Source organism: Onychomys torridus, chromosome 1, assembly GCF_903995425.1.
Source record: "Onychomys torridus chromosome 1, mOncTor1.1, whole genome shotgun sequence".
Classification (NCBI taxonomy): Eukaryota; Metazoa; Chordata; class Mammalia; order Rodentia; family Cricetidae; genus Onychomys; species Onychomys torridus.
In genome coordinates this window covers 50740458-50866528 of record NC_050443.1, presented here as the reverse complement: position 1 = coordinate 50866528, position 126071 = coordinate 50740458, and the positions used below count along the sequence as shown (strand labels likewise).

At 44.2% G+C, this 126071-nt stretch overlaps 1 protein-coding gene and 2 long non-coding RNA genes across 9 annotated transcripts in view; 1 reads left to right on the top strand and 2 right to left on the bottom strand.

Annotated features, from left to right (window-relative positions):
* LOC118573809 overlaps nt 1–2308 on the bottom strand; it is a 9453-nt gene extending 7145 nt beyond the window's left edge. The window contains exon 1 of the long non-coding RNA XR_004943676.1: nt 2235–2308. This is a non-coding gene — a long non-coding RNA (uncharacterized LOC118573809). The remainder of the gene's footprint in view (nt 1–2234) is intronic.
* A 6237-nt stretch (nt 2309–8545) lies between these two features.
* Nucleotides 8546–76603, bottom strand: LOC118570628. Of its 6 annotated transcripts, none has more exons than XR_004943216.1 (12): nt 76153–76329; nt 54724–54898; nt 53274–53395; nt 50888–51021; nt 50603–50669; nt 38624–38724; nt 36882–37023; nt 36626–36780; nt 31053–31234; nt 30759–30920; nt 28843–28963; nt 8546–8575 (listed from the first exon to the last, which is right to left on the bottom strand). It is a non-coding gene; the product is annotated as an uncharacterized LOC118570628 (long non-coding RNA). The 6 variants fall into 6 exon arrangements; XR_004943215.1 differs by having other exon boundaries at nt 28843–28960; XR_004943213.1 differs by lacking the exons at nt 8546–8575; nt 28843–28963 and adding an exon at nt 76400–76603 and having other exon boundaries at nt 30501–30920; nt 76153–76285.
* Nucleotides 75061–86907, top strand: Nr2f2 (nuclear receptor subfamily 2 group F member 2). 2 transcript variants are annotated; one of them, XM_036169292.1, is made up of 3 exons: nt 75061–75537; nt 83244–83771; nt 86471–86907. In XM_036169292.1, the coding sequence occupies exons 1-3, from the start codon at nt 75495–75497 to the stop codon at nt 86743–86745; spliced, it is 846 nt and encodes a 281-aa protein (XP_036025185.1). In that variant the 5' UTR covers nt 75061–75494; the 3' UTR covers nt 86746–86907. The 2 variants fall into 2 exon arrangements, with proteins under 2 accessions (XP_036025185.1, XP_036025177.1); XM_036169284.1 differs by lacking the exon at nt 75061–75537 and adding an exon at nt 80875–81708.
* The last annotated feature ends 39164 nt before the right edge of the window (nt 86908–126071 follow it).

Genomic DNA, 126071 nt, shown 5'->3' with positions numbered 1-126071 from the left:
ACACACACACACACACACACACACTGTTGTTATTGTTTATTTGTTTGTTTTTAATCTTTAGGAAATCTTTGGCTATCATATGAGAGTCAGAGACTTTGGATGGCTCATCTGAAGTCAGGTCAAATTTGGCAAAGATCAGCTAAATTCCAGGGTGGCATCATAAGGTTGATTTCTGACACTTTCAAACTATCTCCTATTCTATTAGATCCCCAACCCAAGCAGACAGAGGTGTTCCCACATCCATAGATGAGATGAGACTCTCGAGCTCAGGAATGCAGAACAAGCCATGACTCAAGTCCATTCATAAAAGAAAAAAGAAACACACTCTTGGGGCAGGAGAGTTTGCTCAGCAGTTAAGAGCACTTGTTCCCACAAAAGACCCAAAATCAATTCCCGGCACCTGCATGGAGGCTCACCACTCCTCATGCACTAGGCATACATAGGGTACACAGACAGATATGCAGATATGCAAACACTCATACACACAAAATAACTAAACAAAGAAAAAAAGAAAGGCAGGCAGGAAGTAATGAAGATATACTTTTCATAAAGAAAGAAACACACTGTCATAAGAGGATCAGAGATCTGTAGGTGGGTGCACCTATGAGGAGATGAGGAGAGGGTACCAGGAGTGAGCGTGAGCATGCCAGAACAGAAAGTGAAATCTGCAACAGCGTGCAAGGAAAAGTAATTGCTTAGAGGCAGAAGTAATTAATTTTATGTTGGATGGAGAAAATGTCTAACTGCTTACATATAAAACTGACTGTAAAACTAAGTGAAAATGATATTATGGTCAATTATGCAATTTCTTTTAGTGTGTGTTTGTGTTCGTGTGTGTGTGTGTGTGTGTGTGTGTGTGTGTGTGTGTGTATGTTATGATGTGTGCAAGTGGAAGTCCACAGTTAATATTGAATGTCTTGCTTGATCACTCTCCATCTTCTATTAGAGACAGTGACTCTTGTATCTGAAGCTCATTGATTTTGCTAGATGGACTAGCCAATGAGCTGTCTCCTCCCATCCACACACACACACCAAGCCATGCTTGGCTTTTTGGTGCAGGTTCAGGAGATCTGAACTCAGACTGTCACATTTGCATAGTGGGCATTTACTGACTCATCTCTGTGGCCCCAATGATGTAATTTCTAGTTTTGTGGTTTCTGGTGGGTCTATGCAACACTATTACCTTGAATTCTTAAAAAAAAAAAAAAAAGAAAGAAAGAAAGAAAGAAAGAAAAAGAAAAAGAACAAAAGCAACAACCGTGTTTACTTATTCAGAAACTTACAAAGCTGGTTTTTAACAAGTAATTATCTGAAGACAACTTGTGGTTTGAGGGCCAAGGGCAGCATCAGAGAGCCTCTTAGAAACGTAGGCTTAGGACCAATCCCAGACACACTGAATCAGAACTCTAACTAGAACCTGATTCCCTCTGCATCTGCAGCTTTAAAAGCCTAGCTTACACCATCTTTTCTCCATTACCTAGTCATCCTAGAAATAAGTGAGTACACAAGGCACCCTTAACAACCATAGACAATCTGAGTGTTCTATTCTTACCCACTGCTTCCTCATCAATCTGTGACCTGTTAACTCCATTCTCCTCCTAAAGAATGGTAAAATATCCTGTTCTGAACAGCTCCTAAATTTTGCTGAGGCTCACAATCTCAATGGGCAATGAAATATTTCATCTGTTTCTCAAGTTTACCTTTAAAACATGTCTGTGAGTAAAACAACGTTTACATACCCCTTAGTTTCCAGTAATTTCCTTAGGTCACGGTTCTCTTATGGGGACCTGGAAGATACTTTGTTCATCTCATCTGCTGGTTGTTATCATTCTCTCATTACAAGGTCAGTCTGTCAAGGTCAGAACACAGAGACGTGTCCAGCAACGGGGAACTCTATGAAGAGCGCCTCTCTAGTGTGGAAGACTCAAGCATTCTCATGCCTGCTTAACCCTATCTTCTTAAGTGGAATGGGGGTCACTTCTAAGTTTTCTCATCCTGGACTTTTTGTCCATGAGAGTCATGTGTGTTCTCCCTTAGTTAGCGGAAGCCTTTCCAACTTCTCTGGATTAACAAAGTAAATCTTCTCCTGATCGGCTCTTATTAAACAACTAGGAGCAATCCAGGCAGTTAGTGCTTAGGTTCTGCTATCCATTCAATAGAAGATTAAAAGAAACCTCAAAAAATAAATAACTCACAAACTTATGTCTGTGCACATAGAATCAATGTTCACATACCAATTTGCTTCTTAACTTTCCTTAAGATGACATCAGATATGTTTCAGTCTCTCACCTCCTCTTTTTAACTTAATTAGGATCTAGAAAGAGGGGAAAGGAGGGGGAAGGGGAAGAGAAGAAGGAAGGGAAGCCTTAATGAGTGAATAATATATACATATGTGGAAATATCACAGCCAAACCCATTAATCTCTACAGTTAATATGTGTTAGTAGGTGTAATATTAAAGAAATAATTTTTTAAGTGTTTCTCAATATGATCATGGGCTTCATATCATGCTAACATACATGTATTGTTTCAATACTACCTGGCTTACTGTGTGCAATCAGTCCCCTACTCTTGGATATATAGTTGGCTTCTGAGTTTCATCGCTAGAAATAAATTCTAAAAGCTGAGTTTGAGAATGTCTAGGGATTTGTTTCCAGTACGTGACAGTTACCTTCAACAAAGCAATCCTGGTCATGGCAGGATTACATGGTTAAGTTCCCCTAAGGTGCTTGTAAAAAGTATCCTATGAGTCACAAGGGGGAACAGACAAAAATGTGCAAAGGAAATTAGGGGAAACCAATTGTTCTTATCTTAAACATCAGCTGACAGTGCATGCTCTCGTAATATGCTGGAAGTATCACCTTCAGCTCTGCACTAAGACACATCATACTCTACAGAGGTCATGGATGTGTTCATGGTTAACTTCCACTGCTCTTACAGGTGATGAGTCACAAAGCCTGGCTCACACATTAGACCACTTCCTGACCAAGTGACCTCACTCAAGTAGAACAGGATGTAACCACTGCCTAATGCATTAATACAGCAACTGGTAGATTCCACTCTCACATTCCGTTCCAGCCTGTAGATGTGAAAACACGCCCAGCAGTTAGAATCTGTTTAACCTTTATCTAGACTATACTTACACCAACCATTTTGATTATAATCATCGAAACAGCCAACTTATATGTCTTCCACCCTATTTTGACTTGTGATTACCAGCCTAGTAAAGGTCTCACTCATTTTAAAGAGCATGAGAAAAACAATAGAAGCCTCATGGGGCAGCCAGACAAAGGTCTGTTCTGGATTGGCATAGAACACTGCAGAGAAACAAAAATGTTAACGGGGTAGTGCCATTTCGTTTTGCTAAAGAAAAATAAAAACAGAGAAAAGGGAGAAAATAAATTGTAAAAGATGAAATTTGGGATGAAATCCTAGAGGATCTTGAATGGCAGTTCCAACAGGCAGGATAAGGAGCAGATATCTTAAACAACAGCAAATCACAATGAGTGTTGGGCCCCATGAAGGCTTGGCAGGGTAAGATGATGGAGAGAGGGCCTGGAAAAGCAAAGTAAATACCCAGCTGTGATGGGTCGAAGGAAGAGTGAAGGGGGACAGAGGGGGACAGAACTTGTGCACCAGGGTGATTGAGACAAAAAGTTGTTCCTTGCCAGTAGTTCCCAGGACAATCCTCTCCCTGGGCCCCAAATCCTCACCAGATCATACTTTATCACCAGACTCTCTGTCATCAAAATAGTAGACACTAAAGCACAGCTAAATGCTAGGTTGCATGAGAGCCTGGTTTCAATTCTTAGCACAAAAAGGAAAAGAGATAGAGGATAGGAAAGGGGAAAGAAGAGGAGAGGGGAGGGTGAGGGAAGAGGAGGGGAGAGGAGGAGAGGGGAAAGGAGGGGAGAGGAGGAGAGGGGAGAGGAGGGGAGAGGTGGAGAGGGGAGAGGAGGAGGGTAGGAGCGAGGGGAAGAGGGGGAGAGGAAGAATAAACACATTTGTCAGATTGAGGCAGGAGGATCATTATGAATTTGAGGCCAGCACGGCCCATAAAGTGAGTCCTGTCTAAAATAAAGGAGGAGTAAATATAAATACATAGGTCTTGGTATAAACTAGATGGAACATGAGTTTTTTACATTCTGGCATGTATGGCATGATTGAATGAGACATGAGTCAATGATGTCAACGGTACATGCTAAAAAGATGAATATACTTTGTTTGTTTTTACAGATCTTTCCCCTAATCTCAGAATGTGGTCCAAGATAAGCCAATTTTTGAGCACCTGGCTGCATCCCTGTGATAAATTAGATTCCTGACCCCAACTTGTTCTATAAGATATAAAACCCAATGTAGAAGGCTCAGGTTATGGTCTCTATCTTTTTAGGAGAGGCTATCAACAGAGGATGAGGGACTAAACTGACTCATGAGTTACATGGATCTGAAAAATGTGTGAGTGGTTATGGAAAGTCTTGCATTTAAAAAGGCAACGTCTAAGTAATTGAATAAGCAGTAACACATGACATGTGTATACTTACAACTCAGCAAATTCACTTGGAGTACAATGGGCTGGTATGTGTGGCACACACTCATGGATGAGAAAATTCAAAGCTGGGCCTATATAGATGCTCATGAAAGTGCTGTTGTGATATCCCAAAGGTGGGAGAAACCTGGGCATGCATACAGTATGACAACAACTGACCCAGCCTAACATGAAGTAGGTAGAGAGGAGCATATCTGCTTCTCCTAACAAGGTGAGGTCACCAAGACATCAATGAAGGATCTGTATGGTGACATGATATAACACTTGTTCTCTAAACTCTCCTGCAGGGATGGAGGACTGTCAAGATTCATACTATTGATGGGTCACATCCCTGGGTTGGAAAGGCAACTGGAATTGGAAGTAACACCAAAGGCCTCAGCTCTATTCTTTCCCACCTTTATGTTAGTGAGGTGAATAAAGTTAAGACAATTGTTTTGCCCTTCAAATTTTATGTGGGAATTTTAAATTTCTTGGTTCTAAAATGTCTATTATTATCCCTTTAATTCTAAGATTTTATACCACAGAAAACTTTCCTCTAAAGTGATTAACTAGAAAAAATGTTTAAAAGGTGCTAGTTTAGACCAGAAGTTAAAAGTTGAATAACAATGATAGTACATAATTGATTAATAGGTAAATGACTGGTAGATAATAGACACATCATAAACAAATAGTTTTGTAGATTACTGATGATAGATAGGTAGATAGGTAGGTATGTAGGTAGATAGATAGATAGATGATAGATAGATAGATAGATAGATAGATAGATAGATAGATAAACAGACAGACAGACAGATTAGCCAAAGGACACTCTAATCCCCTGACCAGAGACCTACAGTCTCCATGAAAGATACCATCTTTACAAAGGATTGCCAAGGCAAGTCAATTATTATAGTCATAGGACATCTGCAGCTCAAATGGTGTGGAGGTGTGTGTGTGTGTGTGTGTGTGTGTGTGTGTGTGTGTGCCACTGAGTTGCTAAGGCTGGGAGATCCTTGAATAGGTCAGTTTCCAGGAGTATGAGACATTAGCAGTCTGCAGGAGACCCAAGGATGGGACACTTAAAACTAGAGCAAAATCATCTCAATTGAAATGATTCACAGAATTATTTTTCATAGCTCCAGAACCAGTGGCAGAAAATCATTTTCTAAATTAGAAATGGTGATGCACATCTTTAATCCTAGCACTTAGGAGGCAGATGCAGGTGGATCTCCATGAGTTTGAAGCCATTCTGTTCTTCACAGAGAGTCATGGAACAAAGAACAGCCAGGATTAGGTAGAGACTGTGTGTGTGTGTGTGTGTGTGTGTGTGTGTGAGAGAGAGAGAGAGAGAGAGAGAGAGAGAGAGAGAGAGAGAGAGAGAGAGAGAGAGAAATAGACAGAGAGACCAAGACCAAGAGAGAGGGAGGGAAAGAGGGAGGGAAAGAAGAAGGAGGAAGGAAGGGAGGAAGGAAGGAAGGAAGGAAGGAAGGAAGGAAGGAAGGAAGGAAGGAAGGAAAGAAAGAAAGAAGGAAAGGAAATGATGAACTTTGTATTAGTTCCAGTTTTAGAGAACAAGGAGGATCTAAGGCAATTTTAATAGAGTTCAGCCAATAACAATTAACAGCAAATCACCTTCTGCTCCCTGAGGACATCTTCACTTATGGTGTTTGGGGTAAAGCATCATCGGGGGATTCTAGCACAGGACATCAAGGAAAATCCTAACCTACTATGTTGTCCAAAAGCAGAATTCATTCTTTAAGTAAGTCAGAGGAGCCTCCAGAACATGAATCCTAAATGATAGAAAGTTCTGCAAAAACAATAAGGTAGCCTTTCAGGAGGAGCATGGCTCCTGTGTGGATTTTGGTTACTCTGGACTGTAGTTTTAACTCCCATTCAGAAGTTACCTTGTAAATCAGGGTGGGTTTTTGGGTTTTTTTTTTTTTTTTCATGCATCTGAAAGCAATAGCTACCAAAATGGGTTTGCAAAAAATATTTCTCGGAGCCCAAAGCTGAGTCCAATCTGTAAGGCTGAGCATGTGAGAGTCACTCTGGGAAAGGGTGTTTAATGAATAACTTTGCAGTAAAAGGCCTTGAAAACTCCCTCAGAACACTAGATCCCGGCTCCCTGTCTAAAATACATTAACAGCCTCCAGAAGGTTTTGAGACACTGCTAAGGGCATCAGGCCAGCTTCAGAAGCCCTGACATTTCCATTCTGCCACAGAAAAAGGTTCCTCCTTGGTCTCCACCCATCCCCCCCCCCACCATCCAGGCTTGCTTTGGAGATGGAGGGGGCTGGCTGTTCTGCTGGAGAGAAAGATTGATAAAGCCAAGGCATCAGACTTGTTTCCTATGCATGAAATTGATTAAATGCTTCACGAAATGGCTTATAAGTTTGCTTCTCATATTTCTATCACCCACTGAAAAGATTACAGAAACTTCGCATATGACCATGTTGTATACAATACCAAATTACAAAAGGTTGTAAAAACTAATGTTTTGTTTTAAAGTTTTGAGCAGGACCATATGCCTTCAGTGACCTTGAGTAAGCTATTTTAATTCAAAACATTTCAAAGACTACAAAGGGGGGAGAAATATTCAACAACATAACAAACCAGCCTAGCTGGGTAGACTTCGGCTCGGGCTGTTCAACTTCTTGGTTTTTGCTTAGGATAGAGCAATACTCCCTGTGCAAATGCCTGGGCTTCGAAAGCTGGGGAGCACATGCGGTGTCACCAGGGATATATTTACAAAGGAGATGAAACAAAGCCGTGGAGACCTCCCAAAAGCTGAGTCTGTTCTATTATTTTTAGTTCAGACAGGCGCATCCTAGGGCGTAGGCGTCCTGAACACACTTGTAGGACCACATAGAGAAGATGACAACTATTAGCAGGGGTGGGTGGGATTGTTTTATTTGGGGGTTTTGTTTTGGTTTTAATCTTTATACATCTTTCAAATGTCAAGTATGTTATATTTTTTTGTCTTCCATGTGAGAATTCCTTCTAAGGATTATATAACGTTGGGGGCAGGGGGTTAGCCTAGAAGCAATTTACAGGCAAGCAGGTGACCCACAGATGTTACTTAGGAAACTAACCTTTTGTAACATGGCCTGAAAATACCTTCACTTGTACAGGAAAAATGATATTCCTTCATAACATTTATAGGACATCATGTCCTAAGCAAGAATTAACATTTGGCATTAATGCATGCTTCTTGCAGTAATTTCAAGACAAGAAGGTTTACAACCAGTGATGTGGGTAAAACCCCTACTGGTCTGGTGTCTGTGGGGTAAGCCCAGCTTCTACCACATTCAGAAACAGTCAGTACAAGGGCAAAGATTGCCGCCATAGCTAGGACAGGTCAGAGCCCAGTGAGGCGGTATTTGTCAGTGGAACAAACAAACAGAAGCTTTTCAACACCAGGTCCAGCCTGTGCCAAGCCTGCTTATGCCCTGTAGTTTCTAGGCACTTCCAATGACTCTCAACCTTACTGCTAACATCTATCTATCTATCTATCTATCTATCTATCTATCTATCTATCTATCTATTTATTTATTTAATCTGGCATTTGTTCATTGTACATCCTATAGTGAAGGATACTTTCAAGTATATGGTACTTTGAGTATATTTTCTCCATACTGTTCCCCTTTCTCTCCTCTTCTCATCAATTCCCTTTGTTGCCATAGACAGTTTCAATTCTCCTTCATATGATGTATGTATGTGTACTTGCACATGTTTCTGAGATGGAGAACAACAGGTATGTAAGCACGTGTTTAGGAGGGTGATTGAAGAACAACATCAAATGTCATTGCTCGGGTACCTTCCTCAGATGTCATTGCTCGGGTACCTTCCTAAGGAGTTTTTGTTTGTTGTTTGTATCTGAGACAGTGTCTCACTTACCTGGAATTTGTCCAATAGGCTAGGCTGGCTGGTCAGCAAGTCCAAGGATCTTTCTGTCTCCACCTTCCCAGGTCTGGGAGTACAAGCATGTGCCACCACACCCTGGTTTGTTTTTTCTTTTAATGTGACTTCTGGGGGTTGAACTCATGGCCTCCTGCAGTCAAAGCAAGGATATTACCAGCTGATCGGCTTCCTTAGCCCCCTCACTTTATTTGCATGTCATATGTACATATAAGATTTTATGAATCAATATACAATCTAGGATCCACAAGTGGGAGAAAACACACTGCATTTTTTTCTCTTTTTCTTTTCGTTTTCCCTTTTTTGTAAACCAGACCTATTCTGGGAAACATGCCAACAATTCAAGGATGGTTTAAGCAGACCACCAGCAGCTGGACAACTTATTTAACTCTTTGGTGATGGTTACATGGCCCTGCTGGTTGGCATGGAGCCATCACTTAGGTAACCCTGACGTCATAAGCAGAGAGTTTAATGAGTTATCACACTGATGTTCCTTTCTGCACAACACATAGGCCGAGCTTCTGCTCACAGATATTTGTCAAGTTAGCATTTGAACCCACAACACCAGAAAGTCGATCCTGGAATATCAATTTTACAGGCTCCTCCTTTTTTAAAGGGGTTTTGATGACCAAATCTGGTGGCTGCCACCTTCCCAGTAGAGGGCACATAGTAATGTGTTTGAGGCTTGGAAAAGCCTGATGCATGAAAACAGTCCTATTTAACTCACTTTGCCCTAGACACTTTTAAATTTTTGTAATGATGCTTGTGACCAAGCCAACTGTGCTTTGAAATGTCCTCTGTGGGACATTGATGCCAACAGCTAGTCCACCTCTTGTGAAAGTTCAGCACAATCTAAATTGTCTTTTCAGAAAAATTCTTGATCAAAACAAAAAGAGTCAGTAAGTAGGTGATTGTCACCCCCTCTCCTGAGGGCAGGTTGACCTCAAGTCACAGGCATAAGTTCCCTCTCCTTACTAAGGCATTTTGTGTGTTCTATAGCTCCTAAGATGAAAACAGCAGACCGCACTCCACTACACAAAAGCCTGTGCCCTTCAAACACAGCATTGGGTGCCCAAATGAACATTAGATAGACATCAAATAAATACTCCCTATCTGTTGATTTTTCTTACTACTTCCTTTTCATTAAGGTTATTAGTGAGGTCAGTGAAATGGTTCAGCAGGTAAAGGCATTTGCCACCAAGATTGACAGCGTGAGTTCAATCTCTGGGATCCACATGGCAGAAGAGGAGAGGTGACTCCCAAAGGCTATGCTCTGACCTCCATAAGTACACCATGGCACACGGCATGCAAAACACACACACACACACACACACACACACACACACACACACACACACACACGATGTTTTTAAAAAAAATGATTTACAAATCTGTTCGCTTACTCTACTTCAAATAATAGACAAAAATCTCTTCTTCCCTTTCTGCAACTGAGGTCATTCAAACACCAAGCTCATTGAGGAAAACCTAGCTGCTGGGGGGTGTAGCTAGGTTAGAATGCCTACCTCACAGGGAAGCTAGCTCATCCCTAACTCACCATAAATTGCCTATGGTAGTACACATCTGTAAGCCCCCATAGTTGAAAGGGCCAGAAGATCAAGTTTATCATTAAGAATATAGCAGAGAGGTCAAGGTTCACTTGGGATATCTGAGCTCTCCTCTGAACAAACAAAAACTTCTAGCCATATAGTGTCATTGGTACTTTTGAAGATAATCTTGGATCTGCTCTATTTTTTTAGGTAAATCATTTGCAAATTTCAACATACTAATTAGTACAAGCAACAAACTGCCCATCTTTTGGGGAACCTCAGATATGACTGATGATGACTGGGCTATGTATATATAGGATGCAGACATGTATCCTACAACCTTGGCTCTCAAGATATCAAGTATACTGAAATGGTCTTAGAGAAGGGCCTTAGAACCTGCATTTCTAATAAGTTCTCAAGTGACACTCTCATTCTTGGTCAAGGGACAGCCCTGGGAAGATGAGCTGTAGAACAGTTCATGACCATACCTAATCCTAGGGCTGAGAGAAGAGCTCAGTTGATAAATGTCTTGCTTGAAACACTTAAGGACCTGAGTTTCGATGCCCAGCACCCCCATGAAATCCTGGTGTGGTATTACACATCTATAAGTCTAGCACTTGGAGGCAGGAGTGGAAGGCAGGAGGAGGTGGACCCCCACAGAGTGCTAGCTAGCCAGTCTAGCTGTAAAGATAGATCTGTGATTCCAGATTCTATCAGAGCTCTGTCTTAGAAAATGAGGTGGAAAGACATAGAGGAAGACATCTTCCGGCTGCCACACACAAGTACAAGTATATGCACAAATGTATACACTAAACACACACACACACATACACACACATACACACACACACACACACACACAAATAAATAAACACCTAATCCAACCTCCAGAATCCACACACACCCAGATGGAATCTCTCAGAAGATCATGCAATCATGTGGCTTTTCAATCAACTCCTGGAATGACTCAGATCATCCAGGTCTGAACTCCAAGCCTTGGACCCCTTGCCTGTCTCTGAGCATAGGGACTCTGCCTTCTAGGGGCTCCTTCAAAGCATGGGGAGGCTGAAGACATGTGAGTGCTCCTCCAATAACTTGTCTGGAAATTGGCATATTGATGGCTAGTGTCATCGTGCTGTAGTATGCATAAACCCCTCGCTCTGTTACACAGCCCTCAACAATCCAAAATGTCATTGTTTATTCATCAGGCCTTCCAAACTGGCCCTTGTCAGCTCCTGCTAGAGGGCCTGCTGATAAGGATCAGCAGATGATTGGACGCACACATTCTTAACATGACTGACCCATGACATCTGGAAGGGCAGCCCCCAAAGCCTGACGCTGAACAATACTTTCTTTTCTCCCCCTTATCTAGCCCAGATGATTTTGAGATTTTTTTTTTTTATTAACTCATCAATGACTGGAGATGTCATTAGAATGAATGGGAAGTTTTTCTTTCCTTTTCTCTGGGAGAATAAATGTACCATTTTCTGGGAGAGCATGAATCAGCTCAATAATGAAATGGTTAAGACAAACCAAGTGGAAAGACTTATTTTATTAAAATCTGAGATCTCACTCATGATTGCCGGGATTGAAAATCTACAAACAGAAATAGCAACTTGTTTCAGAAATATGTTGGGGAAGAATGTGGCAATTTGATCAAGGAAATAACTGCCCATAAAATTCAGCATGCAATTCTCTCCAGTTGTGGGCTCAATCATATCAAACTAACAGCTAAATAAAGAGAGAATTCAGCACAAGGCTCCCAAAACCTTTAAATGCTTCTTAACCTACACTGTCATTAAAGCAGCTCTAGTGCCTGCATGCCTTTAATTTTCACATCTGCGGGATCACTTTTAAAAATCAGATGAGATCTTTGAAGGCACTTAAACTGCAACAACCTTATGCTTTTTCATATATTCTTGCTCTTTGGCTCTTTCGATCTGGACTGTGTGGCCAATTAGTGGACTATCTCAAGGAAGCACTAATCATCTTGAGAAGTTGAAACTGTAAAAAGCAGGCAGCCTATTTCCATTATAACTGATTGGCTTGAGAACAAGCAAGAGAGGAAATGTCCCATGGTTCTGATAACTTTTTCACATGGGCTTGTTTCAGTGCACACTCACACACAGAGACAACTACAGACAATTATGTACAATGCCGTTCACTGACTCAGAATCTTTAAAGTTCAATTTGAGTGGATTCTTCTTCCGGGTTCAGCTTGGGGCATGTGAGAAGGCAGCTCAGAGAGTGGGTTTACACTGATTTTATCAGCTCAGACCATTCATGTGGCAACAGAGACATCTATTACTAGATGTGTTTCATATGTTACTAAAGTGTTTACTAAATTTCACTTTTGTCAAAACACATTGTGAGTTAATGGAACCTCATAATACACAGAGAAGCAGTCCCTAGAAGAAGAAAAAAATGGCTGAGTACTTCAAAAATTTTGCTCGTAGAAACTGAAGTCAGGAAGCTATAATCAAGATTTAAATTCAATTTAAGTCAAATTTTATTCTTTGTTGTTATTATTATTATTTTAAGACAAGGTCTCAATGTGTAGCTCTGGCTGTCCCAGAACTCACTGGGAATAGGCTGGCTTTGAACTCACAGAGATCTGCCTGCCTCTGCCTCCTGAATGCTGGGATTAAAGGTGTGCACCACCACACCTGAACAAATTTTAATCTTAAATTGAGTGACTGCAAATTTCTGTATTTATTTGCCTGGGAGAGGATTTTACTCATTGCATGATATGATAAGTAGAATAAGTAGTATTAGGAGATTAATTGAATTTGATAATTTCATCACTAAATTCACTAATATTGACAGTAAGTCTGCTCTTTCATCTTTCAGTTCACAATACTGCACACGCCTAGTGGGGAAAAAAGAGTTAAAATCCAGATGTTTGTCAGATTCAGATGGGAAATGTCAAGTAAACAAAACACCAAGGTTGTTTTAAACTATTTTTTTTCTTTTTATTGACGTTTGGTGTCAGTTAGGCACAGTCTTAATCTGTTCTCTCACAACCAATTTTTTTAAATATATTATTTGCTAATATTTGAATTCCTTCTTCACAAAACTATCTTCAAAAAACTTTCTTGAATTAATTCTTGGAGAAAATCCAAGGCTTTTTTTTTTTTCAATCTTTGTCATGGGTGTGTGTTCACATGTGTAAATGTGGTTGTGTGTGTGCCATGACATGTGTGGAGAAGTCAGAGAACCACCTCACTGAAAACAGAGTCTCTTGTTCATCTCTCTGGGTGCCAAGCTGGCTGACCTTTGAGCTTCTGTGGATGGCATATCTCAGTCTCCTGTCACACAGTAGAAGCTCTGTAAGTACAGACATACAGTACCATGTCTAGCTTCTGGGATCCAAATCCAAGTCCTCACCCTTACACATCAAGCATTTTATTCGCTAAGCCACCAGCCAATGGGGCAAGGCTGTCTTCTTTAGAAACAAAAATGCAATATCCAGTATACTTACAGCATAAAGGAACCAGTCAGAAGGTACCATCTTTATACTGAAAACACTGCATATCTGTATTTTTATGTACTTTATTTTGTGTGTAGGAGTGCTTTACCTGCCTGTAGGTGTGTGTACTACATGCATGCCTAGCGCCCACGGAGGTCAAAAGTGGGCATCAGATCCCCTGGAAATGGAGCTAGAGATGATTGTGAATGAGCACAGGGTGCCGAGAACCAAACAGTTCCTCTGCAAGAACAGAAAACACTCTTAACTGATGAGCTAGCTCTCCACCCCCTATATCTGCCTTTTAAAAAGGTAGTTGTTTACATGATTGGAATGGTAACTTAATTTTAATTGAGATGCCTGGGCCAATTTGTACTCTAATAAGTAGCTTTGGAGAACCAAAAGGATCTCAAATGTCAATGATGACCATATTTTCAATGAGTTCTTTCCCCCTCTTACTAATTATTACATGCCAACATACATTCGCTTGGCCCTTCATATCTATGCACTCTGTATCTGCAGATTCTTCAAACTATGGATAGGAAAGTATCTGGAAAAAAAATACTACGTCTGTATTAAATGTGTAATAAATGTTTCTTGTCAGTTGTCTCTAGACGATGGAGTATAACAACGATGTATCTAGCATTCACATTGTAGTAAATATGATATGTAATTATATACTGTGCACAGAAGGTTCTGTTCACGTTCTGTGCAAATATCAGACTTTTATATGAGAAACAGGAATTCACAGATTTTTTTATGTCAGGGAGGGATGGTGAAGAGGCAGGAAGCAGTCCACTGTAGGTACAGATCATGAAGGACAGCTGCTCTTGACACATAATGAATGGTTTCCGCTCTGTAACTTTGGGTACAATAAAGTACCCACCTATAAAACTACAGATTTAGTGATGGACCCAGCATTTACATTTCCTGTGTGACCTTGACTCATTTGCTTGACTTCTAAGTCTGGATGTTTCTCATCTCTGAAATGGAGCTGCTAGAGGTGAGTGGTAAAGCATTTGCCAAACACACTTGAAACTCCAGGTCTGATTGGCAGCACCCCACCCCACCCGCAAAGAGAAGGTAACAGTAAGCCAGCTTCAAGCTGACTCAAGGATCTTATGAAAGAACTTTAAATGGCCAAGATACCTTAGCGATATAAAATGACCATTGACAAAATGGCTTATTGTCTATCTTGCATAATTACATAAAGACCATCATTGCATAAAGGGTTATTTGCTAATAATACAGAACTAAAACAGCACAGGAGAGAAAGTCACACTGAAAAGACCTGCACAAGTATTTAGTACACATAAATTGGATACAACCATGGCTACAAGCACAGGCTGGGCAGATCAGTGCCAGACGGGAGCTCACCTGAGTCTCTCCATGCTTGCTGACCCCAAGAGCTAATTCTTACACCTCTCTCTTCTATGGAGACTGGGTAGGCTAATCATAATGCCCACTGTGTCTCTGATTACAGCAGGGCATGCTGCCAGCCTGGGACCGTGTTCTTGGCCAGCCAGTGGCCTTAAATTTGATGGCCTCACATGCTCTCCTCCTTCGCAGCCTTCCTCCTTAGGCAAAAACTCAAGACACTGTGTGCAGCTGTTGCATGGCTGCAGGGCAGCCCAACCAACCTCTTGGTGTTTGCCTGGGGAGAGTGCATTTGTGTTTTGATTTTGCTATTAATAAGTTGTCATCAATGACCAAGCTTTTGGCCAGTCTTTCTCTCTGCTATAAAAAAAAAAGTCTCTGTGTGAGAACTAAGCCTAGTCACTTGTAAATGCTGAGAGCTCTAAACTCTGTCATACGTTTGAACCTCAAACTTTGATGTCATAGCTTCAAAATTCTGAGAAAAGTCATCAAAACTCTCCAGTCATACCTTTGAGTTATAAAAAGTCTGTGAGCTGCAGAAAAAGAATAAACAAAAGTAATGCGGCCTAGTACATCTTAAACTTTAAAAGTCTGCTGTGTGAAATGTTGCAGCAAAAAAAAGTTTGAGGTTTTGTTTTTGTTTTTACAGAAAAAGCACATACGTTGGGAAACGCCTTTCCAAGTTTAGCCCAACTTCTTTTTTTCTCTACGCGACAACTCCAGTGGTGACGGTCTAATCAAGTTTTAGCTCTCCAACTTTGAAGTCACAAATCTCTCATTAGGATGTTACTCTATCGGAACACTTGCTTCAAAGCACCAGGAATCAATACAAAAGGAAACAATAATAGTAAGGGAAGATTTCTAGCGCCATAATAGGGAAAGGTGTGTGAGCTGGAGAAAGAACTGTACAGGAGCCCATGACAAGTCATGATAAATGGGTCCTTATAAAATTCATGTTTAGGCAGCACCAGGCCGGGATAATGCCATTCGTCATGGCAACACTGGGCCGCTAATGAGCCCTCATTGCATATTCATGGACGTGGCAGTCCCCCCCCCCCTCCCTGAACTAGTGCCTGGAAATATCCCTACCTCAAGCAGAAGCTGAGCCTCGGCCTTCTTCTTCTTCTTTTCTTCTCTTTGGCTTTTTTTTTTTATTTGTTATGTTGCAGCAATTACACAGTGAAAGTGCTGCCCAAGATTGATTGCTCTGATCTGTAGTTCAATTGTAAATTAGAATACACATCCCCCCAGGGACACACGGCCCCTATTTGTGATTAAGAAAAAAGCTCCATAATAGACTAATAGCCAAAGTTCTCTCTCTTTTACTTTCAGGCAATTAGCTTGATGAAATGGCCTCTTTTTGTATACCCTGGAAGTGTAAACCGATATCATAATGAAGTATATGATGTTTATTCTATTATTTTCACCTTGCCGGGTATGCAAGAATGCATAAGTAATGGCTGCTTTGTCTAGTACATTTACTGATTCACAAGTAAACTATTTCTTAAAGATACAGTGTGTGCTTTTCGAGTCTGAGTTAAGCAACCCCTGTGGGTTAACCTCCATGCAAAGGACTTGTTCTGGTTTCATTCCTGTCGCTTTCATAAATACATCGACAAAAATGAACTTAGGGGTGGAAAGGGTTTACAGGGCTTACAATTCCAGGTTTCAGTCCATCCCTGAGAGGAAATCAAGGTAAGCATGCAAAGCCGCTAGTCAGTCACATTAACATCTACCTCCAAGAGTAAAGTAAAGGCACCCATGCTGCCTGCTGGCTTGTTTGCTGGCATCTAGCTTTTTTTCCTGTCCTGCGTAGTTCAGGACTCTTCCACCTAGGGAATGGTGCCACCCACAATGGAGCAAGTCTTTTTACATCAATTAACAATCAAGACAGTTCCTTACAGACGTGCCCACAGGCTAATTTAATTTAGATAATTCCTCAACTCAACTCAGCTCTCCATTCAGGTGACTCCAAATTCCAAATTGTGACAAGTTGACTTTTAAAAGTAACCATCCATTGTACCATTCAAAATAAACTCTCCAGGTGGTGTGGAGGGCAGAATTCTGACGTGGATGAGGCACCCAGTCACTAGGGGTACTATGAGTGAATGCAGAACAGAACAGACATGCCAGCACTTAGATTAATGAAGGCACCATGCATCAAGGAGTGATTGTCGAGCAAGTTACCAGTGCACAGTGCTGTGACCTTCATCTCCCCACTTAGCTGTGGGACACCTCCTTAGTCCCTAATCTTAGATGGGTGGATAGAACACTTCCTATGCAATAGTTGGGGGTTTTGTTTTGTTTTGTTTGTGGATTATACCTCCCCTGCCTCAAAAGAAGTCTTGTCTCTTTCAAAATCCAAAACTGTTCTGCAAGCTTCTCATAGCAAGGTGTTGCTCAGCTTCCTACATGCAGCAGCAGGTAGAATTTTCAAAGAGAGAGACAACCCACCAGTTCCTTACAGGAAAGCATGCCCAAGACCGTTTGGAGTCTTCTCTGTATGCAGTCCTCTCCTGTTTCTTTTTGCTTTTGAGAGGATTAGAAAGATTAAAGAGGGAAAAAGAACAGTCCTTTGCTGGGTGCAATGTCGCACACCTTTGTTCCTAGCACTGTGGCTTCAGAAGTAGGTGGATTTCTATGAGTTCAAGGCTAGTCTGGTCTGCACAGCCACTACCATTCCAGGGATAATGTCTAAAAACATGATAATAAAGTAAATAAATATATCCCAAAGAGCAAGAGAGCAAAAAGGAGGAAAAAATAATTAATACATGGAGAAAAGAAATTGGGCTGGAAGGTGGTGGCATGTTCCTTTAATCCCAGCCCTCAGGAGGCAGAGGCAAGCAGATCTCTATGAGTTTGGAGCCAGCCTGGTCTGCAGAGTGATTTCCAGGACAGCCAGAGATATACAAAGAAGCTCTGTCTAAAAAAAAAAAAAATCTGTCTTAGTTTCAGTAATTTAGATGTGTCTGTATTTCAAGTGTACAGTTCAGTTCCCTGTCAGTCAACAGTGACCCAGTTTGGGTTACTTACTGGACTGATGTTATATGGGGAAAATAAAATCTAATCCTTGTCTTCACAATATGAATTTAATTTGAACTTCTAGGAAATTATTTTCACAGCAAAATGACCTCAATAATTTTAATGCTGAAATGATGCACATTATTAAATTTGCTATCTTCTGAGAGCAATTGTTTGGTTTTTTAAAACTTTTTATATACATTTTTTAGACAGCGTCTGACTATATAAAGAGCCTGGCTATGTGCAGATCCTAGATTTTGGGTACATCCTATTTAGCTCAAGCTAGCCTCGGGTTTATCATAGTCTTCCTGAACCAGCTTAGTTTGTTTTGTTTTTTTTTAGGCAGAGTGTTACTATACAACTTCTGATCTCCCTGATTCAGCATCCTGTGAAGCTGGGATTATAGGTCTGCATTAGCAAGCCTGACTAATAATTGTGCTATTACTCCAAAGGCAAGAGTAGCAAACTGAACCACATGCAGAAAGGTGATGTGACTTACCCAAACCCACACACTAGTCAACGGAAATGCAAGCCTTGTCCTCAGAGTATTGAGTCCCAAATCTTAGCAGTCACTGGTATGCTCTGCTGCATCTTCCATAGCTAGCTCCTCCCCAGCTGCAGGACTATACAGCTCTCAGTGCTTAAAAAACCCAGTGATCCTAATTTATATGTGGCCAAGATTAACAAATGAGTTAAAGATGTACCTAGTGTACATGCAAACACAAACACATGCATACACAGATACTTCAATAAAAACTAGAAAGTCACAAATCACGATTCACTGTTACTTACCTGCTTACATGTCAGGTGGATAATCTATGGTACATTCCCAACAGACACTTAGAAGGATTGTACCTCAGTCACAGAACTGAAGCCTTTATACAGACAATTTGTATTTGAGACTCATGGGGATGATCACTCATCACAGTTCAAGAACTGGATGTGCCAAGTGATGTGAATCTGTATGGGCAGAAACCTGACTGAGTCTTGTCACCAAACATCTCTGCCAGACTTGGCATATGTTTCCTCAGCCTCACCCTATGTCCCATACTCCCCTCTAAGTGACTCAATCCTGGTCACCAATAAAGTCATTTCAGAAATGTCTCTTTATCCTTTCCCCAAAGACCTCTTTGATTTTTATCTCCATATATAAACCTCCTTCATTTCAGCAAAGGCCTTTCCCTTTGTGAAGTCATGAAGACACGATTTAGATCTGAATCCAAAACACATATATGTTTTCAAAGATATGCTAGATCTTCTCGCTTCAGTGGCCCTCCCATGTTCAGGGCTGCCAACATGCCAGATAGCCATGCACAGAACTCTTAGCAAAGCAGCAGGGTGTTCCTGGCAAATGAATGGTCACAGCTTCAACCAGAGTTGGACACTCAATAAATGGCTAGCTCCATTTTGAAAGAGTCTTGAGATGATAATGGTATTAAATACTACGTCCAAAGCAGAAGCCACAGGAGTAAGCAAAATCAATACTACCATGATTCCCTAAGAGAAAGTATAGCTGCATGAACAAGCAGGAGAAAACCCCAGAGATAAGCATGAAACAAACAAGCCCAGGAAAGTATATAAATACTTCCTGACCTAGGAAGTGGTGGCACATGCCTTTAATCCCAGCACTTGGAAGGCAGAGGAAGGGGGATCTCTGTGAGTTCAAGACTAGCCTAGTCTACAGAGCAAGTTCCAGAGCAGCCAGGCCTACACAGAGAGAAACTTTGTCTAGAAAAAAAAAAAAAAAAAAAAAACAAAAAACACTTCCTGAGCTCATCTGGAACCTTACTGCATCTTACAATAATAATAAGGCTTGTTTCTTTAGATTTTCATTCATTTATTCAATGGTGTGTTGTAGATTATGTATTGTGATAGTAACTCTTGGTTGTCTACTTGATTACATATGGAATAAGCTAAAAATTGAAGTGGCTGGGTACCCCTGGGAGAGACTTTTCCTGATTGAATCATTTAAGGTGGGAGGACCCACCATAAATCTGAATATTTTAAGGTGGGAAGATTTACCATGAATCTGGGCCACACTTTTTTAATGGCAGCCGATATAAAGGATATGGAAGAAGGAGGCACTTTCTCTCTTTTCCTGCCTGCCCTCACTCTTGCTGACAAGTTCAATCCTTCACTGACATTAGAGCACACTTCTTCAGGATTCCAACATATACTGAAGACCACCTGAGACATCCAAGCCTTGTGGACTGTGTAACTATGGGATTCTTGGATTTTCTATTAGTAGACACCATTGTTGGACTAGCTGGACCCACAGCCCATAAACTAGCCAAATAAATCCCTGTTTATATATATATATATAAATCAGTTCTGTTTCTCTAGAGAACCCTGACTAGTACATCTATCTTAACAAAACTTAACAAATAATCAAAAGGTGGGCATTATACCCTACTCCATGGAACTTTCAGTTTAATGGTGGATAAAACCATTCTATATTCAGGCCAGTGAGTGTGAAATAGTTTGCTATAATTTGTGCATGAAATATAATAAGAATACAGTGGGATTCATGATGGACAGTTAATTTAGATAAATGCCTCCATATAGGAAACTATGAAAGAGAAGTCTGGAGTGAGATGAGAGATGGAAGTGTTCTAAAGGGAAAAGCATTTCTGAGAACAGAATGTGGGAAGGTCCAATGGTAGGTATCAGCCTGGAAGATTAAAGGAGCATTAGCAGGCCAGCATGACTAGACCTCCAGGACCTGGAATAGAGAGGACTATGAGGAGGCTAAGGCAAAGATTACTGTAAAGCAGTCTGTCTCCTGCCATGTCCTGTGTGAGCCCAGGGCCAGGCCTGTCAGCACAGTGTTTGATATCAGATAGGAAATCCACTTGAGTCACTTCTAGGGAACAACAACTGCCTTTGTGACAGAAAGCCATCTGAGGAAATGCAGAGGCTCACTCATGCTATAGAAGGTCTTTGGGAATGGACTAGAGCAGTGGTTCTCAACCTTCCTAACACTGCGACCCTTTAATATAGCTCCTCATGTTATAGTGACCCCCAACCACAAAATTATTTTTGTTGCTACTTCATAACTGTAATTTTTTTACTGTTATGAATTTTAATGTACAAATTTTTGGAAATAGAAGTTTGCCAATGGGCTGCAACACAAAGATTGAGAACCACTGGACTAGATGGAGCCTAAGATCTCATAAGTACTCATTCTCAACTTCTTTTCACATTCACCTTGAGCACATGTCATGCCCTCAGTCACTTTCCTGTAGCCTTTGATATGACTAGGAGCTACCCACTCAGAACCATGGCTTCCTATTAGAGTGTGTGGTTGACATTTCTTGTTCGTGGTCTTGACCTCTGCATGTGACAGTGAATCCACAGGGAAGAGGGAAGAGAAGAAGAAAGAAAAGTATGTCTCATCATACATTCACTGCTCTATCCTGAATGCCTGATGTAGTGCCAAGCACTTGTAGATGCTTGAGGGTTTGATTTGTTCTTTATGCTATGATATTTCACACCCTGTTTTAATTGTGGATTCTTCCTATCCCTTCCTGTAAGTTCCTGAAGGGAAACATCCAAATTTTCATCCTTGTATCTCCCATGTATCAAAAGGATTGTTTCACATTTGGCCTTTGATATAAGTCTTGTCAGTTTATTGAAGCAAAAACACATAAGAGATCTTCATTAGTGTGAAAAACTCTACCTCATTAGCCAACCACAAGATGCGTAAAGCCACATTATCAGAAAGTCCTGCACACTGCCAGTGTTCATTGGTGAGAGAAGCTCTTCATGGTGGTACATTGAGTCTAAGGAGCAGCATGCACAAGGCCCTGAATCCAATCCACACCATCACTATCAAAAAATAAAGTCTCTCTCTCTCTCTCTCTCTCTCTCTCTCTCTCTCTCTCTCTCTCTCTCTCTCTGTCTGTGTGTGTGTGTGTGTGTGTGTGTGTGTGTGTGTGTGTGTGTGTTCATATGTATGACACAAGTGTGCATGGGCCGAGGCACATGTGTGGAGGTCAGACAACAACCATTAATTTTGGTCCTTACCTCCCATGTTATTTAAGACAGGGTCGCTTTTCGTTCATCTCTGAGTACACCAGGCTAGCTCACGCATGAGATTCCAAGAATTCTCCACCTCCCATCTCATCATCAGAGCACTAGGATTACAGATGAGGTACTGTGACCAGATTTATCTGGTTCCAGAGATCCAAACTGGAACCCTCTATTGTGAGATATTTTGATCGCCACTCTGACACTCCTGAGATGGTCAATAAAGTTTACCTTTAATCAGAGGATAGAACTAGCTATTAGCTGACCAAAATTAGCCATAGAGGTTTTGGAGGACCCAGGACATATAGAGAGATACAGGAAGTAGTAGGCAGGGGCTTAGGAGGCTAAGACCTTTTGGATCAAGGCGTGAGAGAGAAAAGAGGTCAGTGGATCATTTCTCCACTACATATCTGATAAGGTTTTTAGCCCAATATCTGACTCCCTATTTTTTATTGAAAGAATAATTAGATAGATGCTTCAGTCCTCACATTTCTTCATCAAGAATTTTACCGTGAGCCATTTTGCCATCCTCAAGCAAGCAGTATGTAGACTTACATATTCATGTACTAGTTTCTATGTGAAAAAGGCAATGGCCAGATTCTGGCCACCATTCTTTGTGTTCAGCCAAGTTGGAATTTAAGATATGCTAGTATATTGTTAAAATGATGCTTCTATTAACAAAGTGCCAATGGTCACAAGCTTCTTGTTGCCTGCTCTCCTAATCCAGGTCAACAGTAAACATGTCTGCTCCCTTTTGTAGATTTGGGACTTTGGAAGACAAGAAGCAATTATAAGGTACAGTTAACAAAAACTTTACAAAAAAAAGACAACAACAACAAAAAAAAAAAACACTTGATAATAAGTCAAACTGCCTTTAAATTTCTTTCTACCGAGTGTTGTCCTTTCAAAATTAATGTTATCTTTTAAAAATAGACCCTTTAAATAAACAAGATTGATGGTTGGGGCTGTAGCTCAGTGGTTGAACATCTGCCTAGGATATCTAAGGCCCTTGGTTTATAGCTCAGGACAGCAGTAAGAATAATAAATTTAAAATAAAGTTGATGTCCATAGCCTAACAGTTTCACTCAGGTTTTTAATCAATTATGTAAAAGCTTGCTGTTGGCTACTTAGATAGCTATGTGGGTCATCACTTTAAAATTAAGAACTCTATTGTGGCAATTTTTTTCTGTGGTCTGGAATATCTGAAAACCACCAACCAGAAATCTCTATGCATGCAGATGGGGGAAACATTTCAGCACAGCTTAACCTACTTAAATGTGGACATTCAACAAGAATGTCCTTGGTGTAAAGGCATAAAGTCTACAGTTTCCAATGACACTCAGTTAATATGCCTTCTGTCTTCAGCAAGATGAAAACTAAAGCTAGGAAAAATAGATAGATAGATAGATAGATAGATAGATAGATAGATAGATAGATAGATAAAAACCTTAGCCATCATAAACATAGTCACATTTGAAGCTGAATGGCATCCTTCATTTCTGTACCTTTTTCTGAACCTGGTAAACTCTTCAGTAGGTACATCTATGGTATGTGTGTGTGCTCAGATTCCCCACTGTTGGGATAACCTATGCAAATTAGTCTCAGCTCAAGGTGAGCTAGGGTAGCTTCATCTTACCAACCCACCAGTGTGGCTCAAAGACACTCTGAAGGATCTGGAGTGATGGCAGAACCTCTCTGCTCCCTGGAAATGCACATCAGGGGCAGGCATCAGGTCTTGCATCTTCTGCACAATATCCAAGAGCTGCAAATGAAAGGGAGGGCGCATGCATAGATGCTTCTGCTACTTGACTTATTGATTGACTGAATCAAAGGAGAAGCTATAATTACCTCTGGTTCTATCTGAACGGAGAGCTTCCATCCACACAACCTTTTGTGCGGCAGGCATGAAGTTGTGTTCCAGAGGAAACCCACTTTAAAACATCTCCAAAGAGATAAAATGCCTTCACGCTCTCGCAGCTCTTTAACGCTTGCTATGGGCCAAGTCTTGCAATTAGAATCAGTCACGTTAAGTGCTCCAGTCACATAATGCTAATAGATCACTTTATAATGTGAGCAGTTTTTAAAAGTCGTATTTAATTTTCCATTATTACTGTACTGAATGCTGGTTGTATCTGTCTCTCCCATTATGGATTCTGAAGCCTAGCAAGGGGACAGACGGCTGCTGGTTGATACATTGCTCAACCTTGGCTTTAATTCTCAGAGAATGAATTGGGACCCTAAAATAGTCTTCCCTGGTGCGATTAGTTTGATTTCCAAACCAAATGATGAAGGCTTTTCTCTTGGTCTCATAATTATTTTAGTTTGAAAATATGGAGACTGGGGCAAAAAAAAAGTCACAGCGGCATGTATGTCCCCCTTGTTGTTTGTGCATACGCACATGAGTGTGTGGTTTTCTTTAAGAAAATGAAATGAACCAGAAAATGAGCCCTTAACAGTAACCCAAGAAATCAAACAAAATCATTTACAACACATGGGATTGTTTCAGGATATGTCCAGATTACACGGTTTAAGGGAACTATCCCAAATGTGGAAGCAATTATAAGGAAATTCATGACTCATTAGCAAACATTCCATATTGTGTTTCTCATTTCTGGGTCAATGTTACTAGTAAATATAGACTTAAAATTTTGCTGTTTCCTTGACTTCAGTACTAGATTACAGATAGTTGGACCATATGAAACAGAAAGCAAAAGGCATCGCGTTTTGAAGCTCTTTATCCTTCCTATGTACATAATTTGGTCCTAAAGGTAAGTGAGAAAAAAAAGAACTTCAAAACTGTAACAGGAAACATCGAGTCGGTGATAGAAGAGTCATCTGTAAATATAAAGTAAGAATTACACGGTGCAAATGTGTACTGGTGGATGTCTGTGGGGACATTGTGTGCACCCTGCTTAGTATGCAAAAGGGCTGGTGAACTCAAGTACCCAATACTGTACGTAATGAGATCCAGATGTCTAACAGAGAGAGAAAAATATTTTATAGCAATAAATGTGACATTGACTCTTAAAAGCTTTGCTGTTTTGAAACAACTTCCCAGTCTTCCTTTTCCTTACATTTCAAAGTAGTTTCAAGTAGATTGTTTAAGGAAATTATTTTCAGATTTTGAAAGAAAACGTATCTAACTTGCCACTAACTCCCAAACTCCATGCGTAAGGAGGAATGAACTGGAAAAAACAATTTTGAAACTTATTCATTTACCAAAGATTGATTCAATAATGCTATCTATAACATATAAACATACATATATATAAACACATACACACACACATATATGTGTATATATATATGTGTGTGTGTATGTGTGTGTGTGTGTGTGTGTGTGTGTATCACATACTTGTATATACACATACACACGGGTAAATAAAGCATAATTCCTCTTGCCCTAAGGAACTTAAAATACACTAGCTACAAGACCGTGGATTCAGCTCTTAGGGAGCATAGCACAAGCAAGTCCTGGGAAAGAAGCACAAAGTATCCAGGAATTCAAGGAAGGCGGCAAAAACCATGTGGCTAGAAGGCTCCATGAAAAGGCTCTCACTGGTCTACGATGACACGATTTCCCACTTTAAGACCCTCCTCCAAAGGAGCTGAGGCTCCCTTGGGGGAGAACTCTCTTGCATGGCCATGACGGTTGCCTCTAAGCACTCTGCTCTCCCATAGTTCCTCCAGTGGCTCCCAGTGTTGCTCCAAATGCAACCTTTAAGCACAGGATCCTCATGGCGAGGTTGTGAACTCTGCAGTTAGCAAAGCCTGGTGTTCCCCTTCAGCTGTCTCATGTGATGGTTGTGGGCAGTCTCTGAACTCATTTCTCCCACCTGAACCATCTCATCCATGTCACCTCTACTGTGGATCTGGCTTTAGTGAGGTCCTGCACACATACTATGTTGTGTATAATCCAACTCTTGTGAAAGATTTGTAGCTGTCACCCTATCAGTAATCCAGTAAATGCCCACACTCTCTTAGTCTCCGTACTGCTTTTCAAGGGCCCTTCTGTGTTTAACCCCAGACATTTTAAATTCCGGCTCACCCTCCATGCCTCCTCTCTGGCAAAACCTACTGAGCCTTCCCCAACACCTCGTCAAAGAACAGGGTCTTCTCCCCTAAACTCTGGCTGCAGCTCACATACAACTAGCAGAAATGGGTAAGGCAGTACAAGGTAAGACAACATAGGGTAGTAGGGACAATGGTTTAAAATAACAAAGAAAAACTCCTCTATTGACTACTAAGTCAACCCTTCTTCACTACTGATACTACCTCTGACTGCTACCTGGTTATCAATATTGCCAATTCTTCCATTTTTCCAAAGACAGAAATCTTCAACTAAAAATTCCCTGTTGGCCATTGTTGAAAAGTACATTAAACAAACAGAAAAACCTGAGCTCTATCACTTTGAAACAAATACAAAACTCAGGGCTTAATGGCTAATGTGTAGACCTTGGCTCTTGAAATACTTAATGCTAGGCTTCCTTTAAGATGCATGGCCCCATCCTGTCCCTTATAGTTGTTTGTACCTCTATTTCCCCAATACATTCTGCTCCTTGAGGGCCAGGGGCACACAGGAAGTCTTTTCCTTCCCCTGAGAGCCCAATTCACTGTGGGTCTCAAGAATCAGCCCATAAATCAGGAATGGTGGTGTCACGCAGAGTCAGGCAGACCTCTGAGAGTTTGAGGCCAGCCTGGAGTGTACAGCAAGTTCCAGGCTGCATAATGAGATGATGTCTTTTAAAAGCAAGCATAAGCAAATAAAAGCAGCTTACTCAGTCCCATATCCATGTTCTCCCATGGTCTGCACGTAACTCCAGACACAACAAAGAACAATAATGTCTATGTTCCAAATGGTCCTATTTCTCAGAACATTTTATAAAATCTAAGAAGTATATAGATATCATCAAAACTCAGCCAATATCTGACTTCCTTAGAACCATCTGGAATTTTTCACACAATGGCTGCAAAGCCCCTCTGTGGTTAGCCACCTGGGAGTCACCTCCAGATGGAAATCTAATCCATAGGCCCTGTTTATCTCTAAATCTAATCTATATCTGACATAGAAGTGAATGGCTGAATAGTTTTACATTTCACCTGAAAGAGACCCAAGGGTCAGATGTGACAGTATTTTCATTTTGTTGGAAGCTAAGTATAGATCACACCACAGACACGGAAGGAAATGCACTGTCTCTAAAGCCACAAGAAAGGTAAATATAAGGATGGCAAAGACTAGGGAAGCGGGCCTTTCAAGGAGGTCACAGGCAGTGTGATAGTGCGTGTCTTAGTTAGGGTTTCATTATTATGAAGAAACACCATGACTATAGCAACTCATAAAGGAAAACATTTAATTGGGCTGGCTTACAGCTATAGAGGTTTAATCCATTATCATCATGGCAGGAAGCATGGAGGAGTAGCTGAGTGTTAAACATCCGGATTGACAGGCAGCAGGAAGTGAATGTCACACTAGACCTGGTTTGTGCATTTAAGATCTCAAAGCCCACCCCCTAATGACACACTTCCTCCAACAAAGCCACACCTACTCCAACAAGGCCACACTTCCTAACAATGTCACTCCCTATGGGCCAAACATTCAAATTCATGAGTCTACAGGGGCCATTCCTGTTCAAACTACCACTGGGGCCCATGGTTATGCACTTTTCATGCTCATGATCTCTGGTCCAGGATTTCAACATGGGGGCTCTTAGTCCAAGGAGCAATAACACATAAATGTTCAGCTCTGAAGTTATTCTTACAGTTGTGCTTATCATGTTGGAAATAGGAGGACTGTTGCTAGGGACCTGGTTCATGGTTAGTAATAATGGGCCAAGAACCAGATCACCCAGCACGTGGGCAATGGAAGCAGGAGAATCAGGAATTTGCAGTCATCCTCTGCTATATTTCAATTTTAAATCTAGGAACTTTAAGACTCACTGTATAATTTAGCCTTGTGATTTGCCATTGTAAAGATGAAACTACTGAGGCAAACAGAGTTTAATACATCCAAATCACACAGCAAAGGAGACAAGGAAGGGCTGGTGAACCCAACACTGTTCCACCCCAGAGCTCAAGATGCTCATATTAAGTGCATTTCTCCCCCTCAAAAAAAAAATATCAGGAATACATAGTACTTGTCCCACCACACTCAAAATTATAATCTGGATGAATAAATAATACACAGAAAAATTCTAGCATCTGATTCGTTACAAAGCAGTTTACAAAAAGCAACCATCTTGGGGAGGTATTGTTAGATGGAAATATCAGAGTCTGGTAGACACTGCTCAAGGGCAGGGGCAAGATAAGGATGCAAGGCCACTTGAGAAAATGCACTGCAAACGATGGTGCCAGGAGTAAAGAGACCTTGCTCCTTTAACCTTTCCTCAGAGTCTCACTGTCTGCTCCATTCTCTCCTGCAAACCACCTTCTCCAGCAAAGCTTCGAGTTTCCAGGTACAGTGACCAATCCTACCTCTGTGAGATATTACAGGTCCAGTCTCTGATACTAACTGATTTGATCTCAAGGAAAGAACAGACACACACCCAGTCAGGCCCAGATAGCTAGGCCTATTCCAATCAGCTGGGGCCTGGCACTGACGTTCCATAGAACTGGTTCTACAAGCCAGCAAGTGGCAGAGAAGAAAGTATTTTCCCTCGAAGTGGTGCCGGGTTTTGTCTATAAAAACCACCATCATATGGAGAGGGGAATGTTGAAAAGACCCCACATTAAAGGGTAGTAACAGTGAATATAAATATAAAATTTGCTTTTCTGTATGTCCTAAATTTTCCACAGTAGATATATGTGGCTTTGTACTAAGAGAAAAGAAAAGCAGCCTCCATGAGGATGAAAGGTGAATTCCACCCTGGTTGGTATTTAGAGACTAAAGGTGCAGATAAAAGGTGCTTTTAGTGATGACAGAATGGAGGATATGCTTACCATAGATAGAACAGCAAGCCTCACCTGAAAGTCCAGAGACTGGAGTAAACTCTCCGCAGGAAGATGTCAAAGCTGAACCTGGAGGAGATGCTGGGCACTGTGCATGCTGGGGCCTGATGTCCTGTGATTGGCAGACCACTAGCTGCTAGGTTAAGACAGACCAGAGCAGAGAGGAAAAGCATGAGACACGTGGAAAACAAGACAGGATGCTAGAGGACAAGGGACAGGGGCCATTAAGGGGGGAAAAAGCAAAATAAAAATAGGTACTGAAAGCAATGAGCTTGAGGAATGAGACTCGAAAGGGAAGGGAGATGCTTAGTGGTCTTCAGAAAGTATGGAGAGTGACACAAGGTTAGTCTTTCATACACATAAGGGACAGAGTCTCTGCTTCAGGACACTCAGGGATGGGGAAGAGTTTTATAGCCAGAGCACAATAATGTAGTCAAAACCAAGAACAGCTAGTGGGACCCAGGTGAGGCAGGAGAAGGCCAGTAATGGGGAATGTTGCTACAAGCAAGCAGCAGGCCTGAGCAAGAACTGCATTCTAGACCTTAAAGACGCTAGCCACTCTGTCCCTGTGTCCTTCGACTGACCTTCAGGTCTCTCCAATGGTAGTAAAGTGGCCACCACAGGCTTCCTTTTTGGATCTCAGCCTGTGATCTCTGTGTATGCAAAGTTTGTGGGGTTGTTTGTGGCTTTTATATTTTGAGTCAGAGCTGTAAATGGCCTAGGCTGGACTCAGACTCAAAGATTCACCTGCCGCAGACACACACACACACACACACACACACACAAATACACACAACACACCATGCTGGGATTATAGGTGTGCACCACAACACACAGCCCTTCCAGGAATCATCTTGTACCTTGTATACACTCCTCTGTTGCCTCACAGCCCTGGCCAGGGGAAATTTTATTCCTTGCCATTGAACACACACGATTACTTTTTTTTTTTTCTTTGCGGTACTAGGGTATCCTGTATGTTGGGCAAGTGTTGTACTATTGAGATATGTTTCCAGTCCTTTACTGGACTTTTATAGCTCCAACTAGATCCACAGTCTTAGAGGTTTAGAGCTGGAAGCACTTGACATCATGGTTAGATATCTTAAAGGTATTAAGATGTTTACAAGGGCCGTAACACTTTGAAACTTCAGAGAAACATCTCTGTGTCCGCCTCTTGACCCTGAGCTGACCTTGTGACTCGTGAACCAACAGAACATATGACTCAGCTACACCAAAAGCATGATTAAGTTTCTACCTTGTCTTGTGACATTCATGTTTGGAGCACTGAGCAGCTGTAAGAAACATAACAATGAGATGGCAATGAGGGTCAGGCTGCAGAGGATGCTCCTGCTCAGGCATCCTACCAGACAGCCCCATCTTGCAACATCGTGGAACAATGGCTGCCCAGCATCAGGCCCCAGAAGTGTGACAGTGAGCCTTAAGAAAGTCAGTCTCAGCTACCTGCCAGCCACAATCTCCTGAAAGCCTCTGAGAATACCCAGCTCATCCCAGTGGACACTCACAACCATGACTGCTCACGATACAGTGATGGCCGTGTTTTTATACTAGTAAGTTTAGGGTGACATGCCGTGCAGAAAGGTAATGGGACCAGACATATTTTGTTCTCAATGAAGATTTATTAAATTTATTTCAATAGAAAACAAAGGAAGGCAGTGTTATCTGTATCTGTTTCTCCTTTTTGGTCTTCTATTGTATTTTGTTCTATCTGTCTACCTATCTGGGTCTCTCTTTATACTTGTATTAAAGGCCTATGTTTTCTTGTGTATGAGTGTGCACAAAGGAACTCAATTTTTTAAAAAATGGTAACTAATTGCATTTCCTTGTTCTCTGCAGACTTTATTCCTTCTTTCTGTAGTATCTTTGAATCTTCTGTGTACTTTTTAGGTCATAAAACTAGGAACAAGATACTCTACCCCATGATGCTCTTGGCTCTGAGGTCACCTCATCTGGAAGGCACTGTTATTTTTGGCCACCTTCAATCCTTCTGGTCGCTGTTCCACCCAACTACAGCAGGAGCTCCTACTCCCTTCCTTGGGCTGTCCAGGAGGTCTGCAGATAGCAGCTGCATCAGGAGCCTGGGGAAGACAGCAAGCAGGGTGGTCAGAAGAGCCGTCAGGAAAACACAGCTTCCAGCCAGGCAGTGTAGGTGGCGAGGCACAGACCCTGTGGTCTGGAGACCTGCCTGGCTCCAAGTGGGAGTGACTCACATAATGGTGGCCAAGCAGCTGATAAAGAATGGAGACTGAAGGACACACAGAAACCAGACCATCAATTTTTCTCCATCTTCTACGTGGAGGAGAGTCTGTTCCTTCTGCACCATCTCCAAAGGGTGTGCTGGAGCGATACACTCCCACAAGCCTATGCGGCACCTGTCAATGGCGTCACGCCCCTGTACAAGAATATAAGACTCGGGATGAACACAGACCTTAGTAGAGTAATGAAAAAGCCACCCTCGCTACTACAGACACGCAGCTAAAAGGACACTATGCAGGGTTGGCTGGCTACTCTAGCAACAGGCAAAACTGTGTCACCTCAGGTCAAGGAGAAAGCCCTACAACCCAAAATAGCTGCCCTCTCTGGCTGCCAGAGCATCTAAAATTATACCATTGAAGATTTATTTCTTTGCACACCTCACCGTGGTTGGGGGCAGATCTGGGAAGGGACCCATGAAACGTCTTCACATGAAGGTGCAAAGGGCTTGACAACCCCTCAGAGTTATTCAGGCCAGGGAAAGGAGGGGAGTGTTGAAAGGCCAGGAACCAGGCAGAGGAAGTGCCAGTGAGGGACAGCAAAGGGCAACTTCTCCTATTTCAGATTTTCACCCAGAAGGAGCCTGGCCAGCAGCTAAATCCTAAAACCAAGGCCTAAGCAATTTGCCAGTAAATTTGAACCATGCTTGTAAACAATCCTAATAATTTATTGAGATGCCTTTTAAATACATGATTATGCCAGGCTGAGCATGACTCTACTTCAAATTGCCTCAGTAGTGGACGGGGGGTGGGGAGGGGGGGGGGAATGGACATGTATATTAAGGATCAATTAAAAATTATCCAAGTGGCTACACAAGGAAATGGTATGTGCCACTGGGCTGGAATGTAGTGGAGGGGAAGCTAAAGACAGGTAATCAGGTCGAAGTCTGGTTTCCAGGGAAGTATTCACTCAGAAATTCAGGCAAGGATTCTGCCTTTATATGTAGAAGTTTGGATAACCTGACCCCGGAAGATTTAGCAGTAAACAATTTCTATTTGAAATCTACCTCCAGTCCACTGTATCAACAAGTGAGAAACTCTTAAGAAGTCGACAAGGATCTCAGGACGATGAGTCCACCTTGTCCGAAGCTGGCTCTGGGGGAGGGCACTGTCAGGATGATGGGCTTTCGATAGAGGCAGGAATAAAATAGGGAAATAAGAAAACTAGGAAGGGAGAGAAGGAAGAACGAAAGACCACATAGTTGCTGCAGCTGTGGATGTGGCTTGTGGCACATGCCTGGGGTAAATCCTGTGTAAGAACACCAGTTGCCACAATAACCAGATCTCAGTGTTGAAGGATATAATTTAGTTGGGAAAAGCTGGAAAAGTGTGTGGCCAGAACGGACCAAATCCTGGGTTCAAGCTCCAGCACCGCATACATGAACCTGGTGGCACACACCAATAATTCCAGCACTTGAGAGGCAGATTCATGGGGATCAGAAGTTCAAGGCCATCCCCTGCTGTTTAGTGCTTTTAGGCCAGCATGGACCACACAAGACTGCATCAAGAAATAAAATTTAAAATAAAATAAAAACCAAAGTTCTAAAATATTTGCACTATTTGGCAGTATATAAAGAACTTCCAGATAACAGTACCTAAATACTTAAATTCCCAAGAAAGAAGAAAACTTGCTTCCTTTTTTGATGAAGATGCTTTGGGTGGGAGCAATCAGGTGACCTGCTCAAGGTCATCCAGCTGCCTAGACAGAGCACAGTCAGGTCTTGCAACTGGACTCTCACTGGCCAAATCTATTCCAGCACTTGACTTGGAGAATTGTTCTTCCCAGGTCTAATGAGTCACTCACTAGGTGATCTTTGTAATGAAGATGACCTTTCTTAACCTTGATTCATTCGCATATCAACAAATAATAAAGGCAGAGGCACAGCTACCTCTGGGTACTAACTCATCTTCATGCGATGCCACACAAATGACTCACAGGTGGCTGTGCCCAACTACCCCCTTTTTCAGAAAAACATTCCCTCCTCCAAGTACCATGAAATCTCATGATGTTCAAGTCCATTCTCCTGCATGGTATGGAACTTGATATAACTTATGCATATGCTTGCATGCACATTAATCATTTGTAGATCGCTCATGATACTTAATACAATGCAAATGCTATGTAAATAATTATAGTGCTACAGATTTTAGAGAAAAATACTGTAAGAAAATAGATCTGATTGAAGGGATGTGGAGGGTGGATAGTTCCTTTACCCTGAAACTGCATCTTATAAACTTACCATTTTACTGTCCACTCCCTTTTGAGAAAAATCAGGTCCCTCTGAACAATGGCCTAGCCTTATTCAAAGCCATGTCTCCAAAACTGAAACAGTTCCTACACAAATAGGTACTGGGCAAATATTTATCTAATAAATCACACTGAATATCAAGGAAAGCTTTTGGGCCAATGCCTGCTATGTGTCCCGAGTAGCAATAAAACACTTAGTCAAATCACCTCACTTCCTATTTTAAATGACAGAACAGCAACTAGTGAGAGAAGATGGGGTTCTGAGAACAGTTAAGAAGGTGCTGGGAGAGGAAAGCTTTGTCTTTATCCTGTACCACTTAAGGCAAGAGCTCTGGCCATGTTGGGCTGTTAAAAAGCAACAAATTTAAAACAAATAAAGGAAATATTTTTAAAGCAGCGTATAATGCATCTTCGGAATTCACTGCTCCAGGATATTATTGAGGGAAATAGTCGAGCAAGATTCAAGAAAGGATTAGACATTTATATGAACGGGAATAATATTGGCAGTTACACTAACTAGGTTAAAAAGTTACAAGGCATGTCCGTCCTGGGCTCCAGGGCATAACTGTGCACCAGCTGAAGTGGGGAAGGAATTTCCCCTGTTGGGGGAGCATTGTGTAATTGACCAGATGCATGAATGCTCATATTTTTGCCGTCTTCTGAAATATAGGCAGAGAGCACAGCTGAGGAGGTTTCTGGGGTAGACATCAACAGTCCAGTGACCTCTACATGTGACATAGAAAGAGCACTTGGAGCCTCTAGGGATTTGCACCTGAGAATTTTTTTTTTCAATTTCAGAAACTGGGAAGAGTAAAAATAATTTCCATCTTCCAGATGATGAAACTATTTCATGAGATGGAGTCATGGGGTGGCCATAATCTCATTAAAGGCCCAGAGAAGACAGCCAAGAGGCTGGCAGCAGGCTTCCCAAGCCCTGTGCCTCAGAACCTTCTTGGAGCCTCACGCATGGGCATCTGCCCCCATTTTGTGTCATCTAAAACTATTAATTATGTCTTACACATGTGCACTTATGACATAGGCATTGAGCAAAGCTACCTTTCTGTAAGTGGGCCAAGTGAAGTAAGTCTCAATACTGTGCACTCACCCTGATAAGCGTTTGTCTGTCAGTCAGTTCTACTGCCAGGCACAACCTCTGATTGTGGGTACAGTGTGCTGGGTATACTGTCACTCTCCTAAAGACCTGATGGCAGGTTTGAACTATGCATCAAAATCTGAGTGCCCATGTAAACCCAGTATTTTGTATTCAACAAAAAACTGAAAGGCCAGAGAGATAGTCCATCAGGGACAGGTGCTTGCCACAAAGCCTGAAAATCTGAATTTGACCCCTTGACCCCACAGAAGAGGACTGACTCCTGAAAGTTGTCCTCTGACTACCACATGAACATGGTAGCACATACGTGTGTGTGTGTGTGTGTGTGTGTGTGTGTGTGTGTGTGTCACATGAATAAAAATTGGGATTAAAATTTAAAAGCATGCTATATTTAAAAATACTGAAACTGCATCATTTAGTATCATTACTTTACAACCTTCAGCCATTGAAGAGTCAAATGCATTCTGAAGAAACTGTCTATAGTTGAGGTATTAGGAAAAGGGTCTCCCTAACTCCCCCCTCCTCTCTCTCTCTCTCTCTCTCTCTCTCTCTCTCTCTCTCTCTCTCTCTCTCTCTCTCTCTCTCTCTCTCTCTCACACACACACACACACACACACACACACAAATAAATAAATAAATAATTAAAAAAAAAAACTCGCTGCTGGCAAAATTGAAAGGGAATTTTAACTGAAAACCCCCCAACCATCAATGAATCTTAAATCAAATATATTCACCAAAGAGGTTGTTGATGTTGTGTTTCTCTAGGGGAAAGGGCCACAAATTCCATTAATATTTTCAGAGATGTTCTCACACAAAGTAAGTTTTAAAAACCACTGTGTTAGGCCCCAGTCCAAAAGCAAAGTCTCCAATGGATCTTGACACTCTCTTTACAGAGACCTTTGGACCTGCAATCTAAGAGTTGTTTCTTGGTCCTCCCTTTAACTGGCAGATTATCAATTAGATTCTCTTAACTGAAGATCATTCACATAGTGCCTACATCTCACCCAGAGGGAAGGCTTTAAACACTGAAGCCTTGCTGCTCATAGCTACTGGACACTTTGTTAATTAGTTACAGATAAGCCCTTACAAGTCTGCCTGTTTTCCCTGGACAGAAGCTTTCATGGGTGCTTTTCCACGTGATCAGTATATAATCTTATTATCTTAAGATTAGAGGTAGCCGCAAAACCATTTTTTAGAGGTTTAAGGGCTCGGGGTGTAGCTCAAGTTTGCAAACTGCTTGTCTAGCATGCATGACTCTTGGGTTCGTTCCCCATGCTTGTACAAACAGGGCACAGCAGTACAGTCCTAGCACTCAGTGGTGGAGACATAAGAATCCAAGGTTTAGGTTAATCCTTGGCTACATACAGTTTGAGGACAGCCTAAGACAGAAGAAACCCTGGGTAGAGAAAGAGAGAGAGAGAGACAGGGAGAGACAGTGAGAGCCAGACACAGAGAGGAGAAAGGGGATCTCTTTGTTTGTTAGTACAGTTCTTGGCTCTTGCCAGTGGTCCCTACAACAGCAATATGGACACATCCATGTCACTACTCTTCATTAGGCAGTGGGGGTCGGGAGGAGAAAATAGAAAAAGACAAAGGAAAAAAAAAAAAAACAAGAAGAAAGAAAAAATTCTACTTTTTTGTAAACTGCGTGCTGACTTGTGTGTGTTTCCTGTCTATAGGGATGAGCATGTAAACCATAGAGAGTCCCTTCTCAGGCCCTAAGCCAGAGTCCTCTCTGGAGCTTCCTCTCAGCACTGCACTACTCCTCTCAGAAACAGCTTTTCGGGACGGGGGTGGGGGGGTGGGGGGGGGGGGGGGGGGTGGGGACAGGTGGCCCAGTGGGTAAGAATGCTGGCTGAGCAAGCATGAGGACTTCAGTTCCCATCCCGGGTCCACATGTAAAAATCCTGGGTGTGGCCTTTCCAGCCTGGAATCCCAGCCCAGGGCTGGGAGCGGGAGGGTCGGGAGGATCACAGCAACTTTAGAAGGGAAGTGTAGGAGAAACCTGACAACAACTTTCTCTGACCTCTGGCTGAAGGGTACTCCCTCCTTTCTCTCCCTCCTTTCCCCTCCCCCTCCCTCTCCCCAGCTGTTTCTTTCCCTCCCCCTTGCTTTCTCTCTCCCTCCTTCCCCCTGTCTCCATTCCCCCACCCTCATCCTGCAGTTGCTAACCTTATCAGTTCTGGCAGAATGAACAGAATGAAGTCAGAGAAGGGAAGAGCCTCCTGGCCTCCCGTGCCATCATCCCCACGGAAGTCAGTTGAGTCCACTGTTAGTCAACAGCGAGAAGGTCCAGCAAGCAGGACCAGTCCTAGGAGAAATGGAACCTGGCGAGACCAACAATCAGATATTTCCCTGTGAGGTGGATGGGGCATAGGGCTTATGTGACCACACGCTGCAGAGGGTGAAACCCGATGAGGCCTCTCACCTGAGCTCCGAAGGGATGATCTGGAGAAGCAGCTGCTTTGTGCAGCATTTCAAGAGCCTTCACTAATGCCTGGTTTGTGGGAAGATGACGGAGGAAGAGGAGAAAGCAAAAGTACTTTGGTCTTCAGTGTCGCATTTATTGTCTGGAAAAGGAGGAAAGCTAGACCATGAAGAAATGGAAACCTTCTGACTTGCGCAAATCATGCAAACGGCTTCTTTCCTCCATTGAACACCGTTGCTCTGCTAATGTGAGGCCTGGACATTCACATAAAGTCTACGCGGGCATTGTTCTAGAAGAAGCCAAGCCTCCGTGCTCATTGATGCCAAAATTCTGATTAGAAGCTCTTCCAGGTAGACATGGGTGACACAGGGCTCCTTTAGGTCCATCACCATGAAGGACTTGTAGAAACAGCACAAGTCCTAATTAGGTTTCTGCAGATGGTGTGGTGAAAGTCCCAGAATCAGGCACTGGCTAATAGCTTGTGAGAACTAGCTGCTCCCGCATGGCATTCTGTTGTAGTTCCACTGATCTCTCTACACCTACCAAAAAGTATGTCTAGAAGCATGCAACTTGGTCATGACGAGCACACAGACTCTCTAGACCTCTGCACCAGAGCTGTTAACTAGAGATGGTTACTAGTTAGGTAGGTGTTACCTAACACAGTTGTGCTGAGAGCAATACCAGGTCCTCTCCCAGAAGAAGCTGTATCTATCTATATCTATACATTTACATATATCTGTACTAAATATTTCTTAAGATCAATTTCTCCTCTCCGTCTCCATAGCTCACAAGGTGATTTTTGAGAAAGTCAATCAAGAAAGGAAGCAAAGACACATATTTTCTTCTCCAACAAGTAAAAGCAATTAAACGTCAAATATTAACTGTTCCTGAGAGTAAATTTTTTTAATGGGTTAAAGGCTCAGCCATTATAGACCTCCAATATGTAATTTCTAAGAAAGGACCAGGTAATATATTTTTTTAATTAAGTGGAAGATAAAATGCTAGAGCGATGTATCCCTTCAGAAAGCACTTTTTTATCCATTTCCAGTGGTTTCCAATTGCATCATGCCTCTTAAGAGGACCAATTTGTTTAACATCACTTTATTTTTCAACCTTCACATGTGAGAAGCATTGATTTATGATTCCGCTGATTAAAGCAATGGTGTCTGAAGCAATAATGATTTCAATTATGGAACTTCCACCAGTGTGCATTATTCTGATTTTCCCTCCATTCTCACCACATTTTGATTCACTAAAGAAGGGGGCCTGAGTAGATGATGTAATTCGAAAAGCCCCTGGACTAATTTAATATCAGAAAGGAATGTATGGACAGATGGACTGATGTTCCATTTTGGATTATGGGGATGTATTGTATTTTAATATGCTCTGACAAACTCTCCAACAGCTCCCCGGTGAGCCCCTACCTGATATCATTAGGGTTATTTAGTGCTTGGAGCCTTCCCAATCCCCATAGGAGCCACAGTGAACTCGAAGGAATGTGCACACTCCATTCACTCCAGTCTAGGGTCATACTTTCTCTTTATGCTGGGCTGGAAGAAATGATTAAGCTCGTGTGTGGATCTTTAGCTTGTTGAAATCAATGGGACATACTTGACACTGTCTTTGGATAGCAAGGGCCTCCTTACTCAGCATTTCACTACTCTAAAAGATTAATTAAATAAATAATTTTTTTAGATATTAAGAAAATTAACTTTGAAGAAAAAGCGTTTATTCTGGCTTACAGTGACAGTGGCATCTGTCCATCATGATGTGATCTTTGGGCTTTCGACGACAGAGAACATCCTGGTGGGAAGATGAGACAGAGGAAGAACATATATGGTACCTAAAAACAAAGAGAGATACAGAGTCTGAGTATCCCCTTCCAAGGCGAGACTCCAAATGACCTAACTTCCTGCCAGTACAGCCCACCTCTTAAGTGCCCCACAACTTCGCAATAACCGCATTAGCTGTAGGACAAGCCCTCTCCAATATGGGCCTTTGAAGGACACTCCAGATTCAAACAATAACACAGCATTGTCCCATAGACAAGATGGTTAAGTAGGACACTGATGCCAGGTTGGAGCCACAAATGAGGGAATGCCCCCATGCATCAGTGCAGCATGTGACCTAATGGTGGGGGTACAATGAAGACATTCTAAGCACACCCTTATCACTTCTTTGGCTATCAAACTCTTGAGACAACGCATCCCAAGTAACTGAAAATTCTCCAGGAATCTATATAGGGAGAAGAAAAAGGCTAAAAGCCCGGTATCAACCAGACAAGGAGCATGTCTTCCCTGAAGAGACTTCCCATAGTTCAAACTACTTTGCAGAGCACCTTATAGGAGAAACTGGAGCCAAAATAATGATCATGGGCAGGACCACATCTTGAACAAGACCAGTCGTGCACACCTCCTGCCTTCTATTTAAGCCTAAATGTCATGGCAGGACCTCAAAGATTGAGTTGGGGATATCAGCACTTTGTTCTTCTCCACATGTCTGTTCAGTCAGTGTGTGACATTGAACAAATCTCCTTTTAGTGCATTTCACTATTAAATTGTCTCTTCAACTGGCCTATTGAGGATGAGTTGGGACCTGGGATCCGACCCTAACTCCAAGAATAAAGGCAGTCATATATTTTAAGACAGTCTCATTGTATATCCCAGACTAGCCTCAAACTATGTAACCTAGGCTGGCCTCAATTTCCCAATCCTCCTGCCTCAGCCTTCCTAGTGTTTAGATTACAGGTATGCACCAGTATTCCATGCCCACCATTCATACTTGTGAAAGGTGTCCTCCAGTGAAGATGTGCTTTCTGATAAGAGCAACTACTCTTGTGTCCCAGATGATTGTTGTCACAGGTGTCTGTGACATACAGGGCCACACCTTCAGACAGTTCAAAGAGAATGAGAAATTCATAGTGTTATGTCAAGTTAAAGGTTTCTCATTTTTCAGCATGAGCCTCACATTGGCCAAATGCAGCCTGCCTCTGGAGTGCTACCTTATTAATGCATAAATGGCCATTCCATGCAGTTATTGGAAGGGTGTGCATAGTAAGACATTACACTCTGTTATAACTCTATCATAAATTGACAACTTGAAGCTGTAACTAGAGCTTAGTGAGTATGAGTACATGCTTCACAAGCATGAAGACCTATAGCCCCAGTGCTGTGGGGCACAGAGAGAGAATGGAGGAGGCTTGATGATTGTCAGCTTAGCCCCACGTTCAGTAAGAGACCCTGTCTCAAGGGATAGAACATGGACCCAGTGTCCTCCTTTGGCCTCTGCACCTACACACACATGTGCACATACACCACACATACAAACCACACACACACACACACACACACACACACACACACACACACATTAACATATTAACAAAGTATTCTTAGTCTGCTACATACCAAGAAATAGGTGTTAGACATTAAGGATGTAAAATAAAATACAAAACCCATTTTTTTTTTTTACCATCAAGTGCTGACATTCATATCTACAAGAATTAAGGAGGATTTCAGGTTTAAAAACATTAAAAGGAAATGCCACATAACATCGAAGCCCAATCTATCACATTTATTTTTAGGTATGAACCTTTTTTGTTACCCTTCAAGTAAATTAGTTTGTGCCTTTGCTCTTATTTGAAACTCCATTTTAATATGAGAACTGGTCCTGTGACTGCCAATATCTGTGTGGGACACACTTCCATGAATATCTCCAACACCAACTGGGAGGTAAAATTCCAGTCACACCATGATAAACTTTTTCTTCATCAAATAAATGCTACAAATTAGACACTGATATTACTAGGTCTTCCCATGTTTTAAACCTAGTTCTTAATCTCAGTGATTCTATGCTGCTATAGTTTTTATGAGAGCTGGCCAGCCAATGCTGTACCCATTCATCTTTGTGGAGAATCATCTTAATAATTTTTTTTTCAATTGAAGGAAGAGAAGCCCCAAGACACAAATAAAAGCATTCAAGGTCTAGTCACTGAGTTTGTAGCTTAGCGCTTGAAATATTATACCCAAAATTGCTTCTTGGAAGAAAATCGTATAACAGTTAAGATTCCTTCTCGTTAAACTTTATGATTGTTTCTCAGACTCTTCCCTAAAATACCTCGAAGTACCCCCCCTGAATTTCTTTACTTCTTCTGAGGGCATTACCTAAAGGCAAAGCTCTCAAACATCAGCACTGTGTGTAGAACTTAGAAAGAGCCATTGCAGATGGTATGCTGTGCTAGACAGATTAGAATACAAAATTTCATTCATCTTCTACCTTGATAACAGTCAAGGGCAAGAGATCGATCTTATTTGCCTCTTCACATAACATTTCCAGCCACACCTTGGCATGTATCTCCCTATCCTTACTCTTCCTGCTACCCATCCACATAGCAACCTTGAGAACTTCTCCCCAGAGAAATTCATTCAGGCATCAGTTACATACTCTACCTGCTCTGGGTGCTGGAGAGTGTGGAACATCTATGACTTTTGACTTGATTTACCCTGCTGATCATTCTTATGAAATTGCTGGGTTTTGACTTGATTTACACTGCTGATCATTCTTATGAGATTGCTGGGTTCCTTAGAAATAAGTTTATTTGGAAAATCTTCTCAGGACCCTTCATGTAAAAAAGAAGAAGAAGAAGAAGAAGAAGAAGAAGAAGAAGAAGAAGAAGAAGAAGAAGAAGAAGAAGAAGAAGAAGAAGAAGAAGGAAAAAAGTTGAGAGAGGAGTGGCTTGCCCAGGTCTATGGCTCTTCGCTGTAACTTGTGGTCCCATGTTCCCCTCTTTTGCTCTTGTGGCCATTACTTACAACAGTTCTTATCTTGGTTAGATTTCTATTGCTATGATAAAACACCATGACCAAAAGCAACTCGGGGAGGAAAAGTTTTATTTGATTGACATGTCCCAGTGACAACCCATCACTGAGAGAAATCCAAACAGGAACTCAAGGCAGGAACCCAGAGGCAGGAACTTAAGCAAAGGCCATGGAGGAGTGCTGCTTACTAGCTTGCTGCTTTACCTAGATGTATGTATGTACACCATGAACGTCCCTGGTATCTATGGAGGTTAGTAGAGGGCACTGGATGCCCTGGAACTGAAGTTACAAATGACTGAGCCACCACGTGAGTTATAGAAGTTGAACATGGGTTCTCTGCAAGAGCAACAAGTTCACTGAACTGATGAGCCACCTCTCCAGCCCCTCATCTTGCAGTTTTATACAGCCCAGGATTATATGCCTAGAGGTGGTCCTGCCTGAAGTGAGCTGAGCCCTCCCACATCAATCATTAATCAGGAAAATGCCCTACAGACTTGACTACAGGCCAATATGATGGAAGCATTTTTTTTTTTTTCTGAATGAAGTTCCTTCTTCCACAATGACCCTAGCTTGTGACAGGTTAACAAATATCTAATCAGTACAATTTTTAAACTAGAATTTTATTTCAACTTTATCTTCAACAGAAAAGATCTCTGTAATTCAAAACCCAAAGTCTGGACTGCTCCACTGCTCCGAAGCCCAACACTTTTTGAGCATGACATGAGGTCACAGGTGGAAAATCCTATTCTTAATTTCATGTGACAAGTCACAAACAAAATGCAGCTGCAGTAAATATTTGATCCAAAGCATGCAGAAAGCAAAGCTCCCCCATTACACTTGAGACCCATCCCCCAAACAGCCCATTCTGTGTCCATGAATGTTCTAAAATAAAAATAAAGCCTGGCCAGGGGGTGGTGGCACACGCCTTTAATCCCAGCACTCTGGAGGCAGATCTCTGTGAGTTCGAAGCCAGCCTCTGGTCTACACAGCAAGATCCAGGATAGTCTTCAAAGCTACACAGAGAAACCCTGTCTCGGAAAAAGGAAAAAAAAAAAAAAAAAAAACCTGGAACAGTTTTATTACCCAGCATGTCACACAGTCACACAAAACCTGCCTAACCACTTTGAAAACTTAATGAAGACTTGTTCTATGTGAATCCCTAACCATCTCCAGGGACTGAACAGTGTGAACAAGTAGCATCCAATATAGATCCCATCACCTGCCAAGGGTTCCTCCCCATGGACCACTGCACAGAGCAACCATAGCCAGAGACGGCAAATATGTTCATCTGAGCTCCTTGCCATACAGAGAGCCAGTCTGGCTAGTTCCCACTTCAGGTGGACCTAGAACCCATGGTGTTAACTTCGGAGACGATTTTATCTAATTCAGGATGCAAGTAATGGGGGAGGGGTGAAGTTGCTGATCGATTGCATCCAGGACAAATATTTCCTGAGTTATGCTTCAGGTGAGTTCATTTGTCGCTGTGGTCTGCTTTAAAGCACCATTTACATTTGAGGACCAGTCCTGTAAATATCAACACTCACACAGGGGCTATTCCCACAAAAACTTGTAACATCAGTGCACAGTGGTGTCCTGGGCCCCAGAAATGAGACCCCTATGCATATAACTGAATGAGTCCAGGGAGCTGATGTGATGCACTGATGTCAGACAGCTCTGTCATACTCCTAGAACATTTAGGGTGATCACAGATGCACATTGGAAGTACTAGCTACAGTCTATATGTATTTTCAATACCCTTGTGGACCAATGGTGCTCAATAACTTGAGCTGGAGCTCTGGAGATAACCAAACCCATTAAAGAAGAGGTTGGGTGTTTTTTTTGGGGGGGGGGGTTGTTATTGTTGTTTTTTTAATGTGGTCTTCCAGGAAGCTGCCTCTGGACATAACTACAGAAAATTAACACAATAAGTAAAGCATTATAGAACAGCTATTAACTGATTACACTAATAAAAACCAAATGGGGGGCCTCGAGTCTGCCCCTCTGAGAAAGGAGGACAGATAAAATAAACAAGGTAAACTGTAGAGTAAAGGATAATTTATTTTAAACAATAATAATGCAGTTACATCCCACCACATTAAAAAAAAAAAGATTTCAACATGCGGGAGAAGATTTAGAAGAAAAGTTGTTCATCTTTTTCCTCTCCAATATTTAAGTTTCACACTAACAAGGATGCTTCCCTAGGCTAACAAATTGGAGAAATTAAGAAGTGCTGACAAGTTTCTTAAACGACAGGCACATGGGCACAGTGATTTAATATACCACCTTATCAGGAAAAAAAAAACATGGTCTCCGAGTGCAAAAGGCTTGCCCCAGCAGCGTGGGATGGCAAGTAGAGCTCAAGGAAAACTGACAGGCAGAAGAGGGGAAGCAGAAGGAACAGTTCCTCCTGTGGTGGGCTGAAGTTTAAGTCCAATCCCACCACGTATCTTCCTGTTGCCTAAATCCTAAAATCCTTCAGTATAAGTGGGATCGGATCTAGGAAGAGAAGGGTCTTTATGTTCTGTTTTCTGACAGAGCATCCACATACCTGCCTGCCTTCAAATCTAATAGTGGTAATAGTAACTGTAGTAAGTGTGTGCTGGGTGACATGTGTCAAACTAAATGCTTAATGGGAGTTGTTGCTAATTCTTGCATTATCTCACAATTTGTAGGTGAAGACATGCAGGCGGAGGGTGACACCATGACAGGCTCAAGGCCATCATTAGTCCCCACTTGCTCCAGAGGCATCTGCCAGCCCACCTCAACCAAGGTACCCCAAGCTTCATTAGCAACTGTTGGTGTAGGAGTCTTCTCTTTTTCTCCTGCATCTTTTCTCACTTATTGTTTTAACCAGTCTAAACCCTCGGAACCAATTCTTTTTGCATGGCATATGCAGAACTCTGGGTTATTTTTACTTCCCACTGGCAAAAAGTCAGCAAATTCAAATGAAATGATAATTTCCATGTGAGAAAATAGTTTAGCATTTCCTTAAAATGTGAAAATATAAAATCTTATGCAAGACACTAACTTTTCAGTTGGCAGAAAATAGCCTGGTGGTTTCACATGAAATAAAACAAGGGCAGCTCAGATCTTCACTGCTTGAGAATTAAAGGCGAGCTCTACTGCCAGGGAACAATGGGTATTTAGGCACGAAAAGAAGAATCAATGATATAGGCAGGAGGTGTCTGCATACACAGAGAATACTCCGGTATAAAAAGGGTCACACTTATTCAATATTTGGAAAAAATGGCCCGGGAGGCATCCAACGTGACAGCCAACGAACAGAAGGCTCAGGAAGGGAGATTTAAAGTTTAATGGGGTGGGGTGGAGGGTGGGGGAATCCAAACACAAGAGCTGACCAAAAGCATAACATGTTGGGGTCTGCATTCTTGCTAGCAAAATGTTAGAGACACTACCACTGAGGAATACTTTAAATAACATGGAGGTTCTTGCCTTGAAGGAAAACAGAAAAAAATATATAGAAATTGCATTTTTTAGGGGCACACAGAAAACTCATTGTCTATGGGTGATAGTATTATCTGTCTATAGAACTCAAAAAAAAAACAAAATTAGCTCATTAGTTGAAGAAGAAACAGGTCAAATTTCAAATTCAATAGAAAACGTACAAACAAATAACTATTCCCAGAGAACAGTAATAAAATATCATAGAAAATTTACATACGGAAAAGCAACGAATGTGAAAATGTTGAAGAAGAAGAAACTCCAAATGTAAGAAGGTCACATAAAAAGATAAAAGAAAATGCATGAGGTAACTCAAAATTAGAAACCCTTATATTCCAAACCATGAATGTACAAATGCATCCTCCCACAGTGTGAATTTAGAGATGTCTTTTGGTTGTTGTTTTGTTTTGTTTTGTTTTTCAAGACAGGGTTTCTCTGTGTAGCCCTGGCTGTCCTGGAACTCACTCTGTAGCCCAGGCTGGCCTCGAACTCAGAGATCCACCTGCCTCTGCCTCCTGCATGCTGGGATTAAAGGTGTGCTCCACCACCGCCACCACCGAGAGTTTAGTGAGGTCTTAAAAAAGTAACATATAAAGGCATGACTCTCAGGGAACTGCTCAGTGAGGAAGAGCTTATCAGACAGGGAAGGACACTTAAAATGACAAAGGGGGGAAGAAGAGAAGAAAGGGAAGATGAAAAGATAATGAAATAAAATATGGAGACATAGAAAGAGGGCTATTAGCAGGCAGCCCTTAGATCAGTATAGTTTTATCAAATGAAGTCTTACCACAAGGACCGAAACAGACTCCAGAACACTGAGCAACTTAAACAATCTCCAAGGTTTTTTATTTTTTTTAAGTGTCATTATAAAAGCACTAGAAGAAAAAGCAGGTTTACAAGACCTCACCCTGAGACACACACAGGCCTAGTCAAACCCAGAAGCAGAGCAGAGAGAAGAGCAGGGAGCAGGTGACATCTGCATTCACAAAGGTACATAGATGTATCGACAGCTAAAAGCTTAGACAGAACAGTGTCCCCAATATCAGACAGTGAAGGGTATGTTGTTAATATTTTTTTTTTACTTTTTGGTTCTTTACTCTTTTGGGGGCCCTGCCACCAAGTTACAAAATAAATACACACACAGAGGCAGAGGCTTACTGTTACTTAGAAGTGCCAAGCCTTAGCTTGGCTTATTTCTAGCCAGCTCTTCTTAACTTAAAGTATCTCATCTAGGGGTTGGGGATTTAGCTCAGTGGTAGAGTGCTTGCCTAGCAAGCACAAGGTCCTGGGTTTGGTCCTCAGCTCTGGCTAAATAAATGAATAAATAAAAAGAAAAAATATATCTCATCTATCTTTTGCCTCTGGACTTTTACCTCTCTCTATTTCTGTATAATTTTTACTTCTTACTCCATGGCTTGCTGTGTAGCTGGGTGGCTAGGTGACTGACCCCTGGAGTCCTCCTTCTCTCCCTCCTTGATCTCTGCTCCCAGATTTCTCCTATTTATTCTCTCTGCCTGCCAGCCCCACCTATCCTTTCTCCTACCTCGCTGTTGGCAATTCAGTTCTTTATTAGACCAATCAGATGTTTTAGAGAAGCACAGTAACACAGTTTCACAGAGTTAAACAAAAGCAACATAAAAAAAAAAAAAAACGCAACACATCTTTGTATCATTGAAACAAATATCCCACAGCATAAACAAATGTACCACATCTTAAAATAATATTCAACTACATGGTTAATAAATTTAAGATTGATTGATTGAAATGATTGATTGATTGTTGATTGATTGATTGATTGATTTTTTGAGACCTGGAACTGACTGTCTGCCAGGCTGGCCTTGAACCCTGAGCAATCTTCCTAACTCAGGCTCCTGAGCCCTGGAATTACATATTAATGTTAGATATTAATAATAAACCCAATATTGCATTTTTAAAACTATGCAGTTTAAAATCAACAAATCACTTCATAGAACTGGCTAGCACAAGTTAAGTAAAAGCTTCAGAGCATGGAATCATACTATGTGCATAAAAACAAGGCAGATCACCAGGAAAGGCAAAGAAAGCTGAGTGTAGCAGTACAGGGCTGTAACTCCAGCAACATGAGACTGTTGGAAGAGAGTTGTGGAAAGTTCAAGGCCATCCTGGGCTACACTTTGAGACTGTCTTCAAAAAGACCTGCAATCCCTCTAAGTGTGAAACTATAAGAAGGCATATGGACTTCAGAGGGCATCTCTGCAAATATTAAGGAAGGAAGGAAAGAAGGGAGGGAGGGAGGGAGGGAGGGAGGGAGGGAGGGAGGGAGGGAGGAAGGCAGGAAGGCAGGCTTTCACTCAAGAGTCTCACCTATAGCAATGTGACACAAGGCTTTACAAAAACAGCAATTGCAAATGCTACGATAGGACTGGGATGCATCCCAGTGACAGGATCTAGTCCCAGAATCACAATCAAATGACATAACTACCCAGACCAAAGAATTCCAGGTCCTACATATAAGTATATAATGATGACATAAAACATGCTTCAAGGGCTGGAGAGATGGCTCAGAGGTTAAGAGCACTGACTGCTCTTCCAGAGGTCCTGAGTTCAATTCCCAGCAACCACATGGTGGCTCACAACCATCTGTAATGAGATCTGGTGACCTCTTCTGGCCAGCAGTCACACAGGCTGTATACATAATAAATTTTTTTTAAAAAAATGCTTCAAATAGTATTATCACTATGTGCAAATATTTATTATGGCTTACAAAAAGGAAAAGCATTTATAGATCAATGGACTATATAGTACAGCCTCAATCTCATTTTTTAAAAACATGCAAATTTACTTTTATAACAAGAAAACTAGATGTGGTTGGGACACACTGGTAATCCTAGTGTTTGGGGAGTGGAGGCAGGAGGATCAGGAAGTTCAAGGTCCCTCCCAGTTATGGAGTGAGTTCAAGGCCAACCTGGCTGACATGAAACCTTGTCTTAAGAAAAAAAGAAAGAAAAAAGCAGATGGAAAAGGTCAGGATGTATATACCAACATGTTAGCAATTACTACATCGCAGAGGCAAAATAAGAGGTGACTTGGGGTTACTTCATCATGGTTTCTATCATTTCTCAATATTCTCCCCCTAGATGCATATTCTTCTGGCAACGCAGAGAGCAGTACTTGCTCCTCCTGGCTTGTCTGATATATCAGCAGAAGGTAGCAGCCTGGAGTGGGTGCTGGAAAGGATGAAGGGAACCATGGACCACCACAAGGGATTTTGTAATGCTCTGACTCAATGTCTCTCCTTATTCTGATTTATGTTTTCCTTCTTTGCCTGTTGTCAGAACGTTTGCGGCCTCCAGCACCATTGCATTGGCTCGTCCTGTGAGTGACAGGTCAGCGTGTCCCAAGAATCCTTAATGTATTTTGTGTCAGGGGCCTGTGGGTCAGTAAGGTTATTAATAAACAGCGCCTCTTGTTCTAATTTTGGTCTCTCCTCTCCACCATGCCTCCCCTGCTGCCCTGCTTTTCCTTTCGTTTCTCTTGCCTGCTCCCTTCCCCTCCTCCCTGACACAAAGCTTTCGGCCTTCATTTGAGCTCAACCTTTGGCATTTTTCCCATAATGCTTTTTGGATGCTGCTGGTCCTATTACATTTTCATGGGGAATTTAATTTTTAAGAAAATGCTTGGTGTCCTAAATCAATTTGATGCAGCTAGTACACTCCTGTGATATCACCAGCAGGGGAGAATGAAGGGACACCAAAAATTGGGGGCAAAATATGAACAAAAAAGGGAGGGGGTACCATGTTTTTCTCAAGGATTTCTCTTAGGCTAGATGTACACAAAAATCAGGCAGACTTGGGAGTCTAAGTAAACATGGATAGATGTGAGGTGAGAGGTAGAATACAGATTTCTGCCTTAATATTATTTTTCTACATGGTTGATAAGATAGAAATAACAAACTTAGTGTCACGTGTGTAGGCTGTGAACTTGGCATTTGCTAGCATTACATGGATAGTCTTAGATTTGGATATATGGACAGCAACTTTCTCTCCCATTTAGAGATTGATTGCTCTCCTGAATTTATGGTCATAGCAAGCCTGCTTTTTCTTTTAAAAAAAAATTTAGGCACATTTTATTGATTTATTTTGTGGGTGTGAGATGGATGTGAGGAGCACTCTTTCCAAACACATGCAGGGGAAAGTCAGAGGACAACTAACAGAAGTCCCTCCTCCCACCATGTGGATCCTGGAGACATCATGCTGGTCCATGTTGTTCTATTTCTGCTGACGTTATTATACAAATAGAAATTGCCATATTGCAATCATTAATCTCTCTCTCTCTCTCTCTCTCTCTCTCTCTCTCTCTCTCTCTCTCTCTCTCTCTTTCTCTCTCCCCCCCCCACTCTGTGTGTGTCTATGTCTATATATACACACACACACACACACACATGCACACACACACACACACACACACACACACACACACACTGAAAGTGCCCTCTGCAAACATGCTAATTTGAGCTGTTGCTTTCTTCTTTAAAAGAGATACATGATTCTTGGTGGTGGTGGCGCACACCTTTAATCCCAGCACTCGGGAGGCAGAGGCAGGCAGATCTCTATGAGTTCAAAGCCAGCATGGTCTATAGAGCAAGAGCCAGGATAGGCTTCAAAGCTACACAGAGAAACCCTGTCTCAAAAAAAGAAAGAAAGAAAGGAAGGAAGGAAGGAAGGAAGGAAGGAAGGAAGGAAGGAAGGAAGGAAGGAAAGAAGGAAGGAAGGAAGGAAGGAATAAGGAATACATGGCTGCATCTATGCAGAGAGCTCTCAGGGAGTTGCATGTACCAGTTTCCCTTAACAACGATAAAGCAATGCTTTCATACAGGAAACTATGCAAAAAGCCTGTGATTCTATGTTGAATTATTCTTTTTTTTTTTTTTCAAATTAACCCATTGTACTTTTTTTCAGAGTCAAGAACACATCATTTTTTTAAAATATGACTCAGTTTCAGCTGCTTCCGGACCCAGTCTGGGGTCCACAGGTGGTAGACAAGAATAGAGTGTGGTGAGTCTCCAACTACAGTTCTTAATGCTCCGGGATAAAATTTCTTCTGAAAACTGGCAGCCTTTTGTTCTTCTTCAGCGTTTTAAACACACAGCCAGGTCCCTCTCTTTAGCTGGGCCTGCTGTGGTCCTGACTGAACTGGACTACATTTATGCTGCTGAAAACTTCCATGGGTGTACCTCCCCGAAACAGTCAGTGGGAGTTGTGTGTATGTAAGCACAGAAGCTCTTGACCTGCCTGCCAACTGTAATCGCATCTCTGCCCTTGGAGATTATGGGTATGATATGGGTGAGTGTAATGGATAGGGCCGTCTGTGTACAAATTCCAAATGACTTGCTACACCCCTTTCAGATGGTTGCTGTCAAAAGTATTAGCACGCTACACACACAACAACTGTGTATCATGTTACCTGTGGCCTCTGCTTCCACACAAAAGCTCCTCCCATAGCGGGCAGCAGGTGAGTTCGTCAGGGGTACCTATTGGACACATACAAAGAAGTTTCACTCTTTGAGCTCCACTGTAGTAATATAGAAATACCCAACCTGTCTAAATTAGCAATTAGCAAGGACGTGAGTTCAAAGAGAGCTGCCTGTGAAAAGATGTCTCTGAAAGACTGGCACTTCTAACATGATGAGAACTTGACTTAACAGGAAGCTGTGACAGCAATGAGGGAACTGTACCACCACAGACTTACTCAGGAACTCCCAGGGTCGCAGCTTTAGTTGGTGTTTACAGAAGGGAAGGATGGCACAGAGACACCCATGTGGTAGATGACACTTTCAACAGTTTTCTTCCAAGCATGTATTTTTAAGTGAGTCTTCCTATGGCCTAGAAATGAACAAAATTTAAGCAAAATGAAGTTCTACCAAAGACTAGACTAGCATTCTTGTTCAGGTCCCTTTCATGTTAAAAATACCTAACTTTTTTTTTTTTTTTTTTTGCACAGCTTAGAAAAGGCACAGCCTGAGCAGAATACATTTTCTGAATTCAGATTGGACTTGCATGCAGGACTTTTCTGGTTTCCTCAGCCCAGTAGAGACACAATAGCTTGGCCTTGGTAAAGATACTTTGTTTGGAGCTGGGAATGTAGTTCAATGGCAAAATACTTGTCTAGCATGTGCAAGACCCTACCGGTGTTCTCCCATAGGAAAAAAAAAATCACCATGGAGGTGGCCCAATATTCAACATACATGCTTCTTTTTCTATGGCCAAGACTACCCGCGCCCCCCCCCTCTCTCTTTGGTTTGGTTTTTCAAAACAGGGTTTCTCTGTGTAAGATTCCTGTCCTGCAACTTGCTTTGTAGACCAGGCTTGCCTCAAACTCACAGAGAGCCTCCTGCCTCTGCCTCAGGAATGCTGGGATTAAATGCATACACCACCATGCCCAGCTCAAGATTACTTCTTTATTATTAGTTTTTTATTTTTTTCTTTTATGTGTGAGTGTATCCATGCACATGAGCCACAGTACATGTGTGGTGCTCCAAAAACAACCCATGGAAGTCTGTTCTCTCCTTCCCATGTTGGTCCCAGGGAGCAAACTGAGATCATCAGGTCTGGGAGTATACACCATTAACTGCCGAGTCTTCTCTCTAGCCCAAGATTGATTGATTGACTGGTTGATTGAATAACATATTGAATATCTGTTAGCAATAGAAACTACAAAGCTGATTAGATTACCTGCTGTAGATATAATTCTAAATAGCCTTATTAAATAAAAATCACACAGCCAAATAAAGAGTTAAAAACCCAGAGATCAGAGCAGTAGCCAAGAGCTAAGACCACCTTATCTTACCATTCACTGCTGTCCTTCCCCTGAGAGAGATACCATCTTCCTGTGTCATATCTTTTTGTTGCCTTTCTATACTGCCTTCTCATTGGTTCTAAACCCAAACACATGATTTCCTCATCACTGCCTGTCTACATAGACATCCAGGTCTCAATAAAATACCACCATAACCTGCTGCTACCACTATGGAAATTATTCATTCAAAAGCTCAGAATATTGACAGCAAATATATTTCTTTATCTTTCAGAAGATAGTTATAAATAAGACATTGCCCTCATTCTTAGGATCCAGTCTCAATTTATCTTATCTTTATAATAAATAATGCACATCATGTCCCAGGCACTAATGTAAGTCCTTTGTATATGTTAATTCATTTAATTATTAAAATAAGTGATTAAGGTAGTTCTACCAGTATCTCCATTTTACAGATGGACAAACTGAGTCACACATAAATCAAGATGCCAGCAGGCATGGCATATTGGCTGGCCCAGGATTTAAATCCAAGCAAATCTCCCTTCGGAGACTATTCTGTTAACCACTGCTTAAGAGCTGGCAAAATCAACATGCACTTGTTTTTACCATTAAAAAACCTGCAAACTCCAGAAACCCCGATATGCTCAAAATTTAGTTTAGGAATTGAGCAAAACTATGAGGGCAGGGAGGATTAGTGTTAGTCAGTCTGTAAAGCAACAAAAGATGAGAGTGGTAGATTCTAGAAGCTCCCGAAAATCCAAAGCAAACTGAAATTTAATGGGGATAAACATGAAACACTCTTAAAAGCATTAAATCCCCTGTACATGCCCAAGTTGATTGGCATCTGACTCAGGATGTAGGGGTTCTTTCCCATGAGGGGCTCTGTTTAAAGCCAGTAACAGGGCAGACACTGTCTGTGACAGTCACAGAAGTTCTGAGTAGTTTTTTTGTTTGTTTGTTTGTTTCGAGAGACCTCTTAAGATACTCTGACAATCCAAGCCAACTCCAGAAAGCCATAGGCCTGGTCCTGTGGGGTGCTAGGAAACGGAGCCAGTAAAACAAAAACTGTGGGTTCAGGACTGTGCCTGTTATTTTTAAGTGTTGAAAATTTTCTCCTGGGGAAAAACAGCTCTGATGCCTCTGAGGACAGATTCCCACCCAGTGTGATTTCTGCTCCCATACATAAAGCCATCAAAGAACAAACGTTTCTCAGAATGGTGGTTGTAGGAGTGACCCTCTCCCTCTGTCTCTCTAGTGGCTGCAGTCCAGGCCTTCACACATGTGTGTTACCTGCTTGCAATGTGCAATTCACAAAATCTACCTTCATTTCCTTGAATGGCTGTCTATCTCCAGAACTCTAGCGTCAGCAGGAACCTGAAACAATGTCTCCCAATCCTCAGCCCACAGGTAGGTGTTCACACCTTCTTGATTCTGCTATAGAACCTTAAATTCAAAGAAAAACATTATTTAAAGACTGTCTGTTTTACAGGTAAAGGAATATCAGCATGCTAACCCACCATGTAGAACTGTAAATGCTACCTCTAGTGTCACCCGGAATTCCTGCTCAAATCAGAACAGGTACTTCGACAGGATCCACCTTAGCATCACCACACAGCAACCTGGTCCTAACCTTATTCTAGGAAATTGGTCTGGTCCCCAGTGGCCACCCTATCATTTAGCTGAGAGCTTACTATCTTTTCTAAGTTAATTTGGAAGCTAATTGTGAATGTCAGGGGTTCTGACATTGTAGAGAATGGTAAAATGTGGAGATAAACCAGGATGAGGAAAACCCAATGTGGAAGAAGTTGGGGCTTTGGAACCAGATTGATGTTAGAGTGTGAAGGTCTGGAGTGGTACCGTTACCTTCAGTGTAACTGAAGGATGGGGTCAAAATGTCTCTCAGAGTCCACATCATGGGCTCAATCTAAGTTCTTCATCTCAGGGTTTAGTGTTATGAATTATGTATATGCATGCGTCTGTGTGAGGCCATGTGCACATGTGTGCAAGTGCCCGCGGAGATGAAAGACATTGGAGACCACTCCTGGAGCTGGAATTACAGGTAGTTGTGAGCTACTACTCCACATGGGTGCTGGGAACTAAACTTGGGCTACCTAATGGAGAAAAGAAACTCTCTTAATTGCTAAACTATCTCCCCAGTTCCTCATCTGAGTCCTAAAGGATTTTAGAGGGCTCGGGAGGTGGCTCAGCAGGTAAAATTTCTAGCAAGCTTGCCTAATTTCAATTCCTGTGTAAAAAGCTGTGTGCAAACATCTGTATGTAATCCAAGCACTCTTAGAGGGAGGGGGCAGCAGAGGAAGGAGATTCACTCAGACATCAGGCCAGTGGTATACAAATGTAGGACAGAAAAAAGAGAGACCCTGATTCCATGAGGCAGAAAGTAAGAACCTACTCCAAGTTTTTCTCTAACTTCCCCATGCACCCTCTGGTTCTCTCTCTCACTCTCTCCTCTCTCCTCCCCCAACTCCTCTCTTTCACACACATACATAGTATTTGAGACAGAGTCACACTATGTAGCAATGGCTAACCTGGAACTTGCTGGGTAGATGAGACCAGCTGTGAACTCACAGAGATCTGCTTGTCTCTGCCTTTTGAATGCTGGAATTTAAGGTGTTTACCATCATGCCAGGAACACAAAATAAAGTTTTAAAATATCAGAAAAGCTACTGCTTTAAAAAAAAAAAAAAAGGAAAGAAAAAATTTTTAAGGAAAAGAGAGCATGAGAACTTTATTAGGAAGAACCCATCTCCTACCTGTAGTTATTTCCAATTTATTGGTCTACCAGTGGTATTTGGAGTGATCTGGCTTAAAATCATACACATAGGCATTCTGATCACAGGAGAAACTGGGCCTGTCTTCTCAAACCACTACAGTTGGCAGCTGGCTCTTCTGGAATGGATATTTCTCACTCTTCCTGCTTCTTCACATCTGTGAACATTTCAACAAGCAAGGTCAAGCCACTATCCTCAGGATTCCATTAAGGAAAGCTAAGTACCTTCAAATAATTTTGAAATTACCAAAGTTCTGAAAAATGAGTATATTTTATCCTCTGAAGAGGGAAGAACCTGTATCTTAAATCTCATATACTTTAAACCTTTGTCTACTTCAAAATTGAGATCCAGTGTTCTAGACAATTCTATTTTGTTCAAGATGTCTGTATTTGCTAAGCATAGTGGTGCTCACCTTCAGTCTGAGTGCTTGGGAGGCAGAGTCAGGACAGATCTCTGTGAGTTCAAAGTCTGCCCGATCTACATAGCAAGTTCCAAGCCAGCCAGGGCCACATAATGAGACCTTGTCACTAGTAATAATAGTAATAATAATAATTAAAATCTCTGTATTTGCCACATCTTATTCTAAGTATACTCTCAATGGCACTGGTAACCTCACTATCTACCCTTGGCCACTGACTAACCTGTAAGATATTAAAAAACAAAGTTAAATCAAAGTGTTGTAGCAATTAAGCAAAAGGTGGCAGAGTACCATTATTCCTAATTCCTTTTGCAAAAATCATTTTTGAGGAGCATCAAGCTGAAAAGTCACACCCTGACACAATACTTGCAATCAGACTTTGATTAAGTGATGAAAACCCATGTCTTCACTACAGGTACCTCCTTTCTCTGGAAGACAATGTTCTGTGTCGGACTTGCTGGACATCTCAGGCAAGTGACAGCGGGGTCTCTACCTGCTTTTCTCTGGTTCAGACACACAGGTCAAGAGGGAACTCAATGTTAGGCTGAAATTCCTGCCCTTTATACTCCCCAGCTTGTGGACCAGAGCCAAAGGGCCCTGAGCTACAAAGTGTAAAAAGATCTCTGTGGCCTCCTAATCCAGGTAATTGGTCCCAAATGCTGTTACCCCTTTCCTGATAGAGGCTTTGCATGCTTTTTAAAGAATTTGGAACTTTTCTCAATTGGCAGAGAACAGTTTGGAGTGTTAATTCAGTCTTTCCATCAACACTAAGGTCCCTAGAAACAGCCAGGTAGAGACACAGGAGGTGTGCGGGCCTCTGTAGAGTTGCACTTTATTTCACCCCCTCTCATTTGGTCTCCCATCCCAGTGGGTGGAAGTGTGCTTAATCTACGTGAACAGTTTCAGCTGAGCTGTGCAGACCAGACACCACCTGCAAGAAAACAGGCGGATTTCCTATCAAGACCTAACTTCAGCCTAGCATAGTATATTGTTAACAGCGTGCACTGTCATGACGTTAACCTAAACCAGTTGTTCTGTGACACCATTTTCAGGTTGAAATTGTGCCTTTCATGTAATGTGAGGAAAACAGTGAGTGTTCAGGCAAAAGACTGGGAAGGACTCTTCAGTGATTTAAGCTGTTTCTTGGAGGACAGGCCATGTAAAGTCTCTGAGCCCTCTACAAAACAGAGATAATTACATACACCTTGCAAATTCAATGTGACATTAAAAGAGATAAATGGTATGGGCCATAAGAGATATAAGAACACTTCATATATTACTGTACTATACAAAGCATTTCCTAGAGCAGATTTAGTAGACCAGCTTTGTGCTGCAACCTATACAACACAAGAGATGAAAATTCTTTACACTGGGAAATTGTTAGCTTAGAATTCAATAGGAAAAAGCAAAAAAGAAAAAGAAAAGAAAGTGTAGCTTTCTTTGTGAGTCTTTCAAGGCAGTGCCAAAATCTCAGAGTGTCTTCAAATTTCCTTCCTTCCTTTCTTCCTTCCTTCCTTTCTTTCTTTCTTTCTTTCTTTCTTTCTTTCTTTCTTTCTTTCTTTCTTTCTTTCTTTCTCCTTTCCCCTCAGGCCTGCCTTCTTGCTTCTTCAAAACTTCCCTAGTCACATTTTTCTGCTGTCTCCAAAGTGTGTAGCCAGAGTCTCTGCTAACCATTGCTTAGACAGAGACTTCTCATTCTCTCTCTTTCTTTTTTTATCTTTGCTTCCAAGCCAATGTCTTGGCAAGACTTGTTCTTTAAATTCCATTCTGTCATTCTGTTTCTCAATCCCCCCCCTCTCTCTCTCTCTCTCTCTGTGTGTGTGTGTGTGTGTGTGTGTGTGTGTGTGTGTGTGTGATCATATATCTAATCCAACATGCCTGATGGAAGATTAGAGAAGATTCATGGAAGGACTGTGATGCCCCTTCCTTCTGACTTGGGGGACCAGAAAATGAGAGAGAAGACACACTTTCCTTTCTTCTGTTTTGTTTGTTTGCTTTTTCCCCCCAGAAAACGCTTCCTATTGCCTTTAGTTATCCAGAAATGGGAAGTTCCCTCCCATGCATAGTCTATAGCAATTCATTTCATCAACAACATAATTTCACTTTCTCTTGACAAGCAGTCTAGCATTAGATATGTCAGCCATAAACACTGAAAGACAAAATGGGACATGCTGGATCGGGTCATCTCTATAAGTAGTGTGACCTTGAACAATATGGATAGCATCCCCCAGCCTCAACATCTTCCCATGAAGAGTGGAAATTGTAATGTTTTCCTGGCATCTGTAGTGAAAAACCAAGTTCCATTAACAAACAGCTTAGCACAGGGCCTTGGTTGATTATGCATCCTTGAGATGTTAGCTGATAATTTCTCATCCATGATCTCTTTGCTGAAAAATGTTCTGTGAACTAGAGGTTTTCCTCTACGGCACAATGATCACCTAGAATGTTCAAAGTCCTGGGTTCAAGCCCTAGTGTCTCAGAAACAAAAAATGACATGTGTGTTTACCAACTCAAAGACCAGGAATTTCTCTCCTTTTATTCCTCTTTGGCTTTTTCCACACACATCACTGGAAGTTCTGTTTATCTACTGTTCTTCTCTTCATCTTCAGATGAATTTCAAGAAATGAAAAATAAAGCAAATCCACTCCAAAAACATCTTCCAGTTCCATCTAGCCTAAGCTAACTTCTACTCATCATCAGCTCTTTAGCCTCAAAGTTTCATCATGAACCCAAACAGGAACTGCACCTTTCCTCCATGTCGGTAAGTGGAGGTATGGGTATGTCCAAACTCATTTGAATTTTAATGGCACGATTTTCCACTTTCAAATGCTGAAAGGCTAAAGATTTTCAGTTTCACATGAGTGCCAACTGAGGTTTGATAAGGTAGTCTGAATCTTACTTGGAGTTTGTTATTTGAATGAACTTATGTTTCATGAAGCTAATCCTTATTTTTAGAGCATGCTTGCCATCTCTACCTCTGCTGATTAAAAAAATATAATAACTTAAGTAAAACATGAGAGATGCTTTATGAAAACAAACTACATTGCACAGAATGCTTGCATTCCCTTGTCTCAATAGCAATATAGTATCAATTTTACTATTAGGAAAATATGTCATAGCATGTGCTTCAGTGAGTAACTAGTGCTGCCGAATACCTCTCTTTATTTACAGTTGCATTTATTTGTCACGACACTCCAAGTTGACTAGATGATAATTTGCAATTTACCTATTTCTCTCAACCTTTAAAATTCTGCAGCATGTCACCGCTTATCCCAGGTTCTGTTAAACTGTGACTTTAAAATCAAATTTGTGTAAGTTAATCTTTCTTCATCTTTCACATCTTATTCCCTTAGAGAGCAGAAGCCCAGACTTTAAGCTGGCTAATTTCCTCCAATTATATGCTAGAGGTTTGGGAAGATTTCAAGGTAAATCTTTTATAGCCAAATGATAGGCTCACCATTCGCGATTGATGAGCTTCTGCACATAGATGATACTGACCATTAGATTAAAAAGGACTTCTGCCATGAAATGATGAGCAAAAGTGAGCTTGGAAAAAAATCTACCTCTTCTGTCTATAGACAGAGAAGAAGCACACTTTCAATTTTTGTTGTATCATAAGACAAAATAATCTTAAATAACATATGTGAAGCTTAGTACATCAAAGAGCTCTGAAAAGATTATTCCCCTAAGACTGCAAGCTTGACTCTGGAAGTTAAATGGAAGCTTTGCTGTTATATTACACTGAATAGCTATTTCTTTATTTTAGCAGACAAAGTTATTCTGGGATAATTCTTTTCTTAAGAAATATACATTATTTAAAGATCCTGGCCACCAAAATACTACTGGTGCCTTTTCAGAAACCAACTATATTTCATACTATTTAAAAATTAAAAACGGAAAACACTAAGTCACGAGATCTTTCTTCTTCTGATCTATAGTTGCAAACTACTGTTCATAAAAATAAACTTTACATGTCTTTGAGGATCCCAAAGAACTGGAGTCAAGATTTTTTTTGGCTCAAAAAGAAAGCAGTTTTGATATTCAAAAATTTGGCCTCTCTTAGTCAATCCCCAGAAGGGGAAAAAATCAGCTAATCTTAGCAAGAGGGTAAATTGAAAGGATTTGGTCTTCTAACTACATCCTTGGTCATGTTTTAAAATATGATCAAAACAGTAAAGACTGGGAAAAGACATTGAAAGTCTCAAAAATAACTCAAAATAGAAAAGTTGAGTCTCTCTTTAAGGAACTTTTCTGTGTCCAAATTAGAGGCCGACAAGGATTTTGGTGAAAAAATGGCTACAGTGTTTCTTTCGTCCTTTTCTTCCGATTGGCAATCAAAAGCATGCACTTAGCATGCTGACCCGGGGACCAGATCATTGAACACGGCATTATATGTCAGGTTTTTGCTGGTCAAGCACTCAAGGTGTGATTTCGGAGAACAACCTCCCCTGGAGAACCTCCCCCTCCCCACCTCCCGAAAGCAGACATAGCTAACAGAGACGGGCAAAGGACCTAAGCAACATCCAAGCCACATGCGCTACCACGCATGCACAAAACCGAATGGGCTCTGCTCTAGGTCCTTGATAACTCAGGCATATTGTGAGCTCTGGAAAGAATTTTAATCTACATGGTTTGAAAATCGAGGCCTTTTAAATATGCTGCATACAATGTGTGATGGTCATCGCTAAGACGCTGCTCCATTATCCTTTTCCATTTGGAATGAATGAGGCTAATTAATTTCAGGCCATACTTGATGAGGTCAGCACCATACGAGGGGTGCGTGCTAGACATTGCTAATCTCTTTCAGCTGAGAGTGATGAATTAAAGATGAAGCATGCCTTTGCAGGCCTAATTTAGAATGTATATCAAAAAACCTACAGCAAATAATACTATCCCCCACAACAAAGGAAAACTTGTTCTCTCAGGCTCCCGGACTTGTGTTGATTTTAAAGACATTTCGGTCTTCTTTGGACTTCCAGCTGTGGATGGGTGAAGCATCTCTAGAAAATCAAGCCATCTCTCACACACAGCCATGGGGACAAAAGGTGGGATTAAAGGGAAGAAAGAAAGAAAATAAAAACAAAATACAACAATCAGGTTTTGATCCCCTGTATATTAAGATTCCACCTACATATTAGGCACAGCCCCCCTCCCTTTTTTGCCCCAGAACTATCAGACTAACAAAGATTTCAAATTAGGATACCTGTATTCAAGTCCTGGCCACCCAGCTCTCAGAGCTGGGATGTTTCAAAGTAGTGGACTAAATGAGATAGCTTATGTGTGTGTGTGTGTGTGTGTGTGTGTGTGTGTGTGTGTGTGTGTTGTTATTTTGTTTTGTTTTGTTATTTTTAAATCAGATCTCCTAATGACGCTTATTAGGTTTTTCCATGTCTCAATTCTGGAAGCCAATAGAGATTGACCAGGTAGATAATAGGATATATTTTATTAAGCCAAGAAAGAGTTGTAATACAGATGCCTCCAGGCCAAAATGTTCTTATGAAAGTTAATGCTAAGCCAACTTCTGGAGTTGTGAAAAGGAAGGTACTCCCTTCTAAACGCTAAAGAGAAGAAAGAATCAGTCATGATTTTTCAAAGGTGACTATTACAAGTCCCTAGGGGAGTAAGAAAGGACTTTGAGCCCAGAGACTGGCAAGAAAAAAAAAGTGTCTGGGCATATCTCAAGTGTGAATTGCTAACAGGTAACTTGGGGTTTCTAACTGGTGGCCAGACCAGCTCCTGACTTTCGATCCCAGTAGCTCTCATTAGAACAAGCCGCTTCAAATTACGTCTAATCTACACGATGAATCAATCTTTCATCCCTTTAATTGCTTCTGAAAATATTTATATTTCTTAATAATGCACATTTTGTCTTGTAACTTCTGATTAAAGCCAGACGGGCGTTCCCAAAGCAAGCAATGGCCAAGCAAAGATAATTTGGGACTGGGAAGGGAAGATTTAAAAGACAGGCTTTTGTTGCTGGGAAACTATCAAAGGAGAGCTGAAATAAATAGCAGTTGGGCAGAGTATTGTTGCGATCTAATAGAAATTAAAGACTTACTTTTACTTGTTTATTTTTGGATGGTACACAGGGTCTCACGTACCCCAGGCTGGCTTGGTGTTTGCTATATAGCTGAGGATGACCTTGAACTGCTGCTCTATCTGCCTCCACCTCCTGAGGACTGGGATTGCAGGAGAATAGTAACATGCCTTGCTGACAAAACATTTTTATTGTAGGATTCTTTATCAAAGTCCCAGCTACCTAGCTGTTTAGCTTTGTAGATTTCACAAGAAATGATTGTGATGGATACTTAGAAAAATTTCCACATTGCAATCAGTATCAACTCACACCAAGTGTCACATCACAAAAACAAAACAACTGCTTGCTGGTAGTGGCGTACGCCTTTAGTCCCAGCTCTCCAGAGGTGGATCTCTGTGAGCTGGAGGCCTGCCTGGTCTACAGAGTGAGTTCCAGGAGAGCCAGGACTGTTTCACAGTGAAATCCTGTCTCAAACCTCACTCCTCAAAAAACAATTGTAACGCAGACATAAGCAGAGGACCAAAATTACTGGTTGAACAAGAAGCATGGTGGGAGATTACATTGTCCAAGTGGTTTTGAGTCATGGTTTGGGGACCAAGAGCAAAGGGATCCGATCTCAGTGATGTCACCAGTTAGCTGAGTAAGTCCCCCATGCCTCTACAGACCTGAGTCTCCTTAATCCTAATCTGGACAAAAAGGGGGGGCAAAGATTTTTCCTTACAATTTTAAATTATGTGGTGTTCTAAAACAACCTTCCCTACTTAGAACCCTGTCAGCCTACTCTAGCAGAGAGTTCAAACAACTGACATCCAAATTGTAATTTTAACATATTAAACCTGGTGCATTCAGGAGGCCCAGGGTGGAGGGTCAAGAATTTGAGATCAGTCTGAACACAAAAATGAAGACAGACAGAGAGGAAGAGGAGAATGAGAGGGAATAGAGGGAGGGAGGAAAGAAGGAAGGAAGGAAAGAAGGAAGGAAGGAAGGAAGGAAGGAAGGAAGGAAGGAAGGAAGGGAGGGAGGGAGAAAGGAAGGACATTGTTTCATTATCAAATTGGCTACAGGCTCTTTTTGTGTACTTTCTAAACTATATATATATATATACACATACATACATACATATGTATATGTAGTACATACAGTTTATATAATGTATATGTATGTGTATATATATACAGAGCATATGTTCTAAACAACATGGATCTTGGTTCAGTCCCTTAGGTATTGAGAGGCTGAGCCATCTTACTGACAGTCTCTAGAAGGGGAAGCTATGGCTCTTGCCTAACCGTGAATGTGTCTGGCAGCCATTGTTTCTTGGTTCCTGTCCTCATTCTCTGGAGTGAGAAAAGTATCCCCAAACATCATAGTTTAGTACATTGAGTCTAATCATCCCATTTTTGAGAGGAGGAAAATAGAGGCCAGTGGAATGGAGGTCATATACTTTGTAACCAGCAAAAGCAGGATTTACAGCCAGGATTCATGGCTAGGCAGTAAAGCTCAGGGGTATATGGCTTTCTCTGCATATGTGAGGCCTTAAGGTTTGTCTACAAGCACTGCAATTGCATACATAAATAATAAGTAAATACAAAGAGACCAACCCATGAACTATTCCACACTGCCTCAGAATCTGAAAACTCTTTCATATTCAGAAAATAACTGAGATGTCTAGGACCTACCCAGTGTAATTCAATTTTTTGCAATTAAAAACTGGGACCTAGAGTAAGCTACCATCATCATTGACTTTGCATTCGAAATTCCTTAGTGTCCCCAATTTCCCATCAATGTGAGTTTTAGACAAGTCCCTAAAATCAAGAAACCTTGTCTTGTTTTCTTGAGTTACTGAAACAATACCAGGAGCTACTGAAGAAAGTTGTGCAGAGATCACACAGCATGTTAGTGCTCGTGTTCTAGTATATATTAGCGGTTAACTGCAATTAGCATTGTCACCATTTATATTCTGCATTTACATAATAACTCCAAGCGAAAGAAAAAATCCCCAGTGAAAACTAAGAGACATAGTAACGTAGTTTCCCGTTCTAACTATGTTTCTATTGAAGACTCCCTGACTTCAGACAACCCAGGCTCAGTTTACTCATCAGCAAAATGGAAATTCAAAAAAATATGCCTGAATAAAATTTCAGTAGAAATCAAAGGAATCCTGCACGTGAAGTCACTCTGTAAATATCAAAGACACTACAAAACACAACAGGTGGTGGTGTTATTAAAACATAATGAATCCAAGGTTGGAAAGACACTAGATGCCCATAGTTGGTTAATAAATAATAAAAGGTGATAATGACTTTGTCTTGCTTCTCAAATAAATCACCTTGAAAATGAGATATGAAGGCTGGGAGTGGTGGTTCAGACCTTTAATCACAGCGTTGGAGGGAGAGAGACGGGAGACTCTCCGAGTTCCAGGCCGCCCAGGAGTGATAGAGGTGAGGGAACTAAGTTTAGCTCAATCATAGACTACATGTCTAGCCCAACAGAGGTCTCAACACATCCCCAGAACGAGCTACATGCAGCATCATGAAAACATTAAAAACTTCACATGGTTGTCTTTCTCCACCATCCATTTAATTTTGTTCTTCTGTTAGCTACCTAAACTCAAAATTCTCATAGCTTTGTATTACCAGAGAGCATTATGTAACTGTGAGGCCACAAAGTTAAGATAGCAAATCCACTCTCTTTTTGCTTTTCCATTAAGAGAGTAGGGATCTAAAAGGGAAAATGAACACATTTGCTGAAATATTAAATGATGACTTCCAAGAAGCCTTCATACTCATTAAAATACTGTCAAACTTCACAGTCTGACCAGCTGTCCATTTGTGTGTGAACTTTAAAAAGATATTCATTACTGAGCTATAATTCGGCATAAGCTAAAGAAGCATCTATGGCTGGGGATTGTTTTATGAGTGGGATTATTAAGGAGTTTGGGCCTAAAGGTGTATGTCTATTTTAAAAAGAAATTTTCTGATTGCAGATAACTTCTCAATTTGATTTAGTGTCGAACGATAGTGATGGGGTTGATAAGTGAGCATTCATCGGTAATTCATCTTGGGCTGGTGGAAAGTTACAGCCAAGCACTGCTTTCCCAACAGTGACAAGGCCTATTAATCTTCTTCAGACACATTTCAATAGGTGTTCCCATCTGTGGCCGACATCTAAACGCTCTGGCATCACTGGCGACTCGAAGACACCTTCATTTCAAGTTACACTAGTGAAAATGTGATACTAGATTGTACTCTATTTTTTAACCTAATTCTCTCTCTCCATTCAATTAGCTTTTCTTGCCTGGATTTTCTGCTCATGTGTAACACCATTTCCCAGGGAGAGCTCTCCAAGATTTTGTTTTTGCAAAGATACACAGTCTCTCCCCCGAGGTTAGCAACCAACAACTTTTTTTTTTTTTTTTACGAATTAAAATTGCATAGATTCAGTTCTGACAGGCATTGATTGGCCTCTGATTGTGTCTGTCCTCACAAAGTGGAAGCCTCGCAAACAGAGAGCGGCTGGACTGTGCATTGAGAGGACTGGGAGAATGGGGGAAGGCTATACAATCTATTTGTATTCAGATTTCAAACGCAATTTATTATTCTGAACTATGATGCTAAATTTTCATGGAGGGGGTGGTCCTGGAATGAGGAGCGACCGTTAGGAAAAGAGAGTGGGAACTGTCGCGTTTTCCCAAGATGTTCAGTACTTACACTGGAATCCCTCTCCTGTCTTTTGGAGTCTGCTGAAGGAACACCCATTAAACTGGGAGATGAAAGAATCACTTTGGGGTACACTGTTTCCCTTGCATTGCCTTTATTCTTTCCACAGCATCCTTTGGATAGCTGTGAGTTAAGTGTAGGTGAGAAGAGGTGGGGGGATGCTTGATTTTGGATGGCCCCTAAGTGCTTTCTAGAACCACTTTATACCTCATAATAGGTCTAGTCTCACAGATAAAGTGAATCTGAATGGCATTTTTTTTCTCTTGTGCACTTTAGAAATACTTCAAAAAATGAAAACTGTATATATTTTCATTTTTGGAAAGGTTAGATACATCTGCATAATAGATGGAATTATTTTAGCAACACTGAAGAATGTGGTCATACGAACTCAGGAGATGTGTGGATACAGGTGCAAACATGCTTGGTGCCTGTGTTGCTTGCATGTGTGCATATGTGAAATATGCATTCTACACAGTCTCCCCTCCCTTCATACATACTCTTTTCTGCAGTGAGCGTTAGAGGTTGTTAGAGATCTCAATCACCTCATCGTAGGTGGCGAGCTTAAATGTGTTATACTAATAACTTGTCTAAGAGAAATTAAATCCTTATATGTCAAAAGCACTCTGCACTGGATTATCTACAAGACACATACTTATTGAATAAATGTTGGGACCAATTTCATTTTAATGTGACTGACTGTATGTTTCAGAGATAAAAAGACTCAAACCTATAACTGTGTTGCAACAGTACACCCAACTTGTCTATTTCCATTACTGTCTCTCAACTTAAAATATGGAAGGTGTCTCCCTCTTTCTCTCTCTCTCTCTCTCTCTCTCTCTCTCTCTCTCTCTGTCGTTGTTGTTCTGAAGAGCAAGGGGGAGAGATAGAAAACGCCTGGCATTCAGCCTAAAGAGAAATCATTGAAACAAATTAATCCTATGCCGTTTAAATTGACATGGTAATCCATCATCAGAGGAGCCAAACTCTGAAAGCAATCTTGGGTCTGCCCCGCTCTTTCCCTGGCCCTGGAGGCACAAAGGCAGATAGTAAAAGAAAGGGGGGAGTAGTCATAAAAGTTAGCAATGCCTCGGAAAAAAAATAATAAAATTGGTTCTATCAGCTTCTACTGTCCTGCCTTTTCAAGCCTCCATTGGAAACTTCCAACAGTTACTTTCCCTCTAAGTTTGCCTCTAAGTGAAGGGTCCCTATCTCCTCCTCCTCCTCCACCAGGCTGTTGGGTTCCTAACTCAGGCTGGCCCTTGCCTGGTCCCCTTAAAAATCTGGACAGTACTGGAAGTGGTCAGTGTTGGGGGCTACTCTGGGAGGCAGGTGGGAAGTGGGTTTTGTTTGTGGCTTGGGATTTGAAGAGGTAAAGAATGGAAGAGAATCTTTTTTTTTTTTGCTCTCCTCCCACTGCCATGTCTTTCTTGCACTTGGTGAAAAAGATGATACAGTAATTTGAAAAAGAAAACTTTTCTGACATCACTAAAACAGAGAGGCATGTCATCCTGCCCTGTCACTTCTCACCTTTTTTTTTCCTAAAAAAAGAGAGAGATGTAGTTTTCAAAGCTTGCTTCACTTCAGAAAAGCCTACAACAGCATGTTGTTAAAATTTGATTTTAAAGTTACAGATTGTATAAGCCAGAAGTGTTCCATATTAGTCAGCAGATGAGATTAAGCAAAACCTTTCATTAAGAATTTAACTGTAAAAACAATGTACCTGTATTTCCAAGACATTGAATGCTAAAGGTTATTGTTTGTTTATTTGGGAAGGGGTTTTCTTTAGCTAGCATACGTAGTATTGGTTTGTTTGTTTGTTTGTTTGTTTGTTTGTTTGTTTGTATGAAGGAGATGAGGGAACTATAAACTGTTCATTCCTTACTGGACATACTAATCTGAACAAAAATCTAAATAATATTTAATACTGTTTTTTAGCTCTATAAGCAAGACCATTGGAAACATTTTTAATTGCAAACATTTACTCTGTTAACAATGAGACAGTAACTGAAAACAGAGGCTTTCCACTTTACAGTCAGAGGCTATAGGGCAGAAGGACATAAACCCAACCCATGGTCTAAGAGATGCCCTGTTTTAATTTATCTAGGATAGAATTGCTTCTAATTTATTAGGAAAACTTTTCTATATTGCTGAAACTTCAAAGTAAACATCTTGTCCATCAATTAGAAATTGTATTTGCTGGTGTTTAAGGGGCTAGATAATTCTGACCCAAGATCTTTCACGTACATAAGCATAAGAGACATTTCCAGAGGGAGTCAAAGGCTTTCCTGCTACATGTTCATCCACATCATAACAGTGTCAGTTTTAAGAGTTGTTAAGAAAGAAGTAAGGGGTGGAGAGATGGCTCCATTGTTAAGAACACTTGCTGCTCTTGCAGAGGACCAGAGTTCGATTCCCAGCACCCATGTTGGGCTGCTCACAACCTCTTGTAATTCTAGTTCCAGGGGATCAGACCCCTCTTACAGCCTCAGGATGTTGCTACACACACGTGCACATAAATACAAAAAAATGTACAGATTTGGGTGTTCTTTTTTAAATAAAACCCTGGGAGTTGATAAAGTAGTTCTTCAGTAACTGAGGAACACTGAACTGTACCTCCTTAAAAAGATTAGACATCTTTCATTAGACTTCAATGTATATAGGAAATATAGATTTTTGCAAGATAATACATGATTTTGAAGGCCATTAAATTAGCCAAAATCGCTTGGGAGAAAAAAATCAATGGGTAAATAAGCTGAGCCTTTATCACTCAGAGAAGTCTATCAAGGAAAAAATAACTTTTAAGACACCTCAGTTCTGAAATTTCATGGCACTAAATTCTTTGGAGTGTTTGGAAACATGACCAACAACAACAACAATAAAATATGCAACAGAAAATTGCAGCATTTTTGGGAATAAATAAGCTAACATACAATATGCAAAGACATGGGCTTCCTTAATTTTTAACTTCTTGTCCTTGACATTTGACATATGATGTGATGTGGTCCTATCAAGAAATACCCAGTGTGACATCTGTCACTGAGATCAATATTTCTTTCCTTTAATGGTTTCAGTTTTGCTTTGAATGTTTAAAGGGCATCATCTCAATCAATTTGCCATAATCATGTATATAAAAATCTCTTAGATAATATTAATTAATGTATAATAAATTCAAATAGATGGATAGGGAATTTACAGTTCTCTACCTTATAATCAAAATAACAAGGCTAATGTACTTTGTTTTCAACTATACAGCTTGAAAACCCTCAAGATAATATTTTCTATAACCAAGAAACTAAATGTGATGTTTTAAAAAAAATCGCTCTTACATTCTGTGCAGAATTTCTTTAGTTTTAACATGCACCTACACATGTTCAAGAAAGTGGCCTTTGAAGAAAAGTAAAGCTGGTGATGTAGGTACCCAAATGTTCTCTAGATTAACATAAAATGTTCCTCTACATGGAGGTATATCAATTGTGCTATCAACTTATTTTCAAGTCATATCTTTATATAGATGGGTAAATATCCTAAAACAAAAACAAAAACAAAAGCAGTGAATCCTTAAATTCCATTTCTCCTTCCAAAGTTTGCTTTCAGTGTGTAGTTAAAGGAATTTCAAATAAACCTTCATTTGCTGTGCTGGTGATATTTGCCTGAAGTTTGCTCATGCAGCTAATTAACAATATTACTTTTCCTGGATATTTTCCTTACTAACACCTTCACAAGTAGCACTTGGTAGCATCAGTTAATTTTTTTTTCCTTTTTTCTCTTACATAGTAAAAATTAACTGTCATTTTAAAGATTTCATTACAGGCTCTTAATAATGAAAATATATGAGAGCCCAAGCATCATTCTTGACTCTGTCCACTTCTAAATAAGAAAGGCTGTTCGCATGGTTTCAGATGACCTTGGAACTTCCTCAGCAGGAGTTAACTTGAAATGTAATGTTAATATTGAAATCATGGATATCCCATACTGGGCTTGGTAAAATGGGCAGAAAGTTTCCTGAAGACATCATCTATAGTCCAGTATTTAAGCTTTAAGTGATTAACGTGCTGAAAAGTACACACACACACACACACACACACACACACACACACACACACACACACGAGAGAGAGAGAGAGAGAGAGAGAGAGAGAGAGAGAGAGAGAGAGAGAGAGAAAGAGAGAGGGGGGGGACTTGAATTTTTGAATAAATGTATCAGGGGAAAGATGTTCACTGTGTGCTTAAATACCCTGCCTAAGCTACCAGCTGCAAGTCTAAACCTTGTAATTTGAAATGCCTTGTTGGGATTTTGCAAACCATAATGGCACTACCTTTCCTGAGTTGCTTCAGCTTACCTTCCAGAACTGGTGGTTCCAGAGAGCTCATGCAGAAGGCTTTCTGCACTGCCTCCTGCCAGCCTCCAGGACGGTACACATGAGTGACAGTCTCTGTCTAGTGTTTGAGTATATGAAGCTTTAATCCATCAAGGTACTTCTAAAACTGAGAGAGCACCTCCACCATGCACTTTCACCTCCCTGCTCAAGCCCATCATCTCAGGACCCACAGAAATGCCACCACATTTGAAGCCAGCTGAATATATTTTCCTAATCTCATCCAGATTTTAGGGCTATGATTCGGCTGCTGACATGATTCTAAATTAGCTTTTGCTTCAACGAGCGAAGGTAAACCATGTCTTGGACTTGGTTTTTTAAAATCTCTTACAGGATAATCTTGTGGTGTGTGTGTGTGTGTGTGTGTGTGTGTGTGTGTGTGAGAGAGAGAGAGAGAGAGAGAGAGAGAGAGAGAGAGAGAGAGAGAGAAGAGAGAAGAGAAGAGAAATATTTTTAAAGTGATTTGGTGGTCAGTTAAACAGAGAGGAGGAATTCACAACATCCTATTTTCTTATTCCCTAAAGTCCATCTTCCTGGAGTACGCTGTCTTGATGGATGAGACTGTTGTCTCTGAATAGAAGCCCCTGCTTGGGGAGGGGTGTGGGGGTGGTGTGTGTGTGTGTGTGTGTGTGTGTGTGTGTGTGTGTGTGTGAAGGGCACAGTACTCTAAACCCATACTGCTGAAGTGCCCAAAGTGTTCGCTCCCTCTTTTTTTCATTCCCTCCTTCCTTCCCTTCCTTCCTTCTTTCTTTCCTTATGTCCTTCCTTACATCCCTTTTAAAAGCAATCTTTGCGTGGATTATGTAGCTAACCTTCATTCTGTAGCTGGGACCAATAAGGGTTAATGAAGACCAAGCTGACTGTTCCCTAGGTCAGCGGAGCTACTGGCTTCCTCCAAGGCAGGGATCAGGATTACCAAGGAGGGAGCAAGGCTGACTGACTCACACCTGAACACACCATTCTAATCCACTGGGATTCATATTAAAAAAAAAAAAAAAAATCTCCCTTCTAGAAAACGATGAATTGGGTATTCAGCTGTTTCCTATTGCACCGAAGCACACGCAGGGTAGTATGAACTGAATATCCCAAGCTGCTAGGACAATCATGCAATGGGAAAGAACACCTTTCTACACACATATGCACATGAAAACGTGTGCACGCATACACACAGTAGGCAGCTATCCATTTCTTTTGAAAGATTTTTTTTTTTTGCCTTTTGAGGAAAAGATCAGAAGCAGAAAAAAGGAAAAGTGATGTTCTCTTTCCTCACCTTCTGCTACAACCCTCTACCTCCAAAAATTAGCGCCTTCTAGGTTGTTTACAGCTGTCTCAAAGGTCTAGGTTTGTTCACAGCAGCGAGACTCGCGCTTCAAGGAGTGAAAATCCATTTTCGAGCCAGAACACTACTGCTTGGCTTTGCGGATAAGAATTTCTGATCCCTTCCAGTGAATTTTATCCGACGCCTCGTGAACCGCAAGACTTTATATCTCGACTAGTTAAGCTCCCAGCATCCAATCTTGGGACCCCAGACAGGTCCCCAACAGCTGGGGTGGCGTCCGATCCTGCAAAAGCTGATTTCCCTGTGACCCAACAGAAGAACCCACAGTCCTGCGTCTTCCCCTGGAGCTCCTGGCTTAATCCTCTCTGGCCCTTCACTTCATCTCACCTGCCCAGGAGCCGAGCTGCGAACCTGGAATCCATTGGTCTTGTAGATTCCTGGCGGGGGGGGGGGGGGGGGAGGGGCGGGGGCGAGTCTTGCCACCCGATGGCCGTCCTGACCATTGGGCGAATAGCAGGGAAATCAGTCCGTGGGACTTGGCTACTGGGTCCTCTTTAGGGATGCTAAATAAGATCAAAGACGTTGATCAAGGAGAAAGTTGGGGAAGCTTGAAGTGTCACCTAAAAGGCGTCTCCAAAATGCCAAGCGAAGAATACAATCCTTTGGGGCCACACCTTGGGTACCCAGGATGCCTGGAGACACTACATGTGGGAAAAAGTGTCCGAGGTCCCCGTTCCATAGGAGCCATCAACTCCGATGGCCACCTGGCCACTGCCGCTCCGTGTGTAGAGCCGGTGGCTCCAAGCCCTTGGCCCCGCGGTGGCTCGCTGAGCCCTATCTGCGAAGCCCGGCCCGCCGGCCGACCCTTATCATTGGCTGCGCTGTCACCTTTCCTGTCGATGACAGAGGGGCCGAGGCCTGCGCTGGAAATCCTAGGCGGTGGTCCCGCCGGTCCCCTTTGGGGATGGCTCCCTCCCATTCCGCCCCTCCAAATCCCCGCAAGTCAGGTCCCCCTTCCTCACCCCGGGGGCTTCTAATCACTCCGTATCGATTTCCCTAACTCTTTTCATCCCGTTGAAGACACATCTTAAAACACTCCAGCCCGGAGTGTGCTCTGGGCTTTATCCACACTAATAAAATGATTTACCCTGCTCTCTGCGCTTCTCCTCACAGAGGAAAATCGTTCGAGCCCTGGCTATTCGTGTGTGATCAGTAAATATTTAGTGCGGTGACATCCTCAGCTAGGCTTCGGATCGATGCGGGACCCACCGGGAGGTGTGCGCTCTGCGGGCGGGGCCCGCGTCGGGCCCGCAGCCGAGGGGACTCCTAGTGTCCTGGCCACCGGCCGCAGATTTACAGGCCAGGTGGGAGGCCAGAGCAGGAGAGAGAAGGGGGGGGGGGGGGGGCAAAGCGCGTCTGGAAAATTGCCTTTTCAACCCTTTTACTTTTGACATTCAGCCACTTCCCCCAGGCTGCCACTGTCTCCTCCACTCCCTCCTCCCGCCCCAGGGCTCTCGGTGCACCCCCAGAGGCCTTCCGGAGACCGTGAGACACGATAGAGTCCCCGTGGCCTAGGACCACCTATCAGAGTCCTGCGTAGCCAAGCAGGGAGGCCCCAGCCCTTGCTCTGAGGGTCGTCCCCTTCGGGACACGATGCTCTTCGCCCGCCCAAGCCTCCTAGGGCAGAAAAGAGGTGAAGGAGCACAGAGCTGCTGCTGCAGTTAGGGACCTGCTTCCCTGCCACCCTTTCTGCAACCCCTGGCCTTTCCGCCTCTCTAACATCTTGTCCTTGTCGCCAGTCAGACCGCGGAGGTCGTCTGGTGGGGACTTAACTTTCTTCACCACCAGACGTCCCTTTCCGTAGGAGCAAAGAGGCGCTTAGCTATGAAGTGTTGGAGGGTTAGGGGGGAGGAGGGCTACTCTTGGCAGCCAGAGGGCTGTGGTCCAGGTGGCCGCGGTGTCAGCGCCTACCGTGGGCGTGCTCACACAACTTCATGATTACAGAGCCTCACCTTGACCCGGGGACCCCAGGAAGTGAGCCCTGACGCAAAGTGGACACTGCACGGCCTCATCTTGTCCTACGATTCCTGCCACCTGGGACTGCTAAACTGCGCGAGCTGAAGTCTGTGAGGAATATCCAGCCACTCCTCAGGGAGGCTCCTCTGCTCTTAGACCTGGGGTTTCGGGTCTTCAAGTCTTCGACCGCTGCCAGCCCACCTGTTGTTAACCGGCCTGATTTCCTCTCACCTGAGGCCTGGGCCTTTGCAATTCCCCTGGGGGCCCAGAGAAGACGGTGCAACCCGGCTGTGTCCACGCACCCCTCCCTACAGCCTAATGCCCTCGCCTTTGTCATAACTAAAACTCCATATCTGCAGAGTCTATCTTTATACTAATGCATACTTAATTGGTCCGTCTTGACTGTCCGTATAAAACAATTTAATTAGGGTGCTTTATTTTTTTAAGCTTTGGAGAGCAAAGAGAAGAAAATCTGCCCGATGCTTATTGTATTTAGCACCAATACAGGCAGAAAATGTAGCACAAGTTTTTGGTTGAAAGAGCACCTCTGTGTCCATTGAAGGGCGTTGATCCGAAAAGGCAGAAAGGACAAGTAAAATCGATTGGAAGCGACCCTCTCTGTCCCTTTCACACCATTCAGAAACTCCATTCCTTCTAAGACAAAGACCAGAGCCTTGGGAATTCTCAGGGAAAGGGAGGACTCCAGTCCCACAAGCCTTGAACACCTCTTTTTAAATCTTCAATATTTCACTTTAAACCTGCCCTTGGTGCTGGTCTCCCGCGTATGTGTTTTACCACCCCCTCCCCATCAAGAGCCATGCAGTTTTGCCACCGCTGCCCCCATGCCCGATTGGCCTTTCGGGCAGGGCGGGCCTTCCTTTTAGGGTTAGTGCGTCTCTCACCTCTGACCCTCAAGATTGGAGTGGCGGCCAGTGTTCTAAATTTGGCTAAAGTTGAAAGAAAATGACCACAAAATAATTACTCCTATACTCCATTCTGGTTCAGCGCCTGAGCCACCTTACCTAACAGTCACCTCCATCCCTAATTTTTCCCCCTTTCTTCTCTGGCAATGAACAGCACTAAGCCACCTCTAAGGAGGGAGCTGAGGTGGTCAGGACTGCATCTCTGGGTGGCGATGAGTTGCCAGGTCCTAATTGGTCTTTCATTAGGTTATCCCAGGCGCCCAGACTGGGCAAGGTGGTCATCGATCAGACCTGGCATGAAAAGAAAAAGGGGGGGGGGTGGAGAGAAGAGGGCAAGAGAAGGGGAGGAGAGGCCGGAATAAGATCACCTTCACCTGCCCTGAGCGGGGCCTCCCTATTGGAGATCCCTGGACCTTCAGCTAGGATGAAGGGGGCGGGGCGGAAGGGAGGGGGCACTCCTGAGTCACACACGTGGCCTCCTCCTAAGAGACAGAGCTCACCTCCTCTCGGGAGGAGTCCCACCAGCCATGCACTCAGAGTAACTGATGAGACAAAACTTCTGTAGCCCATATTTATGGTATTAATGAATAGTTAAAAAAAAGATTTACCCTTCTTATGATCAATATTCTGAGTTATTTCCCTCAAAGTATATAATTACAGTGTCTTCAGAGTTTTCATCATTGTTTGAGGTGGCAAAACCATTTGTAATTTTCATTAGCCAGTAAACATGTAATTAACATTCAGCACTGTGTTTAACTTAATTCCTGTTTAAGACAAGGACAAGAAGCAGCGAAGAGCGCTAGTTCCATTTGTCAAGTCTGACATTCATCTTACCATAAGTTTCCTAAAATAAAAGATCCATGTTTCCCCATTATTCTTCTCTTAAAACAACAACAACAACAAAAATCCATTAGTTAAAACTACCGAACTGCAAGCCACAGTCCAGTCTAGTCTCAATTTTTGCTAGTTATTGTCTCTCTGCTTCCTTTATTCGTTTGGGGGGAAAGATAAAGGGAGGGGATGAATTAAGTATTCATTATTTGAAGGCATGAAATGGGGAACCCCTCCCCCCAAAAGAAATAGATTTCCTCTTCAGGAAAGTTCTAGAATGGACAGTAGGAAGGGGGAGGGAAACACTAATCCACAGGGGAGAGGGAGAAAAATCATTTGGGTGGGGGCGACTTGAGTGAAAAGTAGAAAGTGAGGATTCCAACTGATTCCTAGGAAAAAATGTTGGCCTCCTGTTTCAACTTCTATCTTTGATCCAGGGTGAGAGGACCCTGTCTGCCAGTCTACCAGGCTGCAGCTTTCCCCTCCTCTCCCACCTCTGTTTTTTTTCCAACTTGCTTTAGGATTAGCCTCCATCCCTCTCGACCCCAAACTGTGGAATTTGGCTGTGCCTCCAGTTGTCTTGCTTTGCAATATTGCCTATAGTTGTTTGCGGTTTTCTGCTCAGGCTGAGCCGTTTGCTCCAGCCTCCGACTAAACTCATTAAGTTGGGAGATTTTTTTTTTTTTTTTCAATTGGAAGGGTGTTTTTAAAGTCTCCTCTTTCCAGCCCCAAACAAGGTGTAACAACGCACTCTTCCTTCTAAGGCATCAGATGAGAGACAAGGATCACTCCAGACATCTCCTACCTACGGTTTGGGGTTTTTTTTCTTAAAGGCGAGGCTTGCATTCCTCAGCAGCTATGTACAAAGCTCCCTGAAGCCGCGTCTCTCTCTAAAGTTAGTGTGCAGGCTTTTCCAAAGGCTGAGAGCGCCTGGTACACAGGGAAGCACTTCCTTGAGGTGGAAGATCTCTCCCTTCACCCTTCCTCTTTTTCCCTGCAGACTAATGCCTACTTTTTTATCAGTTTGCACAATCGCTTAGATAAACACCGAGGAGGAGAGTCTCTTTAATTATCAAAGACACATCTTTTCAGGGGGCCAACAAAGCGTTTATTTCACCCGCCAAACTAAAGGAGAGTTATTCCAGTTTAGGAAGAAGATGCAAGCGGTTTGGGACCTTGAACAAGGCAAATATGGTTTTGGTATGTTTGCTTTCTGTATTTATTTTTCTCTTTCTCTTCTTTCTCACTTTTCTCCTTGTGCTATGTGGGTTTGGGGATGACTTGGGGATTTTCAGAAAATCGGTTTGCTAACGTGTATGCATTGCCTTGGACTGTGGTTGAAGGGGTGGGGGGGCACTCAATTCAGTGCGTTGCCATATTTTATTACATGTGTGTGGTAGCAGAGGTGGGAGAGGGGGTGGTAAATACAATTGCAAAGCTGCCAAAATATGATTAAACCGAAGCATAAAGACTGCGGTTGCCTCCCATCTCCTCATCCTGTCTTCTCAAACTCATTTCCTTCCATAGAACTGACCGAAAACCAGCCGTAGAAGCCCGGTTGTCCGAGCAGTAAGATGACTGGGTTTGTTAGCAAAGGGGCTGCTAGGCTGGCTTTAGGTATCAGAATTTCCTGTTCGATTTGCCTCTGCGCTTCATTTTGCAACCTTGTGCAGCTGACAGGCAGGCAGGCAGGCAGGAGGGAGGGCGGGCAGGCGGGCGAGCAGGGACCCGAGCCCTTGCGGGCGCCTTCGGCTGCGGTTCCTGAAGGCGAGCGCTCGGTTAAGCTAGGAGAATCGCAAGGAGAAGGGTACTCACCATCGGGCGGGGTGGTGGAGCTGGCGTGCTGATTTCAGGCAAACGGTTTACCTTTTTGCTGTCTATTGCAACCGCGCCGGGCTGACTTTAGAAGCAATTCTGTGCTGTGTGCAAAATGTTCATGGAACGGTTCCTCATTTTTAAAAAGCCAGCGAGAGAGACGACAGAGGCAAGAGAAAAAAGAGAGGAGGGGTGAGGGGTACGCACATAAACCCAGTTCAAAAAAAAAAAAAAAAAAAAAAATCACCTCTTCACCAGTGACTCGAGAAACGTAGAGGCGGCGAGATTCCAGTGCAGTCCAACCAAGTCACAGCCAAATAATTTTAAATCCTGAGGAATTATTCAGATTAAAATGTACAGAAGTTTCATTCTCCCATGCCTACGTGAGCCCCAAGTCGTTTCCCTTTAAGGGCTCCTTTTCTTATAAAGTTGGATTTTAGGCAGAGAGGACTCTTACACTAGGGGGCAGACGGATACTGTACTTGCTCCAATCTTAAGCAATTTTTTTCTCTCCCAGCATATGCTCTGATTTAGCACTGTAAATTTTTCAGAGGACCCAACTCTGACAGCCCCTGGTGATTTTCAAAGTACCACAAGCCAGTGGTTAAAAATTGCATTGACTTGGAAGTTCAGTGGGACACAATGGAAGCCCTTCCCTATTCACGGAGCTCCAGTGTGCTGGAAGCCCACACGACTAGATTGAGGGGAAGCAGAAATTCAATGGACCCTGGATTCTCCTGAGCTCAGAGTTAAACTCGGCGTTGCTGGGGTCTGTATTCATATTGTGATTTAATCTGCAAAGAATTACACAGACCAGCCAACCACTTTCTGCAGGGAAACCATATTCCTGGGAGTTGGGGACTTTTTTTTTTTTTTCAGATTAAGACAAATGTTTTTCCCTAACTTTGACCAGTCAAATAAAGCTTGCCACAATTCTCATTAAAATAAATTTACATTTGCAGTAAAAGGTTCGGTTGAGTTTTTTAAAAATAATAATATGTAGATAGGTATCCTTGAGTCAGGACATTTAAATCTTAGAGTTAAGACAGCTGAGCATCTTTGAAAAGGACATTTAAAAAATATTTTTGCTTTTTTTTTTTTTTAACCCTTCAGTCTGGCTGTCCTGTCTCTTCGTCCACTCATTAAATTAACTGCAATTCATATGGTGATTTTTTTCTTTTCCTTCTAAACAGCATTTCTATAGCTAAATCAACCCTAAAATACAAAGTGAAGCACTCCTGACTTGATAGTAGCTGTGTGGCCATGTGTCTAGCTGGCTGCAGTTCTGTAAGAGGGAAATTCTTCATTTTACTACCTAAAGAAATTATAGCCCTCACCCATATATATGTATATATGTGTATATGTATACATACATATATATGAATTTTCTCCTCCTCAAACATCATCTTCGTGTGTGTGTGTGTGTGTGTGTGTGTGTGTGTGTGTGTGTGTGAAAAGTAATCTTACCATAAAAATGGCTGCACTGGAGAGGCAAGATTAACATTTCTCTATAATCAATTATGCTCATCTACTCATCTATTAAGTCGAGATGGGAATACCTCTTAGATTTCCTGTGTCAACCTCAGTCTCACTATATGCTGAGCTTGCCTCTATAATCTGATATTTGCAGCATCAAATAATCCCCCAAATCAGAGAAATTAAAAGAAAAAAACCAGACTTCTCTGAAATTATTTATTTTCCATCTTTCTTTCTTGTTCTCTGTAGGAGAAAGTTATGTGGTATCTCTAATCAGCCAGAAATGCTCAGCCTGGCTTTACTCTGTGGCCACCTTATTTAACACACCAGGTTTATGATAGTCAAGTACCTGCTCTACCTTTTTATTTCTTAAAACATTCAAATAATCACAGTACCTGCCACTTCAGTGCAATGCATGATTTCAGTACAGAAAGAGAAGGTTAATGAGGACTTTTTAAAAATAGTATTATTTTTTCCTAGCCGAAAGGCCAGCTTCTGTCTCCCCCACATCTTCATACGCTCCTCATCTCACACTCTGCCTGTATGTGGAAAAGAAACTGCCCGAAAGTGCAGTCTACCCACTCCAATTACAGGTCCAGTTTATTTTATTAAAGTAACTTTATATTGCCAAATTTTTTGTGCTGTCAAGGATGCTTTTCAGAAGTTGTCAATTTACTCTTTGCAGTGTCCTCTTTTCCCCCCAGCAGCTCAGCATCTTTTGTGTAAAAATAGTTTCATTGTTGGTAAACCTGTTTGACTTATGGATTTAGTTTTGGCTTGGTGCAAAGTATTCCCTATTAAGCACAAATTTCTCATACAAGTGTGGAATCCTCACAATCAACTACCTGGTCCTAATCAAACAACAAGTTTAGTCAGTGGAATATAATGTGTCCTGGGGGTGGTTCTATATATTTGATATCTCAAACAGCATCGTGAGCAAAATGTCATGGGCTGTGGGGTTGTTTTGTTTTGGTTTTTGTTTTTTTCCTGCGGCGACTCTTTGGAGGAAGACTATAGCTTGTTGGTGGTTCTTGTGAGTTGTGCTGGTATTATTACCAATTTGAAGCAGACTCTCTGGGTGTGTTTTAATGGCTACATGGATGTTTAAAGAGAATTTGAACAATGAAGTCCGGATTCAACTGTTCTGTGACCTAGAAGCATCATCTTGGACGTCTTTGTCTGTGTACATTGACAAATGTGCATCTGATACATGTGCGTTCACATGTGTGTACAGAGGGTGTGCACAGGCGAGGATGAGCGGCTGCCTACGCCTGTCCATCAGCGGACAGAAAGGTCTTTCTCCCTCTTTTTCATGACCGGGTGTGTGACAGGTCACTGGCTGGCCAGTTAGCTAAAACCAATGAGAGAGGATAAAGTTGAGGGGAATTTATTTTCATTGCGTGATGACAATGAGGTGAAGTGTACTTGTGCTTCTCAGCATCCGAGATGCTTCATTTGAGCAACTAAAATGTCAGGCCACAAATCTATAAAATATTAACCCTCCAAAGAAAAAGGCAGATATCGAACGGCTTCTTTTCCTATAAAACAAACAAACAAACAACCAAAAAGGAGCTACCAAACGGAGCAAGTGATGAGAGTTCATTAAGCAAAGGATTTGCCACCACACAGATCTAGCCAAATCTTTCTTTTGCAAGCTCAGATCCCGGCACCTTGCCACCTCCGCTGCGTACCCCTCTACAAAGAAGAGGGAAGCGTTATCCGTCTTTAGCATCGTGGGCTCTACATAATGCGCCGGGAGTCCCGGGTGGAGCGCTAGCCGCCGCGCGTTTAGTGGCAACGCCAAGTTGCGAGAAGACTAAGTCTTCGGCTCCATCCTCAACCTCTAGCGGAGCCTTTAAGAGGCGTAGTGTGTGCGCAGCGCGCTCGCCTTGCTGCCGGGGCGGTAACCTCGGGTGCCGGGTGCGGGGTGAGCGGGGTCCGCGCTCCGGGACCCGCCCGGGCCCATCCCCCGCTCTGTGGCCTGGGCGGCGCGGCCAGCCGTCCCCGCCCCCCTCCGTCCCCGCGCGCCCCGCGCGGCGGTCGCGACGCCGCTCGCACTAGGACCGGGCTGCTCCTGCTGCCGCCATGGCGGGGCCGCCGCGCTCCGGCCAATGACGGCGAGGGGGCGGCGCGCGCGCGCCGGGCCAGGCCAACCCCGGCGGCTGCCTTATAAGGCGCGCCGTCGCCATGGTAACGTGCGCTAAGTTGCAGCAGTCGTGTCAAAGTTCACTATATAGAGAGCTCAGTGAGCTGATCGCGGAGAAGCCACTTCTGCCAGCCCCGGCGCCTATAAATCGCATTCCCTCCCGCGCCCCCCTTTTTAGCATATTTGATCACTTTGATTCTGCTCTTTTCTCTCCGCGGTGTGTGCGTGCGTGCGCGCGTGTGTGTTTTCTTCTCCTCCTCCTCTGCCGGAGTTGCCTCCTTTCTCCCGGTGCCGCGCTGCTCTTCCCTCTTTCATTCTTTCTCTCCGTTTCTCCCCCCTCTGCGCACGAAGGATGCGCTTCTAGGTGCTGATCTGCCCTCCTTTCTCTCTTATCATCTCTCCCCCGCCGCTGGCGAGTTGACTCTTTCCCTATGTGTGTGAGGCGGCGGCGGCAGCAGCAGCAGCAGCTCCGGCGGCGGCAGCAGCGGCAGCAGCGACTCCACCGGCGGCGGCGGCGCTAGACGCGGCGGCTCCGGGCCCGACCCGGAGGCTTCGGCGGCAGCGGCGGCGGCGGCGGCCCGGGCGGCCCACGGGGAGCAGCGAGCGGCCTCCAAGAGCGGCGGCGGCGGCGGCGGCGGCGTCCGGAGCGAGCGCGGCGCGCGCCAGGCGCCCGGGGCAGGAGGCGGCGGCAGCCCAGCGCCAGGACGACGCCGCGCAGCGCCGGACGCGGACCACTTTCATGCTGATTCCCCCGGACCGGGGCAGAGCTCCGGCCACTCCGCGGGCCGCCGGCCTCCGCCCCGGCCTGCCTGGCTCCCAGGGCGCGCCCGCGCCCGGCGCCTCCGCTCTCCCAGTCCTCCTGATTTCGATGGCTTTCCTGAATGGCTGACTGTGGGCTGCCCTGGACTTGGCCCCCGGACAGTCGCCTTTCCTTCTCCTCTTCCTCCTCCTCCTCTTCCTCCTTCTCCTCCAACTCCTCCGCTGCACACTAGATCTGAGAGCGAGAGAGTGAACGAGAGAGGGAGAGAGGGAGGGAGAGTGAGAGCGAGCGAGATCTTTGGAGAGATTTTTTTTTTTTTTTTTTTTTTTTTGCCTCCTACTTCTGTCTTGAAGCCAGACAATCGACTTGCAGCTCTCTCTCCCCTCCCTCTCTCCACGTTCTGCTCCCACTCGCTCTCCCCTGTCCTCTTGCCCTCCCCTCTTGAAGGAAAGCCCCCCGAAACCAACAAAGCTGAGCCGAGGGAAACAAACAAAACAAACACACCGGGCCAGACAAGCAATCGACAAAACTTTGCAAAAGCAAAAACAAAAAAGGAAAAACTAACCAACCTCAATCAACTAGCCCTGAGCCACCCGGGGCGCCCTCCCGCGCCCTCTCGCACCCTCGCACACACAAAAGGCGGCGCGCCGGAGCCCGAGACCCGGGAGCCGCCGCCACCCCGCCGCCGCCCGCAGCCAGGGGAGCAGAAGTCCGGACGCGGCCCCCATAGATATGGCAATGGTAGTCAGCACGTGGCGCGACCCCCAGGACGAGGTGCCCGGCTCTCAGGGCAGCCAGGCCTCGCAGGCGCCGCCCGTGCCGGGCCCGCCGCCTGGCGCCCCGCACACGCCACAGACGCCGGGCCAAGGGGGCCCGGCCAGCACGCCGGCCCAGACAGCGGCTGGCGGCCAGGGCGGCCCTGGCGGCCCCGGCAGCGACAAGCAGCAGCAGCAGCAGCACATCGAGTGTGTGGTGTGCGGGGACAAGTCGAGCGGCAAGCACTACGGCCAATTCACGTGCGAGGGCTGCAAGAGCTTCTTCAAGCGCAGCGTGCGGAGGAACCTGAGCTACACGTGCCGCGCCAACCGGAACTGTCCCATCGACCAGCACCACCGCAACCAGTGCCAGTACTGCCGCCTCAAAAAGTGCCTCAAAGTGGGCATGAGACGGGAAGGTATCGGCCTCTCATTTCTCCCCCCCCCCCTCCTTCGCCCTGCGGTCCCGGGGCCCTGGGTGCGTTTGGCTAGCCTGCTCTGGGTAAGGACACAGCAGCCCCAAGCTCCCCGTGTTGCAGCCAAAGGGGGTTTGGTACTAGGAGCAGGGTCTGCATTGCAACCCAGACCACCCCCACCCCCACCCTCCAGTCCGCATGCTTTAGCAGACTTTCCTTCTCCAATCTTTCTTCAGGCTGCTTTTCCTTTCCTTTGCATTGATTGAGAGTTCATTCGAGTTCACCTTTCTGCAAGGGGATGGATTGTTGTTTGTTGTTGTTTTAAAGTCCTCTCTTTCTCTCTCTCTCTCTCTCCTTGCTTTTCTTGCATGTTCAACATATGTCCCTCCTCCTTACCCCTCTCCCCAACCCCCACCTTCTCAAAAAAAAAAAAAAAAACCAACCTGAGATTGTACTTTTGTACAGAAGGTTCAAATTACAAATGGCAATTTTATGCACTTCGCTGTATTAACGCTGCCTCCTGGGCAGCGCTCATGTGACCTCTCCATGGATTAACATTCTGCTTTAAAAAAAAATACCTCTTGTTTTTCTTTTTCTTTTTTCCTTTCACTTTTGAAACCAAGAGAGCTGTGTAGGGAGTAGGAAAGTGTGGACGAGGGGCCCTGGGCCGCTGCTTTCGCTCTGCACCAGTTGGGTCTTTGTGATATAAAATTCGCCCAGAGCCGGGAACAGTGCTCTACCAATGGCGCGCTCCGCGCCCGGCGCGGGCTCCGGGTTGGGGCGAGCCAAAGCCGGGGTTTCTTTGTGTTTCTGCGAGAGCGACTCTTTCGGTCCAGAGTCAGATAACAGTAGGAGCCTGAGCCTTACTAGCTTTCCCTGGCTGTCACGGGCCTTGCCCGGGTTCCGCCAACACCCGCCGCCGGCTCCCTGCCTCTCTCCGGCTTCGTCTCGTCTCTGCCGGCCTCTCTTTCTCTCTCCGCCCTCCTCTGCCTTGTCTCCCCTCCTCCGAGCTCACTGATCAGGCTGAGGCGCGGGACCTAGACTCTGTCTCTCGCAGGGGTTTCCCTCTTGGGCTGGGGTTGAGGTTACATGGTTTGGGGGCAGTCATTCGGGGGTGGCCATAGGCCATCTGGGGTAAACCTTGATGTCTTGTGCAAAAGCGTCTCACCCTCCCCCTACGCTCCGCTCCCGTTCCTTCTTCAATCAATAAGAAATATCAGCTGTTTAGCAGGGGGAAAAAAGGTGCCCCCAGAATGCTACATCCCTCTCACAGCTCGGGGGACCCCCCAGGCAAAGTGACCAATTCTGGGTTCTCGGCAGACCAGCCCCAGATGGGCCTCACAGGCAAGTGTTGAGCTCTGGCGGTCAGAACCGGCCAGGGAGGTGATTTGTGAGGAGTGGTTGCCGGGAGGCCGGCTGTAGCAGGCCTGCCTGGTTCTTGGCGTTGTTCTGGGGCCTGGGACAGGTTGGGGTCATATAGAAGGATGCGGGACCAAGGATGATCATTAACTGTGGAGTGTCCTCTTTCCTCTCTTCAGCTGTTCAGAGGGGCAGGATGCCGCCCACCCAGCCTACCCACGGGCAGTTCGCGCTGACCAACGGGGACCCCCTCAACTGCCACTCGTACCTGTCCGGATATATTTCCCTGCTGCTGCGTGCAGAGCCCTACCCCACGTCTCGCTTCGGCAGCCAGTGCATGCAGCCTAACAACATCATGGGCATCGAGAACATTTGCGAACTGGCCGCGCGGATGCTCTTCAGCGCCGTGGAGTGGGCCCGGAACATCCCCTTCTTCCCTGACCTGCAGATCACGGACCAGGTGGCCCTTCTTCGCCTCACCTGGAGTGAGCTGTTCGTGCTGAATGCAGCGCAGTGCTCCATGCCCCTCCACGTCGCCCCGCTGCTGGCCGCGGCTGGCCTGCACGCTTCACCCATGTCAGCCGACCGGGTGGTCGCCTTTATGGACCACATACGGATCTTCCAAGAGCAAGTGGAGAAGCTCAAGGCACTGCACGTCGATTCCGCCGAGTACAGCTGCCTCAAGGCCATCGTCCTGTTCACCTCAGGTAGGATGGAGACTTGTTCTCAGGTACCCAGGACTTCCCAAGGAAGAGTTAGGGCCTGGAAAAGTGGCCGGCCCCATTTCCCCCTTTAAAAGGCCAAGCTGTAGAGTGTATTTTAAAGTGGGAAATGGATGTAACTGGTGGTTTGTCCTGTTGGGCAGAAAGATGCTCCCTCCACACACTGACTCCCAGAGAGGCCCTCTCAGCCCCCTTCCTCTCCTTCAGTATCCAACCTGGAATGCACTTTCCTGCTCCCTCACTAAGCCCAGGCCCTCTGGGCCTAGTTGGCCCCCAGGGAATCTCCTCAAGCTGTAGGCTTTTTTTCTTTTCTTTTCTTTTCTTTTCTTCTTGGCACCCTGTCTCAAGGAGATGCCCCTGGACACATTGCAGCCCTACGCGTGATCTCTGTAAGAGAAAGTTTCCCCCTGCAGGGGGAAAGTTTGCTTGTGAACTCAGTAGGAGTTGGGGCTCCAGGCAACCCTAACCTGAGAGCAGCAATTTTCAAAATCATGTTCTCATGAAAATAATGCAGACTACCAGGAGAAGGGGAAGTACTGTCAGAGAAGGGCAGGAAGGGGCTGAAGGACTGCCATAATTCCAGCATGTCTGCAGGGGGCTGAAGGCTGGCCTCTGGCTTCCCCTGTTCAGGCAAACACTTAAGGCAGTTTTCAAGCAACCCAAAGTGTGTGCCAACTTGAGCTAGATTTAAATGTTGCTGGAGATATAAAACCATCATTGACTGCATTAGGAAATCTAATTAGTTTGCATGTAGTTTAACCTGTGTGAGTAATAGATCTGATATTCATTAACTCTTGAGGCCAAATGATTTTTGAAAGTGTCTGGTTTTCCATTTGGGGCCACACCTGAGCCTTTTGGCTGCCTCCCGGCTCAGTTCAGGCACAGCCCAGGTGGGTGGAAATCACCCCCACCCTTCAACATTCTTGTACTAAGTTGTCAGCTGATTCCTTTGTCATGGCTGAGAAGGGAACAGGGTTCCTGACTAAGAATAACAAACATTTGGGCATTGGCAGGGCCTGGAACCTAGTCACCCACTCCAGATCTTTAAGCTTACAGTGAGAAAACTAGAAGAGATGTGGAGTTTATGGGACACACAGATAGGAGTACCACAGCTTCTTCTTTGTTGTTTAAAGAAGTCTGGGAACCAAGTCATTAGCTGAGTCCATTGTAGGCTCATTCTCAATCTGCTGTCTTGTATGAGTTACTGTTTTTCACATAGAACATCCCCCCCCAGTCACCCCAAACCCTGCCTTCCAAAGTCCTTAGATAATCAATCAGAGGTCAGCACTCTGGTCAGGCCAGAGCTGTAAAGAGAGGGTTGAATCTGGTTTATTCTTCTCATGAGCCTGTCATGTCTACAGTGTTTGCCTGACACAAATGCAGAGGCACACTGGTCCTGTCCCATAACCACCTTCACCCCCTTCTTGTAACCCGATGCCCAGCCCATGTCCTCAGATGATGGGGATGGCTGTTAATTTCTTGATATCATTGTTAGCCCTTTGCCTTTACCCCTGGTCTTTCAAGGAAAGAAATGCCTGGTACTGTCGAAACAGTTTAATTTATTGCTGTTTGCAAGATGGGGAGGCCTGTATGGAGAATGCAGATGGCCTCACAAAGAGATAAAGGTTCCTGTTATCTGATTCAGAGGGAGACACACAGTACCAATAAGGAGGGAAGGAGCCCTAGACAAACAGATCTTTTCATTCCTGACCACAGACACCTAGGCATCTGTAGACACATGGGGTGCTGGACACAGTGGAGGAGGTTGCATGTGTGTTCTGCTGGTAGGGGTGGAGGCAGTGGTGACTGTTTTCGAATATCTGTTTTAATGATTCACAATATGCATGTGTTAACCCCCGTCTTGTCTGGGGAGCCCTGAAAGGTCAGGTCACAACCTGAACCGCCTTCACCAAGAAGCGTCTCATTTCAAAGGCACTTATTGTAATTTCACGTATCAGAAAAAAGAAAAGTGTTTTCCTGAAGATAACAGGGAGGGGGGGAGAATGCTTCTTGGAGAGACCTGAGCTTAAAAAAAAAATAATAAAGGGGGGTGGGAGAAAAGAGAGAGAGAAGAAAAGGAGGGGAAAGAAACAGCTCAAATGAACAGAGAGATCACAGTTTGCATGGCTGCCTTTCAATAGGGCTAAACTGACAAGATCAGTTTTAAAGGGCCACTTAAATCAGTTTCAAAGACTGGAGAAAAATGAGTCGCTCTCTTTGGGGAGAATCTGAGGCTGGGCCTTGGACGCCATGACTGAAAGCTGGGCCAGGTTGTCACCCTCCTCCCTATACACACTCTATAATAAGCCAAATTCAGAGGATGGGGGAAGAAGCATTTGGTGGTTTTGGTTTTGTCTGTCTGTGTACTAAATTGGGCCAGATACACCAATGTACTTTTTCTTGGGCCTCCCAGTGACCCAGCCTGAGGACTGGGGCAATGAAAGCTTGTAGCACCCAAGCCTGTTTTATTTTAAAGTAAACACTCCAGGACCATCTCAAGCCTAGCCACCTCCCTCCTCCCCCTTGAAGTTTTCAGTGTACAGGCATTTGCTCCAACTCTGAATGGGGCAGTTTGACAGAACAGTGTGTGCACATCTCAGGTGACCCATTTCAAGCCTCTTCATCTGATGAATTCTCTCTCTCCCTCTTTCTGTACTTTTTTTTTTTTTTTAACTTTCTTCCAGATGCCTGTGGTCTGTCTGATGTAGCCCATGTGGAAAGCTTGCAGGAAAAGTCCCAGTGTGCTTTGGAAGAGTACGTTAGGAGCCAGTACCCCAACCAGCCAACGCGGTTCGGAAAGCTTTTGCTTCGTCTGCCTTCCCTCCGCACGGTCTCCTCCTCAGTCATAGAGCAATTGTTTTTCGTCCGTTTGGTAGGTAAAACCCCCATCGAAACCCTCATCCGGGATATGTTACTGTCCGGCAGCAGTTTTAACTGGCCATATATGGCAATTCAATAAATAAATCAATCAAAATAAGAAGGGGGAGTGAAACAGAGAAAGAAAAGGCAAAAGACTGGTTTTGTTTGCTTAATTTCCTTCTGTTAAGAAAGGATGTTACAAGTTTGCTAAAAGAAGAGGGGGAAGAATTTAATGGACTGTGAATTTCAAAAAGAGAGAGAGAGAGACTGTCAAATGAACTTTTACAGAATGCATTAAAAAAAAGAAAACAACTGTGTTGAGCAGAACAGCAACAACTTGCTACTTATCATTTTGTATAAAAAAGGAAATTAGTCTTTTTTTCTTTTGGTAAATTTTTGAAAAATATTGCTAAAAGTGCATTTAAAGAGATTGGGGAAAATTAGCAGAATGGACAAAGTAAGTCTTTTTTTTCCAAATTATTAATTGTCCTGTGTCTATGTACCAATAGCTGGGTTTTTTGTTTTGTTTTGTTTTGGTTTTTTTTTTTTTTTTTTTTTTGTACTTTTCTGGTTCCAAACCAGTTTATTCTGTGGTTCTATAATAAGTTTTGATATAATCTTGGCTTCTTAAAAACTGTGTATCATTAAAATATATGTTCTGCAAGAATTAAAACTGAGTCCATGAAAATATCATAGGAAGACATAAAACTTTAAAAGGGAACTCAGATGGTGGAAATGCACTTACAAGTGGCGGCCGATTTTGTTAGGTGAAGTTGAGCACTCTAATTAGCAAGCTGGAGGGATCACATGCAACACAGCTTCCCCTACCCCTCCCCATACCACGACAGACCTAGCTTTTTAAAAATATTTTAAGAAAGAGAAGGAACTGTGGAATTTATTGGCAGCCAAGGAATGTGTCCAAGACACAAGCTGAGGTTTTGAATAAAAAGTGAACTTTTGTAATTTGAATTGGGTCCTCCCCACCCTTAGTTCTTGAATTGTTATGAATCCTATATCTGTTTGTATATTTGCAAGCCCTTTGTATTATAATTGTTGATATTTCCCCTTTTTAAAAAATACCATTGAAATCAGCATGACAAAATAACACTGTTGGCACTTATAGGTAACGTGATTGATTCAGTATCTTAGAGTTTACAGTTTGTGTTTTTAAAAAAACTGAAGGTTTTTTTTTTTAAGTGCAACATTTCTGTATACTGTAAAAGTTATAATAACTGAACTGTTTGGTCGAGTCTCTGTGTGTTATATTCCAAGGAAAATTGAAAGTATTCAGAAATTAAAATATTATTTGATATCTGAAACCTGCTTGGCTGTCCCCACTCACTGTCTTTCCATCAAGTTGAGCCCCTGTGAACCTTCGCTCAGCCAGCGGGGGCCCCATTTGTTTACTCCCCTCAATCAGTTTGTTCAAAGGTAGACTAGTGTATTTGCCTGTTTAATTTGGGTATGTGTGGGGGGAGCTGAAGTTAATGGTTTATCTATGGTTTAGGAAGTGCCACACTGATATAGTAAGCCACCCCCATTCACCTAATCCTCCTTTTAATTAAAAATGGATTTTCCAGGAAAAAAAAAAAAAAAAAAGAGAGAGGCCCTTATATTTGTCACACTTAAGTGCCTGCTTAGGGAAAGTATTGTGAAAAGTATTAGAATCTTGAGATCAGTATCTATTTTATGATCAGGAAAAAATGCTCTTTTGTACATTTCTGACAGTTATGCAGAGGATTGTTCGAGCAAGCTAATCACAGCACTGTAAATAGAGGGCAGTTGTTGGCAATGAGTTTTTCCTTAAGTAAGTGTGATTTTTTAAAAAAAAAATTGTGGTTCTCATCTAGCGTGACGGTTGAGAGGATTTTGAATACAGTGCTGTAGCTGCTAGTGATGAAGAGTCTGGTTTTTCATGTATCTATGATAACTCGCAGTTGGCCTGCCTTCCCCTCCCCCTCCCTCTTCAGTCTGTGAGAGCATGACTACAGGTCAAGGGACTCTTTTCCATTGGAGTTATGTACATCAAAACCCATGGACATTTGGACATTTCAGATTGTAATTTACAGTCTGCACTGCTCTTGGGATCCTTCATTCTTAGAAGCCAATTTTTAAAGGAGAGAGAGAGAGAGAGAGAGAGAGAGAGAGAGAGAGAGAGAATGAACATTAAAAAACTTTACAGGGTGTGCTGATCTGGGAAGCCTACTATTTGTTCCAGTCTCCTATTCTCTCTGCCTGGTTTGTAAAAAGCTCAGTGCTGGGAACTTACAATTTGTTCTTACTTAGACTTTCCAAGCTGCCCTCCCTGACAATACTTTTACCATGTTGTGGTTTGATCTTAAAATGAGGGAGGGGTTGATGAAAGAGGTGAAGGAAAAGGGATCATTCTGCAAAGTGCATTAAACTTTGATGCTCAGTCCTGGTTCATCCACGTAGACCTGAGAACTCTGCCTGATTTAGACAGCGCTCCCCATCTGACCCTCACCTTCGCTCTGTAGATATATATAAATATAAAGTATGTTTTTGCAGCAGCATCTGACCTTTAGATGGAGGTTTTGTTGGTTGTTTATTTTCCTCTCTTGCAAGTACTATCCATGTGAGTGTGTGAAGTTTCTCCACCAAGTAAAACATAGGCCCTTTTTCTTGTTTGTTTTGTGTTAGCTTATTGTAAACAGCCATTTGTTGTAAATTATTATTGGCATTAAATTATAATTTATGATTTTCAAAGCAAAAGACAGTCCCCTGTTTTATTATGCTTTTAAGTATGTGTTCTAGGCGTTGAAAAATCTCTCTCTGGCTCTCTCTAAGTTTCAGCGATGAGCTTGGGGGTCTTCGAGGCAGAAAAAAAAAAGGACTTAAAAATTTTCAGCGGGTTAAAACAAAAGCCCTTGTATATGTTTAGAGGGGCCGGAGGAGGATCTGTTTAGAGTCTTGAGTTCGGTTTAAGTTTATTGCATTTAAAGAAAGTTTTTCTTTTCACGCTGAGTTAGAACAAAAGATCTTTGCTGCGACTGAATTAGACAAAAGACGAGGGCTGGGACCCAGCGAGTGCGTTCTGTGTGAAATTGACGAGATCTTTAAAAAAAAAAAAAAAAAAAAAAAAAAAAGCTGCTAAACATGGCGACTCTTTCCCTTTAAGTGTCTCTTTTTCCTTGCTGTTTTTTTTTTTCCCTCCTCCATCTGATCTGAGCTCGCTTTATTTCTTTTCCCAACCCCACTCCCCCTCCTCCCGGCGCTCGGTGGTGTGAGAGAACCCAGTTAGAGGCGAAATGCAACAATGGTCCGAGGAGAGAGAGGGGCGATCGCTCCTTCTTGCCACTTTCAAACAAACCTGGGAGAAGATTGAGCTTCGGGGGAGGAGGGAGGGAGGGGGTTGGTTCGAGCCGGTTCTCTCGGCTCGCGGTCGCCCTGCCTCGGCCTTTCACGTAGAGCTTGGCCCGGGCGGACGGGGTTGCGGGTGGGGGGACGGGGGTGGCGAGGGCCTGGGGCTCCAAGTTAGCGGGCGGCGTCCAGGGCTGGGTCCCTGGCGACGGCCTGGTGGCAGCACCGGCAGGCGGCGGGGACCGGGTCGGGAGTTGGCAGCGGCTGCGGTAAAGTGCTTGCCCCCCCCCCCCGCCCCCCCCCCCGCCCCCACCGCCAGTGCCGCAGTGTTCCGCCCGAGCCCGGGAAAATCCGGGGTGCCGAGAGCGCCCAGCTGGTCTCCCGGGACGTGCACCGAGCGGCGACGGGCGGGGGGCGGGGGCGGGGGGCGGTCAGGGGGAGCTCGAGCGTGTGAAAACTCTGCCTGCAAGCTCGCTTTTGACTTGGTCCTATGAGCTGAGCCAACATGGCGTCTCCCATTGCACCGCGAGCGCAGGCTGCCAGGCACCGCACGGCCGGGTAATAGAAAACACATTGGTTACCAAAAAGAAGGAAGAAAAAAGGGGTGGGTGGTGGGAGGGGGGGGGAGGACTAAGGGCCATTCGGTCTGCCGGCAGAAATCCCTCTTTTAAACTCTGGCTGGCAAGTGAGAGCAGTCCTCGATTATTCTGTAATTAAAGCAATAGCGTTTGTAGGGAAAATGTTGGTAACCCACGAACCTATAATCCCTCTTTTTTTGACACCCCCCAGATATTCAGGAGAGTTGATTTCATGCTCCTCTCCTCCCAGAACCAAATGAGAAGAATAAAAATCGGTATCCACAAACGATCTTAAGTGTTTGAATGGTATAGGGGGAGGGGGAGAAGCCAGTATTTACAGACCTGGGTCAGTTCCCCGCGCTCATTAAAGCAGAGGCTGCTCTGGGCTTCCAGCCGGCCTGGGACCTGCTAAGGGGATGGAGAGGAGCTGCGAACCCCGCCTGCTTCGTACAACTTGCTGCTTGCTCATCAAAGTTCAGGGAAAGGTGGCTTTGCGGATGGAGATTTAACTGGAGAGTAGAACTGAGAAGGGCCTAGGGCCGCATCCAGGAGGGTGGTCGCGAGGCCCAGTTATGTGAGAACCCTCGTGGACTGCTCCACTGGCTGAAGCGCATCTTCAGAGGAAGAATCCCTTCCTCCAGTAGGTTTGAGAACAGGCAAGGGTGGCAGGCGGACTGACGGGCCTCCCAGAAAGTCTTCCCAGGCCTCTTGGGAGACCCTAGATTGGGACCCATCCGCTCTGGTTCAATGGGGGAAATGGTTTTTTTCTGTCCAGTTCCAAACCTAGCATGGGCCTAGGGAACCCTGTCAACCACCTGGGAGGGAAGTGAGGTACCCTGAATTCCAGGGCCCGTCAAGATTTATTGAAGTTGGGTTTTAAAAAACGTGCTTCAGATGATTTTTCCCATTTTCTCAGATTTCAAAGGCTCCCTGCAGTGCGGCTGCCTAATTAATGGTGAAATTCAACTAAATCTAATTATGCAGTAATTTTAAAGCAGTTAGTGCTGGGCGTTGGTTTGTAATAGGACCCCGGTTTTTTAAAGTTTGTTGACTGTATTGGTTTAGGGGAAAGCTATCTTTTGTATGGTAAAGAAAGATGGGGGAGATTTGCCTGCTCGGATGGGGAGGTCTCAGGACTGTCTGCCTTTCCACCCTCATCCCCAAGCCCTACTGTTCAGTCTCCTTTCTCTCTTCTCTAGTTTTCTCTTTCATGCCCCGGCTAAAAAGCTGAGCGAGGTGCTAACCCCACAAGCAGACCCAGTTTCCTGGTGAAACAGGAAAGGGAGAATCTTTCCTTTGGAGACACAAAGGGCCAGCCTGGTATGGGTCCTCTTGGATGTATCGTAAAGACTTGAAAACCGGGAAGGGACTCCCCGCTCCTCTAATCCAGAACAGATTTCCTCCCCAGCATCCATTGTCATTAATGCGCAAAGCCTGACTCTTGGAGTTATAAATCTTATCGTCCTTCTGATAACACACTTGTAATAAGTTAGTGTCCTATTCAACGTGAATTGTAAAACTGCCTCATTTAATATGGCATATGTGTCATTAAAACTTTTCCCTCCTTGCTTGGTGACTTGCTGGTCTGGCCTTGGGGTAGGGGAGGTCCTTTACTACTGGGCCTCTGGGGTTGGGGAGATGAGAAGAAAGGTGTGAGAGATGGGCTGCTTGGATTCCACCTCTAGATCTTAGGCAAGGGTGAGAGACCCCCAGGCAGTAAGGGCTTATGGGGGTGGTGTCCCTCTCTCCCGCCCCCACCCCAGTAGCCCCTGAAAATGACATTCCTTGAAAGAAACATGCTTGCGATTAGTTAGGCAAACACATGTGCTTTCGGAGTTGGGCCTTCCTTAATTAGCCGAACAAAGGGCCGTTTTGCTTTTTACCTTTTGCTGGGAAGAATGTGTTATTTCAGGAGTGTCGCGGGCTCTCCTCTTTTCAATTGCAGCCACGACGTTAATTTTATTGGGATTACTGATGGGAAATGAGGTGGCGCAGGCTTCCGAGAGGAAAAGCTTGATCATTACTCCCTTTGGAACTATATTTTTCCACCCAACCTCCTGCTCCTAAGGAGGGGGTGGGGGGCGAACTGCACAGCAAGTTCGGAGCAATTGGAATCAGGCTCGCGGTACGCTGATCTCGGGTGACAGAGCGTGTGTTGAAGCTGAACTCTATAATTTGCGCCTCTGTTCCTTTATTAGGCCTGGACAACGAACTAATGAGCTTTGGCCCAGTACAATGTCACTTGTATTTATTTTCTTATGGCAACTTTGAGATAGCGGAAGTGCTCCTTACCAGGAGCCAGGGAGGGCCGAGAGATCGGTTCGCTGCTATCCGGGATGGGGTCGGTGGCTGTGTCCCCAGCGAGTAAGGACAAGCTGAGAGCCATCGCAAGGATGTCCAAGTCAGAGGCACTGAGCCATTAGGGCGAGGCCTTTGGGGCTCTCTGGATAGCGTTAGGCCGTTTAATGGCCTAGGCACCCCTTCAGGCTCAGCTCTCAGTGTGTGTGTGTATTGGGGTGTGTGTGAGCTAGCTCAGGACAAGTTTCCAATTAAGAGATGGTCCTATGCTCAAAGGGGGCATCGGGGTCCTTTCTGGTACTGGGCAGAGGAGAAATCCTACTGCACAACTTGCCAGGCCAAAGAGCCCTCTAAGCCAGCGGGGGAATACCCTGCTAGGTGGCAGAAACATCTGCTTATATTGCTAAAGGCCTGGCCTAGCTCTGTAGTTATCTTGTTAGGAGGTGTGAGGCAGAGGATGCCCTAAAGGGGTTCTTAGGACTCTGAAGTTCAGAATACCCCTTCTATTTCTTCCTAATTTAGCTGGAGAGACCTGAAATAAAGTGAAGAGAGGGGCGGAGATATCCCAAGCATCCCTTATCCCTTATGCTCTGGCGGAGAGAATAGGAGCCCCCCCCCCCATGCAGGAATTGATGGGGGCAAGGGAAGAGAAACCCCGAGCTGGTAGAGGAGTGGATGCTTCTCTCCATAGCCTGAGACTTCCCGTGGCTCTCCCCTTGTGCCTAGCCTCACCAGGCAAGCCTTGTTAATAACGCCCAGGCTCGATGGCCCCCACCCTCCCCATCTCTCCACGCTTCATCCCTCTGCCTTACCACCCCCTCCCCACCTCTTCCTTCCTTCCTGCAAATGGGTGTTAACGTGGGTCTTTATGTTCTGTCTATAACTAGGATGTAATCAGGCGCCCCATGCCTCTCTCTAAAAGCATTTAATAAATGTCTATTAAAGCGCTACAAATGTAAGATGAATTTAGTGGCGCGGCTGCTTCCCTGAATCCAAACGGTAATGATGGATTTATCAACGGGGATTCGCCTTCAGCACAGCGAGGGAGGTTTACTCAGCAAATATGTCGGGGAGCACCCACCCAAATACAATCATTTGACCCCCTGCAGGCGTTAGCCGCTGTGCTCCTTCACAAGCTAGGCGGGCAGGTCAGGGTCGTCCGGGCCAACTCCCGACTGACCAGGAGGACCAGAAGGGGGGTCCCATCCATCTTCTGGTGTCTTCCCCCTCCTCCTCTGTCAAAGGCCTTCGATATTTCTCTCTTAGAGACTATAGGGGTACCTGGCTTACAGATTCGCAGGTGGGAAGTGGGAGGGAGAGATTCCACAGGCAGGATGACGTGTCCTGGCTTTGCCCTGAGGCATCTGTAGGTGGCCAGCATCCTTTTTGGGGTTTGTAGACATTGCAATTGTTCCTGAATCTGCAATTGTGGAGCTTAAATGTCCTGGCTTTGATCAGATTTTAAAGGACTGGGATCCTGGCTGGACACTATGGGCACCATTCGATAAAGCCACAGTCTCAGATGATTCTGATCTTCAGGCCCCATACACCTCACCTAGTACCCCCTGATCCCACCAAGACCAACCAGTGGCAGCCTTCAAGAGTGGGGCAAAACTTCCAGCATTCTTCCCCAAAAATGACCTTGTTTCTCTCCCACCTGACCCTGTCTTGACCACCTGGGTCATTTTAAAGATTTCTGGACCACGAATTTTCATAATTCAGTTTGGGTTGTGATCCTTAACTCCCATAGCCCCATGGGCTCCTCTCTCTCTCTCTCTCTCTCTCTCTCTCTCTCTCTCTCTCTCTCCCTCCCTCCCTCCCTCCCTCCCTCCCTCCCTCCTTCCCTCCTTTCTTTCTGTGGCGGAGGAAAGTGCTGGCCTGTTCCATCCAGCCCAGTTCGCATTTGCTTTGGCCTCTGATTTCTCTTTCTTCTTTGGAAATTTCATTGAGATGTCTCTGTACTTCGCTTGTCAGTTATCTTTGTTCCTCTTAAATAAAGGGCTTTTAAATGGACTTATTGCTCCCAGCGTGGGTTCCTCTCTCTAAATGTTAGAAAATTGTGCCATCTACCCGCTATGCTGAGTACTGTCACACTCGGAGACCTTGGGGACCTCCGGACCGGCTTCAATGCTGCAGTGTCAGGGGCCGCTGCGGGCAGCAGGAGGAGGGGCAGCTCACGTGGATTTTTACAGCTCTCCGCCTGCAGCCGGCCCTCGTGGCCGCGTCAGGGCACGGCCGCGACGCGCGGAGCCTCCTGCTTGGTGGTGGCCAGGAACTTGGCTGCAGCGCTTGATCCTGGACCAAATCGCAGGCGTGGCGCCGGGGCTTTTCCCTTCTTCATGATGTAGCAGCCCGAGGGGGCACCTGGGTTGACTTTAGACTGGAACAGCCACTCCGGGCGCGGATAACAGAGGACAATGGGGCTGACAGGGGCAGCCCGGGAGGGCAGATGAAGGATGTCGCCGCGCAACGCACCGTTTAGGAGCTCCTGGCCGGCCGCGTCTGCAGCCCAGTCCCTGCGCTGAGACTGACTGAGGCCAGACGAGAGGGAGGCCCACTGAGTGGCTTCGGGCGGCTCTTGGCCCGGTAGTTAGGATGCAACTTTGAGATCTGTGTCTGCCCTTTTCGAACAGGGCAGAACTTCTTTCTTTAAGTGGAGTGCGGTTTAGATGGAATGCATCTGAACAAGTCAGGTGTGTGGTGTGGGGTCTCCTCACCATGACCCCTCTGGAGTAAAATACCACCCACAACCGCAGGTTATTTTGAATGAGTTAAAATGGATTAACAGGTTAAATTTTATTATGTAGTTGCCCTATTCGGATGCTTTTTTTTTTTTTTTTAACCCATTAGGAGAATTAGCTAAGTTTTTTTTTTTTTTTCAAGTGTCAGTTGAGTATTTATGCTTTTGCGGAGTGGGGGGGGGGGATCTTCGATACGGCTTGTGGCTTTTATTACATGTTTTACACTGTTCAAGAAATGGAGTTTTAAGCAACATACAATTAAATCTATATTGCTGTTTGGAGGAGGGCCAAGGAACTTGGCAATCAATTAGTTTAGATCTTTTGATACTTGTTGCTATAATACAAATATAAAACTACAACCTCCCGGGCTAGCTGCCCCCCCTCCTTTTTATATAAAAGAAGGAGCTAGCACTACATAAGGAATGGCAGTGGCTCTGTCCGGTCCCCAGATTTTCCTCTGAATTCTCCTGCAATGCGCAGGAGCTCACCCCACTCCCACCCATACCCGTGTGCCTGTCTGCACAGCAGGTTCTTGTCTCCTGAATTCTCCTGCCTGTTTTAGGTTCTTCTTAATAAATTTACTTGTTAATTTGTACTATTTGCAAATAAATTTTTCAATTCATTACTCCCCCCTCCTTCAGCCTGACACCAAGAAGGGAAACTGTTTAAGATCCACCATAGTTTGCTGGTTTCCTGACAAAGGCAGAATTTATTCTTGACAACCAACGCATAGGGAGGGTCTCTCTTATTTCTCCCCTTTTCTCTCCCTTTCTCTCTTCTCAAAACAGTTCGTGAGTAGTCACCTACACTGAGCAGACACTCCTGCTTCTGTTCTGTCTCCCCCGCTGTCTCTGGGGCAGTCCCCTAGGCTGTTGGTAGTCTCTTTGCCCTTGGCCCTGTTCCTGAGGATCGAGGTATGCCTATCCTGCCCAAAGGACAAAGAGGGGAGGTTATGTGGTTTCCATGACCCTGTAGGTGGCTGCAGAGGCAGGTGGATAGCAAGTTCTGAAAAGAAAGGTGCTGATGTGTGTGTGTGTGTGTGTGTGTGTGTGTGTGTGTGTGTATGTGTGTGTGTGTATATGTATATAAAATTGTCTTCCTCTTAGCATCTTCTCCCTATTGCTCCCCGAGGCTCAAACACCCCTGCCCCCTTCACCAGCCTCACCACTAATTAAAAAGCCCCTTGGCTTCAAGACAAGCCAGCCAATGACTGAACTGTTACCTCCTCCAGGATGAAATGTCTAGAATATCCCTTCCTCTCCAGAAAGGTTCAAAACCAAGTGAAGTGACTGGGCAACGTAGAGTGTCCTTAATGGCCTTCAGAAGTGTTCCTTTTTTTCCTCGGGAGGGAAGACTCCATGGAAGGTGGGGCCTTTGCTTAGACCTAGGGCATTAGCCTGGCAGGCCACAGCTCCCCTCTCCAGTAGACTCCCTAATTGCTCAAAGGTCTGGGAAACATTTTCTCTGTGCTAATTTTGTATTTCCCCTTTCCCCCTTCCAACATTAAACACAATTTTGCGCTGTCACTGTCACTAAGATCGCGGTTTGCTGATGTCTCCACTTGGAAACACGACCTCCTTGCCTCCAATAAGGAGTTGTCCCTGGCTTAGCCGGTCACCTCTTCTCCATCAGGAACTTCTGGGATATGGTGACGGTGCAGAAAAAAGGGGAGGGAGAGATGAGGGAGGGAGGGAGGAAGGGAGGGGGGAGGAGGGAGGGAATGAAGAGAGAAGTGAAGACAGCCAGAGGCCCAGGATTCCAACCCCCTTTTAGCCTATTAAAGAAGTAGAAATGTGTTTAGTTGTTGGCATATTTGTCTAATAACCCCATCTCCGTGTGTGTGTGTGTGTGTGTGTGTGTGTGTGTAAAATGGAACCACTTTTAAGAATTTCTCTTTGAATTTCAGTTTGGTTCTGTGTCTTTTTTCTTCTCTTTACCAACACGGCCCTGGACCCACTAGATTCCTTCTGGCCAGAAAGAAATTCTCTGGCTAGTGGCAGTGCTCCTAGACAGAAAATCTACTTGTCTTTTACAGGTCCTCACTGAGGCCCAGGTCTCTGGGTTCTTTGGAGGTAAACTAGAGCAAAAAGGACCAAGTGATCTCTCATTACCTTAGCTTTTCAGACCCTTCCATCCTAGAGAGGCTCTGAGCTAGAACACAGCCAGGTTTGCTCTCTGCTCCTGACTGCGGAACTGGTGGCCGTGTATTTGTTTTCCTTTTCTTTGCAAGGAGCTGCTAGTTGCTCTCCGCTGTCCATATCAGTAGCTCGGAGCTAGTTTGTACCAAGGCTGGTTGGTGGGTTTCAGAGTGATTATCTCATTTCCCTGGTGCAGAGAGTAGCTGCTGGCAGCCCCTGGGTCAGACATTCAGTGGAGGGCCCATGTCAGGGACCCAACCCGAAGGTTAATTTCCTCTCATTAGCATCTGCATAGTCTGCTCCGATTCAGGCTGCTGTTTGCTGTTTTCTCTAAGCTTAGTATTACTGGTAAAGTCATATTCATATTCCCTCCCTCTCTCTCTCTCCTCTCTCCTCTCTCTCTCTCTCTCTCTCTCTCTCTCTCTCTCTCTCTCTCTCTCTCTTTCCCTCTCCTCTCTTTCCCTCCCCCTCCACATCAACTGCATTTCCAGAAAACCCATTTCATCGGTTACCAACCAATTTGCCTATTTTTAACCTGGAGCCTCCCCTTCACGTTCCCATCTTCTCCGTGCACATTATTTACAAACGTCTTCCGGTTTATCTGAACTAGTTCAATTTACCCTCTTCTACTTTTCCCACCTCCCCTTATTCTTTCCGTAATTTCTAGGAAAAGCAAAAGACACAAAGCAGTGGGGTGGAGATGATCCTAGCTACCTGGAGAGAAGCTGGAGGTTTTCAGGGACTGTGGAAATGACAAAGGAAGAGGTAGATGCATCTGGTTGAACTGAATGAGTGTATTTTATGCGTCCCCTCTGTGTGCTGTGTGTGTGTGTGTGTGTGTGTGTGTGTGTGTGTATGTGTGTGTGTGTGTCTTTAGAAAGCGTCTCTGACTGCTTTGAAGCTGACTCCACTGAGCCATTTGCCGTAGCCAGTCACAGTGAAGGAACTCAGAGTTAACCTCTTATATCAAATGAATCTTTTCATTTAGAGGCCAATAAATCTCAATTTCTAACTCCCTTTTGTTGACCCAGCCTGGACTTAGTGAGGCAAAACCAGAGCTTATAATCATGACAGGATAAAGTTTTCCTAAGTTGATTATTTTTCTTTCCTCTCCTCTAAACAAACAAACAAAACAAAACAAAGAACTCGAATCTGAAAAATTACCCCATCTAACAAATAAAAAAATTCAACAAAGCAGTAGTTCCTCCTTTTGTGTTCAGAAAGCTGGGGATTTCTTGAGTTGTTTTTTTTTTTTTTTTAAACAGCCAGTCTGTTGATTGAAATGGTTCCCCAAACTACAGCACTGAAAAGATTTATAGTTTTTCAACAAGTCTTTATTTTGGAATGTGGTTTTGGTGGGGCTGAAACCATCCAATAATCAATGTAAAATGAATGTGTGTTGAGGTCGGGGAGGATTGTCTAGGACCTAAAGAGAGCTGATACTAGACACATGAAAAGCCTGTTTGGGTCTCCAGGGATGGAATTTGGGAAAGAGCCTGCACATGTCTGCTCCTGGGCTGTAAAGAAATACATTGTTAAAGACAACAACACAGACAATGCACTGAGCTCTGCCCGGAATTCAGAGCTGAGTTAGGCTGTGGAGTTACACTGTAGCAGCACTGTCCAGTTCGATGGCATTTCTGGGCCATTTGAAACTCAACCTTTAGTCAGCTCATGGTGTATGGTTACAGAATTTATTTTCCCGTTTATTAGCCCTCCCTCGGTATTTTCTTTATTTCCTGATAGCTTCCCATGGGATTAATCTCCTCCCCCCTCTTTCTTTTATATTTTCCAGTTTTGTTCTGCCCACAAAGGCAGCGTTTTTTTCCTGTTTCTGCTGATCACTCATTTTGTTCCCTTTCTCTTTCCTTCCTTCAGAGACAGAGGGAAATGAGAAGAATAGCAGGGGGATTTCCAAATGGCTCCTTTCTGTGTTATTAATTACTCTTACAAGGCAGGTGATTCTTAACTAATATCAAAGTTGTAAATTGCTACTAACTATCAGCTATTTCTCATTTGTCAGCTCTGATTGATCTGATTAATATTCCACTCTTTAGAATCATTTCAAGCTACACTTATCAATCAACTGTACCCATGATGCAGATGGCAGACTCTCACCCAGGGACAGGAGCCTGCCACTTCATGATACTTTTCAGGACCTTGTTATCTATCCTGAGGCCCATAGTTTTGACTGTGGAGCAGTATGCAAAGGGCACAGGCTAGGGTGCAAGGCTGGAGCTGCCTGGTGCATATGCATGTGCTGTGCTCTACGTGCAATTAGGAAAACTTTATTGAGGGATTTAAGTGTATTGAAAGAAACAACAAAAAAAATGTCTCTTAGGTCTCATGAGGATTCTTTAAATTCCATATTGGAGGCTAGAAAGCAAACTGACTCTTTCAGACTCACCCTTAGTTGGTATGACTGGTGAAGAAAGAGGGGTTGGGGATGGGGGTTGGTATTCAAGACCACAGGAGCTCAAGAATGGAACACTGGTGAGACTCCTTTTGGAAAGAAGTTATATTTCCCCCAAATCCTATTGCATCCCACTGTAGTATCCAGAATGCATTTTTTTTTTTGCAGCTATCAATATCTGCTGCTTCAATACCTCTGGACTTTTAATCTTAATTATATTATTAAGTGAAGTAGCGTTCTGTCAGGGCATTGAACATGATTTATGACGTCTGCCTATTAAAGGATCGATTGTGAATATCGCTACTATCATCTATCAATATTCTCAAGCCTAGGGTATTTCTCACACAGGGTTATTTGTGGTAGCAGAATGACAGACTGCAGGAAAAGACTATTTCTTCTTCTCAGAGCTGGCTTTCCAGGTGCCGCAGGGAGAGAGAGGTGTGGAATGCCAGCAGCTTCCCCCAATTCTTACAGCATCTTACTACCTAGAGAGAATGTAAAGATTTTCCCCCCACTCCTTAATGCTAAAGCTCCCTGGGGGCTAGTAGAAGAACAGAAGACAAGAACTGTTTTTTAGGGAAAGAAGTAACGCCTGCAGGTCGATATGGGGGGGGGGGCGAACATTTCCTAGCTGCCAGGTGATTTGCTATGAGACATGTAGGGGGAAAAAACCAGCAGCCCTTTATAGGAAGACGGATGGCTGGGTGCCGGGGGCAGATTTTATTTTTCTGAAACAGATGCCTGGCCCTGCCTATGCCCGCGGACTCGGAGGTGTTCAATTTAGGGAATCAATAAAAGTTCTGTGCTCCTTAACGCTCCTGCTTCCACTGCTCCTTCTGCCTCTGCAAAGGTGGAGGCGGTGCGAAAGAGTCAGTGTCTGGGCCTGCCAGAGCCAGCCAGCTCAGGTCTATTGTCTCCAGACGGCACCGCGCCTGGTGTTTTCCACACTCACACTCAGGGAGCATGCCACCAGCACCGGGTTACCATCTAGTCTGGGCCCTCAGCTTTAGGGGGATGGGAGAGTAGCATAAAACTCTCTCTTGTGTCCTTCTGTGGCTGGAGACTAGAGAAGCCCAACCAATGGAGTGGGGCCTGTAAAGACCTGTGTGGCAAGGGGCAGCCTGGATAGTGCCTTGTGTCTTGTCCTAGCTCCTTGTCTCTGGGCCCTTGCTTGGGCATGGACCAAGAGGTGAACACTGGAGGCCCCTCTCCGGAGGGTCATGCTCTCCCTGGTCCTCAGTCAAGGTAAGCTCACCTAGCTTGAAGCAGCTCAGGATGTGGACCTGGCCTTTGGGTGACTAGCAGTTGCCACCTGCCCACACGTGCCCACCGTGGCCCTCACCAGTCTTCCCTCTCAGGATTCCAGCACGAAGAAGAAACAAAGATACATCTCTGCGAGGCCAAAGGCTTGGAGCCACAGAAGCCACACTTGTCAGCAAGGAATTGGGATTACAGGTGGACATCCCTTGGGTCTGGATCTTCTTCGAAGCCTCGCAACACCCTGCTCTCCTGTGTTGGGCAGTATGTCAGGCACAGGAATCTTGACCCCTAGTCATGTATCCTCACCTATCTGGCAGCCTTGCTTCAAGGGTTTTTTTTTTTTTTTTTTTTTTTTTTTTTGGCCAGGACCATTTATTGTCACATCTAGAAACTACCCTGTGTAAGGGCAGTGATGGCCACATACTCTCTCAATGAAAGTAGCTGTCCTTCATTCCCAAATTAAACACATCTACATTTCTTTGTAAGCAGCCTCCACTCACATGCATTCATTACAGACCAGACATCATCCAGGGAGGTCTTCAGGCCTGTCTTCAATCTGTCTTGGGGGAAGAGGGGGCATCAGCTGCCCCTGGTCCTTCAGTCCTAGACTCACAAACTCCAAATTAGACATTCTGGAAGGAAGGTGGAGGCATTCAGACTCTTTCCCAGGATGTGGGGGCAGACTTGGGCCACCATAGTGGAGAGCCCAGGAGCCTGAAGCAAGGCTCAGCAGGTCCCCAGTGTGCCCCAGGGAAGGAGAGTTTTAGTTAAATAAGAACTGTTGGGGGGAATGGGGCAATGGAATGTCTCTTCAAAGGAGAAGTGGGGTGGAAATGCCACTCTTGTAGAGTTCCTGTGTAAGAAGAACCAGAAACTAGCTTCCAGTCTAGCCTCCATCATCCAAAGGACCAGTAGCAAAGAACATGAGAGAGAAGGATGGTCATCAGGGAATAATAGAGACTGAGACCTTAGAAACATTGGAACGAACTTTTTTCTTGCCTGTCCCTTAGGTAAGCTTGCAGTGGGCCCTACTGGAGAAAGAATTATGGGAAATAGAAAACGTAGGCACAACGTCTATGTTACCAGATTTTAATTATAGTTCGACCTCAACAAATACAGCTCTGTCTTACCTTTCTTTTTATTGTCACATAAATAATGCCATTATTATTTCAAACGACCTTTCAGCCCATGCCGCTGCTGGGGCAGCTGCAGGAGCCACATCCAGGAGGACGGTCACCATCTACATTATGGCTCAAACTTAACCCGGCTCACACGCTCCTCCCCTCCCCTCTTCCCTCTTTCTTACTTTTTGCCCAGTTAATGGATATTCTTGGGTCTAGGTTCCTTTAAAAAATCACAAATTTTGTTGATACAGGCGATCTTTGCCCTATTGATCTTTAACCATTTTGTGGAGCAAAGAACTCAGGCTTAGGGCTGGTCGTGCACGTCACAGCCTGCGTTGTAACTTAATCGCTAAAACCTTGCCCTAATTTTCAGGTAATAGATCTGGAGTCAGGCAGTCAGGAAGAAACCAGTGGCCCAAGGAGCAGGCTTTAGATGGGTCGAAAATCAACGGGTTGGAAGAAGGATGGGATTTGTATTTGCCCCTATACTCTCACATGACCACGAGTCTCCTGTCCAGATCTTTAAGGACTTCGGCCTTAGGCGTTAACTCTCTAGAGCGTGCAGGCTGTAGTTCTCTTTGCTCAGTCTCTTTGGACTACCTACCGCGCGCCTAGGCTGCCCTTCCCTGTAATGAGGCACGCTACACACCAGGCTTTTCCCAGCCCCCGGGAGGAGGCGCTGGTGGCCGGGTCGCCTCTCATTCCTCAAAGCCAGAGTGCAGGAGCCCCCATTCACAAAGCCCCTCTTGCAAAGGGGGCACACACACACACTCACACCGCCCCACACGCACTGCTTGGAGGGCAGTTTGATCTTGTCTCATTGGCGTCTCCGGCCTGAAAAGAAAATCATTTGGGTAAACAGCCAAGCTTCCAGGCTTAACGCCCCGCTCCTGCCTCCGCCCCTCTGTCCCCTCCCGCCTCCCCCACTCCCCTTCAACCCCACCCGCCACCCACACTCGGCTCCGCTGCCGGGCCTCCAGCGAGCTCCGCGCGTCCGGGAGCCAAGGGCTCCCTGGTTCAAAGGGACGCAGCCCAGGGGATGCCCTCCTCGTGTGTCCCGGGGTGCAGAAGCAGACTGCAGGGCGGTGGGACCAGCCTGGGCCACGGTAGGACCCTCAAAATCTCATGCACCTCTAAATAGCTGTCCCTAAGGGAGGGCATAGGGGATTTCTGAGGCCGGTGGGACATTTCGCCAAGATCTAGCACAAGCTAAGCAGGCAACGGCTGGCTGCTGCACCTGCGAGCTGTTCCATAGCCTGGATGGGTCATCCTGGCTCCCACCCCTTCATCATAACCGTTTGTCCATTTGTGTGCCCTAAAAGGGGAGCGGGCCTTGAGTTTCCATGGCCGCCTCGCGTTGCATAGACCCCTGGGTTAACGATGACCAGGCCCCCACAGCCTTCAAAAGGCTCGAGTATTAGAGTAGCCTTGAATCTAGTATTAAGCGATTTCTAATGTTTGATCCTTCCCAAAGGAGAGCTCTTCACATAACTGTAAACATAACTGTTATTAATATGGCAAAAGGTGGGTGCTTAAAAGGATACTGGGTTCTCTCTAGCTCACACGTTTAAACAGAGAGAACCTTGAAATCTGCAATACTGATGAGATTATGGGACCTGATTCGTCCCCACCCGGTTCTTTAATGAAAAACCTCCCTCTTTTGCGTAGTTCTCTCTCTACCCCCCCCCTCCCAGTCGCAGGCTCACTCAAATCCAGGAGTCATTAACAACACCCTCTGGCTGCATGTTTTGCGTCTTGGTGAAACATTGTGGCATAGTTGTAACACTAACTGGTGCACCGCATCTTGCGGTAAGAAGGGTAATAGCAAGAAAATAATTTTTCACCCTCAGGTTTTATATTCTCTCTCTCTCTCTCTCTCTCTCTCTCTCTCTCTCTCTCTTTCTCTCCCCCCCCGTATGTGTGTGTGTGTGTGTGTGTGTGTGTGTGTGTGTGTGTGTGTGTGTGTGTGTGTGCTGTCTCAGAAAGGAACAGAAAGAAATGGAGAGCACAGGAGAGGAAAGAAAGTAAAAGTTTCCAATTTAGAACCTCCTCCAAATTGGAGGCCTGTGGTTTGACGAGTCTTCTTCTCTGTGACTTCCTCCCTTCTAGTTGTGTCTCTCCTCCTCATTGTCACCCCTCAGGGGATGCTAGGGCCCTCTCTGGAATTGTCACTCAGCTCCCAGAATCTGTCAGCAGCCATCTTCTCCACAACTAAGCATTCTCACCTCAAAGCCTGGAACTCCCAAGAACCTGGCCACCCCCTCTGCAGCTGGCCCCTTGAGGGACACTCCTTAAGTCTTGCTAGGAATCTGAGACCTCTCTCTACTATGGTCTCTCAGGAACCTGTTTGAACCTCGTGGAAAAGGGACAAGCCGGCCAGAAAACTAAACTGGCTATTTTCCTGGCTCAGCCCTGTAATTTCTGAGCAGGAGCCCTGAGAGCCTTCTAATCTGCCATGTGGAGCAGGGAGGCAGAGCCCTTACTCACTCCATCTCCTGCCTGGCTGCCCAGGGACCACCCTACCAACTCCGAGAAGTGAAAAGTTTCATAAGAGGCTCTCCAAGTTTGATTTGCTCAGGCAGAAGAAAAAAAAAAAAATACAGGGGCTTAGATACCACCACCTCCTCCTTCCTCACAATCTTCCTCCACCCACTGTCCCCAGGATAACGATCATTTTACCCATCTAATCTGTTGAACACTCTAAACACACACACACACACACACACACACACACACACACAGAGAGAGAGAGAGAGAGAGAGAGAGAGAGAGAGAGAGAGAGAGAGAGAGACTTAGAGAGGGGTTGAACCTATAGTAAAAACTGTTAGGTGGAAGTTCCATGTCCTTTTCAAAACAAATGAACCACACAGCTCTTCACTGGGCCATAAGCAAGTCACTCCACATTCAAAACTATGTTCACAGTGGAAAAGTACATTGTTTCTTATCACACTTGGCTCTGGGTTGAAAAGAAAATGAAACCAAGACTCACCATACCGTATCAGTGAGTTAATTTTCTTTATATTTTATAGTCTAGTTCAGTGGATATATTTAAGGGTGGATAAACACCCTGACTGACCAACTGGCTGAAAAGGAGACAAACAGCCAGTTGCACGTTGGAAGAAAATAATGTTGTGTAATTCATAATTTCTGGCAGTTGCTACTTTCACTGGTTGAAAGGTGGGCATGCTGAGGACTGTATTTGGTGACTTTTTTTTTTTTTTTTTTGTAAGGTTGAAAATGGAGAGGAACCAGGCTCCAATGGGGCAGCCATTGGCCTGGCAAAGCCTCTCTGATACCCCACGGGTCAGAATGAATGGATTTCTGGGGAAATCATAATTGGGAGGTTATAACTTCATAGGCACCCGCTTCATAGGAGACATTTGCATTGGCCACAGCTGAACGACTCTAAACACACCGCAGCCCGAACTGGTGGCCTCCTAACAACATGTCTCATTCATTTTATCTTTTCTCTGAAAGCAGCTTTACAGCTTAGGTGACTACCCTTGTTTAGTGAAATTATGCTTCTGTGTTTTTCTTCCATTGTGCAGTTACTTTGAGCTATGTGGGTCACAGATGATTGGGGGGGGGCAGTGGGGAAGGAGGCCTAAGCATTGCGGCTTCTTTAGAGATGTTAATAAAGGAAAAAAGAGTGGATGAAAATCAAGTTAGGCTGCCGGAGAATGGAAGTCTTGGCCGCGTGATTCCAGTTTCCGAAGCGAGGTGGCGCTCCAGGGCACTGCACAGCGCCCGGGTTTCCGCAGCCGAGCGTTCACTCTGGAAAGCCGCAGTCCCCGAGCGAAGTAAACGCAGAGTTCCTAAACCTTCGATGCAGAGTCCAAGGGTGCTCAGACCCTCCTAGGCCTAGTGGCCTACAAGGGTGAGAGAAGACCCGAGGTCACTACTCGGGGCAAGGTGGTGGCAACAAGGTGGGCAACCTCGCCAAGGCCGGGGCATGCTCTGTGTTGAGTCTTTCCTGGAATCTGCAAAGTTCCAACTCTTGGTGGGACTCCAGCAGGTCGGGGATGCTGCAGAGGGACCTCGGTCGAAGAAGTCATCCTCCCCAACTGCTGCTGGTTCCCTAAAACTCAACCCCTTCTACCCTGCTTTAGCTACTTCTTTGGCCTCAGACTCACACTCCCATCCCCCCCACCCACTCCACCTCACCCCCATCAAAAGAAGAAGAAAGGCGAAGGTAGAGGAGGAGAGGAATATGAAGAAGAAAGGGGGGAATCTGATGCACCCCATTTTGTCTCCCAAACTAGCTCTACCCTCCGGTTTTCCTTATTCTATTTATTGCCATTTTCTTCCCTTCTCTCTCTCTCTTTTTGTTTTGTTTTTGTGTTTGTACATGTTCTTTCCCTCCCTTCTTCTTTTGTTATTTTTTGCACCTTCATTGGTGAGAGAGAAAGAGAGAGCGAGAGAGCGAGAGAGAGAGAAAGAGAGAGAGAGAGAGAGAGAGAGAGAGAGAGAAAGAGAGAGAGAGAGAGAGTCTGACCACCGAATAAATGGCAGCAAAATTGAAGAAACGATTTCGATTTATTGCATGGATTTCAATCCATGACTTTTTGTTTCCACATCGCTCTTGCATTTCCCGGGGCTCAGGCTCATAAGCTCCAAGTTAAAGGGAGAGGAAATGTTCCTTACTCACCTTGCCCCCTTTGGAAACTATGATAGAAATATTAATGGTGGTATTCTCTCGGAGCAGCATTTCTAGATTAAGGGAGTGTCACCGTGGTTTTGCTGCAGGGCTTGGAGGACCAACACTCATGCAGCAGAATTTATCCTCTTGGTCTGAGGCCCTCTTTTCTGCTTCTAGTTCTACTGGGTCCCCTGACTCATGAGGCACCCCTTCTTCCTTGCCCTTCAAGTATGTAAGTAGCCTTCAGGGCTGCCAAAAAACTTTCACCTTACCTGGTAGCAAGCTTCTTCTAGTCCCCATCTCATCCCTTTTCCTTGAAGTTTTAAAGTAGAAGTGGTGGGATTTTTAAACCGAGTTTAGAAGTCTACAGAAACTCAGAGGGTCGGGTCATTAGGAATGTGAACGGATGACCAAGAATTATAAACATGATCTGAAAGTCTCTTCCAATTCATTTCTTCGAGTATTTATTTGTGCTAAGTGATGAAAGGTGACAGTTGTGATATGGACAGCTTTTAAAAATAATGAAGTCAGATGAGCCTTTAACCTGCCGATTGCTATAAATCAACTTTGAAAAAGACAAATGGGGAATGTTATTTGGGTACCTAACCCCCAGCATTTGCTGTGCCGCAAATTGGCCTGTCAGCAACCCGGATCAGTGAGGCTTTGGTGTGGAGAATGGCAATGGAGTGTGTGTGTGTGTGTGTGTGTGTGTGTGTGTGTGTGTGTGTGTGTGTGTTGGGGGGTGGGTGTCAAGCACCACAAAGATCCAAAGGGGGACATGTTGGTCAGCTTGTGTCCCCACTTGTACGAGCATACCAGTGGTGGATTTGGGGCTACTGTAATGTGTCCAGGCCTGGCAGATGACAGGTCTTAGGACAGTGGTTAATTCAGAGAGGCCAACACTCAAGGGACAGAATGTCACTTTATAAGGGAGAGCTCCCATCCAGCTCCACTGTCTGTCAGGGTTTGGAAGACTCCCTCTGGAAATGGTGGTTGTCTTTTTTGTGTGTTTGGTTTTTTATTTTTTATTTTTCCTGCTTTCTCTATGTCTCTCTGTGTCTGTTTCTTATCTATCTATCTCTACCTATCTATCTTCTCTATCTCTCTGTAAGTGTGTGTGTGTGTAACTAAATTTTATCGACCTCAGAGGGGACACAGTGTTCTCTATGACACTGGCTGATCTTCACAAGAAAAGGAGGGAGGGCGGTATGGGCATACAGGTAGGAGATGACTGGTGTCTGCAGGTTTGAGGGGATCGGTGAAGGTTCCCGATTACAACTTCTGAAAAAGGCACAACGATGTGGTGTTTCAACTTAAAGTTTACGGGAGCCCTTAGAGACATCAGTTTCCCACAACTTCCATATCAGCCACAGCAAGGGGTGTTGGGTTGAGAGAGAAAGGAGCTCAAGGGATGGGGACTGTCTTCGCGCCACGGACTTCTACCCTATCCCCTATCCACGCCTCCCTCCTGTGCTGCCCTGGTTCCTAGTTCTGCCCTGAGTATGAGAAGCTGCCCCAGCTTCCAGCCTCTGGGTCTGCTTGTCTTTTTCCCCTCCAAACGCTTCGGAGAGCACACATATTCTCTCTCTTTTCCCTCCGGTTCATCTTGGAGAAAGAGCAAAAAGGTGCCTGAGTGCCAGCAACAGGTCCATGCTTAGATTCCTCTCTGTCCTTCCCATCCCTTTCCTTTCTACCCTCATTACTGGGGTCCACAGAGAAAGAGGAGAACTACGTGCCCCCTTTCTCCTGGGTCGCCCGCAACATCCCTGAAAGACTGAGCTGTGCCTTCGGATAAACGCCTGGCTAAGTGGATCTAGTAATGGCCTTTCTCCGGGCACTCGCTTGGACCGAAGAGAGGATCTCATTGGAGGAGGGCACTTAAAAGAAACAGCTAGAAAGTGGAAAGTATCACACCTTTCAGAAGGATCCAGACAGACAACCGAGCTTTTGAGTCTGTCCCTCTGCGGGCACCAATATCCCTTTCCTGCCTGGAGATTTGATGTGATCTTCCTGCAAGCGACTCCAGAGCCTTCAGATCTGATGTCCCCTCACTGGGGATAACGGACCGAGGTTCAACCCAGGCTCGGAAGGCTCTGGCTTTATCTGCTTTTAGCCCACCCTTCAGGGCAGTTAGAGTTGGAACCCAGCGACCCTAACACTTGCAAGGGGCTGTCACTGGGCCGCAGTCTGCGTCTTCCTCCCAGGAGCCTAGCCATCCCTGTGCCCTAAGCCAAGGTAGCCAGTGGAAGGGGAGGATCCTGGACCAGGCAGGTTCCAAGCAGCGAAACTGCAACTTCCATTTTTTCCCCCGGCAGGGAGGAGGGAAATTCGTCGGAGGAGGTCGGTGGAGACTCCTCCTCCGCTCCGCCCGGAGGCAGCCAGAGCTCCGCTAGCGGTGCGTCTCCGCCCGCCCGAGCGTTTCCATAAATCAGGCCGCTGGCAGGCTGCTAATTAGCTCCGGCCGAAAAGAATGAGAGTTCTGTAGCACACGGTGGGTTGGGAGTGGGGGCTCAGTAGGTGGGAGATCAGAATTCCCCAGGATTAACCGTGAGACTCCTTGGGGGCATCTCAGCGTCCCTTGCCCGAGCCACCTCTGATCACCTCCTGCTTGCAAAGGCCTGCTAGCCTGGGCCTCCAGATCCCGCGCCTCCCGCACCGCGCGCACCTCTGCGTTCGACCTGGCCCGCCCACCCACGCCGAGGCCCCCTCTCCCACTCGCTGAGCAAGCCTGGCGTTAATTAACTCCCCCTTCACCCTGTGCAGTATCGGAAGACTTTCAAAACTCATCCCCAAGTGTTTCCTTCTCAAGCCTGAAGGCTGCATTTGGAACAACCAGCAGAAAAAGAGGGGGGCTGGATCTGGGGGAAGGGTCGGTTACGTCGGGATTCGAGATAACAAGACTTCCCCAGCGATTGTGTGGGTTGAAGGATGGGCTGCTGTAACCCTATCCCTCCTCCCCCCAGTGACAAGGCGAGACGGTCAGGCAAGATTAAAAATAACATTAAAGTTGGATTATTGATTTCCATGTAAATTGCCAGCCGCGAGAGCTACTTCTGTTTATTTTCTCTTTTCCTCCCCCACGCTTCTCTCAGACCTCTGGGCTCTGCGCCCCTCGGAGCCATTCCCACCCTCCTCGGGGAAGAGACTCCGAGGATGACATCACCAAGGAGAAAGGCAGCCTCCCCGCCCCCGGCCCCAGGACCCCTGAGCGGAGATTGACAGGTGTCTCTGGCAAGGACAATGCCTTCCAGGTGTCAAACGTCCCAGCCCCACCCCTCCCAACCCGCCCTCTTTGCTACCCGTCCTAACAGCTCCGCTCTTCTTTCCAGGAGTCTCGTTCATACCCCACCCCCTAATGCGTTGCTCTTTGCTTCTGGGCACTGGGCTTCAGGTCCCGAGACTCGGGCAGGGAGTCCGAGGGACCCGGGTGGCATTGGTGGCGTTTGTGCTTGCGGCGAGGCCGCTCTGAGCTGCCAAAGGCTCGGGTGAGGTTCCAGCCAGTGGCAAGGCCCAGAGCCGGTTTGGAGAGAACAAGCGAGCATTTAAAGGAGCCAGAGCAGTCTCTGGACTTCCCTATCTTCACTCTCTGTTCTCTACCGCGCACCCGTGTACACACACACACACACACACACACACACACACACACACACACACTATAACAGACGTGAAGATAATCCCGCCATCTGGCAAATCTCAAATTTGGCGACCAAGCTAGGAAAGCAACAACGACATTTCATCACGAAACTGGGTGCCTGGTCCTGCCCCACTCCCCAGAGCTGGGGAAAGGGCTCTGGGCTCTGTCCCCACTAGCTTGATCCCTGCCGCGTCTCTACCCTGACTCGGTAAATCTTGGGAGCTTTCTCCCGCTCTGAGCAACTACTTAGGGATTCAGACGAGGGGAGATGTAGTGAGGAGTCTTCCACCCCAGTACCCCATCAATGAACTAAAACCCCAATTCAGCTTTATTATGTATAACCGAACGTAATTCATAGCTAGGCGGCCTGTCGGTGGCGATTTAAATAATTTGGTGATAAGGATCACACTTATTAGATTTCTTCAAAGACATTGAGGGTTTCTGTCTTTTTCTTTTCCATCTTTTTCTTTTCTTTTCTTTTCTTCTCTTCTCTTCTCTTTTCTTTTAGGGAGGGCATTTGTGCTAAATTGCCCAGTGCTGGTGTGATAACTGTCAAAAGTTTGACATCAAAGGGGCTAATATTATTCAGTTACCAGAGAAGCCGTCTGTCTAAATAAGAATATCTTAATTACAGCATCACAACGGTAGAAAAAGGATCGAAACTGAAAGGGGAGAGGTAGTCAACCTCTTCTTTGGATGCACTATCTATACTAGATGGATGCACGTACTCAATCAGGACTAGTTTGATTTCCTTTCCTCCCCCATCACGCCTCTGAACTTTATAACTATATGTAAACACGGCGTCACCGAGGACACAATCTTCTTGGGCTCTTATTAGAAGAAATCCCCATCCTCTCCCGTTCTAGATTAGGCAGTGGCGTCCGCTCCAGCAATGGAGGGACTAAGGTTTCGTGGACAATAATGTGGCAATTGTTGATGGTTTGTGACCCATAAAATGTGGAGGTGACTGTTCTGGCTTTGGTATGTAATTATGCAAAACACTTTCCATAAAGACTTGCCATTCGATCTAATGGCAGTTCCTCTGGTCTATTTCAAAAAGGGAGGGCCTATGTACAGAGAGAGGAAAGTAACATTTGTTTTAACACAGGTTTTATGGGTGTGTGTGGTGTGGGGGGAGATCAATACAAACACGTCCTGTCTCTGCCCAAAGTATTTTTTTTCAGTCAAATTAAAATAATTACGAGGGGTTTAATAAGTTAATCATAGCAACACGGCATCCAAACACGTAGAAGGGGTGTCAGCCCACCTTCTCTGGACCTGGGGCAGCTTCATCTTGGTAATTCATCCCTAGGGTCTGTACCAGTGCGGTTTCACCTCCATTTCGTCTCCACTCATTCACCAGGGTGACCTGTTGGTCTCTAAAACTCCTGCCAGAGGCTGAGTCTAGGACAAAGGTGGCCAGTGTCTCTACCCCAATGCCTTGTGGGTGGAATATTTATTTGGGAGAGGGCATTTAAATACAGCAGTTCTATCTCAGGAAATATACCCATCTTCTTTCCCCTCCAGTACCCTCTAGCCCCAAAGAATAGCAGGGCAGGGGTGAATGCCCAGGGCAGGAGGCACGGATTTGGACAGAAATTTTAAACTCAACACACTCAGGGAGGCATTGGCACCAAGATGGGCATGCTTGGAACAAGGAAGATTTTTCCCAGCACTTCCTAGCCACCTGAGGTTTTGTTTTAAATAATAATAAAAGGAATCTAAAAAGGCCACGAGGAAAATAAAGTGGAACGAAATGGAGGTCCACAGCCAGCGCTGACTGTTGGTTAAAAAACAAGCTTGCTTTTTCTTTTTCTTTTTCTTTTTTTTTTTTTTTCTCCTGGTGTGGAGGTGGCCCCCACCGTGCTTGGAGATGTAGCTCCCTTCCCAGGGCTAGATGTCAGGCTGTGTGTCCTGGCTGACCGCAGCACTGTGATGTGTTATGAATAAGGCAGGCACAGGAGACAGAAGATTTTTTTTTTAAGGGGAAAATGATGATTAAAAAAGAGAATCATCTAAATATCAAAGTGACACATGGGGAGACCTGGAAAAATATTTAAGCTAATGAAAAGCAAATAAAGAGTCTGGCACTTAGGCTGAGAAATTAAATATTATGTTTAAGATGGTGCTTTTGTGCGGGCTTGGAGATTTCCGATTCATGTTCACATAATAAACACTCAGGTTTGTCATCTGGAGGTGCAAATCTGAAAGATATTCCAACAAATGAAGTGCTGGCAGCCAGAGGAATAAAGAGATCGGTGCCTGTCAGGGGTCAGGCAGCCTGAGATTGCTTCTAGAGATCTTTTGAAAATTTCACAGGATTGGAGGCTTAGGGGCTTCGCTGCGCTCGCATTTCAAACTCAGATCAGTGGGATCACAATCAAAAATAGAGGTCTGGAAAATTTTGATGCAAAGATGGCCATGGCTGTGGGGTTGGTTTCTCTCACTGGTCTCCCCCTCCCTCCCTCCCCCCTCTCTCTCTGCCTCTCTCTCTCTCTCTCTTTTTTTTTCCCTAGACAGATATCCTGACATGACTGTGATCCTGTGGATGACAGAGTCGTCAGAAAAGAAAGACAGAACTGCATCCTGGTCTCAGAACTTTCTTTTAGTCCAAAGAATTTAGGTTCTTATTTCCAATGAGAGAGAGAGAGAGAGCTCATAGGAACTTTGGTTTTCATAATTGATGACTAACTCCTAAATGCTCAGGCTTGTTTCTCTTCTCTTCACACTGGGATGATTTCTTATTCAGTTTTACACTCTAACATCCACGTTGATACCAGACAGTTTATCAACATTGTCAACTCCATACATAGTCATATCTATGAGCATTATTGCATGAAAATACACTTAAACACAGGTACACACACACACACACACACACCTTCAATCCCTAAAAAATGGGTCTGGCTGTCTCATTTTTTTTTTCAGGGAGTAAATGCTCGCTTGAATTTTACCCCCTCTCCCCAAGCTATCCTCTCTTCCTGGTTCAGATAAATCAATTGTCCCCGTGATTGGTCCACCAGAGGGAAAACTATAAAAGAATCTGATGAGACGATTTATGTGAGAATAGAATAATCTAAGAAACTCTGAAATGAGAAGCAAAAGGGCTGGGTAGACAGTCTGGAGAGCAGAGAGACATTGCTTTGGGAACAAAAACAAAAGCAAAGAAGAAAAAAAAAGAGAGAGAGAGAGAGAACCAGAGGGAAAAAAGAATCATATATGATCCGGCAAACTTTAGGGGCAGAAAAAGGAACTGATTCAACATTGCTTCAACTGTTTGAACTTTGTCTGGCTGTATCGGGGAAACAAACGGGTATTTTTGAAAATGGTTTGAATTAGAATTGTCTTCTCAACCCTCAAACCAAGACTATCAGAAGTGAGATTTCTGAGTGTGCCCTTACAGAGCATATATTAAGTGTTGAGAAGTATGTAAGGGAATACCCAGATAATAAAGGTCTCTTGCTTTTTAAACTACAAACTCAAGCCATTAATAATGTAAATGTTTTCTAGGTGAGCAAAAAAGGAAAAGTGGATGATTGTTCTGATCGGGTTCCTAGGTTCACTTTTAAGATTTGAATCTCATGGGGTGTAGAGGCTAAACTATACGGGTGACTGACCTGCTGGTCAGGCCCTGTGTGCTAAGCAGAAGGGAACTCGGTTCCTGGCCGCAATCCACATCCAGTGCCCACCAAGGGCACTCAAGCTGCCCATTTGAGCCACGGAACTTCCTGTTCTGGAAAATTTGAAGGTAGAGGTTGTATATCTGTGGGAACTGCTGTTACCCGTACTCAGGTCATCAAATCCTCAGTAGAGGGATTGAGAGAGGCTCGCGAACATTAGTAAAACACTTGAACAGAGACGCTAAGAAATCGGGGAGGTGTGTAGTGCTGAGGAGGGCCACCTATAGGTCTCCCAGCCCCCACCCCCCCGCTGGGAAGGATGGAGGCATCCAACTAGGCTTTGAAAGGATTTTTGCGCCCTGAATTTGAAGGGACTTCTGGAGTCCTGGTTGAGTGCTGGAGAGAGAAAATGAGCATGCAGAATGAAGAAATGGAGAGAGCAGAAAAGGGGGCTTTCTGACCCCCTCCTGGACTGTGTCGCCTCCTGGCTAGGGAAGAGACTGAGTTCCAGACGGAATTTGCATAGGTTTCTGCAGCCGCAAGCCGGCCCAGAGCCCCCATAGGTCTTCTGAAACAGGCCAGAGAGAGTCCATGAGGAATGAGGGGGTATTCTGCAGTGTTTTGAGCTGGCCCGACTCTCCTTAAAGACAAAAACAAAAACTCTCCTCAATAACAAAACACCTTAATGCAGAGATCTGGTAAGCTACCTTTTGTTTACCAAACAGGACTGCTCTCATAAGGGCTATAGGAATGAGACCCTTGCAACTTGGACCTTGTCAAGGACTGGCTAGGATGTCCCTTTGGCAACTTCTTAATCAAGCTCTCCGGGGGCAAAGACACTCGAAGGAAGCAACCCCGGATCACCGGTGACCTCTCATGATAGTTAACAAATCTTGTTTTAACCACCACACCAGCTCAGGGTAACCCTGTCCCACTGCTTCAGTCTTTCTTTTAAAAAATGTTGAATAAACAAACAACAACCAAACAAACGACAGCTTAGAGAAGGGTAGTAACCAATGTAGGTCAGAAGCTTCTCTGAGCTCAGAATGAAACACTGTAGCTAGTTTTTAAAGCAAACAAAGCGGAAAGTAACCCAAAGGCGCCTCTCCTGGTGCGCAGACCTGGGCTCCCTGGTTGCCTTGGGGGTAGGACGAGGCGGAGCAAAGATCGGCACTCCAGGACCACGCGGGACTCAAACTCTCAGGCTTGGCCTAGGCATTGCTCTGCCCTGTGGCTCCGAATCAAGAGACCCTAAGCGCGTCCTGCTCACCCTCTCAGAAAGCGAGCTGCCAGAGAAAGGCACAGCTCACAGCAGGATCCGAGATGGCTTGTGTGGAGAACTAAGTAAAGGGCGCCCAGCCGCGGCCTGGCCTCACCCAAACCGATGCCCTCCCAAAAGGCAAACACTAAAATCCTGGGCGGGCTGTTTGTTGGTTGAGAAGAGAATATCTCCAAACCACTGAAGCTCCGTCATGCCTCACTCAGGAAAGGTTATGCCACCGCAGGCAGTGGATTGTCCCGCCGCCGAATGGGGGACAACATGCTAGGACCCCTGAGTGATCATCTTGGCATTCCTAAAACGTTATTTTAAAACAAACTATATATATATTCAAATATATATATATTCAAAAACTCCAGGCAACGCCTTTCTTCTTGTTCATTTATTATTTATTTGTTTATTTATTTATTCATTCATTCATTTACTTATTTTTAGGTGGGTGGGTAGGTGGGTGGGTGGGTGGGTATGGCACCTACTAAAGAAAATCTTCCAAGCTATCTTCATTTCAACTTCAAAGGAAAGAACGCTAATTTTACCTTTTATTCAAAAGCTTGCTGCAGCTGACAGGAGCGAGTCTCCCCACACAGCACCCTCCCTCATCCTGCTTCGTTTTTCTGTTGATACTAGGTACATGGAGGTTTCTTAAAATTTAGCACGAGAGAGCCTTGACTCTTGCAAGGGTCCAGTGTGTCTGTGATCTGCAGTGAATCTAGATTTGGAAATATAGCAGGAGCCAACCCGACCCTTCCTTAGCCGCCTGCAGACCATGCTGGCTGGGCAGAGGACACCATTTCCGCATAGGAGGCTCCATCATTTAAGTCCACACAAACCGTCAGGTGAGTGAGTTCAGAGCAGCTTTGCCCCAGGCAACTTTGCACCAGAGCAGACTGAATGTTCTTTTGCCCCTGGGAGGCAAGGAAGAAAATGGGGGGAAACTTTCGGAGAGCTTTCTGATTCCACGTCCAGTTTTGAGGACTTGGTGCTAATATCTTAGCGCGCTTTGTCCAGATAGACTAAGCGCTTTGGGGTTAGTTAACCTATGGCCTAGCTGTGTTTGCAATCGAGTGGGGAAAAAAAAGACAGAACCGGAGGAATCAAGAGAAGGCTTTGGGGGTGGGTGGCTGTCTAGCTGGATTCAGTCGCAGTTAGTTACCGACTTCCCAGCTGTGCGGACGATGCGCGCCATTTACTGTAATTGAATTGCTGTTATAACACCTTTCAGGGGACAGCAATGCCTTTCAAAAAAAAAAAAAAAAAAAAAAAAAAGTTATGTTTGCGGCCTGAGGCTGCCTGAGCACCTGCCTGAGTCTCAGGCCACACTCCAGGAGAGCTGCCCCCACAGGGCTGGGGCACCTCTTAGCAGACCCAGTATGGAAAACCCAGAAGCTGGTTCCAGGAGAAATCATGCTGAGCAAGAGTGTCCCTGCTCTTGCTGATACTCCAGGAACTCTCGGGGTGGGGGTGGGGGGAAGATCCCTCTTGAACTAGGGTCCAAAGCAGAACTACAGACGTGGCAGATGAGAGATGTGGGACGACAGACAGGGAGAGAAATTATTTTGGCGGGAGTTCCACATCGCCTAGGCATTTGCCTTTGCCTTCACTTCTCCGTTTAATTTGAACCCGGGAGCTATCTGCCTCAGAGCGCCACACCAGTCCTGCCCTTTCTGTCTGGTGGCCTCGGGCAAATAAGGGTGGCTGCCACAAGGTTAGGGGCCAGAGACACCCCTCCCCATCACCTCCTAGAGTTAAATTGTTTGCTCCATCCAGTACCCTCCACCGTTTCCCCCCTCTGGATCCACCTTCCAGACTCCACTTGCCAGAGTGACTATCTTGATTCTCAACCTCAGCGTGCCCCTCCTCCCGCCCGCCCCTGTCCTTCCTCGCCCTTCACAGTCTTCCTCATATTTGTCTTCTCTGGTTGTCCTCTGATGGGGAGGACCAATCCTTTTCTGGACCACCTCTCACTCTTCATGCCTTGCCTCACCCTCTGCAGTGTAGAGTTTTCTGCGTACAAAACACATCTTAGCCCCCCCCCCCCCTTTGACCTACAATCAAAGTCCTCCAGCCTTGGGGTGGCCTTTGGCTCGCTGGCCTCAGAGCTGCAGGTACATCTGTCCACCTTATTGCCTCATCAGGATTCTTAGGGACAATTTTAGTAGGCTCCAAGGAAAAGGAAACAAGTGGGCCCTGGGAGCTCTTCCTGGGAGAGTGTTCAAGGTGTGGTTGGGCCAATCAAAGGAGCTGGTAGGGTACAAACCGTTTTAATCATCTTCAGTCTTACCCCTACACAAACTTTCCAGCTCAGGTGCTGGACTTCAAGTACCTGGTTAGGTATGGGGGAAGGGCCTCTCTGTCTTGAAAGTATTCAGGGGGCAAGATTGGAACTGCTACAGGGGAGAAGTATGAGAATCATGGCAGATTTGGACTCCTTTCCACAGGCCAGTGTGTGGATCTCCATTTGACCTCTCTTTGCTGGGAGCCCTTCAGTTGTCTTCTCCAGAAAGTACAGGTCCATTGCTCTTGAAGTCATCCCACAGGGTGAGGGTGTACCTCTTGGAGAGCATTGATGTGCTATGCAACACCCAGTGTCTCCTCCTACCCATGCAGGGGCAATCTTTCTTTGTATCTTCCTGTGTGTTCTGGAGGTGGGGTGAGCTAGCTGTCCCCACCACTTCTGACTCCAGAGGAGAAGAACTGGATAAGACGGAGATGGAAATGTCTGGAAGGCCTGCAAGACTGGGCTGCTAGGGCTCTGGTGTTGAGCTCACCTGGGAGCTGTGGCTAAGGGTGAATTTTGATGAGAAACCACTGGGAAACAACACACGACCTCCTTTCTGCAGGGAGTCCATAAATATTTGATTTGCACTTCCTCAGCATCCTCAAGACCTGGGAGGTCTGCAAATGCCTTTCTGGGTTTCCTTGCAAGTGCAGGGAGACACTCAAGGGAGAAAGGGCTCCAGAGCACCTCAAGGACCCAGGCAAAGTACTCTCAGCAGGCCTCAATAAGTCAGGCAGCTCCCAGAAACCCGTTGAAGGAACAGCAGCCAAGCTAGAGAGGTTTGGCCACCTGCTCTGGTTTCACTGCACTGGTCTGTGTCTGCCCCTGCCACTGATCCTGAGAGAACCCATATCCTTGAAGTTTTGACATTCACATCTCCAGACTTGGCTGCAGCCGTTTTCACAGTATTATTTCCCGGTGCAACCTTCATGATAAAAGCCATTGCCCCAAACTGCAAAGAGTCCATTGGGAAGACATACAAGAAAACAGGAAGGAGGAGATCTACACAGAGTTCTGAGCCCCATATCACTAAGCACCTTTCCTCTGTCCGCTCCTCCCTCTTCTCCTTGTCCTGCCCTTCTCTTCCTCTCCCCCCTACCCACCCCTTTTCGTTTTGTGTGAGATAGGGTTGAAGGTAGCCCAGGCTGACTTCAAACTTACTGTGTGACTGATGGTAACCTTGAATTTCTGACCTCCTTTGCCTCTACCTCTTGAGGCCTGGGATTACATGCATGCACCACTAAGCCTGATTCTACGTGGTGCACTGGTTTAGAGGGGACTCAAACCCAAGACTTTGCAGTTGCTAGGCAAGCACTCTGTCACTTGAGTTACCACCACAGCCCCACATGATTTTTTTTCTCCAACCCTCAGTACTAGGAATTGAACTCAGGTCTTCACGAATGCAAGTCCAGCACTCTACCATTACCCTGCATCTCCAGGCCAAATGCATTATTTATTCAAAGCCCCACAACACCCACAAGTCTTAAGTTGCCTCTCTCTCTTCTTTCTCTTTCTCCCTATCTCTATTATCATTGCTGCTAGGAAAACAACCACAGGAAGGCAAACAATCTGTTATCAAGCTAAACCATCTAGGATGAAGTTGATCCCAGGTACAGCCATGTTGACCTTGCCAGCAGCCTACTTTAGTCTCACGCTGGTTCAAGAGAGAATTCGGTCCTCCTAGATGCTATGGGATGTGTCTCTCTGGGGACAGAGTCATACCCATATCTAGAGATACATTCTATGCTGCAGGGAGCCTAGCAAGGTCTTTGGTATCTTGACTGCTCAACTGTGAAGTAGTAGACAGATAGGCAATGAGACCCTTCCATGGCACAGCCTATTGTTCCCAGGGCTGGGCCACTACGACCCCATTCTTTTTCATATGTTAGAGATGAACTAGGGGTTGTAATATTTTGCAAGAAGTCGAGGATAACAGTTCCTTTGTGAGAGCACATCAGATGAACTTTAACATTTGTAAGAGAGTGGGGGCAGGGAAGAAAAACTGTGATATGAGCAACTATGTAGTGTGTTACTCATGGCCAGTTAATACAAGCTGCAAGACAGTAAAGCAAAGTGATCCACAATACCAGAACATGTGGTATACCGTACCATGTGCCCAGTGATGATGGTCATAATGCTGAAGGAAATACAAAGAGAATAATAATTGTCCTAGCTATCACATCCTGCATGGGACCACATGTGTGTTCTTCGAGTGGGCCACGGAACTGTCCATTTATGTTACCAGTTCCTGTCTGCTGATGGAGGAACAAGTAGTAGAGTGCTTCTTCCCATATCTTGCTCTTAATCTACCTCCATTATCTACCCATAGTAGTTTCAGGAGGGCCAAAATTGCAAGCAAGTAGACAGTTTGAGGTTGATTTCAGCTATATCTTACAATCTTTGTGGTCAAGACCATAAACATCTTTTGTTGGCTTTTCTCTGAAGAACCTTTTGGGTGTATGAGGAAAAAATATGTTGTGATTTCATTTAGTGCTCTTTTTAATTTATCTTTTTCAGAAGCATGTGACACAGTGAATTATGTTATTTCCATATAGTATATATAGAAAGAGAAGTTCAGAAGGGTAAAGTGACATTCTCAAAGTCAACGGGAGAGGCAAGGGTTGTACCAAAGTCATGTGAAGGTTCTGTTGGTAAAATAAGTAATACAAAAATTTGCCATTTTTATTAAGTCTAGTAAATGCCTACTTGCAACAACAATTTTTTTTGTTTTTGTTTTTGTTCTATAATTCCATCTTCATAGTTTCTTGCCTCTTTTGAGAAATGAAAATACCTTTTTCATCTTAGGTATAATCCCACCTGCACAGGCCTTCATAAACATTTAGGAGGTTTTTGGTTTTGTTTCTTTTTGTATTATGATCTGATTTGGATCATTTTTTCCTCTGCAAGAAGAATCTTTGCTTGTTCCTCATGAGTAGGATGCTATTGCAGAGATAGTCTTTGCTTGAGAAAGGATTCTTGGGGAACAAGATGTACATGAATGCCAAAAAAATAAAAATAAAATGCTAGGCAGCCAATACCTTGTCCACTGGAGAGTGAGCCCCAAGCTGGTTTTACATTCTGAGGTATTAACCAAAATTTCAAACCTTGGTTCAACAAATTGGGACAATTCCAGCCTCCTCTAATTGACCTGCTTGGCTGATCAATGATGGCACCGGAAGCAAACTGAACGGAGATGTTCAACCAAACATGAGGGATAAGCTAGACAAAGAAGGTGAGTGATTCAGAATCAAATTTGGATCCCCCACAACACTAGTACATCATTTACCTTAAGATTTTGTTTATAAGGCTATTGTGAAAGAAAACTCAGTGTATCCAGTTATACAAAATGAAATAACATTGAAAGCTTTAAGTTGTAGGAAAGAGCCACCCCTGTGTGTATTACTCATTCACTGAATGGTGAGTCAAGGTCAGGATGCCTCAGGAAACTATTAAAGGCCAAGTTTACCGGTACTTCAAGTCTACCCTGAATTTGGACACTGGGAAGGGATGTAAAATGTGACTGAGGCTGAGAGAGTGAGAGTCTAGTAGCAGAGAAAGAGTGATTATCTTACTGCTTTTCACAAAAACATGCTCACTTATACTTTTATGTATTTATTGAATAGGTAAGAGATGTCCATCATGATGCAAGAAAGAGAAGCAAGAAAACACGCATTCTGATGCCTAATGTCAAGAGCTTTAGAAACTTGAAAGAGAAGTTCCTTTTGCCAGGGACAACTATCTGTAGGAAGAAAGCTACATGGTAGAGGTGGTTTTGAGTTGGGACTCAGAAGTTGTGAGTGGAAGGGACAGACCAAAGACAAGGATTCCAGAGAGAGTCCTGCTGCTGGGAAGCACAGAGGAAAGGCAGGAGCCAGCCATGTTCTGTTTCCTCTGGGGGATGATCAAAATCATTGTTCCTGAGATCACTGGAATTTGTGTAAAGAAACTACAACTTTCCACACAGTTCTAAATCACAGTGCGTCTTCTTCTCTTCTCTTTGTCATTTATGTGTGTGGGAGAATTAAAATGGTAGCCTAGAAGCTGAGGTTTCTATTTGAGTCAAATTTAGATAGAATCAATTCCGCTCTCTGTGTCCTGGGCATTGATATGTGGGATTAAGGCAGGGAGAACACACCAAACTAGACACAGCTGTAGAAGAAGCAGAGGAGGTTCATACAGGAGGGACGGTATCCCAAAACAACACTGCCAGAACGTATTGCTAACTTTGTACAGGTGCCAACAACGTTGGTACCTTTGGCTTCCTCTTCAGAGCCTGTGCCTCCACCAGAACAGATAAAAAACACACTGTTTTGGTTAGTTCTCAATGAGTCTCTCCCTCAGGGCTGGAAGCTCCTTGGAGGCTGGGAGTCTGGCTGATTTCACTTATGTTCCCGGCTGCTGGCATTGGGCCAGGCTCATAATTAAAGCTCAGTATATTCTGAATGAATGAACGAATGATGCATGTTGAAGAAGATAGATTTTTAATTTATGTAATGATGGTGGGAGCATTTGAATATCTTTTTATGTTTGTCATTTGGGATGTCTAATTATGATTGCATAAAACAGTCATTGTCAAATGGTTTATTATTTATGGTAGGGCCAGCCTGGTGGAATGGAAGAGTATGGGTGTAGATATTGAACTGTGCACTCAGCCTTGACCTTGGATACTCACTTTCCAGAAACTCAAGTGTAAAAAACACTGTTCAAGAGGCTTCCAATCAATGCTTTCTTATTTGTTGCTTGATGTTAGTGCCCAGCCATGGTCCTCCCACTGGTCTTTCTATAACTCAGAGCCACTGTAAAAATCTCACAGAACCTGACCTTTGCGTGCTTATCTATCACTTCATGTGTAGCAACTCTGAAGGTACTCTCTTAATTGACCTAAAGAGTGAGAATGAAGATGACATCATTTTTTTTTTCTTGCCAGATAGCTTCCTTATAACTTTGAATGACCTAGAAAATGCAGTAACCTGGACTCTTAAGAGCTAATATCTTAACGGCTAGTGTCTTGGGCAGAGGGCAAGATCCACACAGGAGAAGATTCATGTACCTAGGAGGTTTTAATGCCTTTCTTTTATAACACTGTGCTGTGTTAACATTTTTCCAACACAGACATCAATTAGAGCTCAGAAACAAGCATGGAGAAAAGCATTCAATTAAAGCAAAACATGATCAGCTCCCTCCGAATTCTACCTTATGTTTTAGCTACTCTACTGGCTGGCTGGCTTGGAGTAATTTCAAATTCCCACTGGCTTAGTGGCAAGTCATCTTTTTATTCTTCTCTAGACTCATTCCTCCTTTTAAAATTCTTTATACCGTCCTGTTTTTCATATGCATTATCTTTTAAGAATTAAATTGCAAAGAGCTTCGTGAGTGAAGAACACATTTTTCGATAGTATGCCTTCTGGTGTTCACAGCTCTAGGGGAACAGTTGAAATTTTCAATAAAGAAGTTTCTGGCTTTTGTTTGCTTTGAGTCGAAAAGGCTGTGTTAGCCCTAATAATCATCTCTCTTGCCTGTATCTGGATATTTGGACAATTGAGGGAATATATAAATACCTAGCCACTATCACGTGACTCAACAGGCAAAATTGTGAGACTTAACAAGCTCTCCTGCAACAGAATCAAACTTTGTCTGTTAACATCATACTGTGGGTCTACGCAGCCTGTTGCAAGAGATTCAGGTGGAAGTAGATGACACAGAAACCCATTCAGCAAATCATGTTCAATTCTCTTGAATTCTGGCTGCTCTGTCCAGGCTATCTAACATAAGCTGGCTTTACTTTTATGATTCTGATATGAACTTCCTGTATCTTAACTGTCCTCCAAAGTCCCTCAATATGATGGACGAATCCTGTTGCAATAGTAGAACTTCTAAGAGATGAGATTTAGCAGACCCTCCCCCAAGGGAGGATTCCCCCAAGGGGAATGCTGGCCTCAATCTTTCTCCCGGGGAACTTCCTTCCAAGCCTTGGGATATGTTCTGCCAATAAGTTTCCACCCTGGTGTACTACCTTTCACTGATAGACCAGAACCTTCAAAATTTGTGAACCCAATTAGCCTTTTCTGTTTATAAGTTGATTATCTCAGGTATTTTTTATAGTCACACAAAGATGGTAAGCACAGTAGCTAATACATTTTTTTTCCTGCCAGCTTGGAGAAATCTGCTCTCACACAAATGCCTACTACTAGGAATAAAAATATTTTTTCTCCACAAATTTGTCTATTTGGTATTCTCAGTGCAAAGAGTCCTCATAAACAGCAGGGAAGGAAGATCCATAACTTTGTTACTGAATAATTACAAATAATATTCTTCAATCTTTGATTATATTTATTGGATACAAAAAAATCAGGGAGGAAATTTAAAAAATGCATTAATCATTGAGTATAAACTATAAATACCTAAGTGTTTGGGATTTTCTGTTCAAATAATGGAGTCCAGTTCCTATTTCACAAGCATAGTTTTGACCTTGTACATATAGATCCAATCTGGTTTTCTTCCAAAGACAAAACAACGAAGTAGCTGGCACTAATTCTATCTCTTGCTGAGAAAGGCAAAGCTGAGAACAAATAGTTAATATTTACCTGTCAGAAAGCAAGCATTGCAGGGCACTGAGCTATTATCTTGGTATAAATCTGAAATTGAAAAAAAATACAGAAATAGAGTGAGTTATAGAGAGAAGATTTTCTCGTATTTACTCTGTCTGGGGGAGATAAATAGTACATCCCTGAACTAGTCTATGTAGAGAAGGGTTGTGTACGAAGGGATAATTGTGAAAAGAAATGACATTATCAATTTATAAATTCTAAAGTTAAAAATGATTTTCATTTAAAAAATCTAAGATGTAAGGCAATTTCCTTATTTGAATAGTTTGGCTGTTCAAGCAGTCTTGACTTGCTCAAGACCGCCTTTAACAATCTTCCGTGGTAGTCAATGAAAAAAATTCCTCCGATGTTGCCAATTTAGTGAGCATAAATTACTGGGAACCTTATATGGAATAAATTATGTTCTTAAGCCTTCTCAGATGCGTAGCCAGTAGAGATTTTAAAGCAAGAGAACGAAATGCAAAATCTAGCTGGAAGGGGCATTGGTGGCATTTGAAGCCCTCTCTGGATTTGTTTCCTCTCCACCCTGTGAGGGGATTACAGGGCCACATTCCAAACCAAGGCTTCCTTAGCCACATGCAGCTCTTCAGAAACCTGCATGGGGTTTTCTTCTTAGATTTAAATAGGGTAACAAGGAATATCGCAGTGTTGGTGTGGCAGTGGCAGTGGCAGTGAGGGGAGACAGAAGAAGAGCAGGCCAGTCACAGAGAGGACAAAAAGAGATGGTGTCACTGGCTCCCAGTGAACTGTTACCTGACCCCTATGCCGTTGCTGAGAAGCACAAACCAGCACCCCTTTCTGTAAAACCATCCTAGGTGCAAGTCCCAAGTTCTTCTGCATGCAAGGGGAGTTTAACTGATTTGTGGCTTTCCACGTTGCTGATGATGAAGTGGTACTTCGGCTGCTGAACTTGATTTCAATTTGGAGATGAGACACTATATCCTCTAAAGTTACAGATGGAATTTCTGTTTCAGAATTCATTATAGAAGGCAAAGGACAATGGTGAAGAATTTGAATATACTAGACAAGTCAGCAGATCAAAATATAGTCAGACCACTAAAATTTAAATAAATTGGGGAATTAAAATTCATTGGGAAGTATATTTTTATGGAAGTTCCTAGGTTCTCTAATGATCTTAAGTTTCTGTGGGCTGGTGAGATGGCTCAGTGGGTAAGGCATTTGCTTGGTAAGCTGAGTTCAGTCCCTGGGACCCACATAGTAGAAGAAAAGAACCAACTTCCATTAATTGTCTTCTGATTTACATAGGTGCTCTGACATACTGTCTAAGACTGTATGTCATCTTAATTTTTCCTATCATCTTTGAGCCACTGAAGTACTCATACCTACTAGAATTCTGCACATATGCAGCATGCCAACATATGAATAGAAAATATCATCTCACAGGAAAGATCATGAGCCTCTTCAAGAGGGACTGATGTTTTCCACTTTCTTCTAGAAGGACTGAGAGAGGTCAGATTTACCATTGGCCCAAGTCTAA

Coding starts and splice junctions, on each gene's coding strand:
- Nr2f2 (XM_036169284.1), top strand. CDS start 81,267: ATGGCAATGGTAGTCAGCACGTGGCGCGACCCCCAGGACGAGGTGCCC. Junction 81,709..83,243: donor AGTGGGCATGAGACGGGAAG/GTATCGGCCTCT, acceptor TCCTCTCTTCAG/CTGTTCAGAGGGGCAGGATG. Junction 83,772..86,470: donor CATCGTCCTGTTCACCTCAG/GTAGGATGGAGA, acceptor ACTTTCTTCCAG/ATGCCTGTGGTCTGTCTGAT.